Below are 139,815 nucleotides of genomic sequence, written 5' to 3' on the forward strand. Positions count from 1 at the left end.
GTACTCCCCTCCCGGTATAATACACTTATGCCAACGTTTTTTCCATTCCTCGAAACAATTGTTAAAGTAGATTTTCGGAATGGCCTTTAAAATGCGCAGCAATTCGGTTTTTATCTCTTAAATCGTGTCAAAACGGTATCCCCAAAGCAATCTCTTAAGCTTAGGGAATAGCCAGAAGTCACATGGTGCTAAATCAGGCGAATACGATGGTTGTGGAACTATATGAGTTGAACTTTTGGCCTCAAATTTTTGTTTTTTTTTTAAATTTTTGGTCTCAAAGCTCCAATGCAGTGTGAGATGGTGCAAAATTCAAGAATTGTCTTCCCTGATTTTTACCATGTCTGATTTTGTTGAGCAACTTCTTCGCTCAACAAAATCAGACATGGTAAAAATTTCTAAATTAACTTTTTGTTGTTCACAAAACACTTGCGTAACTATTTGACAAATGCAGAAATTGACATGAAATTTGACACAGGTGTCTAGTACTACCAACATAAAAATAAAAGATTTGCCAGAATCGAAGAGCCCGCATATTTTTAATTAAACATTTCACCTTATTTTTATCACAGTAGTATACTCGTATAATGCGTCCAACACATATTTCGTTATCTCCTGACTGGCCCCTGAAGCATAAGATTGAACACCTGGTCCTTACTTTCCATGTAACAAAATGTATCCAGATACACTGCAATTAGAGTACTTATGCAGCTCCCTACGCACCATATGTTATTATTTATATTATATTTATTTATTATGTACTAGAACATAATATAAAAATAATGTAAATGAATGCCTCAACACGGGTTATGCCCAGTGAGGTGTTCATATAGAAAAGAAAAAATATAAAGTTTTATGTGAAATAAATATAGGGAAATGGTGATGGTGATGATGATGAACTTATTATTAAATGTCAATTATATTGAGGTATTTCTTTCACAGAGGCTAGAAAACATTGTCATCGGAGGAAAGGTAGATTGCCAGAGAGAAGGTGCCCTTTGTTCCCAAGAAGGAATATCAAGTTATCCGACAGTTAAACTCTTCCAACGGGTAGATGGAATCACCAAGTTAACTGGAGGAATAACCATAGAAGCTTTCAAGCAGGAAGCTCTGTATAGTGAAATTAAAGGACTTGCAGCAAATGCGTATATTACTCCCGTTGAACATGATGAATTATAAAGTAATACAGCCGCACAAAAATTATATTGTATGATTTAATCACTTGACAAATGGGAATAATTCATAGATTATTGCCATACAATAAAAAGGACCAAACTAGGTTGCTAGATAATTTGTGTATATCAAACTAGGTCTAGCCCCTTAAACTTATTTAAGTTTACAGATTTTTTACAGTTTACAACTTTTGGATTATCGATTTTCTTAAACTGTTGACATTCTGGCATTAATTAGCAAATTTGAATTATTGTACAAGCAATAATATGTCATTTCCAGAATTATGCTCATATTTCTTAGAAAATTTAAGTTTACATAAATTGTAAATAGTAAAATATTTTTTCAGCTACTCAATTCAATATTATTTAAATATTTCTAAGATGCGTATTAAATGCGTATTTTGAAACCAATATGACATACATTTTTACTACCTACCACTATAGAGATCTAAAAATATTTTTTAAAAGACATTATTTTACATTTTATATCTAAAACAATAGTATCTATTTCTATATGACAGTGCTAGATTTAACAATTCGAAATGAGATAAAGTATTATTGTTTACAAAAATTCTTATATCTCGGTTATTAGCAGGTGATATTGCTTAAATATATTTATATTACTAATATGTATTTATTATTGTCGTTAGCATGAATAACCGCGTTACTCTTTTCTTTTGATAACTCATTATACATTTAGAATATTACTACTACATATGTAAATATTGAGTTGACTGATCCTGTTTCCCATTTTGTTGGTTTAATTTAAAGTTTTTTTTGTATACGATTTTTAATGGTAAGAAATGTAAATACATCTATGAGAAAAATAAATGTACAAATAAAATTCATAGACATAATATGAAGGTCACAATATCTAGATTTTACTATCCGTATCCCTCAATCAGCAGGATTTTAATGATTATAACAAAGACTTAAAATTTTTAAATGGCCACGAATTGCATTATACTAATATTGCATGACTAAAAAATATCTTCGAGAAACTCTGCATGAAATATTTATAATTTAATTTAGAATATTTTCTTTGAATGAAGTTATATAAAAAGAAGTAAATGATTACGTGCATATTCCTTGCAATTTTTTGTTACAAAATCAAATTAAAACTCAATAAATTATTTTTTACTATGGCTACTCGCTTGAATAATACATAAACATTTTTTTAACAGAACGTATTGAAACTAGATTTTAAGCAGTTTAATGTATGCAGATATGTACTTATAAATACATACATTTTATTGAAAAGTATACAGATCATATTTTCATCAATTTTTAAATTTTTACAATAATTTGTAACCACATGATTTATATTTTTACTGTCTGCGGCGCAATGTTTTTATGCAAAATTTCAAATCTCAGCTTTATTGAATCTATAACAGATCTGAATCTTGCATTTATTAATTCCTTATTAGGAATTAATTAATTAACTAGGAAGCTTATAAAATTATACTAATTCCAAAGAAAATGTGATGACTTGTCATGTGTGTGGGTCGAAGAATGACAAAAAAACTCTTTTGTAATTATTTAATAAATCATTAAAAAATATGTTTATTGTTTTATTTATATATTATAATTTTGTATTAATACATCGATTCATAACATCTTCTGAATTCATTGTAAACGTTTATATTCGATGGGATGTTTGAAGGAATCAGTTGTAGATCAATGATAGGTATGGATGGAAGTCCATCGTAATTTTTAGACGTGTCAGTTTTCGCCTTTGGTAATTCCTTCACTTTTTCATGTCTTTGTCGGTGTCTTTTCATCTCTGATATGTTAACAAACCCCTGCAGGCAACCGGGCCAATCACACTTAAATTTCTTGTCCCCTGTATGCCTCTTAAAGTGATTTGAAAGGTGATAGGAAGTTACAAAGGTCTTGTCACACATGGAACACGAGTATGGTCGCTCTCCTGTGTGAATTCTTAAGTGTTTTTTTAGTGCGTGTGAAACTGTGAAAGCCCTGAAAATTATAAACATAATCTAATTTACTCTGAAACCGTGGCAGAAATAAAAAAAGCACATTTGACTGATAGAAGGATAATGTGAAAACAAAAAAATGATTTGATTATTTGATTAGCGACATATACTCATGCAATATAATGAATTTTTACAGACCTGGGACATACTTCACACTGGTAAGGTTTGACTCCAGAGTGGGTCCTTTTATGAATCATTAAGTGACCAGATTGAGCAAAACTACAATCAACAAAAAAACATCCATTATTTTCATTTCGGTATTTTTTATGCATTTTGTCAAACACTGTTATTCTGCCTAGTTAAAGTACTATTTTTTTTAATGTTTTTTTATTGCTTTTTATATTAATGCGTTCATTGTTAAACTTGTTGGGCTTTCATGGCCATTCAGATGCACAATAAGTTTATCCTGGAGAAGAAGGCGAACAACACATGGCATAATAGCCCAGAAAAACTCTTTTTATGGATCCTTTTCCTAACATATTAATAGTTCGATGAACTTACTTCGCGTTTAAAAAATTTAGGTTAAAATAAAAAATATTTTGTCTACTATTTAGCGAAAATATGTTTTAGGTACTTGTAAAATAAAATTCTTCATGGAAAAACCACGTTTGACGGTAAAAATGTTTATTTGCTACAAGAAACAAATTTATCATCTATGATTATATTGTTTTTCTATTTCAAATGCCACCTACATAACGCCTGCAGAACACCTATTCTCCTCTATGGATGCGAATCGTGGCACCTCACTAGGGCCCAAAACAGCAAAATACCGAGTTTTGAGAATAGGTGTCTCAGAAGATTCTTGGGTGTGCGGTGGTTTGACTTTGTGGGGAATGAGGTAATAAGAGAATGGAAGCAGCAAACTCCGGTGACAACCGTTATCAAGCGAAGGCAATACGGTTGGCTAGGCCATATACTGGGGATGCCCCCTGAGAGCCTTAACTACGCTTGCCTACTTTACAAGGCATCAGGTTCTCGACGTCCCGGACGTCCACTGCTGACAGTTCGTCAGCAGTTTATGTCAGATCTTCGGGACGAGAACCTGACCTGAGAACATTTATAATGATATTATTTGTACGTAATTGATTTCTACATTACGATTACTGAAAAATATGACAGATCACGGGCGCTTATTCCAGCGTATTTTTTTGACAGATAAGTTGTTACGACTGCCAGATAAGGACAACGCTTTCTTTAAGTTTACATTTCTGGACATCTTATTAGGCTCACCGCAGGCAGCTAGATAATGGCACCGCTTTCTAGCAAACCATAGCTTAACTCTATCATGGAGCCACAACTAGATGAATTTAATCCAAATAAATTTTAAAACAGCTAAAACAAACTCACAAAAAGTATCAAACATAACGTGGTATTTCATTTTTTAAACCTTTGTTTTTACTAAAGTATAAAATAGTTTATTTCCCACCTTCGATCACAAACATTGCAAGTAAATGGCTTATCTCCAGAATGTACGCGCTCATGGTCTAATAGGTTACTATGAAAAAGGAATGTTTTACCACATGTTGTGCACATGTGTTTCTTAGTTTTATCCCTTTCCTTGGGTTTTTCAAAACCAAATCTGAAAATAAAGATTGTTAAAAAAACTATTGCAACAAAAAACAAGTGGATAATTAATTTTAAAAAACAAAAACAAACCGTAGGTCTGCTTCAGTGATTGAAGCAATGGAATTATTCCCTGCTGTTCGTGTTTTTCTGAGTAGATTATCATTTGTTTTTCTTTTTAATTTGACCTTATGTTTTCTTTTGTTAGTATTTTTATGCTGTTTTTTAGCAGATACATTTTTAGGTTTTATTTCCAGGGTTGGACCATAACTGGCTGATTCAAAATCGTTTTCATCTTTTTCAAAAGTAATATTTTTAATAAATCCATCACAGCAAAAAACTAAAAGTATTAAGAAGGTAATTAATAATAATTAAACATGTGAGGCAAATATAGGTCTACGGGCACTTTAAAACGATCAAGTTTTAACCATATAACTATTTTATTGATTGAGTCAGCATTCACTTTGTAACACTTCATGTAAGTTTATTATATTAAAAGAACACAACTATAGTTTCAGGAGAGCACTCCTCCCACCAACGGGTAATACAAAATACTTAAATATATTAGTAAAATAATAGACCAAATAACTAAGTTACAACATCATAATTATTCCAAACATTATAAACCAAATTAAACCTACTCACATTTATCTTTACTTGCGCATAGAACTGACGCTGAATCCAATGGGCTTTCCTTAAATATTTTTTAAGAACATGTAATTATTTGACACAATAATATTTATAATGACAAGATAGTATCCTGCTCCTTTAATAATAAAAAAGAGTTATAGAGTTCAATTTTCAGTAGAACAAAATACATAATGAGGAACTTCAGCCCTACAGGAAATTGAATAAAAAAATTATTTCTTACGTGCGGAAAAATTAGAACAATAAATTGTACAGCAAAGTTTCAAGAAAATGTCCGATTTAAAAAAATATATTTCAATAAAAATTAACTACTTTCAACGACGTCAAGATTTCCGGTTTACGGTAAGTTAACGGACCAATCGGCAGAACTGACCGAGAAGAAGCGGAAGAGAACTTGAGACGTCACTCGCGGAGTAATTTTAAACACATAAAACTTTTTAAAAAGCATAGCGCTGACAATACAATACAAAAAAAAATCATTTTGGCGTAGTTTAATAGTCCATTCACAAATAAAAATTTTAAAAACACTGAACTTCCTCATTGGATGCATCATGAAAATAATAACTATTACATCATTTTTCATATAAATAATTATAACAACATTCATTGTTACATCAGTAAACAAATACTTAAATCTACTTTTAAAATTTCTTAATTTCTTTCTTAAAAAGAAATAATAATTTAAATGAAGTAGGATTAATTTAAGTACGATTTTCCCTTTTTCATTTCGGCCAAATTCATCTAAATATCAGATAATGTTAAAAGTACTAATGTCATTTTCACTGTACCTCAACAGAACACAAAATATCGGTTTTTAAACTAAGGTCAAAATATTTCTTTAGTTTTTCATCGGATATTTCGCATTTTTTTCTGAAATTGTATGCATTATTCAGTTCGAGTAAACAAGGGGAACAGATATTAGGTGGTAATCCATCATTAAAAACAACCTGAAACCATAATATATTTATCAGTCGCAATACTTAATAGCTGGATACTGAACAAATCAAAAACCTCTTGTTATAAATTAATTATATGATGGTGAGAAAATGTATAAATTGTAAATAAAAAATACTCGCATGTATAGTTGAGCATGCCATTAAACGATCGCTTATCGATACGCCTAACGCTGATTTACTGTATATAGAAGTTTCTCCCTTCTTGAGGCAAACTCTACATAAATATTTAAAATTATCCATGTGGGAAAACAGTATATAAAATCTATCAATGTGAATCAGAAACCCCTCGGAAAATAAACAAATATGACAGTTGACGTTGACAGCAGAGTTTGCGCAAAGAGTGCAGAGATCACATGAAATGTGTAAAGATAAAATCACAAAAATAGGTTAACGTTTAGAAGCAGATGAGTTCACAAAATCTTCTTGCCCCATGAATGGTCAGCGCATTTGCCTACCATGACATAGGTCTCGGGCTCGATTCCCGATATGGTGCTTTTACACTAGAATATTTCATTGTCCCTAGACTGGTACCTGAAGCGTAAGACTGATCGCTGCCCTAGTTCTTGTATATTCAATAGACCATTTTTAGAAAATTGAGGTATGAATGCCAACATGTTCATTGTCTTATTACGCGTCCATGTACCTAGCTAAAGAATTATTATTTTTTCCGTTAGTAAATAGTATTTTCATCATTTTTGGAGTGCCAATTGCCACTTACTGACTTTACTTATTGGACTTAAAAAACAAATCAAATGTCTTTTGTAAAATTTACAAAATAGTCTATTTAACATATTATCTAAATACTACATAATAGACTTAAACACTACAACGACCTACCTTACTACTTGAAAACTTTTACCGGAGACAATTTTAAAATCAATCTGAAAAAGCACACGATGACTGAGCTAACTAGACTAGACGAGACATAAAATGACTAGACAATTTTAAATTTCTAATGTAACCCTAACGGGTTTTTTAAAATTGTAAATAAATAAATAAAGAAAAAAAAAGAACTTGGGCAGCGTGATCACCTTACCTTTATGTTACAAAAATAATCAAGACACGCTGCGATTGGTGTACCAATGCAGTGCCTTATGTACCATTAGGTGCGGAAAGGTTATCATAATTGGACGAAACGGTTTTTGGGCTCAGGGGTGGTATTTTAATTTTTCTCTACTCCCTACAGTGGATAATTTTGGGATTTTTATTTTTGCATGTGTTTACACTTTTTTAATTAAACGTCAAATAAATATGACCACGTGAAATCAAACATGATGGTTTAGATTTGGAATATTGTTACGACTTTAAGCATTATCCAAAACACTCAATTATATTGAATTGACTAATCCGCATTTTTTCAAAACAGTTTTATTCATCATTTGACGTTCAATCATCGGCATTACCATGAATGAAGCAAATTGAATGCAAACAAAAAAACCCAAACTGCATTCTCCTCTACCTCCGTTATTAGATTTATAATACTACCCCTGATTTATGCTCTGATGTAGTGCAGAATAAGTACCAAGTAAAAGTGACAAAATTGATACTTACCTCTCAAATATTTGAAAAGTGGAATCTAAGACAAAATCACAAATTGTAATTTAATTTTTTTTAAAAGTACTTAAAAAATAGTGTTTAAGATTTTTTAATAAATTTATTTTTACAATGATGTCTTCATCGAAAAACTCATTTTTGCAGAAAAAGTGCAAAATAAATCCATTAAAAGTGAATAGTATGGTAAATTTGGGTAATTATTTTTTTTATTTTTTAAACATATGATATCGTTACATCCAGTACAACATGCAATGACGTAATTATGTGTCAGTGGCTAAATGTTATTTTACAATGACTAATTAAATAGACACGTTACAGGCGTGAAAAAATGCATTTCTAGTCGTGGATAATTGCCTCCTTTGATGGACTTTCATTATGATCAGACGTAATGCTATGCAGAAATATGCCATCATGTGTGATTAAAGAGTGATTTTGTCGCACTGCAACTGAAAAACCAGACGGATTTATGATTCTATTCACAATTGCAATTTATGGAATGAGATGTTAATTAGTTATTTTTTAAGTATAATACATTTTTCAAAGTTTTAACTGCTTGTTTCGCATCGTACATATATTATAATTCTATGGTTACATCGGTAACGAGTGGGGTACACATAATAAATATTGATAACTTCCTTACATGAATGATAGCATGTTTATCGTGATATGTATTATTCCTTGTTTTTCAAATTGTTGAGGGCTGATTTAATTTATTTTAGATATAGCTAGTATGGGAGTAACGTGGGAATCTTTTTATTATACGTCAGTGGCAGTAGTGCACGATTACGATTCATTTTTCTTTTCAGTTCTTGAAAAAATAAACAAAAAAAGTTTTGAATCATTTTCAATGTACTCAAATGAATCATTATCTCCGGAAGACAAACAACTTGATTTGAATATTATCAAACATACAAGGGGTTACGGAAGAACTGGTTTAGAAAAACAGGTAAGTTAGAATCACCGTTTGAAACAAGAAAATGCAATTACATTGTAATTACATGGATTATAAAATAATATATTTTTTGTCAATTGTATTGTAATTACAATTTCTTAGATTGAGGACTTAAGAAGTATCGATTTATTTGGAGTTTTAATACCGGGGTTAACAGATCTTATGAATCAGGTCCATGACAGTGAAAAGGCGTTATTTCTTATCGACAGAGGAATCGTTAATCGGTAAAAAATATTTGAGCTTTTTATTTATTATTTCGTCAAAACATAATACGTTGAAAGTAAATTGCAAAATATTTTGAATAGGTAATAGAAGATAATGAAGTGTATTGTTTTTTTTTATTCTAGTATATCATACTTGCTAACGCCTTATAACGATGAAGAAAATTATGAAAAAAATCCAAATGTCATAATAATAAAAACGAAAGCTTGTATAACTTTAAAAAATCTTGCTTATTTTTACCAAGGCAGTTTAGATATTATTGAACACGATGAAATAATTGATCATTTAAAAAATATTTTGATTGAACACTCTCAAGACCTTCAAATTGAATCTGCTAAAACGATAAACGTTTTGTGCAAAAATCCATTGCGTAAGTATAATACTACTCTTAAGAATATTAATATTACATAAAGCTAGGGTTTCCTAGGACAGCGGTGCCCGTATCTTAACGGCCGTAGTGAACGGTGATGCGGTGGAAAGCCGTCGTAGTGGTGACTAGAGAGTGGTTTTATTTTTTAACGGTGTTATCAACACCATTTTTATAGAATACCACTCTCTAGTCACCGTTACGACGGCTGTCAACCGCGTTAATGTTCACTACGGCCGTTAAAATACGGGCACCGCTGTCCTAGGAAACCCGAGCTTTAGTGCATATACAACCTTACCTACCTAACGTAATCATTTTATTCTACAACATAATTTATTTACAAATATGACGACATAAATTTTACGCTTTTACTTTCAATATAAGTAAAAAACTGTGTTCAATAATATGTTTGCGAACGGTGATATAACATCGTGTTACTACAAGCAAAAGACGGAATATTCAAAAGCTCCGGCATTATGAAAAAAAAAACATGGAGACACACAGTTTAATAATCCCTTTTTTCATAATTTATAAAATAAACATAATTTAGCCTTGTTATAGCAAAAAAAAAAGTATAAATTTGCCACTCATAATTCACGCGTGCGTCCCCCATCACTGTCAACAACTGACTGAATTTGTTTTACTCAATACCGGCTGCGGTGGCTCCAGAACAGTGTCTCTGTATTCCTTGTAATGTGTTGTATCTTCGTGCTCTCTCTAATACAGGTGTATTGCTGTATTTGCGGACATTTGTCTTCGGATACCAAAGTTAAATATTTTTTGTATTAATATCCAGCATAATTATAAAAATTTTACTTTTCAAATCTGGAGTGAAAATACCCATTTGAAGATCATAAATTTTTTTATTCATGATTTAAAAAAAATAGAGAGATATATTTCTAGTCTTGTATCGTATGTCGACTAGTGTGACATCACAGCCACACAAGAATTTCATTGAGATGAAAACTATCATTTTAATTTCAATAAGTTCAACTACAATATTTTTTGGATCGATTGAGTAATGACTTTTATATGTGTTTTATTTTATAGTTGCTAAAAGAATGTCTCAAAAACATAATATGTCATTATTTTTTCTGGAAAGACTTGAAATTGATGAAAATGAATTAAAATTAATACACTTTGATAGCATGAAATCTTTATTGATTTACGATCCAATGAGTGCCGTTAATAATGATGGCATCAAAGTAATGGTAATAAAATTAAATTTCAAGCTTATTCAATGTAAATTTTAAATATTTCAACATCTTAACTTTTATAATTTTAGATAAGACTGATATCTTCATATGACAAAATTATCAAAGAAGCTGCTATGAGCTGCTTATCGATAATGATAACATATTTAGAAGATCTTCAAGAAAGCAACGTTGTTGATTCGTATACTAAATACACAAGAGAACATTTTTTGAGAAATGGCATACCGGGAAAAAGCGGGATATAATTATTGTCGATCAAAATATTGCCAACTCGTAATATTATTGGTGTGAATTATAAACACAATTATATTTTTTTTTACCAAACATTATTTTAAAATATGATTAAAATTTACTGGGGGATAGCACCGTCAGATGAGCATTTTTTATGAACGCAGACTATTTTTTTATTGGCGATGTGCATAACCGACTGATAAATATCAAATATAATTAGAAGATTTCTATAACCGGCTACGAGAATAGTCAGTTATTGATAAAAAAAATAAACGGTACATACCATATGGATAACATAATACGTCATTATGTTCGCAAGTTTTTTATGCTAGCTAATTGGTAAATATAATGAAAGACGAATAACGAAAAATTAAATTAAGAAAAATAAGGTGTAATTGAAGTTTAAAATTTCACGGTGACAATTGAATAGTTTATTTTTGTCACCATCCGTACCAAATATTTTATTTTCGTTGCATGGAGGCAAGATATCTAAGCTTCAGGTTAAAATCCAGTACTAAGAAAGACAGTGAAATACCCCTATATAATAAATATTTCATGATTTATTGTTTTAGCATTTACTTTGTGGAAAAACATTTTGAATTAATTTAAAATAAAACACTTTGTAAATTTACCATACAAGAGTTTAATACATCAAAACACGACTAGTTTCGGGTAATCAGTATTACCCATCCTCAGGTGTAAATATAAACTAAACTTAAATACATACACAGATTAATACTTAGGTACTAATAGGGTCGGGCGGAAGGGGGAAGGCAATGTGTGGTGGAGGGGTGGGGTTTTTCTAATTATGGGGAATATTGATAGCAGGGGTGATGCATTTTGAAATATAATATTATTAATTAAAGTTTTCTCTGATTATTATTTTTTTATATTTAAATGTTTTCTAAATTGTTCATTATGATTCCTTTATTTATGACCGTATGAAAAAAACCCCACCCCTCCACCATACATTGCCTTCCCCCTTCCGCCCGACCCTATAAGTACCTAAGTATTAATCTGTGTATGTATTTAAGTTTAGTTTATATTTACACCTGAGGATGGGTAATACTGATTACCCGAAACTAGTCGTGTTTTAATGTATTAAACTCTTGCGTGGTAAATTTACAAAGTGTTTTATTTTAAACTAATTAAATATTTCATATTAACTTTGTCTGGAATAAAACCGTAAACCTCACGCACGGTAATCATTTACTACACTATGAGACGAACAATAAATTAATCGATATCAGTGCCATTGAGGTGATTTTCACGAAAAGGCGATACTTGGGTATGTAAGTTATTCAAAATAATAATAAAAATAAAATATCGGACGATTTAACTATGAACATTATATAAAAAGCTTATTATTCGAATATCACAACAGATTATGCACATCGCTACTTTCAATACTTTTCTCGAGACGTCGAATTTGTCGGTGCTAGATTTTAGATTAACCATCTTCCAACTCGCAAGAATATCTTTGCGTGAACTTTGACAGGTAAGAAAGTTATTTCTTGTCTCAAACCATTGTGTTTGTGGTAGCGTATTTTTTTTACAAGTGGTTTTCATATTGATATATCTGAATTTTCATACATTTATTAGCACAGATTTTAATTTACTCAAGACCAGCTCCTTAGTTGCATTGAAAATTATTATACTCTTATACAACAATTATTATTAATTGAAAATAGTTATTCTGCTGTATGTCCACAATATAATGTATTATTTTATTGATTAAAATAAAGAATTTCTAACTTCCTTCGAAACGACATTTTAACAGTTGAAAATATTTTTGTTTGAAGATAAAGTTTTTACTTAAATTCAAAGTATTTGCACACTTCAAATTCTAAGTATCTTATTTTCTAAGATCGTATCTAAAATGATTGCGATTCTTTAATGATTAATTGCCGAGTAATTGTGATAATTAAAAATATATTCTCACTTAGTTAACCATTGAGGCGTGACAAAAATACACTTAAAAGGTAGGTAGCTAGTATTTTTAGTGTTCTTTTGCTTTTGATAAACTGCATTCAACTGCTGTTTTTTTTTCTTATTACATAAATGTAGTCTTAATTTATCTATTGAAAATATTTAAACTTAAACCGACCAACCTTATTTTCAGCACTATCATGTCAGTCATGAGAAATGTGAGACCATTTCAGATAAACATTGCACTTATAAAACATGGCAACAGGTTTGGAAGTAGTAAATCCACTCTCAAGAATGCCGACTACCAATTTATGCAACGGAGCAAGGTGCCAACGATGCATTTCCAAAAATCGCTTCCCCGGTTGCCCATTCCAGTATTAGAACAGACGTGTGAGAGGTATTTGGCCGCCCAGCGACCATTATTGAATGATGAAGCATTTCAGCATGTAGAGTCTCAAGTGGAAAGCTTTTGTAACGGCATCGGTCAGGATTTAGACAAATCCCTAAGAACCGAAGATAAGAAAAATAAGCATACTAGTTATATATCCAAGCCTTGGTTTGATATGTATTTGCGCGAGAGAATTCCACTTCCCATCAACTATAATCCGGCGCTAATATTTAATAATGATTCCAATAAAGACTTCAACAACCAACTTGTACGTTCCACAAATCTACTAATTTCCTCACTAAGATTTATGCTATCTTTACGGTCGAGTATTCTGGAACCGGAAGTGTATCACATGAACCCAAAAAAGAGCGACACTGATTTGTTCCGGACTGTCACCGGAATGCTGCCATCCTCATTATCTTGGTAATCAAATATTTATTTTAATTTTAATGATATGATTGTGATTATGAAAATCTATATCTTTGTTTTGCAAAATATCTACAGGTATGGAGCGTTTGCGTTCAAAGCTTATCCATTGGATATGAGCCAATACACAGGATTATTTGGTTCCAGTCGTATCCCAGAGCTGGGAATGGACAGAATAGTTAATGACCACCAAAGTAAACATATTTTAGTACAAAGAAGGGGTCATTTTTACACTTTCGATGTCTTAGATAAAGATGGTAAGTAAAACGATAACTATTGATGATAGTATAATTCAATATTTCGTTAATTTTATTAGTCTCTGTATTGGTGCATAATTTCTAAACTATTCATAGTAACTTTATGTGTACAAAATAATATCGATTGGCAGGATTCCCATAAGAAGGTGGAAAAATTAATAATATGTGGAATTGATAATGCCCAAACGAATTAAGAAAGTGAAAAAAGGGGATTGAAAAAGAATGAATCTACAAAGAATGAATCTGCTTTTATAAATAAACAATAACAAATAAATCAGGAATACATAAATCTTTAAGAATATAAATAGTTTAAATTCTTAACCGAAGGGTATAAAGATAGGGCAAATTAATTTCAAGGGATCAATTGACATAGTATATGTTCCCACTGTCAGTTTTATATTACACATACTCCATCGTTATTCATGACCCCTCCAAGGGGCTCATTTTGGTCATTTGTGATTCATAGTACACCGCTTAAACCTATAAAATTTAAAATTCACACCAATATTAAGGAGATATCAGCTTTAATGTAAGTGGGTAGATATGTCACCACTTTTTTCAATTGCCCTACAAAAGGTTAAACATAAATACACATTTGATTTTTTTTCTTATATCTTCTAGCTAGGGGTTAAAAATGTCAAATGTATTTATTTGTAGAAATACACATTTTACAAAAGCCATTGTTTATAATTTGGTATTATTTTATAATTTATATATTTTTAATTATGATAATGTCATTGAACGACATAGGTAACCTTGTTGAGCCCCGTCAGTTAATGTCTCGCTTGAAGTACATACTAGACGATCAGCGGCCACCGGTGGAATATCCAGTCGGCATTCTGACTACTCAAGACAGGGATGTTTGGGGATCTCAGAGGCACTACTTGTCGCAAATTGGAAATGAGAAAATCATTAAACTCATTGATTCTGCCCTCTTCAACTTGGTCCTTGATGATGACATAATGGGAGAAGACAAAGTCAAAATGCTACGGAATTTCTTGCATGGAGATGGCTGCAATAGGTAATATTGCAAATATTCAAATTTGTAACCATCTGCAATATTTTGTTTTCTCATCTGAATTTGGAAAATGCTTCTAAAATATAAACCAAATACTCTACTACACGGTAAAATGATTAGGAATTGTTTTTACACTATGTCCAAAGTATCAGTCTTTTATATTTAAAAATGTTTTTTCAGTACAATTTTTTAATAATGTAAGTATTAAAAGTCATATACAGGTAAACGTTGTTTTATGCCGGGGTTCCGTTCCGAGAGACACCGGCGTAAAATGAACACAAATATAATGAAAGATAAAAAATAAAAGAAAAAATTCTAAGAACAATCCAACATGTTTATTTAAAACATATCCTATATATATTCAAAATAAATTCAGTTCAAATTCGTTTATATAAATCACGAATTTTTTATAATAAAAACTCACCAGTTTGTCGGTACTAAATTAAGTTCTCACACTTTTTTAAAAAAAGCATCCAATTTCATTTGCTTTGATTGTTGCTTCCTTTCTTGCAGAATCATAGCATAAACTACAAATCTTTGAATATTCTTTTAATTTTAATGGTAATAAAATAAAAAATATAATCATTCCTTTTTATTTTTCTTAAAAAAAAAACGAAAACTAACTCGGAAATACTTTCACACACACAATAGGCTGCTCGCGTACATAGTGATAGAATAAAACAATGTGTAAAAGTGTGTCTGCTATTAGAATCGCGGCACCTACTGTCGTCTGGTGTCGGCTTAACCGGGGAATCCCACACCGGCACCAACTGGTGTAATTGTAAATCGGCGTAAATCAAACCGGCGCAAAACGACGTTTACCTGTACTTAGTTGACTTCATGTTTATTTATTTAGAGTTTACACATTCTTTATATGTAGAACTGTGCCAAAAACTAAATTTTAAACTTTTTTTTTTTTTACGAAGAGTTTTGTTACGAATATTTATTTTATTGATACCAACAAAATAAATAGTCTAAACAGAGTTTGATTCTCAAATCCTTGTTCATTGCGAGGAAGAAATGTTCTGTAAAATATTGTTTTTGTCAGTTACAATGTTTTGGCGATCGTGGCTCGATATGTCAATTTTGTGTTGGGTAAAAGTTCTTATTTACTGTATTATGATACACACGGTACTTTAAAATTAGGCTAATAATTATATATTCTTACTCATTGTTAATGCGTATTTGTCATGAAATGTTACCCAGGGGCAAAACCAATAATAATATTTTCTGTATGTCCAAATGTTTGTACATTTGAACTGTCATCAAAAAGCGCTCAGATTTTATAACGTTTTGTTTTTTAAATAAATTTTGTATATATTGTCAAGATATAACTAGGTGTTCAAATTTTATTTGTTTAACTATCTAAAAATAAATACATTACATTATATAAAAGTATTGGATTTCATTTATCATCTCTGTTGGAATATCTATCAAGATTAGAAATTTATTTAAATATAATAAATCAGTAGTACTCAAAATAGATACGGCGGCCTCCGTGGTGTAGTGGTCAAAACGCTTGACTCACCCACGGAAGGTTCCGGGTTCGATTCCCGGTGAGAACACAAAAATTAAAATGTGATTTTTCTCAAGCCTGGGTACTCTGTGATGTAATTCACCACTGTAATTAGGCCTCCTGGCCTGTTGTGGTGCAAAAAAAAAAAATGTAAAAATTATATATACCAACCTTGTAAATTGATGATTTTAATTTCAGGTGGTTCGATAAATCATTCAGTTTAATAGTAACTGGTGATGGTGTTAGCGGTGTGAACTTTGAGCACTCCTGGGGAGATGGTGTAGCAATGTTGAGATATTTTCAAGATATTTACAAAGAAACTACTACTAAACCATTTGCTTCATTATCCACGCCGTGCAATGAAGATGGTGTAGAAAATATTGTTAAGAAATTGGGTTTGTACTTTTAAATTTTATTTGGTTTTCATAAATACTTCAGACTAAATTTAGGTAACATTCAGTACTGTTGAAAAATTCAAACAATAATTTAGTAGGTACTTATTTATTTCTCAATCAACTCCTTATAAACGTAATTCTTTATCTTTTCAGATTTTAATTTGGATGATAAACTAAAAGAGAATATAACAATGGCGAAGAAAACATATAAAGATTGGTACTCTTCACTTGCTGTAGATTACCTGATTTATGAGAAACTTAGCAAAAAATCATGTAAAAATTACAAATTCAGTCCAGACTCTATCATGCAACTCGGTTTCCAGGTAAATCACAGTGATTTTTAAAATTTTAAAGTGGTATGTAAACCATATTGTGATATACAAAAAAAAGTTTGTACACTAAATTTATTTTCTCTTCTGTGTGCAAAGTACATAAATATAATAGTCCCTACATTAATGTACAAAAAACATAATGTAACATTTAAAATCTGTAAAAAAATATATTGCGGTATAGGAATGGGATATGATTCTGTAATGTAAAAACATATGGCAAAAGTCGGAATAATCGGCGCGCGTGCATGAGAAGATCTATGAATGTATAGGAAGCGAGATCTGAATGCAAAGATAGAGTGTTGTGGCGTTCTATCCTCTCTGCCTACCCTTACGGAAAGCGGCGTGATAGTTTGTTGTTGTTATTCTAAAAAAAACATTTGTTGTTTATGATTGAATTCCAAATTTAAAAGTAATATGTAGATATTTAAAAATTGAATTTAAGTAGGTACCTAAGTACTTGTTTATGTTTGAATTCCAAAACATAAAATAATAAATTATTTTCAAATAAAGAACTCTTTTAGCGAATGTCAAACTCTGCTCAGGGATGCACTTAGGAATGCGATTTTTAAATATGTATAGAATCTCAGTTGATATTATTTTAGTATAATAAAAAATCCAGTAAAATGAAATAAACGGGTAGAAATTCAATGAAATAATCTGATTGGGATCCATAAAAAAACTAATGCTCTCTGTAAACATTCAAAAACAAACTTTTTTCATACAGATAAAAATAACATCCATCCATTTTTTTGTAAAAAAAATATTTACGCTTCTAACTTTTTTTGTACTTAATGAATTGAAGATTTTATGAGCTTTAAACCTTCTCGTGGCAAAGATGTATATTTATCTGAAAACTGCACGTAAATCAGTCCGGTAGTTATCGAGTCCATCGAGGAGAACCATTCGAACATTGCCTTTTATATATATATATAGATAACTGAAGTTTGAAAATTAATATTTGATTTTCAGGCTGCTTACCACCTCATGACGGGAAAATATGTGGGAACTTATGAATCATGCAGCACAGCTGCGTTTAAACATGGTCGTACAGAAACTATGAGACCATGTACTGTTGGCACTAAGGTTAGTTAAAATACCATGTTTTTAAATTAATGAACAATTAACTTTTATTATATCACTGGTGAATTAAATTACTACAATCTCTCGGTATAAACATACATAAATCACATGATCGATTTAGTGTTTACAAACAAAAAAAAAATTACAGTGTTGTTTAAAATATTAGTAGTCATTTCTGAATAATTTTCAAATTAATTTATAATAAATGTCATCTATATGTGCGGAAGTCAGATGTTTTTGAAAATCAATCTATTTTTTGTACTGCATTGTAGGCATTTTGTGATGCTCTCCATCTGTCATCTCCTCCCCCGGTAAACCAGCTGTATGAGATGATCACTAAGTGTTCTAACACCCACAACCAGCTCACAAAGGAGGCGGCCATGGGTCAGGGTTTTGATAGGCATCTTTTTGCTCTGAAGAATATGGCCGAACAAAGAGGGAATCCTACACCCGGGATATTTACTGACAATGAGTTCAAGAAACTGAATACTTCCATTCTCAGCACCAGTACTCTGTCATCACCCTCAGTTATGGCTGGTGGATTTGGACCTGTTTGTTCTGATGGATTTGGCATTGGGTAATTAATGTGGCTTTGTTATTGTTTTATTAAGAAGTTTTTTTTTCTTTCTATAATCTAACGCGTAGGTTCCCAAACTTATTTGACCCACTGCCCCCTTTTCAGAAAAAAAGTTACTTTATGCCACCCCCCCTTTTTTAAAAATAATTTACATGAAATAGAAAATGAGATGGAATTGTTTATGTACAGATCTATGGTACCATAAATGATAGGTACTTAAATTGTTAACATACAATTTATGAAATAATCTTAACCATACAGATAAATTTGATATACAGCCATCAATTATAAATGGTTTGCAATACAATTTCAGAATGAGCCTGTTGTTTTCTATATTTGGCTCTATTTTTGTCAGCAGCAACTGCAAATCCCCACAGTCAGCTATTTTCAGTCAGGTTCTTTTTTGACATTGAGCGCACTTATGATAAAATATTTATCAATAAATCATCTCGAACATCAAAAATATATTTTTCATATTCCAATATGTATTTTATAAGGTTATATTATTATTATCTCATTGCCTCTCTACTTCCCCCGGGGTCAGGATTGCCCTCTTGGTGCGGATACCCCCCACTTTGGGAACCTGTGTGTCGCATGTTAAAGTTGTAGGTTTTGAACAAATATTCAATTTATTGATTTTGATTTCAGATATTATGTAATGGACAATGCACTCGGAACTGTTATAACAAGCTATAAAGGTAAAAATAATACTGGCTCGGAATTTGTGGAAGCTTTGGAAAAGTCATATGATGATATTCTGAAAGTAATGTCTACTGGAAATATGAAAAAGGATATGTGATAAATTGAACATGATAATTTGTATTGAAAAACTAAGAATGTACTGATTATTAAATTAGGTAATTATTTACATCAAATGCATTAATTTATAGTGCGGCCTTTTGGTTTATATATTATTCTATCTGGCCTTTGAATTGCAATATTTTGTGAAAGAAGAATAAATAAACACGTAGTTCAATGATAAAATATAATTCTTTGATATTGTGGGGTACCTCAACTAGGTAACTTAAAAATTGGGATTTTTGAGTTACCTACTAAAAACACATATTTGTATCTTCCTCCATGAATGCTACAAATAGACAAGTTGTGATTAATTTTTAATTATATTATCATCGGGTTTCTGACTTAAGTGGGTAACTACAAATTTTTAAAAGACGAGATGTCTTCATTAATGGCATAAAATCATCTTCATTTGAAAAGTTAATAGTTTATGTATTAAAAATACAAAAATTAATATTTTGTAATATTCAGCTTCCAGTTTTATTTGAATTGTTAATTTGGGACTTTAAAAGTATCATAACTAAAATGTAGTTACCAACTTGTGCCAAAAACCTGACGTTATAATGATTTGAATGCATGACTTGTCTATTTGAAGCATTCATGGAGGGGGATTAAAAATGTGTTTTTAGTGGGTAACCCACAAATGCTGATTTTTAAGTTACCTAGTTGTAGTAATTACCCCGCAATATTATGTCACGAGTCTAAATTATGTACCAGAGAAAAGCAACATAATAAAAGTGAAAGTTTACTAAATTGACTTCATATAGGTATTACTATTTTTTATATATCAGTGATACTGCAATACCGCATAACTATCAATAGATTTTTTTGTCAGGGGAACGTAAAAAGCGTTCTATTATTATATTACATATTACTTACAATTTTAACCAACCAAAAATACCACTAGTGTTAAAAAAACTATCATTATTTAGAGTAAAAAAAGCACGAATTTAAAACTAACGGCTCTTAGTCCTGATAACAAATTGACGGCAGAAAAACATTTTTGTAAAAAAAAACAGGTTACGCGATATTGTAGTATCACCGATGATATGGGCTATGTGCCTTACTGAATTTGTAAATATTAATGGATTTTATGAGAACTGAATGTAGTATTTTCCTAAGCGTCTTAGTTGTTTATTTTGTTATTGTATGAGTAAAGTGAATTATTTTTGTTAAACTATTCTACAATTTTATACGTATTGAGATATTAACTTTTATACACCGACATTGTAAATCAGATAATAATAAAAAGATTTTTGAAAAAAACATGATTTATTTTGACTGCAATATTATGCACAGAATTGACTTGAGAAAAAACAAGTTTAATAAAAATAAATATAATCAAAGATTATCTTTTTTTTAATGGATATTAATTTAATTTCCTGTTAATTTTGGCAATAGTAAAATTATTTTAAAAAAAAAACATTTTGTATAAAATTAATAATTTTAAACATAAAAAATAACATCAAAATTCTCCATGCTGGTGACAACAATCATGTATGTAACATGTACATTCACAAGGAGATTTGCGAGTTCTTGGGGACAGAACAGCAGCATGTACTTTGAAAAAAATATTGGTTTCTGACATGGAAAACATATTTCATGTTTCGACATTTTCATTTCTGGGTTCAGACGTTTGTATCCTCATTAGAAGTTGAAGGAATTCTTTTCTATTAGTTTGTGTTTGGCAAGATAAAGCCAATTGAAGAAATTCATTTAGAATGCCCAGTGACTGTGCGAGTGGATCATTGAGCATATAGATAAGTGTATACTGAAAAAAAAAAAAATATATATAATTAGAAACGATAAAAAATAGACTAATTAATCTCAAGTGAATTGAATAAAACGAGTCATAATTACTACATGTTTTACCACATTTTCAATAGTCCACTTTATTGTCTCAACAGATTTATAAATTAACTTACTTTGTAAATGATCCCACAAGTTTGCCTGTCCGACTTTGGTTCATCTATATAAGCTATTAAAAGTTTGACAACATGATGCCACTGTTGTTTTAATATTGCATTCTTGATAAGGGTGCAGTAATGAAGGTTGGACATGTGAGATAGTTCTCTACTTTTTTTGAAATTCACTTTACAAAAATCTCTGTCACTAAATTTGCTTCGATGAGTATCACTTGAATTTAAAATTGAGAGCGCATTTTGCTGTAAAATAAATAAATAACTAATTGAAATAGGCTGAAACCAAAATACAATCAATGGATATTTCATGTAAAATGAATCAGCTCACCACTTCTTTAATGGGAGCGAATGTTAAAGATGCTGGTTTGGAGCTAGGCCGACTTTTTTTCAACAAAGTCTTTTGATTCTTCATTTTTTCTGTGAAATTGTTGCTCGGAATAGAAAAATTAGTAAATATATACACTAACTCCACGACACGCGGCCTAGAAGAGAAGCGAATCCACAAATTTATTATTATTATAATACTCTTATCTCTTATGACGCGAGTAGTATGGGCACAAGATATTGTATCTGAGGGAATATTTTGTCTATGAACCGAACTGTCAATGTCAAATTCGAAAATAAACAACGCAACCATAGATATATAAAAATAAATTACCATATATTTGTGTTAGTGATGTTCTCATTCAAGTAGATCGATTGTTTTTGAAAATCGGAACGGAAAAAACAGGATATCAAGCTTTTATTTTTCAGATTTGCATATAAGCAATAAAGCAGCTTAAAGAAGTAAAAAATAATAAGACACAATAATTGTGCGTCTTAATTTAAAGGGATCAAATAACCTTGCTGTGCCCCACACCTCCATGAAAACAATTACTACATTTCTATATCATCATCATCTTTTCGCACCTAATGGTGCATAGGGCACTGTATTGGTACACTAATCGCAGCGTATCTTAATTTTTTTTGTTACATGAAGGTAAGAAGAAGCTCAAGATTTCAGATTTCTATATACCTACCTTATATTTATTACTTTCACAACTTTCTTTATGTCATAATATATTTACTTATATTTTCAGATTTACCAAACATAATTTAAATTTACTCATTTTTTTTACTACAGTTGATTGCAGACTACAAAATTCGATTACAATGGTTATAATTGTTTGATAATAAAAGTATACCTAGCTATGTTTATTATTATTTACCCAGGTTCTTATTATTAATTTGAATCATAATAAGTCAAATGCAGTTCCGCCAAGTAACTATTTTTGTCTTGTATTCAATCTTTTTTATTATTAATTTTTATTAACCTACCTATATAACTGAATAAAAAAACTTATTTCCAAGATACAAATTAATTTTGTTCATAGAAAGTTGGAAAAATTAGGCTTGGACTAATGATTATTCTGATCAGTTTTATTATTCAAATCTTTTTACTTTCCGATATTATTGGTCTGGTGGTCTGGTCAATATAAAACTACAAGAATGAACAATATTTTACATTATTCATACATTTAGTATGTGGGATACCTATGTTGTGATAATTAGTAATAGTCCTATATTATCTCTGGTTGTGATTATTGATTAAACAATAATACATTATTGGTTACTAAAGTTAATAGTTACTAGGCGACAAAATTAATATTGATTTAACAAGTTAGAATCAGCCCTAAGTAGGAGGTTAGGAATATTTATAGGTTGTTATTACTGATTGGAAGTGGTTACATGGCCATTTAAACTACGTAATTAAAAACAGCAGATTTCACTGTTTGTTAAATATGCTTTAGTTTTAAAAATATGGATCAAAATAATACTGATCAGAATTTTATAGAACAATTGAAGAACATGAAGCCAGATTTTATAAACCTTGAGTCTGTGATGATTGCATTCATAAACAAAAATGAACAAAAATCACCAGAACTGAAAAGAAATCAAAACATTATTTTGCGTAAATATTTTGATTTATGGCAGGAATTCACAAAAAAAAGCCAGTATTTAAGGGAAAATCTAACAAAACATGATAAAATAGAAGCTTTTCTTCAAAATATAATCAAGAAGAAAAATGAATTGAATTCTAAAAACAGCCAAAAATTGTCTCAAGTTGACAGCATTTCAAATTCCTCATCATCCACAAAAAATTCAAAGTCATCAAATAGTGAAAAACATACAAAAATTACTTGTGGTCAAAGTTTTCAGCACAGGTATATCTACTATTAATGCCCATTTTATTCAATACTGCTTATATTACAACAAATACGACATTGTCAATAATTTTTTGTAGATATCAGAGTCAAAAAAATATTATAGCACTCCAAAAAACCAAATTAGAACAACAGGAACGTATTATCGAAGAATTAAAATTCAAAAAGATTGTAGAAAATGCAAGTTTATCTAATGAAGTTGCGGCAGAGGTATGTAAAACTTTGCACAAGTGTGACAGGCAAATCAAACCCAAATTGAAATGCCTCATGAGTGATAATGAAGCACTGGAAGAAACAGGCAAGTTAAATAATTCAATTTTAAAGAAATGAATAGACAATCTAGACTGTAAACTAGCAAATAAAAAAAATGTGAAAACACAAGTATATTTACATTTTGTGATATTTTTACTTTGCTTTAAAAGAGTGAATTAAGAATAATAATATGCAGCTGCAAGTTTAGATTTAATGTTTCATTTACTTTTATTTTATGTTACTGTTTTAATATTTATGTTTTAAATACCTTATTTACTTACTTGTTCTGATGAAAATTTACGAAGATTACTTTTATTCGCAGATAAATATTTTGAATTAACTTGCATGAAAGTCCCAAAATTCTTACAAAAAATGGAGCAGAGAGCAAGAGAAAGAGAAGAAAAACGAGCAACAGTACAAGAAAGGAGACGGCAAATAGAATTAGAAAAGGAAAAACATAAAGAACAGGTAAATCATTTGTTACACGAAGATAATATTTTCTAGAATCAGTAAACTGATGCTAGATAATCTTAGTCTTGGAACTCTAAAGAGTATCATGAAATAAATCAGGAAAAGCTTCATTAGATTTAATTTTGGTAATAAAAATAAAATAAATAAATAAAGTAAAGAAAAAGACATAATGTTATAATCTGATGTTGAGTTTTTATGAATTGCCTCTAAGCATATGTGGTGAAATATTGAACATGTGCAGTGATACTCTATTTATGAAGAAATAAAAAGTAAAGGAGACGTTTTTAATTGATTTGAATTGTGCAATCAGCTTGGCTGGACATGTTTAAGTAAGTTTTTAATGTGACTCCAATTTGCTGTATTATTTCAAAAGCAATAAAATCTGGTTCTCATAAATCCGGATAATTAGGGTTTTACTGCATTTATAATGCTTTTCTAAGAATATATTAATGTTTTACTTGAATTGTACGAGATGTTTTGTAGATACTACTAAGCTTTATAAAAAATATTGATTTTCAATAAAATTGCAGATGGAATTAGCTCGCCAACAAATGGATCAAGAAGAGAAAAATAAGAGAATCAATGAATTTAAAGAGAAACGCAGGCAAGAGCAATTGATATGTATCAGGAAAAAGGAATTCCGAGATAAAATGAGAGCTTTGTCTGTGATGGCTGATTTGCACTATGAGAGAAAAATTATGGATAAATATGGTTTGAATGCGTGGAAATTGTATATTATTAAACTTAATGATGATTTTGTCAAATCAATTTCTTATCATCTGCACAAACTTTTGAAAAACCATTTTGAGGGGTGGAAAAATTACACTCATTACATAAAAAATCAGAGAAATTTTATATCTGATAATTTATATCAAACAAAAATTTTGAAATTGACCTTTGATCAATGGAAAATGGTAAGTTTGATCTGAAATAAAGTGAAATAAAAAAAAACATAATTTAATTGAAGCATGTCAATAAAGTTTAAAACATTGATCTGTCTAGGAACATAAAGTTATGGTTAATAAAAGACAAGTTGCTGAGGACTGGTTTGATCTTAGAGTTACAGAAAGATTATTTTTTCAATGGAGATCAAATGTTACAGTATGGAAAATTATTAGGAGACGCCAGTGGGAGACCGCAGTCCAGAATTATAATAGGTAAACTTTGATTAAAATAAGCATTTAGTTTTATATGACTATATTGGTCTATGCGTTTTTCGAAATTCTCCTCAACCCAAAAAGGTATGATTTTTGTTATTTGATCATATTTATGAAAACAATAAAGAAAAGACTCAATTTCAAAACAGTTTAAACTGTCCACAGTAATAATTAAGTATAGTAAATTAAATGAGAAAAATAAATAATGTAATCTAGAGAAAACATATTATTTTCAGGAATTTCAACATCAATGAAGTGTTATTATTATTCATCAGTAAATTTTTTACTAAATGGTTGATCACAGAATACAAATAAATTATTAACATACCAAAATATGTAAGGTTATAAATCGATTATTTATTAAACGAATATCTTACTTTTTCAGCCGAATAAAATGGCGAACTATAGGCTACTGGCAAATGTTACCAAAAATTAACTCGATTGAAAGACAACATGAGGCTAGGAAAGAAAGGTGGAGAGCAAAAGTGCAACAAGTGATACCTGATTTTATCCCGAGACAATTAGATTTTTGAGAAACTAACACATCGTTTTCTTCAAAACATCCAAATGATTATATTTTCATTTTATAAATAGTTCAATTTTGTAATTTTTATATTAATATTTATTATTTCACATTCATTCAAATATGTTATGAGACTACAGAAAACTCTAATATTGTGATTTTTAATTTGCTAAAAACAAATATATAATATTTTTTGAATAAAGGGTACTTTGATGCAAGAAATTATTTAAACACATTATAAACATATACATTTTACATACATATGCATAAGGGCGGGCATATTACCTTAAAGCAATTTCTTCCTATCTACCCAAGGGGATGTACAAGTTCTAATGGTAAACTTTTTTTTTTGGATCCCAGAAAAATATATAATAAAAACATACATACTGGAACTAATAATGAGAGTATTTTCAATTAAAAATGTTTTATTTCCATAAAAGACTATTGGTAAATCTATGAGAAGATAGATAAGTTTGTTGGTAATATAATATAATACATGTAGAGTAAATTATACAGTGTCTATAAAATAAGCCACTACAAACAAATAAATTTTATCACAAATTAAATTATTTTAAATACTTATTTTTAACAGCCACATTTTTTCTAGAAGCATAATATATAAAGGACAGTTATGCTTTTATATAAATTCATAGGAATATGTTTACCAAAATGCAAGGCATAATATTACTAGTAGATCAGATTATGCATATAAAAATTATGCCAATAGCATTATTACATTTATTATAAACTGTAAATTTTCAGATCTAAAAACTATTTATAATATTGAATTAAGTGAGATTATAATATTATTGCTTAAGATCATATATTTAAATAAAACTATTTTTTTACTGTGCATAAATTTGTTACATAGGCACCTACGTATAAAGTAATGGACATAAAAAGTATTCCTTATTAAACATACAATACATAATGTTACATAATAAATAAATAAATACAAAACATCACAAAGCATCATAAATAAAATATTAAATTATCCTTTAAACAATATGATCCTTTGATTAACTTACATAATTTCATATTCAAATCTTATGTAATGCATACACTATATTTAAATTTTGATCAAAATTAAAAATATTAAATTGATAGGTATTATGTGTACATATTCATTATTTGTTTTTCAATTATGCAATTGTTACTTTGCGAGATTGCATTGTATAATATCGAGGGATGATTATTATAACTAGGTAACTTTAAAATCAGTATTTACGAATTAGTCAATGAATACTACAAATAGACAAGTCATACATTCAAATCATCAAAATATTATTTGAATGAATCACGACATGCCTATTCGTAGCATTCATAGAGGAAGACACAAATATGTGTTTTTAGTGGGTAACTAAAAAATGTTGATTTTGAAGTACTGGCGAGAATGAACGGTAACGTGGGACGAGGACGACCAAGGAATACGTGGCATGATCAGATAAACCAAAATCTTGAGTCTGGTCATGTCACAATCACGCAGAACCGAAGGGCATATATGATAAGATGTAAGAATGTGGAAGAAGCTAGAAATGCATGCTAGAATAGACGTGTGACGGTCCATTCTCTCTGTCTATCCCTACGGGAGAAATGGCGTAATGGTGGTAGTAGTAGGGAATTAACCCAGATGTAATTACCCTAAGATATAATAAAATACATATGTGTTTTACAAGTCATATTAAAAGACAAAAATTCTATTGTGGGTACTCCTACCATCACCATCATATTGCATATAATACGTGTAAATAACTAGAAGTTATGCATATGATTACATAATGTTTGGTGAAGATATATGCTTAAATTTGAATAGGCATTCTACGGTACTGTCATCTGTGAGTATTGAAAAAACAGACATTTTTTTCTCTTCATTCCTGTCTACCTTAACTCTGTCCTTGATTTTGTTATGTCTTATTTTCGTGTAATTACGTAGCGTATTAAAATAAAGTAATTACTTTTATTAACAATCTTGATATTATGCAATCTTGAATGTGAAGAGTTGCAGGCCATTTTGAGTTGGTGAAAAATATGATAGTCTCCAATTGATTCCTGCAAAATAAGTTCAATGATAAAATTGTTTATAAATCTATCAAACTGTATATGCACATAAATAATATTAATTTGAACTGGTAAAAATACACATTAGTATGGTAGAAGAGCATAAAGATGTATATTTTTTATTCAGTTTTTTTAAATACTCAATAATTTTTTTATTTCGTAAATCTTATTCATTGGAAAAACATAAGTATGTATACATAAGTATGCATACAGACATATTTTATGTAAAGTTATTTGGAAACCAAAATTTATGAATTTATTTTTTATTTATGTAAAATGAGAATGGCTTGAAGCTAGGTTTAGGCAGATAAAAAAATAAAATTCTTAATATGTGAAGATTAAAAATAAAAATAAGTATCAAGTTATAATCATAAGTTGTAAACCAGTACATATTTTTATATATATAATATTTACAAAATAAAATCCCACAATTGCTTTTGTTTTACTTGTATTTTATATCTCTTCGCTTGACGGCCTTATTGTTTTGCAAGTTTAATACTGTATAGTAAAATAAAAGGCAATCTAGCCATCACACGAAACGATAAAAAACGCAAATAGAAAAAAAAAACCCTGGATGTTTTTATTTTATAAATAATACGTAGTTCTACAAGTTAACCAACCATTCAATAAATAAAAGCAGTATATAATATTTAAAGAAAACATGTATAATATTTGTAATATAAGATGACGCACTTTCGACTGTTGATCCCAAATACTTATAGTTTTTAAATAATGTGAATGTTAATAAAGTCATGCTAGGGTATTATAACATTCTAATCATGACAATATTTATATACCATCTATTTATAGGATCCAGTCATTGTAATAAAATATAAATAAATACATTAGACATTCAAAATAATATTTATTATATCAAATGATAAAACTCGTTCATTAATAAAATGAATTTCGGAGTTAATATACCTGAGCATCCTAATTTAAAGAATAATGTTTTCAGGAGAAACCACAACATCTTAGTTGCAATAATCATACAGTATATAGCGCTTACAAAAGACACTGCATTGCTAGAAAAAAATAGAAAATACCAAATTAAAAGAAGAAACGACATTTAACAACAGTAACCTGATAATATCAAATAAGAAATTATTATACAAAATCTTTGCATCCTTTCTCACCTGCCTATAAACTTGCAGGTTATTGCAGTAAAAGCACAAAAAAGTTTAAGGAAAACAATATACAATCATGCAGTGGTTTGTTTAAGAACCACCTTAATAATACAGATGACAGAGTCAGTGCATTTAAATTATGACAAAATATAACATGTTCTTACGTGGAGGAAAAATATACATCACTACAGTCATCGGGCAATAAAAACTTAATATATGGATAGTAAAATATAAATGGATGACATATAGTTGTTAGTGTCAAATTAGAGCCATAGAATAAAGCCAACATTCCAAAGAAATTTCCACATATAAATAATGTTTCATTTTCTGGTCCAATGCAGCAATCCAACCTGAAAAAGGAAATAACGTTTGTTTAATCATAAATCATAATAATATTAGTAAAAAATGTACTAAAAACATACCATATGGAGTGGTTTTTGTTATTGGGCACATTAGCCTGGCAATGTCTGCAAAAGTATGGTTGGTCATTTTGTAAACTGAAAACAATGAACCACACGTTTAACGTCATATTAAAATAAAATTTATATCCTAAAATGAAAGATCCGCTGTCATATATCCAATTAAGGAATAACTGTTACAGTTTTAGGAATTCAGAGATCTTAATTATTATGAATCTTGTATGAACATTTTTTGCATGTTGTTGTGCATAAGGTTACCATCTGACCGGAGTCAGGTCTTGACCGAATTTTAAGAGCTTAGACTGGACTCTGCCTAGATTTCATTAGATATGGTTTTTTGTCATGCCCATTGAAAACTTTTTTTAACACGAAGCAAACTGATTTTTAAGAAGAAATAGCTGAAAAGCAATGGGTCGTTTTCTTATTAATTGATTTGGTGTTTATTTTGTAGAACTTCATATTATAACTTAAAATATTTGAAATCAAACACTGATTTGAGTCTACTGAACACTTTATTTTATTTTTACAAATATAAAAAATTTAAAAACAAAAATTTCGTGTCAATTTTTGGTTTAACTTAACTAACTTAACTATTGGTTTTTCCCTCAATTATGATTAATGTACATGCTATAGTTCATAAGATTATTTTTATTATCTACTTAAGTACCTTGAATTATATAACTATATGAGGACATTCAATCCATCTAATCTTCACATTTGTTTGAAAATGCCCTAACAAGGCGAAACAATTGTCACGAGCTTTTTGTTTTTATATTTTTTATCTTTGTAAAAATAAAATAAAGTGTTCAGTACTTCAGTAGACTCAAATCAATGTTTGATTTATAATATTATAAGGTAATTTTCTTCATTGTGTGCAATAACAGCACTCGATTTTCCAAATTACTGAAGATTTGCCAGTACTTTTTTGTACACACAAGACAAATGTGGAAAGGAAAGAAACATATTGTCAGTTGAGTCAATAAGAGCAACATTATCAACCCAAAACAATTTCAAATATGTGAAGAATTTTACACCGAAATTTCTGGAAAACAAACATTAAAAAACCAAAGACCAGGCTCTTCTATTTCAGCCCCTGGTAACCCTAGGTGTGCATAAATAAGTCAAACTATTTAGTCCCTCACCCTGCACAAGAGCAATTTTTTTGTGAGAAACAAGAATTCCTTTAATTTTGATTTAATGTGTTATTACGATATTTTGAGCTTGCTTTTCTCTAAAATGTTCTCCATCCCTGTTGTAATTTGTTAATATTAATAGCTCCGTAGGGGGTGAAATCCAGTTTTTGGTCTACAAACATTTGAACGAACTCAAAATAATGTGATAAAACCAACTGGTTCAAGAAGTTTAAAAATTGGAAAATTGTTTTCAGGCGTTGCCTAGTAGGTATGTGAAATAATTCAATCACATGAATCTCTTCACTACAATGAAGGTGTCAGCTCTTTAACTTCACTAAAATCAACACATGGAAGCATTGAAGAAATATGGATGTTCAAACATAAGCAAAATGGTGAATGTTACACAGTGCGTAAAGTGGCCACTTAAACTAGCCAATAACAGGTCATAAGCCCTGTAAATGCCTAGACTTCTATATTTCCATCTCTAAAATGGTTCTGCCATCTCTGTTGTAATTTGTTAAACTTGATGTGTGGTTTTTGTATTGTTTTATTAGATAAATATATTTTTTAAATACATTATAGAATTCAAAAGCCACTTTATAAAAACAAATTATTTATTTCATTTTCACTCCTTATGTGGAGCATGGTCACCACCACTTGACCCTGTTCTGCGCCAGAATAAAATATATAATTGAAAATAAATGTTAATATTTTATGGACATTACTCACCTAATAAGGTTCATGGCATCCTCATTGGCATCAATATCTCCATTGATATATGAAGATTTGTTAAAAGGAAGAAGAGTTTTTTGTGCTTTCATTTTGGATTTGTAGAGGCATCCGACACTTCCAAATGTCATAGCCACAAGAACAAAGTTTTCTTCTGGCAATATTTCAAGGAGCATTATAACAAATATATTAAATACCAAAGTCAGCCAAATTACTGAGGATATCATCCATACTATGAAAAATGTGGACCTGGAAAAAATACAGATTTAAAAATATTACTGAAATAACATTATTTTTAAGTGAATCAGAAAATGGTAAATGAAGTAAAGAATTTGATAAAAGAGAGTGTTACGACCCGATAGTGGGTTGTCTTGAGTATCAACAGAACTGAAATAAATATGGAAGTTATTGAACTTGTACCCCAGGACACGTAGCTATAAAACACATCATGGAGATGGAAGGCTCTGATATTATCAACAAAATTCACAAAGGCGTGCTGTGGTGGTTTGGAAATTTAAAGGGAGAAAAAATACCCAAAAATATATATAAAAAACAAAGAAGATCTAAAAAATAAATCAAATCGTAATCAATAATCAACTGTCTAATAATAATGATATGAAACCAAGTGCATTCTACACAGAAATTGCAAATAAACTGTAAAATATTTTTTTAGTTTTTTTTTAGATGCCTAACATAAATGATTAATGTTTCAAAACGATTTAACAATTTTGAGGCGATATAAAATAACTTCCCAGCACACAGATGGCCAAAAAAATAGAAAAATTCTGGGAAATTGTTGCAGGTTTTATTTAACTTTCAGATTTTGAAATCTTTTATCAGTTTTGTATTCGAAAAGGAAGAAACAAAGATGAATGATAACAGTTGGAAACTTACCTGGGTCTCACTAACCAGAGCCGTTTGTAAAGTAAATATAAAGAGGCCGCTGTGCCGAGGAACACCCCAATTGTTAAGTATAAGGAAAAAGAAGCAACGAACATTAAAATGGGTATGATTATAAACGGTAAAATATCCAAAGATATTTTCGACAGTAAATTGCGACAGCACAATTTATTAAAACAAGTTATTGCATTAGGAATACAGTTGAGAAAAATGTGAGTGGATATCTTCATTTTGATGAGTAATCAAAATGATGAGATTATAGGAGAGATTCTAGTGAGAAATTTATTTAGTTTTCGAAACGATCCATTTATTAGCTTTCCATTACCGAAAAATGGAAACCCAATATATTATTCGAAAATTAACTCCTCCACTTAATGGTTATGTCAAAACTACATAACCTAAAATTTGGTAAACAAAAGGTTGACAGTTCGATCGATTAAAAAGTTCAGACCGGTGCTGCCAACGAAAAAACCGAAGTATAACATATCAAAAAATTATCAATACGTATAAAAAACGTGACATTCCCAAAGTCCAAATATTCATCATTAGTGGCGCGGCGCCCCAGGCCATTGTAGGCTCTGACCTCCTCCAGAATCTGTCTCCATTCCTCCCTGCACCCTGCAGCTTTCCTTCAGTTTGTCAGACCAATTGCTCTAATGTCACTTTTCACATTATCCAGCCATCTTAATTTTGGTTTGCTTCTGCTTTGTTTGCCTTCCGGGGAGGTATAAATATTGTTTTTGAGGTACGATTATAATTCATTCTATACACATAGACCAACCATTGTAATCTTCTTATTTTTATGAAATGTGCAATGCAGAGTTCACCATATAGTGCCTCTAATTTACGACTAAACCGTCTCCTTCACGTTTTGTTTTGGTTGACAGCACCAAATATCTTATTTAATATTTTTCTTTCAAATACTAATATCATCTTTTCAGCTCTTTCACACTTTCTTGTTAACACATGTTTAGTCTTAAATGTATTTATTTTAAGACTCATGTCACTTGCAGCCATCTCTAGCTTTAAGAAATTATCTTTTAATCCCGGAAGAGTTTTGCAAATTAAGTCTAGGTTATGTGCATAGGCCAATATCCAAGTGGTCTTTTTAAAAATAGTTTCTGTTGTTTCTACTCTTGTATCTCTCATGCCAGTGCATCACCTTGTCTTAGACCGTTGTACGTCTGGAATGGATCTGTTTTGCTGTTTTAAACCTTTATCAAGCATTATGTTTTAGACATTGTCATCTTAATGAGTCGTATTAGTTTTTTAAGAATCTCTTGCTCAGCTATTGCCTCGTACAGCTTTGACCTTTTGATACTGTCGTATGTCGGTTATTTGCTTTTTAAGGTCACAGTAATATTTTAATGAAGTGTGCCGGTAAAAAATATGCCCAGGAACATTTCTGCATACTTAACCCAAAAAAGAAAACTTTGGATTTGTGCCATGATTTGATTTGTGACATTTGTTATATTTAACACAATTAAAATTTTAAAAATTGGTGTGTGCATGAGTGTCCTTCACTAATATACAAAGAGATTGACAACATTTGTGTGTATACTGTTTGTTTACCCAATAAAATAAACAAAATAACATTATTATCGCCCAGGGCTGCGATTGCAAACGCTTCTTTCATCAGTACACATATCTAGACGGTATAAAGTAAAAGCGATATTTATGTACTAAAATGTGTATATTTGTATGAAAATTAAATGTATCTTCGTCGGTTACCTGTAAATGAAAATTATTAGAAAAAAATATACACAATTCATGCTTTTCATACAGAAAACTTAGTTTTACTTTGTAGATAAAATTGAAGATAAATTTTCACTTACCATTGTAATACGGGTCCAGTGTATATAACGCTATTTTGCGCCTGTGAAAATTATTTCATACAACCGCGTTAACTTCAAAGACTGGACATTATTTTTTTAGAAGAATCTAGGTACAAACAATTCTAATCACGATTTATTATACCTCAGTTTAATTCGTTGATATGTATTATAATATTGACGGGATTATAAAAAAAACCTGTATAATGCCTGACTACGTTGCTTGTATTGTTTTTAAGCTTAAAAATGAATACTATTATAATTTTTATGGTACATACCATTTTCTTGAATTTTGTTTATATTTTTAAGTTTCTTTCTCAGTGTGTTTTATGCAATAATATTTTTTTCTTTATTTATTAAAAACTATTATATTATATATGTATATTTTTTGTTACTGGGATTCTGTGGACAGTTTTACAAAATTACTGACTGAGTTATTTTTTAAATTTATTTCAACAGAGAGGGAAAATTTTTGAGAAGGGGATATGGAAGTCTAGGCATTTACAGGGCTTATGACCTGTCATTGGCTGGTTTAAGTGGCCACTTTACACACCGTGTAACATTCACCATTCTGCCCATGTTTGAATATCCACATTTCCTCAAATCCTCCATCTGTTGACTTTTGTGAAGTAAAAGAGCTGAAACCTTTATCACGTGGGTGAGATTCATCCGGCTGAACCAAATCACCTACTAGGCAACGCCTGAAAACAATTTTCCAATTTTTATACTTCTTCTTTTACCAGGTAGTAATTCAACAATCTTTGATTATGTTCAAATGCTTGTAGACTGGCTGGATTTCCTCCCTAGGGAGTTGTTCATATTTAAAGTTATTTCAACAGAGAGGGAAAATTTTTGCTAGACTTCCATATCCCCTTCTCAAAAATTTTCCCTCTCTGTTGAAATAAATTTAAATATGAACAACTCCCTAGGGAGGAAATCCAGCCAGTCTACAAGCATTTGGACATGATCAAACATTGTTGGGTTATTTTTTCTTTAGAATTATATGTGTATTTGAATGTTGCTAGTAGTTTGTTATTATTCCAAAAATAAATTTAAAAATACTAGTGGAATCCCAATAAAAAATATCGAATAAAGGGTTAAAACTCTAAAATACGTCTTTAAGGAATTGCTGTAATAATTATAATAAATATTAGAGCAAGCTTGAATTTTCTTTGAATGGAATATTCGTTCCGATTTCCGACATTGAGAGAAAACCTTGCCCAGAGCACATTACGGCACTTGATCTCGCTTAAATAATTTCCTATAGGAATGCATAATGTATTTATGTCTTGCGTATAATAGTCAGGTACCTACCTAATACCAACAAGTCATGTTGCGTGATCATTGCAGAATTTAAGTGTGTCCTCAGAGTAAAAGCGGCCATTCATCATACCTCTGCATAACATGCATATACGATCAGGTACTTATTAATACATTTAACACCTTTTACGATTATATATTTATACTTCAACTAGGAGAAATTGCTAAGGAGATAAATAAAAAAAATCAGCAAACTTGTATCATTATTTTTCCAGTATCACAATTAGAGAAAAATTTTATGAGAGTCGAGTTGTAAATTTTTTCGCCTTTCTAAAACGTTCCAAATATAATAAAATGGCGTTCATGTTCTAAATTCATTCATTTTGGTCATGCATTTGTTTTTTTTTAAATTTGGATAAAAAATATGTATTTTAATTATTAAAATTACCAAGAAGAAAAAATCATTTCATTTTTCTTTACTATTACGATTAGATAATTAAAATTTAAAGCTTTTATTTCAAATGATTTTTTTGCAATCAAAACGTTTTGCTATGGAAAATTTTAATACGGAAATTTAAAACATTGCTTTAGAACTGACTAATGATAACCTTAAAAATATCATGTTTACTCTTAAATTAGTGAAAAAATTGATTATTTTAATAACTATCCTTATTATTAACGATTAAATCTAAATAAATCTACACCACAAATTTGTGTAAATATTATTTCAATGCTACTTTGAGTACAATTATTTATTCTATGGCTAAAATATCTGCAGGTGTATTTTAGAATTAAGGTGTTGAACCATTTCCATTCTTGATATTTTGTAATACCAAAACAAGATAAATCTAGTTCTCCTTGCAAAAGCAGACTAAGTGAACCATCACCTTGATCTAAAGGGATCAAATATGGTCTCAAATTTTTGTTAGAAATAAAACATGTCAATTAAAAACAGTTTTTAAGACACAACACGTTTTTTCTTCCTAACTTTACTAGAACATTTTGTCGTGAGCGTAGAATAACGATGTGCAGAAGATGTGCAGAAAATCGACATTGACTTTAATTTATATTTGATCTTTAAACGATTATATAAAGGCTTTATATTACAGGCTTAAAAAAATAAAATACACATAGCTAACATACGTAAGTATCAAATTCTATATTTTTGTACTTATCAGGTTGTGAGATAAAGTGTTCAAAAAAATATAAGCGGCTCTCATGTCAAGTTGAAGAAAAGCACATGCGGCTTTGTTCTAAGATCGATTTATAGATCTCATTGTTTTAAATCTAATTTTGAATTTTAAGAACTATACTGCATATTGCATTCATTAATAATGTATACGTACGAAATTTAGTAAAGCAGTTCATTTCTACAAATAATATACCGATTCGTATCTTCATTATTTGAAAAAAGTTACATTTGTAACAAAGTATTCCTAACGATAATTACGTAATTTTAAAATTGTAATTTAAGTTGCTTATGATGACATACAAGTGGACACGTTATTTTTATACTTCTTCTTCTTGCGGTGCCTTGTCAGGTCCCCCCGACGTTGGCGATCACTACAGCGAAAGCATTTTGGTCCTGCGCTACTCTTATATTCCGCAGCCAGGATAAACTGCGTATTGGATGTATTCGCCGTAGTGATTCCTGGGAAAAGATGACCAGAGTGGTTTCCCATTGCCTTCTCTGGTGGATTTTTGTGTCGGTGTTACCTTCCCTTAGGTGGATGGTTCTAGTTCGGAGGCTCCAGAAACTCGCCTTTCATCCTCTCGTTATCTGCTGTAATCACACCGTTATGAGTGTGATCCCGTTGCCCCAGGGTTCACGACGTGGACGCTAACGAGTTAGACTAGTCAGTAGTGTTGCCGGTGGAATGCAACTGGGCGTTCGCAGCATTTTATAGAATCACATAAATCCAGCAAGATGTGACTCACTGCGACCCTATTGACTTTTTAAACCCCAAACTAAAAGCTTCATATAGTAAAAGCTAATTTAATATTGCATTCCCCACTCAGTAGCCAGGCCCTTGAAAGACCTGGACTTGGAGGGAGAGAACTACCTACGGGGACCCGTCACAATAAATTTACACAGGTCGCAGTGACATGAGGAGCTTATATAACAAAATAACCAATGTTTTTTACGATTTAAAGAAAAAAGAAAATTTGACATAAAATAATTAATATATAATTTGATAAAATTTCCAGATAACACTGACGCCACGGACCACCATTTTTTAAAAGAAAAATAACAATAGAGAATGAAGGCACATAAGGCAGTTATCCACGAATAAAAATGCCATGTATTACGCGCTTGTAACGTGTCTACTTAATTACACGTCATTGGACGTGCATAAAAATAAAATGCATTTGTATGCAAACAAAAACATACTTACACGATAGGTACTCCGTACTCATATTGGAGTGTTAAAAAATACGAAAAAGTAGTTTTAGAGTCAGGGTCACGGAGTTAACTGGAAAAAAAACACGAAATTGGTATTGACCAGCTGAAAAAATACAAACTTTACATGCAACATAAAGTGTAATTATATATTTATTTAATTCTCATAAACGTCCGGAGGGCTTTTACAAGTATGGTACATGAAGAAAAGACATGAAATTAGGTATAAAATATTATGGCATTTGGCATATTAAAATACATATACCTAGGAAAAAACATATTTTAAAAATACATGTATACATAAAGATCACAAAATAAACATAAATATTGTAGAATATTTAAATAAATCAATATACCTAGTAAGATAACATTAAAAATAAATATATTTAAAAATATATATATAATTTTAAGTTTAGCTGTAAATACACAGTTGAGAGCTGGAGAATAGAAAAATTATTAGCATGCTAATCAGTATAAACTAAGTATCTGTAAAACAGGTATATGTAAAAAAAAATGGTCTCATGTATTCATAACAAATAATTAAAAATAGCAAAATAAATTTTCACTTGAAACACAAACAATATAAAAAGTTAAAACTACTGTACATAAATAACAATGCGTATATTATCTTTCTTTCTATCATCGTTGCTCTTTCCACATCCAATAGTGCATAGGGCACTGCATTAGTAAACTAAATGCAGCTTATTTCGATCATTTGTTATAAGAAGGTAAGATCAGACTTACGCTTCAGGTGCCAGTTCAGAAACAATGAAATATTGCAGTGTGAAACTACGTTTATAACCAATAATTCACGTCCGTCCTACCAGAAATCGAACCTAAGACCTATGGTAGGCGAATGCACCAACCACTACATTACGAGGCGGACTTATCACCACTTGATTTTCATTTTTAGGATTTTTACCTGAGAGCAGCCATCGAGTCGAAAACACTCGTCTAGGGTTCTGGTTCTATTATACACACAGAAGTGCAAATAATTTTGCCAAAAAAATCGTTTATTTTTAGTTGTATACCTGTCAAAAAAGTTTGTACAAATAGTAATTAGTTTGGAATTAGCATTTTTTTATAATCATTCGTTTTTTACTTCTCATTGTTTTCTTTAGTTAGTTTTATTTTAAAAATTGATTTCATATAAATTATTTTAATAATGTAATACACAACAGTCCCGTTACAGCGAATTTGGTGTTAGCGACGAGGTTTCCGGAACCGGAAAATATGTACATAGCGAAAATGTACGGCACAGAATAAATAAAAATATTACATTTCTAAAAACACAAAAACATTCCTGGATACAAAATTTAATCGAGAAGTAAAAACATGTGATATTTTATTTTGCTTCATATGAGAAGAACTTCTTTTTGCATCAAAGGTAATACAAAAAGTATTTCGGTGATTCGACTGATCCGAAATTTGGTTAAACGGAATTCGGTTAAACGGGACTGTTGTGTATTTAAAATCAATTTTTGGATAAGAATTGCGTGTTGTGAATATGCATATGCAACTAATTTCGATACATGTATTTGGATCTGTAACAACATTACTATTTAATTCATTAAGAATGCGTATCACAGGAAATAAATTAGTCAATAACCAGCGACGATGACAGGATATTGCTATGAATAATAACATCAGAATGATTATTTATTATTCAGTTTGTAAGTATTCGAAGGTTGTGTGAAAGTAAAATAGTAGTGAACGAATAACTGAGGCTGATTTTATCGGAAATAATTTATAATTGAATACTGATATAGAACATCTTGCAGAAATAACATTTTTAGAAAACAAATTTTAAAATCTTTATTTACCCTTTACCGTATTCCAAGCCATATATGGTTTCTAAAGTTTTAGTTTTTTTTACATCGTTATGAATTATCAAATTTCGAAAAAAAACTCGAATCAGTAAAAATGATTGATGAATGAAACATATTTTTTTGTTTATGGTAAGTCCAATGTAACAATAATAATTGAACAGTATGTGTAACGAGCCCGGCTTCGCGAGCTCTAGAAAAATAGTGCTACATTTATCAGTGAAAAATAAATAGTTTTAGGTAAGTCCGAGTCCAAGAGTCTAGCCACGGGACCAAAGCCCGATTTAACCCGACGACGCAAACGCTCATTTTTCGGAACATAATTTAAAACTATCGTTCCATGAAGCATCATCTCTATTTTGAGTAGTATTATTTAGCTTTTACCAGCGGAAAAATAAATAAGTATAGTCATTTAACAATGAAAATTTTGCCGATAGAACGATTTATTTTTTCGAGGTAAAAAGTAGCCTGTATCGATTGTCGATTTTTCAACTATAAAAAATGACGATCCGTTAGTCTATGGCGACGTAGCATGGGTATTCTGTTGCAAAATTATGTAATTCATTTTTCCGCTAAGAATTTTTTCAAGGGAGCGACATTTTTTCGGCGTGAAAAGTAGCTTGTGACACTTGTCAGCTTTCCGGCTATGCATATGCAAAAAACCTCGTCAATCAGTTGCTTTGTTGCGATATGAAAGAAGAATGCATTTTCTAACTAAGAATTTTCCAGAGGGGTTTTTTTTTTAGATGAAAAGTAGCTTATGTCACTTTTCATCTTTATGCGAAAAAAATCAAGAGGATTGGTCGCTCCGCTGTGAAGTGAAGAAAACTCAAACAAACACACTTTATCGTTGATAATATTAGTAAAGGTTACGTATGAAGTGAATAATATTAATAGTTAGTAGTCTAGACGTCATTGTTTCAATAAAATATTATCAGAATAATGTCTTTTATTGTGTGCGATTGTCAATCAAAAACTCTCTTACCTCCTAACGGCCCATGTGAAGCGGAAAAGATGGCGAAGTCATTGTATTATGTTACAACTGTATTTATTTAAATTTGAGCCAATCGTCTAAACGTCAGTTATTAAAATTTATTTATTATTCTTTTGTTCAGCTAGGAAATGAGCAGAGATACTTTTTATATATGTCGTCTGGTTCCTGATTTCATTGATTATCAAATACGGTAAACAATCAATTATGATGGAAGAAGTTTAATACAATACATTCCTGTGACTCATTTGCGTTGGTACGCACATCCGAGTATGATGGGTACATGGCGAAAACAAACTAATTGAACTTTTAGATATTTATACCATATATTACTTTATCATTAATAAATTTAATTGAATGTAACATTAAAATCTCATAAAATGTGGCTCCTTGTTTTATAAATTGTACTAAAAGATTGAAAAATAACGGAAGTTAAATAATTGAATTGATTGTATTGCTCCTTATATATTGTCCAGTGTTCACATTGATACCTAGTGGAAACTTGATTTTGTGTTTCACTTCCTTGGCTGTCAGCGATTTAATCGATATGGCTGATATCCGCTCACGTAAGCAATAATTTGTTATCAGTAATTTAGGAGTTTTGGTAATCAATATTGTTTACACACAGAAAATGAGTGATTCTGTTTCTGCACTGTCTACGATACGATAGCAGGTCAGCTGACACTGGGAATTGATATGAAAGAACATTTAAACTGAGTAAAATGACACCACTCCCATCTCTCTAGCTGAGTTAGGAAAAAAGCTAAGGAAAGCTATGATATATTTCAAAATATGTTGGTTACGTTTTTTAGGCGGATTTTGGGAAAATTTAGATTGTCCTTATTTTGAAACCGTTTGAGATATTTGAAAAAAAGGCATTTTTCTTAATCTCTATGAGGACAACCTTCATACCAAATTTCATCAAATTCTAAGGTGGTAAGGTTTATACCCCATGTTGATTTAATATGGAATGATTTATTTGTAAATGAGCCCGTTTTTGCCGTGTACCCTTTATTTACATGTATAAGTATGAAACTGATTTAAGCAAACATCTTTAAATTGTAAATAAATGAATGCACATTATTTATAAAGAAGGGTTCACCCTAAGACACGGCAATATTATCTTATCTCAGCATCGGACTTATTGTCGTAGTGTGAAAAGAAATTCGTAGAACAAGGCAATAGACCTAAACATTGTCCTAGAGATAAACGGGACGGCTGTCTTTGCGGGACAATAGCTTACCTCTACCACCGCGCGCGGCTGTATAGTCCTCGCGAGAACGCGCACGGACAGAACAGTATTTCCGCGTGTGCGCGTCGCTTTCCTGCTTCTTTTGGCCATAAATGTCGGTGAGATAGAATCCGGAAGACGTCAGACAATTAATAGGAATAGGTATATATATATAGCGAACACGACTGATTATGGCGCATCGATTGCCTAACTGCATTATTCCATATCTGCTCCTTAGTTGGAACATATGGTGTCCACAAAGATCCTCAAAGCATTTCTGTCGGCTGCCAGCTCCTGCCGGGAGCTCGCTCGTACCACGTAGCAGTGAATTAATTTTCACAGCGTTTTGCGTTTGAAAAAGGCTTGGATATTTTTTTTATAATTCATTGCCCAAAAAAAAATATGTTCAAAACTCGTTCATTTATCGTAGCTGCTCCAAATTTAATTTACTTTGTCCCCATTTAGATATTTTAAATACAAAATTTTGTGACTTCAAAAAAAAAATTTTAAAACACTGTAAAATAAAACATTTGTCAGTGTGTAATAAGTTTATGTTCCTTTAATTATGTTTATTTTATTATAATATCAATATTTTTAATTGGTCAACTATATTATGAAAATCCCTCTCCTCTACTCCTTCATCTATTTCCTCATCCCCCATTCTTCTTACGAGCTCTTTTTTTTCTCATGTCTTATATATATTATTTTTCTCTTTACTGTGTAACATGTTCTCTCGTAATATTTGTGAAAAACTTTAACTGGATGTATGTACTATTTTTTATATTTTGTAATCTTATATAACAACTGTTGTTTTTCCTTATTAAATAAAAATAAAATAAAATACGTACGCTTTAATGGATAAGTTTTTTATGACAAAATCGTATTTAGAATTTTGTTATGTTTGAAAAAGCAAAGTCATACGGTAGGTGTTTTAAATTAATGTAAATTATAATTACTCTTCAAAATTCGGACACAGAGAAAATATGGTAGATAAAACCAACCAGTACAAGAAAAAGTATAATACAAATTTTTCCAAAGTATTTTTTAGGCGTTGGCAGTGAAATAATTCAGTCAGATGAATCTCATGCCCATCAATTAAGGTTTCAACTTTCTAACTTCACAAAAATCATCACACGGAAGAATCGAAGAAATACGGATGTTCGGACAGTGGCAAAATGCTGAACGTTACATAGCGTGTAAAATTCACTTAATCTAACCAATGACAGGATCTCACAAGCCCTGTAAATGTCTAAACTTTCATATTCCCTTCTCTCAAATGTCCTCCATCTCTGTTGTAATATGTCAATATCATAAAGTATATTATATTATGAAGTCATTCTTAAATTCAATACAGAACATAATATTACATCAACAATTTTCACTAATTTCACAATGTAAATCAACGCCTGTGTTGTTCGCATATTAATTATCCATTAATAACTAACCATATTTATGTGTACGTGCTTACATATAATTTAAAGTAATTAAACTACAAATATGCATAATATTTTATTGGTCTCACAAAACTCACAAAAAAAGAGGAAATGACTTTTCAATGATTTTCTTAGATCAAAACTTAATTGACATCAGAGTCAATTAAGTAATTTTTTTTGAAATATGGTTATTTAATGTAGGAAGTTTAAAATTGTATTTTATGTAATAGACTCATTGTAATTTAACAAATCGATACATTTATGTATATATAACAAGGGCAATATATAATATCAATGTCAATATTCCTCCCTTTAACACTACTGAAAACTGGCCAAACTGTTTAATGGCCACATAAAATTCAGTTAACTGAGAATAAACAATATTTAAATAGAGAAATAAAAAACTAGCTGAAGAAAATTAGAATAGAATAAATTTAAAAAATATTTGAATGACATAAGAAATATATATTAAAAAAATAAATAAACACTGTACAGTCCTTATTAGAAAAGGTTTTTTCTTGTGGAGAAGACTCTTAAACTTACTTAGTATTAAAAAAAAATGATAAAGCATATTTATTTTTTTTTAAATTGAGAGTTTAAGGTAGAATATTATAGAGTGTTAGAATGTTATCGATTGATGTATTTTTTTTTCTTTTGATTTACAGAAATATTTCAATTATGGTGGCAATTTTCAACGAGTTGTGAATAACTCACTATTAGAAAATGGGAATCAAGTTGTGGTAGAGCGGAGTACGTTTGATCCGTAAGTCTACGACACTAGCCTCGAGATCACAAGATGATTCATATGTATGTAGGTCAATAACATATAATTAAATTAAAAACGATGCGTGCTGCCTGGAACTCTAATCTAAACTCGGTCAAAACGGAATGCAGATTATTCAACTTTTGTATAATGCCAGTACTCTTACATGGGTGCACTAATTCTGGCACCTTACCAGAATTTAAAGAAAAAACATACTACTGGTTTGAGGGTAAATGCTCGTGAGGAGTATTAAGGTGGTTCGATTTCAAACCTATCTTCAAAGTTCGAGGACGGACGCAGCAGCCTCCTATAAAAAGCGTTTTGAGGATGCGGGGGTGGACCTGGCTTGGACACGTGCTGCGGTTGTCTCAGGAGAGCCTTATACCCGTATGCAGAGACAAAACTTAAGGTAAGGAAAGTACATTCTAATTTCAAATGCAGAGAATAAACCGAATATGAAGACAATAGAATGTACTTTCCTCACCTTAAGGTTTGTCTCTGCATACGGGTATTAATCCAAGTTGCCTCTTCTTCACAACTGCGGGCCCCTGCCGTCCTGGAAGGCCGTTGATGACGATCCGGCTTTATTGCGCGGAACAAAGGGAAGCGAGATTGACGTGGGAGAAAGCGAGAGTGCTGGTACCACTGGCTAGCGATAGGGTCTTCTGGAGGCGTCTGATGGTGTCCAACTGCTCCACATAGGAGTGGATCTGGAAAAAATGAAAAATAGTTAAAACATCACGAGCGTTATATGGCACATAGCATTTTGAGTAGTTGATACGGATAGGCTTTACTTAATTAATTGCGTTCACTTATAAAAATGCTTTTATTTGCTCGATTATTATAACGTTAAGTACATTTTGTTTTACGAAAAATTCCCAGCACAATTATTATAAATTTACGAAATAATGGAGACTAGATTTATTTAATTTCTTCTACTTAATTATGCAAACAACTTTATTGCGTAACAAAGTACTGAATATATACACATCACGTCAATAATGAAACAGTGGCATAATGTTTTAGTAAGAAATAAACATTTTAGCTGACTACATATTTCTCATAGATAATTTGTTACAAATTATAAGACAGTGAACGAGTTCATGGGTACAAAAACTGTGAGCAAATTGACGGGAAGATGTGAATATTTTACCCTTGAACTTTTTAAAGTTGTATCTTTTCCACTTGTGCAACTTAAGGAAATAAGAATATTTAATTAAATAAAACTTTCCCCTTTTCGCGATTCTTTCGTGCGGGCTCTTCCACAGTGAATTTCACATCGGCTGTAATAATTATTATTTAAAAATTGGACCAATTACTTCCTAGAAAGTGGCTTAATTTTGTACTACAAATCTCTTGCAATGTATATTTAGCATGATAAAGTATGTTTCAATTCAGTACTATTATCATCATAGTGAGGCTTTTTTGTCAGCGCGCAGCGGTAGTCAGAAACCCACGCAGTACATCATCTTTGTAAAAATGTTTTTAGATGCTGAGACTGCCTAAAGTTTATTTATGCCATTTGCCAAAAGCCGACAAAAGGGAGTAGCCCTTAAGTATAATGAAGACTGTTTTTGATTCTCATAGATTTTAAAACCTTCACGCGTTGAGTAAATAATACTGAAATATTACATGAGTAAAAAACAAATTTATTCCTGCCGTGTGATCACAAATAAATAATTACGTGTGTTGACATATTTTATTATTCCAAATGTTCGGCCTAAAAATAATAATATAATAATGATATCTTGAGTTCACATTTGTGAATATTTATTAAGATAAAATTTTAAACAAATATTTCAATTTCTGTAGAGAAAATAAGAGTCGAATACATCAATAAATCTTTAATGTATAAATAATAATGAGGATAATAAAAAAAACATATATTTATCCTCTCCGGGACCCCGGTATCGCGTATGTATATACTTTTATATATTTCTATCTCACTATTTATAATATCCATCTAAAGTAACACATTTCTTATATTTATTTTCGTTTTACAAATGGAAAAGTATTTTACTGATTTGAAGTGAGTTTTAATTCAAGAATGCCGTTAAAATATCATGATTTTAAGCTGTGAAAATGTTGCTGACAAAATATACTGATATGGATTTAATTCATAATTCTCTATTTTAATAAAAGTTCGAGTCTAATTGTAATAAGAGATTATTTTCTATTATGCTTTCTATTGATTTAAGACAAATAAATATAGATTCAAAAGTATGCATTCGATTTATAAATATTTTAAAACAAAGTTGTATGCTAATACTAAGTTCTCTATGACATGTCTTATTTTTGTTTTTGGTTGATTGAAGATAAAATCGAGTCTAAAGTTTCATATATGATACTATCCCTTCTCCCTAAACTAGTGTTTTTTTTTTAATGTGGTCTAATTACATTAATTAAGAACACAAAAAACTTGATAAATTGGCATTGGGCTCGAAGAGGTTATGAAAGGTTGTTAATCAAAATAAAATAACGTAACATTAATTAATAAAATTTGTAATAGGTTTTTATTGCAAAGGTGAGTTTTTTCGTCTACTGCCCTAAAACATTATTTTTAATAATATTTTATTTCAATTTTAAATTTTAAATTTTGTTTATTATATTTTTTTATTTTTATTTTAAAATAGGTATACATAAGTACAAATACAAAAAAAAAACTATGACATTAACGCAAAAAATCCCTTAAAGGCATGGCCTGTGTGTTGGTATACATTTCATTTCAAATTTAAATAAAGGCTATAGTCCTTAAAATATATCTTGATTAAAATGACAGCTACCAAACTAATGTGACGAATGGATGGAAAGAATTGAAACTACTGAAGTTTTTTCATGCAAACATGAAACTCTGTTTCCGAAAATTGATATAAAAACGCGAAAACAAGCCTATAATAGATAATTTAAGACAATCCAGTAAAAACAAGACATTTTGTACTTTTTCATGAACAGCAAAATTTTTTATTTTTTTTATTCGATCAATTTACACTGATTAATTTGTCCATCTTTAACATTTTTGCAAAATGACGTAACCTTATAAGAATGTTGTTAATAATCAGATTTATTTTAGTTTTAAAGCTGATTTTATATAATTATGTTTATTTGTATGTCAAGCATTGTATAAAAAAAATAAATTAACATGCCAGATACGAACGATTTTTCGTGTATCAATATACCCGTAAATCACTCGTTAGACGTTACTACAAAGTTATGTCGTCACTTTTGCTGACAACTATCATTCTAATCAAGCTATATTTTAAGGACTATATAAAATTATACGATAGAAATAAAAAAAGTAAAAAATCAGTTCTAATATAAGAACACAATTTTTTTTGTGGCTAAAAATTCCAAAAAATTAACAGTCCTTAGATTATTTTGTAACAACCCCTTATTTTTTTCAGGTTATTATAAAACGAAAATGGCGTAATACATTATACATCAACAAAAATGAGCGTGGAATTATTGAAAAAAATGGTCTATATACTGTTTAAAGTTTCTTTAATTAGAATGACTATGTTACCGTACATTCACGAAGACTGGACCGCTGTGCACGTGCAAACCACGAGCCCACTGCGTGATGTCGCATGATTGGCCCATTTCACACCACTAAATCTGCACTACAATTGCACGATAAAATACAATACGGTGGATATATATTTAATGTTTTACAATTATTTATTTACTTAATGCCTGGCAAACGCAATGACTAGTACATCATGAGACCGACTAATCTCCAGTCGATTTCCTTTTGCAGGATTTCTACCTGAGAGTATTCGCAAAATTCAAATAATGATTTTTATAAACTTATCATTAAAATCTCTTTTGATAAGTTTTACTTATATTATTTGAATCGGATTTTTGTCGGCTTGTTTGAGGTTCGAACCCCACTCTACCCCAACATGATTCCCATTTTCCAAAAGCTAGTTATTTACAACTCGTTAAAACTGGTCACCAAAATTGAAAATTTGTATAAATTATAAGAATACTAATATTTCTTTTTTTTATGCTTTGAAGAGGAGTTTTTATTGATAATGTTATACAATTATCAACATTTTAAAGAAGATTCTTAAGCAAATCAAGAAAATGTTGACAAAACTTTTACGAAAATAAAATTAAAGGGCTTATATGTAACAAGGTTTTATATTGATTATTATTTTATATTCACAGTAATCTATTTAAATTTTTGTAAAGAGATTTGGTGTAAAAAAAACGTATGTTTTTAGTTTTTAATAATATTTATATGACTTTTTAAATTTAGACAGGCGCCGTGGCGCAGTTGGTTAGACGGCCAACTGTGAAACTGGCGTCGCGGGTTCGATTCCCACCAGTTGCAAGAAAAAATCCAAGAAAGATTTTTTCTCAATTGGTCTGGTGGTTGCGGTGTATTTTTCATTACTTCCGTCCAAATCATCTCTATCCTTCCTGCTGACAAGCATCAAAATAGAGGCTTAGCAGGTTATTCCTTTAAAAAGTATATATATATTTTTTCTCTAACGTTTTTCTTTGTAAAGGAAAAATAGGAAACCTGCTGACAAGCCAGTTTTGCGGTTTAATGGGTTTCATCATTTTTCCTTTTATATTTTCTGTTCATGAAAAAAAGTTATGGAGTTTTATAAAAAAAACGACAAATATAAATATTATTAAATTTAAATAGGTACTAACGCATCTAATAAATGTATATTCATTACAATTTTACCTTGCCGTTAATATGTGTGAAATAGGCTATTCTCCGTCGGGTATCACGCGGCTGGTTTGTTTGTTTGGAATTTCTTGTAGTAATGAACAGACTTTACAAATAAGGTTTATCAGCAATATATTGAGCAATGCGGTGTTGAGCTTGTTTCCCTTTGAATCTTAGAGACACAATGTGTCGGAAATTATGCACGTGAATTAGTGGATTTTGAAAATTAATAGTAAATGGTAGATGTAGATTCAGAATAAGCTTAGTGCAGTGAACAGACAGCAGACAGTGGCGCGTGCCTTTGTTGGGCAGGACCAACGCTCATTAGGAATTCCAACAAGGTGCAAAACGCGGTTGGCAACCATCGCTTTTTCAGATATATCATTTTACTAAAACACATATGTATGGCTCTCGTGTTTTTGTCGAGTTAAACACCCAACCTTCTCAACATGTCAATCAATGTCGAAATTAAAATAAATATTAGAACAGGCCATAAGAAATCAAAATTATGAAAGAAAAAATAAGAAAATATAAACAGCTTTGTTTTTTACCACTCTTTTTTTATTTTTTCTACCGACCGGTTTCAAAGCAATACAAGCTTCTTAATCAAAGTATACTTAACTAGTGAATGTGTTGTGCTTCGTATGGAACTGATAAATCAAGTCTCTTTGTCTTGTGAGGATGGGAAACGTAATTTGAGATGGACACGCCCAAAACTAGACAGAAGTGTAGTAAAGGAAATATTGTATATTTGGTAATTTATTATTTTTATCTTATTATGAATTGCTTTTTTAGTTTCTAAGATATTCAAGTTGTCTTATTTTAAAATTTTATTTTCAACACGAAGAACTTTTGATCCAGTATCTTTATTGAAATTATGATTATTTTCCATCAGATGATTTGCGAATTCAGAAAAATTATTATTATTTTGGCACCTTAAGTGTTCTTTTACTCTAATATTAAAGTATCTTATAGTTTTTCCAATGTAGATTTAATCGCAATCATTACAATTTAATTTGTGTATGCCAGATTTATTATGTTTAGGGACTTAGTCTTTTGTAATTTTTTCACACATTTGCGATCTCAGTATTTTAGGATCAAAGAATTTCAATCCTGCGGGATCACGGTATTTACGAGATCCCGCGTTTTCCAGCGCAGAGTTTTAATAATTTGTGTTAAGCATTCAGCTATTGTAATTTTTATTAATTTAAATAGAGACATAGAAACGAGTTAAGCTGTAATATGGCGTCAAAAGATATATAAGAATTGACAGAAAAAATAAAAGTCCGTGATAAATCAAATAAAGTATTTTTACCGAAATCCCGGATCCCGCAAATCCCATAGGATCTCGTTCCGAGCGGGATGAGAAAATCATGCAGGTATCCTGTATAACGGGATCTCGGTATACTAAAATTGGAAGCCCTACCCAGAATCATACGACTGGTAAAAAGCCATGAATTGTTTTAGTGCATATTCAAAAACTACTCTTACTCAAATGAAAGACATAACCCCTACAATAGATCACATACAAATAATGTAATCACTAGATCCTTAACACAAAGACAATTGCAACAAATACAAACTATTACCACATTCGGACGAAGGAATTTTGAGTATTATTCAATTACATCTATTACCTACTTCCCCAATCTATTAAAACGATTAGTAACGAGAAAATGTTTAAAAAGGCTATAAAAAATGGATAGTGGAGCTAGGTAGAAGTAAAATGGATTGTCTCATTTACCCAAACCAATATTGAATCAACCGCTCAACAAGTGTATGGCTTATGCTAGGTTTTTGTTATTTTCATTGTGCGTTTTGTAATATAAATAATATAGATGTACATATATACGTAATTTTTAAAATTGTGAACATTTTGTTAATGATCTCTTTTTATTAAGTTAGTCTTCTTTGTTTGTTCTCAAATGTAAAAACATTTCAAAAAAGTATATTGATAGTATCTTCGGCACGGGTAACCCCAGAAAGGTCACATTATTTTTAAATTAATTATAGTTTGTAAGAGAAAAATATGAATAAATAAAATAAATTACAAAATTGTTTTTTTGAATAATTATGGAAACAAAACTAAACTTATGGTTTTTAGCCAAGAGAGTCATCTAAATGTAAATCTCCAATTTAAAGGTGTCAATATTGAGAGAGTAAAAAAGTTCAGGTATTTAGGCAGTATCATAACGGAAAGTCTAGACCCCGACGTTGAGATAAAATGCAGAATAGAAGCAGCCTGAATAGGATTCAACAAAATGAAAAATCTTCTTTGTGACGATAATATAAACCTAAAGCTGAGACAACGAATGATCAAATGTTATATTTTATGGTCTGTCTTACTGTACGGTGTAGAGGCGTGGACTCTAAAAGTTAATATTATAAATCGCCTTGAAGCATTTGAAATGTGGATCCACCGTAAAATTTTAAGAATATCTTGGACGGATATGATAACCAACAATGAATTATTACGTAGAGCCAATACTAATAGAGAACTATTTACCACAGTTAAGCTCCGTAAGATTTCATATTTTGGCCATGTGTTGAGAGGTGATAAATATGCCATACTTCAGTTGTAATGAAGGGGAAAATTGAGGGACGTAGAGGGGGAACAAAACAGCTTTCTTGGCTTCAAAACATCCGTGCACGGACCAGGATTAGAGTCGTGGAGGAGCTGTTTCGCTCTGCTCAGGATACGGAAGCTTTCTCCCAAGTGATCGTTAACGTCGGAGGGACCAGACATGACACGTAAAGAAGAAGAAGAACGACCACTATTTAAAAAATGTTGTTTTTGATCTAAATTTGTTGCAACAGAGAAGAAAAACATTTTTGAGAGGGGCATTATAACCTGTCATTGGCTGGTTTAAGTTGCCACTGTACACACTGTGTAACATTCACTATTCTGCCCATGTATAAATATTTATATTTCCTAAACTCTTCCGTCTGTTGACTTTGGTTAAGTAAAAGAGCTGAAGCCTTTATTATGTAGGTAAGATTCATCCGGCTGAACCATTTCACCTACTAGGCAACGCTTGAAAACAATTTTTAAATTTTCATTCTTTCGTTTCAAAAATGTTTTCCTTCTCTGTTGCAACAAATTTAAATTTAAATAACTCCCTAGGGAGGAAATTCAGCCAGTCTACAAACATTTGGACATCGCCAAAACACTGTTGAAAGGTTGTTTTATTTAGCAACATTATTCATATTTAATATCGGCCTTGTGGTGTAGTGGTCAACGCGTTTGCCTATCATGCAAGAGGTCTCGGGGTCGATTCCCGACATGGCTGACATGAAATATTTATTTAAAAAGGTGTTTTTACACGGGAATATTTCATTGTCCTTGGACTGGCACCTGAAGCGTAAGACTGACCATCTTACGCTGCAATTCATGTACCAACGCAATAACCTATACACCATTAGGTTAGGAATGATTTTTTATTTATTTATTTGGTTTGCAAACAATGAAAAAATAATACATAATACACATAAATATTGAAACAATAAAACAAAATATACACTACTTATTTTTCATCAATTATTTCCATCCCCCAAGGAATTATGGACATTGAAATTATATTACACGAGTACATGTTAGATAAGGGGAAAAACTTCACTGTATTTAATTTTCACGCTTATGTATTTATTCCAACGTGGCTTCTTGCGTAAAATTTGTGAAAATTGGACTTGGTTTTAGTTAGTTAGCTTTGTTTAATGTATCACTTGCCAATGGTTAAAAACCCCGTTGCCAATAAATGCGAGCAATATGAACAGCGAGCACTCTATAAATATAAGGCTCTACCGCACCGCAGCGCCGCACTAGACAAACCGAACTCACGACGTCACAACCCGAGGAGCGACTTACTTCCTGTGTTATTGTTCTAACGCGCTACAAATTCAATCAATAATAAAAACAAGTGCATTTGTTTACCAAAATGAAGACGACTCAGGTGAGCAAAAAAAAGCATTCGAAGGTTTTTATAAATACGTACTTATACATTTTTGATGAAGTGAAAACATGACAAAATATTTTAAATGGAGGCAGTTTTTTTTAATTATTTAAAATCACGTTTCTCATTGAACTGAATTGACTAAATTTAATTTAACATAATAAATATTTAGATGGGACCGAGGACACCAACGAAATCTTTAGTTTTGTAAAATTTAAGAAATAATAGAACATATAACGTGTTTGTTTGCGGCCACGTGAAAAAATGTTTTTTGTGAATACACCTAAAAAACACAATAATTACTATTGTTATCATTTCACCCTTTCATCACAGTTAAATGCAGAATTTTTACCAACGATGCTTAATTTCATTTTTTTTCTTTATTTTTTGCATCGCAACAGGCCAGAAGGTTAAATATCAGTAGCGAATTACAGCACAAAACATTCAGGCTTGAGAAAAATAAGAACTAATGGTTGTAATTTCACCGGGAATCGAACCCGGAACCCTTCGTGCGTGAGGTAAGCGTCATTGTCATTACACCGTCGAAAAGATTTCAAAACTACATATTTTTAGATACCACGCGTTGAAGTCTTCTTCTCCTTACTTATATATTGGCATCCAACGATGACCATGTGTTACATGAATATTACAGATCTAGTCCAGGCACATAATAATATACTTACCTAAATAAAATACTTACCTTAATTTTCCATCCGCCAAAAAAACGTTGTAAATAGTAGTATAAAAGTGTTGTAAACAATTTACTAGTACTCTAGTTGCTTTCTTCGGCGAAAGCGTTCGTTGGTCGTAAGTAAAACTAAACTGAGAAATTTTATTGATATTTTTATCATTACCAATTGGTTTATATAAAAAAATAAATAACTATTTGATTTTACCTGGGTTTTCTTTGGCAATAGAATAAATCGATTTTGAAAGAAGAATTTCTTTAATTACAAGAATTCACTGCAGGACGCAAGGACAACTGCTTGATAACAGCAGTTTTGTGTCCGTGATAAAATACGAGTAACATTCACACCAATTGGGCGTTGGCATCGGTCAGTTTAACAAAGCAAAAAATCTTTGTTAATTTAAAATTAAAAAAAAAAAATTGTAAGCTCAAAATTGTTTTCTTATCTTAATAACGTATATTCTAAGCTATTGATTATACATTTCTACACCAACTGGTTTTTCATTGCGAGCCTACCGCTATAAACTGTATCAACAGATTCCTATATTATTATATAATAAAGTTTAAAAGTGGGTCTGTATCACTTTGCAAAAAAACGAGTTTCGTATATTTTAATGATGATCAATGATGAAAGACCGGATAAGAGACCGTGTTATGTTACAAACATCCGTGAAAAATTGATGATTTAGTTTAAAAGTAATCGATTTATATGCTAAAGTAATTTATGCAAATAATGCATTCAGTATACCAAGTAATTTTTTAAAAAAATGCAAAAATATATTCGTGATCATCATTTATCTACCCTTACTCAGTAGTGCATTGGTACCCTGCTTGCATCGAATTTGCATAGTTTTTATTGCATGAGAGGTAAGGCGATCAGTCTCACGTTTCAGGTGCCAGTCCAGGCACAGTGAAATATTGCAGTATAGAACTCATATTTCAACTAAAAACTAAATATCAACCAGAGACCTTACGTGTGGTACACGAATGCGCCACCACTAACATTACGAGGCGGAATTATTCGCTCGATTTCCTCCTTAGGGTTTTTACCTGAGAGTAGCAATCGAGTCGAAAACACCCGTACACTGTTATAGTTCCATTTCACACTCAGAACTGTATTAGTAATCTACCTGCACACGGAAAATTCTTAATTAAAAATCTCTAAGTCCTTTCATTTCATTTTTTTTTAGATTGTTGTTATCCGGCATGTTTGAGGATAACATTAAAAATCATACCTCCATGCTTTGACCGATTAGTTATCATTAGCCTGGTAAAGTATTGCTCCATTTTAATAATGACAATGGACATTCAAAGACTCCGTGCACCTGTTGAATTGATTTCCAATTTGAAAAACAGCTTTTGAAACTTATGACTTTATCCTAAGATTACGTTTAGATAATAGCATTATGGAATAGTTAATGGTTAATTGATTTTCATTGGTAGGTACGTAGACGTCAAGCTGCTATTAATCCTGTTGGTTACTCAACCGAACTACAAATCTTACCATAAACACGAAGGCGTAAAGACAGAGCTTTTCTTTTAGAAATAATGTCACCAACTATTTCTAGCAACTTGTAACCTATTAATATGTGCATATGATCAAATAGTTCGAATCGTATTCCAAAGACAAATTGGAGGAAAACGTAGTTTACGAAGAAAACGTATCTCCTGGCTTAGCTGTCTTCAGTCTTCAGTACAAACGAATTACCCTATTTTATCTTCGAATTATGGCACTAAAGTGATGTTTTTTGTTCACGCTGTAAATTATATTTCTTTCTTTTTAAATTTGTTGCAATAGAGAGGGATAACACCTTTAAGAAGGGAATATGGAAATTTGGTATTTTTAGGGCTTACGACCTGTCATCGGCTAGTTTAAGTGGCCACTTTACGCACTGTGTAACATTCACCATTCTGCCTATGTTTAAACATACACATTTTCTCAACTCTCCCACCTGTTGACTTTTGTGAAGTAAAAGAGCTTAAACCTTTATCACGCGGGTGAGATTCATCCGACTGTACCAATTGACCTACTAGGCAACGTCTGAAAACGATTTTCCTATTTTTATACTTCTTCTTTTGCCAGGTGGTTAAATTAACCATGTTTTGAGTATGTCCAAATGCTTGTAGACTGGCAGGATATATCTTTTTCGTTTGTTTTTCTTGATAAATTGTCTTTTATAGGACCTGGGATCATCCAAAAACCCTTAAATGCGTCTAGTTTTATCTGCCATTAAACATTGACGTACAGTATACAACACAACAACTACTTTATACAAAATCTAAACCTGTCCACAGTCAATTCTATTCAGTAAAAAAAACGTATCGGTTCAGTTTTGGGGTGCGAAAAACGTAAATAAAAAACCTTAATTTAGTCGATTTTATTTAGGCATAATTAGTCCGACGTGCAGTTGTCTTTTTCCCAGAGTGTTGGGGAAGCCCCTGCGAGAGAGTGACAGAAAACACTTCATTTAAACATCTATTCATCAAATTACTTTTCCACCGCATATCCGCCGACGCATTTACACACCTTTATTTTGTACACACATTGACTTACTTCGTGTTTTGTGCAATAATTTACCCAAACACACAGCTTTCTGTCAAAGTCTAATAAGTTATAATTTATAACCCACTCAAGGATATAAATGCAATTTCAGAATGCAAAATACTTTATGATATTCACTCTAGTTCCTGGTTTATAAGAACAGATATTATTACGTGCAACATTATTATGTTGTATGTAGAAAGCCATATTGCTTTATCAAACTAGAATACCTTTAGAAATAGTAAAGATACAAGTAAAAGTATAAACGGGCAGTCGAAGAATTTATCAGGGTTTGGCATTTGACTTTCGATCCATCGAAATCAACAATGGATTACTTTCTATAAAACAAATGTTCTTTAAATAGTCGTAACGCAATCGTAATTGTAAAATAACGCACTGAATGGATAGTTTGTAATATTATTTAAACGGTACCTGAATTCTGATTAAATTTCCGCAATTGGTTTCAAAGTTGTATAATATATTCACAAACCTTGTATGTTGGTAATACGAGGTTTGTCGGTGACACAATCTTTAGAGGTGTCTACGCCAACGTTTTAACGTGAGCCTTACGTCCATCAATTACTGTAATGTATGACCTCACAGGATAGCGGTTAGTTGTAATTAGACACCAACTATATATTATTAGATCGATCTGGATACTTAAATTATCATAATAGTATGCTAGTCAAATTAAATAGTAAAAAATCTTGAAATAAGTTGCAACAATCCATATTATATTGAAATAAGGAAATGCGAGAGATAAATGAGGTCTTTTATTCTTTCGGTGTATGTTTAAATCTGTATGGTTAATCTTATGGTTAATGGTTAAATCCTTGATTTTTCAGTTTCACATAAATTTAGAAATATATCAACAATATTTTGAGTATGTCCAAATGTTTATAGGCAGGCTGGATTTCCTCCCTAGGGGGTTATTAATATCTAAGTTTGTTGTAACAGAGACGGAAAATATTTTTTAGAAAGGAATATACACAAGTCCTGTAAATCTGGTGGCCTCCGTGGTGTAGTGGTCAAGAAGCTTGACTCACACATGGAAGGTTCTGGGTTCGATTCCCGGTGAGAACACAAAAATTTAATGTGATTTTTCTCAAGCCTAGGTGTTTTGTGATGTAATTCACCACTGTAATTGGGCCTCCTGGCCTGTTGTGGTGCAAAAAATAAACTAAAATAAAATAAAATAAAATAAAATAAAATAAAATAAAATAAAATAAAATAAAATAAAATAAAATAAAATAAAATAAAATAAAATAAAATAAAATAAAATAAAATAAAATAAAATAAAATAAAATAAAATAAAATAAAATAAAATAAAATAAAATAAAATAAAATAAAATAAAATAAAATAAAATAAAATAAAATAAAATAAAATAAAATAAAATAAAACAAAATAAAATAAAATGAAATAAAACAAAATAAAATAAAATAAAATAAAATGAAATGAAATGAAATGAAATAAAATAAAAATGAAATAAAATTGAAATAAAATAAAATAAAATAAAATAAAATAAAATAAAATAAAATAAAATAAAATAAAATAAAATAAAATAAAATAAAATAAAATAAAATAAAATAAAATAAAATAAAATAAAATAAAATAAAATAAAATAAAATAAAATAAAATGAAATAAAATAAAATGAAATAAAAATGAAATAAAAATGAAATAAATGCCTAGACTTCCATATAAGTTTATAAATATCAAACGCTAGTATGTCCACCCAATTTTTAAAAAAATATTTGCTCTACAAAGAGTAGTATTTTTTTTAAAATCATTGCACTACTATTTAAATTAAAACATATCCTAATTGTTTCAACGAAAACACTGTCAAAAAACTCTGTTTAAATTCAGAAGTTAATAGGTCCACATGGAGGGTTGTTTGATATTTATCAACTCATGTTTCTTTCTCAAAAATGGTTTCCCTCTCTGTTGCAATAATTTTAGAAAGAAACATGTATATAAATGTTAGGTCTAGGCATCACAAAACGATAATTTTATTTTAAAGTGTATTTGAACAGATTTTTTTTGAAAAGAGAAATACTCGAGTTCTTATTATTTACTCAAATATGAAATTTTCAGACCATTTCCTAAAAGTCCCTGAAAGGATTTGAACCTCGGACTTTTGGCCCGTGAGTCCACAATACGACTACGGGACCACAATCCAGTTAAAATATTAATTAATAATATTCATGTTTTTTGTAGATATTTCTTGTCGATATCCACAGTTGTTGGTCAAAATTAAACGCAGTAAAACATAACAATAGAGTTTTATAGATAAAAAAAATCAAAACCACTACTTGATACGACGTTGTTTTTTAAAATTTGGTAACAACATAATATTAAGGTATTTCTTGTCTTGGTGGTGTAATATTCAACGATTTTGCCTACCATGCGAGAGGTCTCGATTTCGATTACCGACATGGTTGATATGAAATATTTATTCAAAAGGGTGTTTTCACACAAGAATATATCATAGTCCATGGATTGGTCCCTGAAGCGTAAGACTGATCATCTTACCTTCATCTTAAAAAAATGTTCAAGATACGCTGCGATTAGTATGCCAATGCAGTGCCATAAATTGCAGTGAAAAGGAATAATGATGAAGGTATTCCTACACACGCGAGAATTCATATTAGTAAAAAAAATCGTAAACAAACCTGTTTTAAGTTTCTAACACATGCATATGATAACTTAAAAATATAGGAGTAAGCAGAGTCGTAACTGTATTTTAGTTGAGTAAATATAAATAATTTATATTTACAAATAATGAAACTGAAAGTATTTCGAGAGCAAAAGCTGTCTGCCTTAAATGAATGAACTGTTATGTGTATTTTGGTTACGTTACATAAGCATTGTTGGTATTGTTAACAATATTAAATAATAGTAATATTATACGTTGAACGGTTTTTACACAATTGGTCTCCAATATATATTTCACTTGTTGGGAATAGATAAAATAAAATAATATTTAAAGGATCAGGTGTCTATTTGAGAAGATTCTTTTAGAATTGCTGAAAATCAAATAACATGGGCTGTTATTGACAGGATAGCCAAAGTGCTGAAGAAACATAATATTGGAACAACGTTTGGGACTGTGAGAAAAATAGAGAACTATTTATTAAATCCAAAACATAAGAATCCCCTAGAAACGGAAGCAGTTTATAAACTAAGTTGCCAAAGATGTGATAAAGTGTACATAGGACAAACAGGGCGCACATCATATAAAAAGATTGACGAAACACAAAAGAGCGTGTAAACTTGGGCACCCTGAACAATCTACAATAGTGAAACACTTTAAAGACACCGGAATTTTTTTCGCATTCGAACCGATTGTACATAAACCCAATAATTACATACAGTGCACGAATAATAAAAGAGGCAAGTGAACATGGAATTGTATTTTGATAAAGAGTGTAAATAAATAAATAAATACAGACACCCAAATAACATAAACAAAGACGACGCCGAGGGGCCTTACTTAAACTCAACATGGTTCCCAGCACTACATACTACAAAAACTTATAGAAATGTGCCTACTAGCGACTGCGACACGGTACAAATTACTCGTACTTAGACAAATATTTTTTCTACAAAACATTCAGTTTACACTGACGATGGCTCCTGCAATGGTAACCGAAATGTCGGAACAAATCCAACACACACGGTTTCACCTAAAAAAGAAACATATTGAAATCATGTGCAAAATAAGTGCATTGAATAATATTGTAACCTTTAGGAAACAATAATTATTGCATATTAGTGATTAGATAGTACGAAATCTGTGTGCGAATTTGTTATGATAAACAAATATGTAAAACTATTCTTTTGATTACATGTTAAATAAATGACTTATAAGTAAATAAACAAATGTTATCGGCCTCGTGGTGTAGTGGTCAACGCGTTGATTACCGTCCAAGAGGTCTCGGGTTCAATTTCCAACATGGTTGATACGAAATATTTATTTAGAAGGTAATATTTCATAGTCTATGGACTGGTGCCTGAAGCGTAAGACTGATCATCTTACCTTAATGTAGCAAAATATTACGATATACTGCGGATGGTTTACCAATGCAGTGCCCTATGCACCATAAGATGATGAAATAAATGAATAAAATTTTTATTTAATGTTTTTAATTCATGATATATTTAAAAGTCTACCGAAACAACAAAAATATAATTGTTTCTAAGATAAGCAATAATTTAAGGAAGTGTTTGTGGAATCTCCATGTTAAAATAAAACAATGGAATTAGTAAAATTACGTAAAAGATTAGAATCTTATCTCTTAAGATTTTTCTTGCCCAACGTTTATATTCTCAAAATTTAAGACTAGTGGTATACATTTGATAATATCGTTCGCTTATTAAAATATTACATTATTTTCAGTGAAGATAATATCAGTATGTACTTATGTTATGAGAATAGATTGTTGGTTTAAATGTGAGATATACTATAGACATATGAGATATTTATTTATGAAATGTATAAATGGTAAAAATGTGATATTAAATAATAAGAAAAAATATATTAGTTGTTATGTTTCCCGTACATTATTACAATTTTATTTCATTTTAATATTACACATAATACATGAAAGAATATTAACATCGAACTTTTGTATTAAGATAACTTAAATTTATTCCAATTTGAATAGTTTCATTTTACATTTATTCACTGACTTTCATAAATTTAAAAACATTTAAAGAATAATCAAAAACAGAATATTTATCGATTTTTTTTTTTACAAATCACAAAGTATTTTCATTTGTTTCGTTTTAAATAACTCCCGAAAAATTATATACTCGTATCGTGCTTCGGAAAAACCACATTTATGCTCAAAACTTAATTATTATTTATTACTGGAAAATGAAATATTCGTTTTTAAATTGTAGAGAGAAATAAACGCAAAAATAAGTATTGCTAAAAGTTCTTTAATGAATATGTTACCTAATTTAATTGTACGAATTAAGAGTTTTTTGTTTTATTATTAAATATGTAAATGAGTTTTGAGCCATTTTCAACTAGGAAATAGTTTCTATCAAGTTTTGGTAGATCCGTGAGTCTGGGAACCCAGGTTAATATGAACTACATAATAAGTAATACCAGATCATCAAATTAAGTTCATCTTAGAACTCACCATTTGTAAGGCCAATAAGACTATATATTATGAATACGGGCTATTAAATGAAATTCGTTTGCCCGCTCTTTAAATCAACTTGATGGGGGAAAAAGATACCCATAAAGTTTTTAATCTTCCATAGTAAGATTAAACGTTTTAAGTGTTTTAACACTAGAATATTTCGTAATCTCTGGACTGGCACCTAAACCGTAAGACTGATCATATTTCGTTCATGTAACAAAAAAAATCAAGATACGCTGCGATTTGTGTACCAATGCAGTGCCCTATGCACCATTTGATTTGGAAAGGGAATGAAGGAGAAAAAGAATAAGATTAAAATTAATTTTGGTACATACACAAAATCCGCATGGAGAGCAACGAAAGTCCTTGGCCACTTTTAAGAAACGCCTGATATATTGTTATAATATATCCTTAGAACATTAACCTCCCTCCATTTAAAAAATATATATTTCTTCTCTTTCCTTGATTTTCTTTCTGTCTCTTTCCAAACTAATGAGATCCTACGTTACTCATAATTTAATATGCATAACACAAGTATTTTTATTAACACATTACAACAGAGATGAAGAGTCCTTGTCTACAAAAATTTCGACAAACTCAAAATATTGTTGATTATGTTTAAGTGTTTTTATTATTTAAGTTTAAATTATGTGCAAGCTTTATCTGCCCACTAAGGTAAAAGCTATTTGAAATTAATTACGTGTGTGTTATTATGAATATTAAAAAAAAAACAACTATTGACCAATTCCTCTTTTGACCAGCCTATTTTTTGGTTGGCTGGAATATATTGCTTTTAGCAATAAGTCTGCTAAAATTTATGTATTTTTGTACTTTAAGATTCAAGTAATATTAATAAACTAATCTTATGACCCTATGTTTTTTTCAGATTGCTTTTTTGGCGTTCTGCATTTGCGCGGCTCAAGCCCAATTGGCCCAGAAGCGTCCAGACCCCGTGCCGATCCTCAAGCAGATCAGCAAACAGAATGACGACGGGTCCTACAGCTTCGGGTACGAGGCCGGAGATGGCTCCTACAAGATAGAGACCAAACTCCCCACGGGGGAGGTGCAGGGCAAGTACGGATACGTGGATGACGAGGGCAAGCTGAGAGAAGTGGAATATGGAGCGGGAAGCAAGTCCGGCTTTAGACCACAAGGTATTTTATTTTATTTATTTTAAGAACAAAAATAAATTACTAGCGACGCTCTTGGCAACATTCAGAACAAAATTTTGATTTTTAATGCTTCATTATGTTAATTTATTACATTTTATATAACTCATATAAACTTTTCATAACTTTTAATAGTATTGCGATTTGTATCAACATTTATCGAAGAAAAATATTTTGTTCAAATTGATTTAAAATATTACAAGAGGTTTTATTTTTTTATTGCTTCTGGTAACTCATTGTACAGTTTTAAATTGTTGAACTATCAGTTTTGAGACTCTGTTTTTCTCCTCATTGGTAATCTTATCTATTTTCATCTCTAGTTTTGTATATTATTCATACTTCATTATGTTTTTAGTTTGATTTAACCCCGTTATAAATTTAGTTAATGAAAATTGCAACATTAAATTGTATTTGTTGCTTTTTTGTGACAAATCCAATTTCCTTATGCATTCTTACTACATTTGAATATGGATATACTAGCTTTTACCCGCGGCTAAGCTCACTTGGTATTAGGGAGAAATTATTTTGGTAATTAATCAGTTGTGTCTTATATCAATAATAGTTTTTCTTTGTCAATGAGATTTTTCTCGATAGAATGATATATTTCATTGGAATTGATTGTAGCTTGGTCTTTCATCTATCGCTACGTTTATTTGTTAGCCTGTGGTGACTTAGTATCGTTATTCTGTTCACAAATCCAAAATCCTACTACAAAACCAAAACGAAAAGAAACCAAATTAACCACAGATAAAATTTAAAGAATTTATTTCACACTGATTATTTTTTTAATCTTACCTTACCGCCTACTCATTTTGAAATAATGTTGCTCATTGTTGATACATAACATATTTTTTAGTTGCACTTTTTTTTTATTCGGGACGAAAAATAAGTATCATATTTTACTTCTCACCTCTTCGGCTTTCCCTATGCAAAAAAAATGTCAATCGGGCGCTCTGTTGAGACGTGAAGGAAACATAAACAAACAAACAAACAAACACAGTTTCCCATTTATAATATTAGTATGGATTCGTTTCGAATATGATCCTTATTACCTTATTCTCTAGAATTTTAATGTTGTAATTTCCTTTTTATTACATAAAGAATCAATAAATCTTCATTTAGGTGTGGATCAAATAGAATAGATACCATCGCCATTTCCCTCAACCAATTCAAAATGTTAGGTATTATCATGCCAACAGCACATACAATCGAAAGCCATGTATTTCAACACGTATGAATGTGTTAAAAGCAAGGAATGTATATCAGGATAGAAGTGCGTGTCGTTTCACCCCCTCTGCTACGCCATTGTATTAATAGTAAGTTATAACATTTCGTCATCATTCCAATATTCGCCCCCGATGGTGCATAGGGCTATGCATTACAGGGTATCTAGTTCATTTTTGTAACATGAAATGTAAGGTAATAATCAGTCCTTTCCAGTACATGAACAATAATATTATATTGTAGAGTAACTTATAAATTCAAAATAAAATTCAACACAAAAAAATCACAATGCGTAGTAGTCTCGACATTAATTTATTTATCATCATCATTCCCTTTCCGCACCTAATGGTGCATAGAGCACTGCATTATTACATCAACCATAGCATATCTTGATAATTTTTTGCTATATGAAGGTAAAATGATCAGTCTTACGCTTCAGGTAGCAGTCCAGGGATTATGAAATATTATAGTGTGAAAACACCCTTTTAAATTAATATTTCATATCAACCATGTCGGGAATCGAACCCGAGACCTCTTACATGGCAGGCAAACGCTTTGACCATTACACCACGAGTCCGACAATGTATTAATAGTATCCTTAAAATGTGTACTGAGTGGATTACCCTGCAGGTAATTTGAGAAACGTAGTATTACTGGAGATTTTTAGGTGTTACAATATTCGCCAAATACTTAGCGAACCGACTTGCCGACTTGACTACTCCGCATTTTCTCTCCGATTAAAGACAGTGACATTGAACATGTGGATAAGTGTATGTACCTCGGCTTATGTGAATATATCCCGATACCTTGGAAGGTTGGAGACTAAGGGATGGAGAATTGACGTAGAAGGAGGCGAGATTTCTGGCTAGCTAGATAGGGTTGTATTTTGAATCTTCTCTACCCAATAGAGAGTGGTTAATTTGAGGATTTTTATTTTTTGAGTGCAACGACACTTTGCTTTAGATAACGGCCGCACTGACTATTAAACGTCAAACGTCGTAAAAAACGTCGTAAAAAACGGTTTGAAAAACGGTTTAAAAAACGGAAAAAAACAGTACTGTTAGGTTAGTTCAACCTAATTAAGTGTTTTGGGTAATGCTTAAGGTCGCAATAATATTTTTGATGAATATCAGCATGTTTGATTTCACGCGTTCATATTTATTTGACGTTTAATCATCAGTGTGGTCAGATATGAAGCAAAGTGCAAACGCGTACAAAAAATAACAATTCCCGAATTGACCACTCTCTAGGGGGTAGAGTAGATTTAAAATACCACCCCTGGAGGGGTTTAGTGATGCCCACATGCTCTACTTAGGAGCGGATGTGGAAAAAGAAGAAAATAATTACGAAAATTTAAATACACGAATTAATCCATTTTATGTATTTTTCAAACCAAGCTAGTATCGAAACATGAAATCTCAAACAATGCTAACGATAGATATTTTATGATGTATTCGGTAAGTACCTGCATTGGTTTCATATTGTTTACTTTAGATAATGTAAAATATGTACAATTATGTATGCTAATTGCTATGAGAAATAATTTTGTTCAATAAATGAATAACAAAATACGGAAAACACTGAGAAAAATTAGAATAAAAAATTAAGGCAAGATAACCCACAATACGTGAGAATATTAATTGTCTGATTTTGCTACTTAACTTCTAATTAATTATTTCGTATGTGGTAAACTGAATGAAACATTCGTTTAAAGACAATACCTCTGTACCTATATCCAGTTTTTATTGTAGCTTGAACCTATGATTTAACTAGTCTGCACGCAATCGGCATATTTTTGTACCAGTAACAATTTTGAATTACAAACGTGTGAAAGGAGATACGATTAAAATATGTTTAATTAGGCATTCAATTATTTATAGACCAAGGCCTCAAAACCAAATGTGTCAATTTTATTAATGTTCTATTCGTCAAACACAAGTCATAATCAATTTTAATTATTATACACGTTATTTAAAACTTTGGATTAATCGAAAAAACATGAAAAAAATCACCACTTAATCGATCAATCAATACAAGGTGTTTTTAAAAATAGCTGCGATTTTAAAATACACTAACTTTTATCCATGGCTTCACTCGCGTGGTATGAGAGAGAATGAAAAAAAATATGTGATATTTATTTGAAAACCCATACTGATTAAATTCATTTAACTAAATATTTTTTATCTTTTAAATTCATATTCTACTGTTAATGATAATATTATAAACATTTTTTGTAAAGGTTGTCTGAGTCTTTTGTTTAATTTTGTCTGGAAGTTTATTGTACAATTTCAGTCCCTGGTTTATTAGTCTAGACCAGAGATTCCCAAACTTTTTTGTGTCGTAGACCCCTTGACATGTTTTTCGGTTTTCAGTAGACCCCCTACTTACCTGATATTGATTTTTCATAAATTTCTAACTGTGGTGAAGTTTAGTGTTAAAAACATTAAGTTAAGTTTTAAACATTTATTAATTGAATTTAAATTAAAACTTCTCAAAATAAAATTTTGTATCTGTTATATAAAATAAACGTAACATAAAATAAACTAAGCAATAAGTAAATGTTTTTAGTGGGAAGAATGAACCAGATGCTTTAATAATCAATTATCAACATTTGGCGTCAATTTTGTCAAGTTTAATCTTAAATCTCCTCGGCCAATGATGTCCAGTTTGTTTCTTGTTTTCGTTAGGAGATTCAGGTAACAGGGCTGAACCCCCTTTCCACTAGGTATGACGATGGAAAGGAAATTAAAAATTTGCTCGCTATATTCCATAATACGGGATAAGTAACGGGTATGTTTTTTTGCAGCCAGAAGTACAGAAGTACTATCCGTGTATGTTGAGATTCACTATCGTGGACCCCCATTTTCATTTCATGGACCCTCAATTATTTTTTTCGTTGACGTAGACCCCTGGGGGTCGATATAGACCACTTTGGGAATTACTGGTCTGGACTGTCCTTGTCTCGTTTTAGAATGTTGTATGTGATATTGTTTTAATATTCTCGTATTGTGTCCTTGTTTACTAAAAAAAAGTAAAATCGTATTTCTTCGTCAGTAGCTAATTTATGAATAATTTTGGATTCTAGTTGAAAGAGTTAAGTAACATTTATTTATTTAATTTGTTAGAGTTCTTTGGTTGCTGTAAATACGGGAGGTCAAGTACTAACTTTCAAATTTTATTTTGCTGTCTTTGTAGTCTGCTTATGTAATTTTGATTTCCTGTTCCCCATAGCACATAACTTATTTTAATTTTATTACCAGACGGTTTTTTTTCCGTTCATGGAACAAAGGTTTTGATAAAAAAAATACTCTCGATAATGTCGCCACTTTGCTAATTACATTATTGATATGAATTGTCCATTTCAATTGCCTCAAATTTTGTTCAATTAGTTAGGTAATAAAAAAGTTTTGTCGTATGTTAATAAGAATTTTCCCGATGTGATACTTTTTTCGGGATAAAAAGTAGCCGGTATCAATTGCCGGTCCTCGAACTATTGCTATGAGAAAAAATACGACGATCCGTTAGTCTATGGCAACGTAGGATCTTTATTCTGTTCATAAATCCAAATTTTTTCTGCAAAACCAAAACGAAAAGCAAATCGAACTTACCATAGATAAAGAAAGTCAATTATAGAAATTTAAATAATCAATTTCAATAATACATGTTTTTAAATATTTGTATATAACCACTTATACATAACACACACCGTCACCATACTAGTTGTTGGTTGGTTTAATTGGTGTCCTGACGAAGAGACGGGTACATCTCAAAACCGGTAGACATAGAAAAGTCAGTTAGTGGTTATATACAAATATTAAATAACATTTAGTTAAATGTTTGACTACAAAGTTAATGCATTAAATATTAATAATAATTAATTTTAAGTAGATTAATTTTGACAACCTACCTTAATGCCTACTCATTTGCAAATAATGTGGCGCATTGTTAGTATATTTAATTGTTTTTTAAATGTAAGTAATCTTCAACATTTTTCAACTTTCCGTTTATCCCCATGAAAAAAATCATGTCGATCGGTTCCTCCGTTGCGACGGGAAAGAAACAAAAACAAACACACTTTTGCATTTTTAATATTTTTATTGATTAGCTTTGGTCGATGAGTTTAAACAAAAAAAAATTAGAAGATGGCAAGTTAAAAAAACCCAAAGAACGCTTAAAACAAAACAATTTAAATTTGAATTCATAAAATTTATATTGATTAATAATGTTGATATGTTCATTATCTATGGTAAACTGAAGGTAAGCACTTAAAATCGCATACCTAAAAACAGTTCAACTGACTTGATATTAATATGTTATTTTAAAACGTCACATTTGGCCTTCAGCGTGTGTAAGGCTTCACTGAATCCTGGAATGTAGGAGGCTGTATGACAGAAAGGCTGTGTTCATAATAAATTAAAACTGAATTCCAAAATTTGCCTCTCACATTTAATATCTCTATTATACGACGTATAAAACATATTTTATTTATTTTCTCACTGACACGTCTATCTGTTATATCTAGAATTAAGATATTTATAATCATTATTTGAAACCGGAAATATTTTGAGAAGATTTATCGAGTAAAACGATAAATCTTTAAAATAAATCTAAAAGATTTGTCGTGTAATACAAGAATAAACATTTTTTCAGTATAATTAAATCCATATTAAAATATTGCAGATAACTAATTTGGAAATCAATGTTACAATTATAATGAGGAAGTTAAGTCGCTTTTTTTATTTGTGAAGAAAATATGCGATGCCAAAAATGTTTATGAATATATATTTGACCTCCTCCTTCCTCCTATTTGATATACTCTGGGGTAATGTGCGAAAAAGACAACTGTACATAGACCTGATTATGCCTTACTAAAACAGATTTAATCGACGTTTCGTTGTCCCGTTTTCCGCATCTTAAAACTGAATCGATTTTGTTTTTTTTCTTCTTAAAAAGAGTATCAAGATTATATTGCCTGTTTTTTAAAACTATTTGTCAGATTTGTATACTGAGTTTTTCTACTGACATTTCTTGGTAGAACTGCATTTTTAATTATAATAATAAAACTATATACGCATTTTTATTATTATATTTGTTTACCGTTCGTTCGAAAATGGGAGATAAAATTGGGCTGGGCACTTTTTTGGCTTTATGGATGGTTCTAGCTTTCATAAGAAACAATTTGTCAAAAAAACAAAACAATACGGACCCGCCTAAAGTGTATAAAAATTCATTGCTCTAGTGCCATTAGCCAGGGAGAAATTACGGAAATACGTTTGGATGAACGAAAAAAAATGAGACTGCGTTTCCTCTTGATAGACTATCGAGTTGAGCCAATTTAAGAAAAAAAAAAATTGTGTTCTAAATTATCATCGCCTTGGTTATTTTAAGTGAGTTTTTAAAAATAAAGCCCCGTAGCGTAAAATACGCTAAACGTTAAAAAAAATGGCCACATGGAGCCGAAAATTTACAAAACGTAATTTCACTTTTCAATTTCACTTTGTCGTGTTGTTAACTCAAGACAAGATCTAGACTTTTTTGGATTAAGTTTACATCGATTTAAACGAGCACTAAATAAATAGTCCAGATCTTGTCTCCATGTCCCTTATGTTTGTCAATGTTTCTTTTCTTTTTTAAATATTTTAAACTATTCTTTTATTGTAATATTTAAACCCTATAAATTGTATATATGGACAATGTCCGTTAGTAAATAAATAAATAAGTAATAGATTGGTTGATTTAAATGAACTTGTGACGTAATTCAAAGTAGTTTATTTTTAGTATTTTTTTCATACATTTTTGAGAAACTTCTTACTATCATAAACATGGTAATGGACTTAAAAAAGATCATTAATATTTAAAGATTATAGAAAAATAATTTTACTTTGTGGTCAAACATTTTACTAAATGTTATTAAATATTTGTTTATAACCACTTACCGACTTTTAAATGTCTAACGGTTTCGAGACGTACCCGTCTCTTCGTCAGGACACCAATTAAACCAACATGCAAACCAACATGCGAACCCCACTATACACCTTCACCATAGTTGTTGCACAAAAATATAAAACCAACCAAATTGATATTAATTTAAGGATAAATAAAAAAATGCTACATATTCAGAAAACACAAGTATGTTTGCGTATTACGTAAATTAAATCTCTCTTCAAATATCGCCGGGCATGTAATTAAGATTTAGAACAAGACAAGTAAAATAGTATATATATGTATATCGTGGCACACATCAACAGTGAAACAGTTTAGTTTATTACTGGCACCTGTAATCAATTCACCGCGTAATGAATCTTAGATCATTTCGCCAAAAGTATACTATTTTGTACACCTGCTATAATATTGCATGAACGTAATAATTTACATTTAATATGAATCAAACTATGGAAAACGTTGCATCAATTTTATTCACAAGGTTGTGTAACCACACGTGTTAACATTGCGCACATATTCATATGAAACAGCTAGTAGTTTTTAATATTTAAATTGATAATGCAACTGAACTATTTGTTGATTATTCTAATAGCCACCACATTCCTCAAACGAGAGCGAGTGTGCCAAAGTTTGACCACCAAGTGACAGTCTTTAACCTTGATACAAACGTTCCGCAAAAAATGCTGCCGATCAAGATATTTTATCCAACGCTTTAAACAATATCTTTGTAATAGTATGTTATTTATTTGCATTGAAAATCTATCTAGTTTATAATGTTAATCTGCAAACAAAAACTTGATTTAATAGTCATGCAAAAATGTTTTTTTTTTGACATTGATTTTTTTAATGCAGGAAATGGTATCAACGTTCCTCCTCCATCTTTGAGCAACGATGTCAGGCCCGGTCCATTGGCCGAAGGAGAGGAAGATGACGGTCAGTACAGAGAAGACCCCAGCATCTACGACGCCAAGGGTTACAAGGACAGCCGCCCCGCCCTGAAGGCTTACCGCCGCCCCGCCTTCACCGCTTCTCCTGCCCAGCCCGCCTACAGACAGCCCACCGAGCGCCAACAGACCACGACTTACCAACCCCAGTACTCCGGCTACCAGCAACCGCAGACGTACCAGGAGCCGGAACCCATCACTTACCAACAGCCCCAGACCTATCAGCAACCCCAAACCTTCAGCTTCCGTCAAAACCTCCCCAGTTTCAACAACTATCAGCAACCTTCTCAGAACTTGGATTATCAAGACTACCAGCCTCAGCAGTCCTTCTCCCTGTTCCAATCACCCGCCTTCCAACAAGCCGGAAAGAATTACAACCAACAGTACCAACAGCCTCAATCTTACCAACAACCTCAATCCTACCAACAACCTCAATCTTACCAACAACCTCAATCTTACCAACAACCTCAATCTTACCAACAACCCCAGTCCTACCAGCCTCAGTACTCGACCTTTAACTTGCATCCATCTGTGAAGAACTTTGATATCGGAACCGGATCTTACAGTATCAACTATTCCGGAAGATGAAGTCCTCGCTCGATATAACTGCCATGTAAATAATTATGTTTAGTTTAATGTATTGTAATGAGCATTTTGTGCTCTGTTCGTTCCGAGGCTGAGTATTAAAGATCATTGCATAGTTTTACGATAGTTTTAAACAACTGAGTCATGATTTGTAAAATGTAATTACCTTACACGTACTGAAACAACATTTTTATGTATATATATAAAAATAAACGAACTTTAAAACACATCTTTTAAATAGTTAATAATATTCAACCCGTACAAAGTAGTATTTGTCATTATAAAAATATACACGAAATTGCGGAATATCGTATTATAATCATTGATATATAATACATAGAAATTACACTGCATACAAATCCGAGCTAAAAAGTCATCCTCAAAGGAAAGGGAACATCGTCACGTTATATCACATCGACTTTGACAAGCAAAACAAGTAGTTCAGTAAAAAGCGCGGACTGTTTACATCGGTCTACTGTAAGTTCTATTCAGTATGTCGTTCTTTTCCGCATACGCGTCACCTTTGTTTATCGTTTCACTACACGCCTAACTAGCTGAATAGGACAGAGACAGGAGATAGCTTACGACTAAAAACTACTGTAGAATATGTTAATAAAACGTTTTTAACATTAAAATAGCTATTGATTAAGATAAAAATATTACTTACCGGTGAAAGGTAATACCATCGGTTTTTTTGTTTTTTCCAGATCGATTTGTGCAGTATCTTAGCGTACAAATAAACATTTTAGTAATTGCGAGGAGAAAAGTGGCCGGAGAATGCTCGCAACAGAGTAAAGTCCGTTCTACCAAACATACGCCGCCAATTGGCCGCAGGTTAAGGCACCATATTTCGAACGCGCATGTTTACTCTAGATATATGCCTCAACGATTATAATACCATTGAAATTTACAAAACGTACATTGTGCAGTATTCATTGAGCACGTATGTAATCAAATGTGAATACTTTTGTTTAAATATTACATAAGGAACAAATTGGTTTTCTAAGCCACAATTTTGGTGGAATAATACATATTTAACTTCCTAATTACAATATTATACTAAATGCAAGTACCTATTGTGTGCGTTACACGAAATCAGAAGCGTCAAGTGAAGTAATAATATCTAGGTATATTCAATTACGAAAACTATTATTTATCATATTTATTACGTTACTTCTCGGTACTACCTAGGGCTTCGTACCGTTTAGACATTTTATAATGTAACGGTCTTAAATAAATAGTTACTTATTAATAGTATTTTAAAATTAGTTAAAACGTTTATTATAAGGATCAACAATAGGGAAATATAACTTTTTTATTTCTTTACAATTTTAATGTTGTAAAAGTCTACGAAATACTGTCGAGTAAAAAAATTTTTTTTTTCCTACTTATTCATTCATTCATTATTCCCTTTCCACACCTAATGGTGCATAGGGCACTGTATTTATACACCAATCACACTGTAACTTGATCATTTTCTGTTACATGAAGGAAAGATGATTATCTTCAGGTGCCAGTCCAGAGACTATGAAATGTTCTAAAGTAAAAACACCTTTTAAAATAAATATTTCATGTCAACCATGTCGGGAATCGAACCCGAGACCTCTTTCATGGTAGATAAATATGCTGATCACTACACCGCGAGGCCGACATACTTATTAGTGGCATAAAAATTTTTTTTTTTAATTTTTAATTCCCACGCAAACGACAATTGAATTAGCCACGCCCCTAATACGTCACGATTCATGTTTATTTTGAACTTTGTAAACGGTTGATTTTTTATAGAACATCGTCACGAATCTTGGCGTAACAACTATCAATACCAAACATGTCGCGTTTTTCTAGTGTCAATTTTTATTACATTTCTTTTTTACATTTATGAATGAAAACGTTTTTCCGCAACATCCATATTGATTTTGAAAATACAACTAATTATTCCAAATTCATTACATATATTTTTATCGACATAGTTAGTATGTGATATTTTCCTTTTGTAGTAAATTTATTATTATAATCAACCCGTGGAATGTTTCATCCATGCAAAAGTTATGTTAACAAAAAACATGACGAATGGAATTCTCAAAATCGCCGTACTGAATAGTTTGTCTATGTTAGTTTTTTAAATATATTTTAAATGTCAGCAAGTCCAAGTTCTTAAATTAAACATTTGTATATTTATATTTATAAGCGATTAATGATATTGCGAAATTAGGATATTGGGAGGATCGTAAATTAATGTTTCTAGAACGTATGGTCTAGAAATATGTACGTAAGTGTAAGTATCAAATGTATATTATAAAAGGCAAGGAAACTACCACATACATTAATTAACCTGTATAAACTAGAGTATAGAATTTCAAATGCATACCGATGAAAAAACTACAAAGGTTATTACGTAAATCATCTAATGAAGTTGAATTAATTTCATGTAGGCATGGAAAAGTCTATGCTTGATAGAAGGGACTTTAGTTTGCCAGCTACTTTTCTCCTTGAAATGACTTAAATGCCTATAATATGTATGCTAAGATACGACACAAATCGATCTGGAAAAGCGATGTAAACAGTCCGTGCTTTTTACTATACTACTCGTTTTGCTTGTCAATGTCGACGTGAAGATACTAGCTATCTCCGCTGGGGACGATTTTTTGTCCATTGGGGACGATTTTTTAGCTCGGATTTGTATAGAGTGTTATCTCTATTATATTGTATCTCAATGAGAGAGCAGTTTATAATAATTATCTTCCAGATTTACAAAAAGGCTTTTTATACTCATGTTTAACATTTCTTAATTATTGTTTTGAAATCTACCTACGTAATAATATAATACGCATGGAGTTACCTTTCATTTTCATTATCACACAGATAAGCTGTACGTATACACGGTTTTGATATTATTCATATTTCAGACGAATGTCAAAATAAGTACCTACCTACGTATAAAAGAAACTGGGCAGGTTTGGAGGACAAAGTAAAACAAGATCAACATTCTTGTGGCGAACGCGGCTATTGCGCAAAGGACATTGTCGTCAACCGACCAATTCCACTCCCGGTGGTTGCACTCATTTGAATTGGATTGAATTAAGCGTGATATGAATAACAAAACGAGGCGATTAATTTGTTGTTACAATACTGTGGAGCCATTAATACCTCAAGTGTTGCGTGCATCCCACACGTATCGAAATACAGTAAGTATACTTGTGTTTCGAGTCGGATCATTCAGACACGGCATAAATAATACACGATAACAAAAAATGTATGAGAATTTCGCCAGTAGGAAACAGGAAGCAAGCGGTTGTCTGAATTCTTTATAAATTCCTTTGCCACGAATTCAAATACCAGAAGCGCTTAAAATATGTCAATGTAAATGATTTGATGGCTTGAAAACAATAACAAAGGAAACCACAAAGAGGAAGAATTAAAAAAAAACATTTTTATTAGACCAATTGGCATTTTGTTTCACAAAATACGTTTTTATATGCCTCATTACTCATTTTCAATTTCATTAAAACATCGAAATAGCAGAAACGTGGACTGCTGATTATTTTTAATTAAACAATGCCAACGTGAGATGTTAGTAATTATTAGTAATAAATTTATCGAATGTTGTAGGAAAACACTATTCAACACGAGAACACAATATAATAGCATCGGAATGCAGAGTAATTACCTGTACAAAAATATTTCAGTTATATCCTCGTTTTGATGGGTAAATAAATCACTTTGACTTGTCTTTGTAAAGATCAGTATCATTATTATAGATAAACCTAATTTTGACAAGGTGTGAAAAGTTTTGGTGTACCAATATATTAATTCATATTTTGAACCAAGAGGATCAAGAACAAAACACACTATAACATTTTAAAGTGTATCATAAGGTAACTACATAAATTAACTAAATTCGTTTTTATTCATATATTGTTTTACAGATTTTCGTATTGTTTTAATATAATTTTTCTGAAATCACCTATTTGCATTAATTAATATAGTTCGAGGGATTCAGAATAAAAAGTTGACATATAAAGCTCTTCCCCCCATTAAGCGATGGCTGTTGCAAATGCTAAGAAAATAAACTAATTTTAATTTTATGACGAATGTTATATTTTATTTGTTTGAAAAAAAAAAAACAAAAAATTTCATTAACTCGTCGTTTTTCAAGAAAATAATACTAAATCTCACAACGGTAGAAAAGTTACAATGTAAAAAAAATATTTACGATTCTTTGTTCTCTCGAAAATATTCAATATAAAAAAAGAACTGAAAACATTAAAACGTTATCGCTCCAAATTATCTCCTTTTTTTTATCAATCGGTATTTACATATGCGCGTGTATTATAAATGGAGACGTCTTTAGAAATGAATCCATCCATAAAGATGTGATTTAATCTGACTCGACCGGAACAACAGCCTTTTGTTGACCTTATTATTGATTATGATAATTTATCTCGCGAAATAGAATAATCAAGAAGGCAATGTAATCACATTAGTTAGTTTATTAGACTAGTGAACTATTCAAGTACCTACCCAAACCACTATCGACAAAGGATTAGGTAATTAACCTACGATATGATTCATTGTAAAATGACGCTAGGCGAGTTTAACGACAGGACCTGAATTATTCAACCTTCTGAATAGTATCCTGCTTCTCCTTTACATCAGTATTACACCAAGTACCGAGACCTTGTGTTGAGGAGGTCAGAACCGCCCCCAGGTGAATAAAAAAGTTGCAAAATATCACAATAGTTCCGCCCGAAGGAATGAAGTAACGGTTGTTAGCTCTATGTATCATTTAGCTTAAATGTATTGTGAGTTCACCAAAACAATGAAATTAAATGAAATATTACAATAAACAATAAACCAACTACGTATACATTAAATAACGTGTTTTATTTTATTAGTGTTATATACAAAAAACACCTATTTTTCGATCTCAAGTACTTACCTTATATTTTTTAAATCTTCAGTAAAAAAATTGACAAGGAGGTGTCTAAAAGGCATAATTTGTTTTGATGAGAAAAAAAATGTTTAATGTACCTTGTTTCTAATATAATATTGATACTGTGTCAAAATCTTAACCTTGGTTTTTACCCCATATGAAATTATGTAATGGCATTTTGAATTTGTTATTAACAAAGATTATGAAATGCTCAAAATATTATTGAAAACTATTCATATAACCCAGTAGCTAAAAAAATGTCTCAGAATTGACATTCCCGAATAGATATGTTTGTAAATATGCACCAATTATTAAGAAAAATGATCAAAGTTTTGAAACAAAAGTGATACGAATAAATAAATACATACATCAAATATTTTTTTTATCATACCCATATTTACAGGCATAGGTCGTTCCTCGCTGTGTCACTATAAACTGTGTCTCCGTAATCAAGTAATATAGGTATAAAATTTTTAATAAATAAAATAATGAAATATAACACATGGATGGAAGATAACATTTGGCTTCCTTAATTATATTAAACTAGCTTTTACACGCGGCTTCGCCCACATTAGAGAGACATTATTTAGGTAATCAATTAGTTTTGTCGTTAATTAATAAGAGTTTTTGTTTTTCAATATGAATTTTCCCAATGTAATGATATATTTTATCGAGATTGAAAGTAACTTGGTCCTGCAACTATCGCTATGAATGAACTACGATGATCCGTTGATGACGTAGGATCGTTATTCTGTTCACAAATCCAAAATCCGGCTACAAACTAAAACGAAAAGCAAACCAAACTATGGACAAATATATACCAAATATAAATTAAGTCAATTTTTCAAATATAAGCAATTGATTTCAAATAGATTCTTTTTGACATCCCACCTTATTGCCTATTTATTTTCAAATAATGTTACTCATTGTTGATAATAAATTAAACATACTGGCAAAAAACCTTAACTCTAAAATATGCGGATTTGACTTAATGATGCAGTTTTGTAAAGTTTTTAACGCTCTACAAACTGGCAAAATACACTCGATCATTTTAAATTTTATATATCTGTAGTTTTAAAAATAAATTTAAGGTTAAGCCGTAAACCGGGTATTTTATTCAGGCTAAAAGCTTCAAATAACTTAATATTTACTTAATATAATATTAAGAAACGAAAAAATTAAAAACTCTTTTATAGTTAAATAAGATATAAAAGAGTAAAATTGGATCAACACTTAAATCCTTGAATTCTCTAATCAGGGATTTGAGAGTTAAAGTTTTTTGCCAGTATACTTACCATTTATTATTTATTTTTTTCATTGCAATTAGTTTAATTTGGGATGAAAAATAAATATCCAATTTTTACTTCGAACCTCTCCGGCCACACCTTTGCAAAAAAATATGTCAATCGGTCGCTCGGTTGAGATGTGAAGGAAACACAAACGAACGAACAAACACATTTTCACGTTTTTTTTTTTTTTTAGAAAAAAGAAATATTCGCGTTCTTATAATTTACCCAAATATTTAATTTTGAGGGCCATTCTCAACGAGTTGTAAATAACTCACTATTAGAAAATGGAATCAAGTTGGGGTAGAGTGGGATTCGAGCCACGGACCTTTGGTCTGTGAGTCCGAGATACTAGCCACGGGACCACAACCCGATTTTATAATGTTAGTATGGATATAGGTAAGAATTATTAAAGATGTCAATTTAAAAATATGTCACCATCATCATCACACTATCATTTCTGTCCACAATGATCATAAGCCTTCCAGATACTCCTCCACACGTCTCTGTGCGCATTTTGTAAAATGTCAACTTGAAGAACATTTTCCGTTTTCACAAGTTTACTCACTTAACATGTCCGGCTGGATCATACCCTTGCCACTTCAATATGCGGCGACAGATATCACCTTGTCATTTGCCACATCAAGGTCCTCAAGAGTGCAGCCTTCACTCATGTCGGTAGGTGGCTGTCGTCCTGCGCCACAGGCACACAGGATATCATCACCAGAAAGATAACCCCATCATTGGAGGTTTTTTTACATCGTGTAACACCAGCTTCTCAAGTCTGTTGACGCCAATCCATAGGGAGTATGGTAGATGTTCACCTCCTTGGAAACTCTCGTGTGGATCAATCCAGAAATATCCTATTTCCACAGTTCTTCTCTCCTTTGTTGTGAGAGTTCAAAATGGGAGGTGACTTTAGGAAAATTGTTTCTTGATCTCAGACGCGAGGCCGCTGGGTGGTGGTTGTATAAGGGATATCTAAGATCGTGTATTTGTTTATACCCCTCTGCTTCTGCCGCTGTCTTTCGTTGAATGTGTGGTTCACAAGCTGTAAAAGACTTTTAGTTTATATTTCTGATTAAAATCGTAAATTGTTTGATTTCTTTCCCCATTCTATTATTTTTATTTATTTATTTATTTATTTAACTTTTTGTACATAATGTTATTTGTACATTGGCGGGCTTATTGCCAAATGGCAATTTCTTCCAACCAACCAATAAAATAAAAGTTTTATTTTTATTATTCAAGTTACAGAACATATTCAATAGAAAAAAAATATTAAAAATTTAAAGATATATAAAAATAGAAATAAACGTATTTGTTTATAAATTACCTTAAATCGAAACTATTACTCAATGGGAAAAAGGAAAAAAGAGGAAAGAGGAAAGAGGAAAAAGGAAAGGAGGAGAGATTAAGGAAGAGAAAGGAGATGTTTCTTCAGACGTGATTTAAACAGAGATAATGTAGTAACATCTTTGATGGTGGATGGGAGATGATTCCACAGTCGAGCCGCATGGACACTATACGAGTTAGAGAAGAAAGAGGAATTGTGTATGGGTATTAAGAGAGTGCCTTGAGAATGAGAACGAAGAGGTAAACCATGAACTGATAAGCGTTGAAATTTTTCACACAGGTATATAGGAGCGTTAGGACTATGAAGTACATTGAACAGAAGTGAGAGGGAGTGATAGTCTCTCCGCTGTCTAATTTTGAGCCATTTCAGTTGCCTACGATAATCAGAAATGTGGTCATATTTCCTAAGACCAAAAATGTACCTTATGCATGTATTCTGAAGTCGTTCAAGTTTATCGAGTTGCTCACAGCTTAAATCAGTCATGGAAACATCAGCGTAATCTAGAATGGGTAGTAGTAATGCTTGTTTAATGGCAGGTAAACGCACAACCTTACCAACACACCATTTCGACAACTAATCTACTTTATTATTATATCTTTGTTTTAAATACTCGTATGTTTAAAATGGTTGAATATATATCAACCATATTAGTTTTTTTGCGACTAAGGGCCAGTTGCACAACAAAAAGTAAAAAAGAGCTTATAATTAAATAACCGTTGCGTTTTCGCCAAAATTGACAAAATGTGTTTCATGAAACAAGAAAGATAAAACAATTCATTTTGTCCATCTTGACGAAAACGCAGCAATCATTAACATAAAACTTTTTTTACTTAAATGGCCATTAAGAGTAAATGACCATCAGATTGAACGTAATATTAGAAAAAAAAACGTTTTTTTGCCGAGGAATTCAGTCAATTCATAAAAACATAACTGTTTTCATAAAAAAAAATTCTAAAATTATTATTTGACCTCTACGACATAGTATATTAAAATTGAGTCTCTGCCCAAAGGCTGTTGAAGATCATTAAAAACTAATAAATTATTATGATTTATTTCTGGATACGTTATTATTTTTGAAGGATTTATTATAATGCCCGTTGTCTGTCTGTCACGTCACCATTTACACTCACTACGGTAATTACTCGAATACCAATGACTGATTTCTTCTTGGAATGTCAGGAAGTATTCAAAGAAAAATATTTGAAAAATGTCAGACCGAATGTTTCTACTCAGATAAACTTCGCAAATTTCTTATATCAGAGTAGTCGTGCTCACAGCTTGCCCACCACATACCGCACAGCTCATCTGAGGAGCTAAGAGAATATGCGATGCCAGGATCCACCACCACTCGCTTCTGTCTCCAGCACTTCTTAAGGCTTTCTGAGAGACGCCAGTCACCGTTGTCACCAAGTTGGTTCATCATGTTGAACTCATCTCCGCGGAATCATTAGATCCGTTCTTGTACCTGTCTTTTTTATACTACAAAAGAAAAATTAATTTATATCGCAGCAGAGGTGGAACATATAAAAGAACTGAATATTTACAGTGGCCACATTACAAACTGTGAAACATTTACTATTTTGCTGTTATACATCTACATAATGTCACAGAAAAGGGAATACAAAAGTCTATACAGAGCTTATGAACTGTCATTGGCTGATTTATTGGGTATTTTGCTAAATACATTGTGCACCATTTTGCTGTCACAAAGTGTGTAAAGTAGACAACTAGCCAATGATAAGGTTGAAAGTCCTGTAAATGCCCGGACATCCATTTTTCCCCTCCTTAATGTTTTCTGATAAATTCCAATTTTAAAACCCCCTAGAAGATCGAATTCAGTTTTTGTCTATTAAAACTAGTACATATTTAAAATATTGTAAAATAAAAATATATCCAAGTGATTTAATCTTCTTTAAGTACTATCGATAGTATAATATATTGAGGTCAGTAGCGGTCACGCATCTCAGTTGAGAAATTGAGTAAAATACACAGCGATTTGCTGTAGTCATAATACTAGACAATCCAAGAATAATCTGATTCTACAAAGAGGAGTTAATACATTTTTTGGCTCAAAGGCAATATTATATAGGCCGAAGGATATTCTAAGGATAATCCAAGATTCATGGTAATGTGGCGGGATTGCCAGGACGAGGAAGGCGTTGTCTATATTTGGAATCTGTATTGGTCGGGAGGAGTCGAGAGTCGAGAGAGAAATTGTTGTCCGATGTAGGAGGACGTAAGTTGATTATTTATTTTTTTAAATATTACAAACAAACAAAACATCACGCCGTTTCCCCATAGGGTTAGACAGAGAGGATAGAACGCCATATCGCTCTGTTTTTGCATACAGACGTCGCTTCCTTTACATTTATACACCTTCTCACACACGTACGCCGATTATTCCTACTCTTGACCTGTCCATATTCAAGTATTTGATGGATTTGATTCTGCAATGTCTTTCTCGTTTTTCCTCGTTTTTTTTATTTTAAATTTATTAAATCATACAATTATTTTTTTTTGTACTCCCAGGAGTTACAACAAACTCATTTTGGGACGGAAAAATATTAACGTAGAGGTATGGTAATAATTTAAGTTTGTAAGTGAAAATTCTTGATGGAAGTTCATTGTAATTTATTATATAAATAAAACACGAGGAAGTTGAAACTTGTGGATTAAAGTATCACTCGTGTTTTATTTTTATAATAAAAAGTATGGTAATAATATAGTAATATAGTAACAAGTTTAACAAATTATAACAGGGATGGAGAATACTTTAAATAATGGAATATCGAGGGGGTGTAATCTAGTATTTTGTCTACGAACATTTGGACAAACTCAAATATTGTAATAGTAACAAGTAATAATATGTACATTAAACTGAAATAAAATAGCAAGTAAAGTATAAAGGTAATACAAGAAATCAAAACAAATCATAATAAAAATTAATATTAAACATTTACATATGGTAAAAAAGAAATATCCAAGGAAAAAGAAGAACTTCCTCATTTAGACTTCTTTGTCGGGTTGTGGTCCCATAGCTAGTGTTGCGGACTCCGGATCAGAGGTCCGAGGTTCGAACCCCACTTTACCCCAACTTGATTTCCATTTTCTAATAGTGAGTTATTTACAACTCGTTGAAAGTGGCCAGCAAAATTGAAATATTTGGATAAATTATAAGAACGCTAATATTTCTTTTCTATTAAAAAAAAAAAAACTTAAAACTAAATTTTACCTTCCACGTACCTCTTCAAGTAGTATTTTTTTTAATGAATATAGTCCTGTTGTACTCACTACAAGCAAGGTACAGCAGATATTTTAGACCATACCTTGTCGTGTGTGATTCAGGTACGTGAATATTTTGAGAGAAGCACCGTTTTCTGCATCTATCAACATTCGCATCGTAGATCCTTTTAGCCGTTCTTTCGCTGTCCATTCGCTCTAAATGTGCTAACAAACGCAGCACCCCTTTCTTGATTCTGTCGATAATGCATGTCTCAGCCTTACACAATTCAGGGATCTCGATATTTGTAACCTATCTTACATCGTTTTACCACACATTCGCCGGAGGGATCGCATTTCGACAGCATTTAACCTTAAAATAAAAAGATGTTTACCGTATTAAATGTTTATTACAACCCATAGATATTTCTTCAGAGATGGAGAAATATTTTGAGAAAGCCCACGAAATGGTCAGCGCGTTTGCCTGCCACGCAAGAAATCTCGGGTTTGATTCCCGATAAGGTTGACATGAGTTATTAATTAATTTTTGCACTAGAATATTTCAAAGTTCCTGGACTGGCACCTGCACCGTAAGACTGATCATCTTACCTTCATGTAATAAAAACAATCAAGATACGCTGCGATTCATGTACGAATGCAGTGCCCTATGCACCATTCGGTGGGGGAAGGAAATAATGATAAAACGTATTTAATTTTTATCGGCTGATTTAGCAATCACATTACACTCTCTGTTCTACCTTTATTTGAACATCAATATTTTTTTTATTTCCACTATTTGTTGATTTTAGCAACAAAAAAAAAACAGTCAGAACATCTATAGGTATGATAGAGTTTCTATCTGAACAATATATATATTTTTTAATGTGTTTAAATTGATAACGCCCGGTTTTAAAATTTACGACCTGTTGTCTTCGTGATCAAACGAGCTTTTTTCTGAACAAATATTTTAGCACTTTAAATTTATCTACTTAAATATTTTAGATGAGAAAATATATCACGTTGTATCAATATACATAAATTAGGAACCGGATTAAAAGACTATTCTATTTTTCTGAAAAAAAAATAATTTATACCATCCAATTACGTATAAAATCACATTGGAATCTAGCGAGATTGCGGTTAGGTACCTACTCGTAATCAAATATGAAACATCAACGTATTACTTGATTAAGAAGGTATATTTAATGTACATATATACGTATGTACGTATATGTATATCTTATCCAGCCTTGTCTACAAACATTTAAACATTACCATTTTAACCCGTGTATCTAATTTAATACAAACTTATAATTAGAAATCAAACACTGATTTGAGTCTACTGAACACTTTATTTTATTTTTACAAATATAAACATATAAAAATAAAAACTTCGTGACAATTGAAAGCAAAGGGCGTAAACTTAATATACTTCAACAATTGGAAATTAATAAATATCTAAATAATCCTAATTTTAAAATAATAAATGAACAAACCAACCTAATATCTTCACCACTATTAAACATATTTAAATAGACTGTTATTCTTCACTTTGTTCCTTTTTGTATTTATGACGCGCAATTAAAAGATGAATTATGTTACAATTGCATTTATATATTTTGATAAGAAATTTTGAAAAATAGAAATATTGTATAATAATACGTTTATGTTTATATAAATTTCCTCACAATATTTCAATCATGTCTTAAAATTAAAATGAACAGCAACCTGTTATAATATTATTGATATTTTTCGACAACAATTATCTAAATTTACAAAACTATAAAGCTTCATTAATTATCTCACAATACATACTTGTATGTCAATAAATACTTACTTTGTTATATTTTCCCCGAAATTCAAATTTAAATACCCAAATTCCCCATTACCTTTTAAACACTTAGCCTCACCCTTAACCATTGGTTTTTTCCTCAATTACGATTAATGTACATGCTATAGTTCATAAGATTATTTTTATTTTCTACTTAAGTACCTTGAATTATATAACTATATAAGGACATTCAATCCAAATAATCTTCACATTCGTTTGAAAATGCCCTAATAAGGCGAAACAATTGTCACGAATTTTTATTTTTATATGTTTATATTTGTAAAAATAAAATAAAGTGTTCAGTAGACTCAAATCAGTGTTTGATTTCTAATTATGAGTTTAAATATGGAGTTCTACAAATTAACACCAAATCAATCAATAATTTAATACATACTACAAAAATGACAAAAAAATTGCCTAAAACAAATGATTTAGTAATGTTACGAATTAGATACGTAGCCAAGATAATACAAAAGAAGCGTAAAGGTCCGATGGCTCAGGTTCCTATATCTGAAGTTCACAATGATGAAAAAATTCATTGAATGCTATATAAATCAACAAGGCAACGCTAAAAATTGCCTAATTTCAAATATCAATGTGCTGTACAATTATCTACAGAAAAATATCAAAATTGCTTTGGCGCTTTCAATCAATAAATGTATTTAAGATAAACACGTTTTCTCGTTCCTTATGTATTTCCATGGGTGTAACCATCGCGTAGAGTAGTGCAAATTTAATACATTTTAATTTAAAAATATAATTTTTCCATCCTTTTTTGGCATACGAAATACCATTTTGAGTACAATTAAAACGAAAAAATCATGCTAGAAGGATTAAATCATTTAAGTTTTATATATTTCTTTTTATAACTCAGTAGTCAGGCGGCAAAAGGGACCATCTGTATTTTTTTCTGTTTTTTAATTTTCAATTTTTTAAATTAATATTTCAGTAAATACACAGTAAAAAAACAGCGTCACGTAGAATTGTTATTTATTATTGAAAAGCAAAACTAAAATATTTTAATTTGTGGATTAAAGTCTTGAAATTGAGATACAGATGGTTTTTTCTGCCATTTGGCTACCGAAATGTTACTTTTTAAACTGATATATGTTTTTTTTGGTTACATCAACTTTAAGTACTTTTTTTTTTCATTTCCTTTAATAGTATATTTTCAATTATTTTGTTTTACCGAATTTTACATAGGTTGTAATTTTACAGTATAATTTATTCACCACCGTAAAAACAATTGAAAAAAAAGAGTTAATGGTTCTTTGAACCACAAATAAGACAAAAAAAAGGAGTTCATAGATTTTTGAACCACAGATAAAACAAAAAAAAGAGTTAATGGTTCTTTGAACCACAAATAAAACCAATAAATAATATAATGTTTTGCATTGTTTTTTAATCATTTTTACCGTTTCTTTTTAAAATAATAAAATAATAATACTAAATATGCAACTGAAATGAAAATAAAATTTTTGAATTTGGAACAATAGTTTAAAAATCAATAATTCAATCAACATATAAGTGTAATTATAAAATATTTTTTTTATCTTAAAAAGCTCCTATCCACCCTGTAGCAAAGTACGAAAACATCAGACATGTTTCAAACAAAATCATCCATCTCCATTTATGACTTTCAAATGCCGTCTTACCAAAGGTGAGAATCTAAATCCGCCATCTCCAAGTTTTGTAACTATTTTTGTAACTATTTTTAAAACTAAAATGCATTGAGTAATATTATTAATCAATAGGTACAAACCTTTATAAGAAAAGAGACGGTTATACGGAAAAAAAAACTGTTTCCCAAAAAAATCCGGTAAGGAGACAGCGCGGGGCGGGTTTTGGAAATAATATATGTTTTTTTCCTCTAAACTCTTTGGGAGTATTATATAAAATATGTGATATATTTATTTTTATTTTTTTAAATTTTATTTATTATAAAGTATATACGACCTAAGCCAATTACAACATTTATAGGAAGAAACATAAGATGACTAGAAACTGAAAAAAAAGGATATAAAAGAAGTAGGAAAGGCAAACAAGGGTAATACGATACAAGGGTAAATAATATATTCATAAACATTATCAACATATAAGTCTTCGAGCTTACCCATGTCAATCCATCTTCATCCCACACTGTGTTAATGGCGAAGAGATCTACGAAAAGCCGGAAGATCTATCCAAAAGAATTCCAATTTGTGTGCTGAATTGACTTATCTACGTCTTCTAGACATTGGGGCATAAAAACAAAAGTTATTCTTGGAAGATTTGATAAATCATATAGATAGATTATGCAGATGTATGTTTATCAAATGCTAATTCTAAATTGCTTAATAAGTTTTAACGATTGCAGAATGTTTGTAGACATTATATCTTTAATATCCTTAAATTCGACCACGTAACCGAATATCGCACGCAACTTCACTGGCTCAGTATCAGCCATAGAACAAACATTCACGTTCCATCGATTCCCCAAAATATTTGAAATATTCCCACTTCGCTGGTTTATCTGAGAGAGCTTTTCCAACCTCTATCACAGCAAGTGCTATCTCTTCTATCTAGTAACGAGAAGACCCTTTCAATCCTCAATTCTCTCTCACATTCACAATGAAAATATTATAATATACCTACAATATGTTCACAGACCACATACCGCTGATTTTCTCAAATTAAACGGTTAGGGAAAATAGGAAAAAATTGTCTTAAGGCAATATGCCCGCCCTTATGCGTATGTATGTAAACTGTATATGTGTATATGCATTTTAAGTATTAAAATAAATCAATAATAGATTTTAACTTTAGCTGACATGGTTGGGAGCATGAAAGGAAATTAAATGCAATGTGTTTTTTAAATGAGTAAATAAATTTGCATGTTACAACAGAGATGAAGAACATTTTGGAGAAGGTAATATATAAGTCTATAGGGCTTATGACCTGTCATTGGCTGGTTTTAGTGGCCACTTTACACATTTGAACATCTGTATTCCTTCAATTCTTTCATCTTTTGATGTTTGTGGAGTTAAAGAGCTAAAACCTTAATTTATGCGGGTGAGAATAATCAAATTGAATTATTTCATCTATATACTAGGCAGCGCCTGAAAATATTATTTTTTCAATTTCTATACTTCTTCATGGATCTGGTGAATTAATCAGAAATATTTTGAGTTTGTACAAATTTTAGTAGACAAGGACTGGATTTAAATCCCTGGGAAGCTGTTTATATTAACACATTACAACAGAGATGAAGAACATTTTGAGAAGGTAATGTGGAAGTCTAAGCATCTACTGGGCTGATGACCTGTCATTGGCTGATTTTAACACTTTACACATTGTGTTACATTCGCCATTCTGCCCATATCAGTGGCTACTTTTCACACTGTGTAAAGTGGCCACTTAAACCAGCCAATGACAGGTCAAAAGCCCTGTAGATGCCTAGACTTCTATATTACCTTCTCTTAAAATTTCTTAATTTCTTTTGTAATATTTTAATATAAACAGCTCCCAGGGAGTTGAATCCAGTCTTTGTTTATAAAAATTGAGACAAACTCAAAATATTGTTGAATAAATAAATGTATTTTTTACCGAAAATAAATATATATGTCTATATATTTTTATTGCCTAGATTTTTATACCTTGTCCTGAAAAAGATTCGCTGTCTCTGTTCCTCCACAAATAGTATCCGTCTTCCGAGTACATATATTTCATTGCTTGTTTTGTTATTGTCGACTGGTGGTTATTTAGAATAAAGGATTCTGTGTTCGTACGTTCCTTACGGTTTGGTGTAAGAATGAAAAGGAAATTGCTTATTCTCTGAGCATAATGAGCATGGAAAGTTGTCACGCGTTAAGAATAGGATTGCAGAATACAGCTGTTTATATTACCCGTACAGAACTGTCGTGTCGTATCGCTTTCATCGTATCTTGGCGAACGACACCGGATTCAGTTATACTTGCCGATCGGTCGATAATAACTTCAATAATGTTTGAATGCAATAAAATACGGAACTGAACAACTAGTCTAGATTATAATTCTGTGGTTAGTGTGACTGACTTACGGATCAGAGGTCCGAGTTCGAACACTACTATACCCCGAATTTAATTTCCAACATAGACAACTCGCTTCCAATTTTCTAACACAGTTATTAACGCCTATAGAAATGTGGCTTTAAAACTGAAATATTTGGGTAAATCATACCAACAAAATTTTTTATTTTCAACTCCATTTTCTCGTAGGGGTAGGCAGAAAGGAGAGAACGCCACATCACTCTATCTTTGCATACAGACCTCGCTTCTTCTACATTTATACATCTTCTCATTTATGCACGCCGATTATTCCTACTCTTGATATGTCCACCTTCAAGTATTTGTTGGACTTGATCGTGCCATGTCTTTCCCGTTTTATGGATCCATCAACATTTGCATCGTAGATATATTTAGCTGTTCTTTCGCTGTCCATTTGCTCTACATGTACAAACTAACGCAGCGCCCCTTTTTTGATCCTGTCGATAATGCATGTCTCAGCCTTACAAAGTTCATGGATCTCGACATTTGTGCACCTATCATACATCGTTTTATCATACGTTTGCCTGAAAGATAGCATTTTGACAGCATTTAACCTACTTTCACATTTTTTTTCCAATTTCATACATCGCTCCTATTCATCAGTATTAGTACTAGAACTCCATTGTGAACTGTTGGTTTTGCCTTCTGTGACAAACATTTGTTTGCCAAGGTAGATTTTGATTTAGAAGTAGATTAAAATTGAAATAAATGACTTAATAAGCATAAATCAGAAGACAACGAAAGTTTTGAAAATACACAAACTTGTCATACGCATTTTTTAAAAACGATAAAGTCTCATGGATGCAAATACGTTTAGTCTATGTTTTTAATTATTAAAATATATTTGTAATAGATAAACCTCGGTAGAAATGAATTAAGATGCGTACATTTTATATTAAAAATTATAGATAGGGAAAACTGAAATCGGAATTTAAAAATAATATATCCAAGCTATTCATACAATTTGATTTCATTTATCTATTATTTTGAACAACACCAGCTTCTTAAAATGCACATTATTAAAATAATATATTTTGATAGTTTTTTAAAAGTCTTTTCTCTCTAAAGTTAGTACAATAAATTGGCGTCAGAGTAATAATTTGTGGTGAAAGTGTGATAATTTAAATGAAAAAATGCGTGTATTACAATGTTTGCGTTATAATAATTGTTGGGATAATCTTACAATATAACACGGTAACGGTTTAATAAAAATATTCAAACAAATAATATATTAATTTACAAATACTTTTTGACGTCAGTGTCAACTTTTTATGTAGAATGGGATTGGAAGGCGTTCAGTGAATAGGCACCGTGTTCTAGATTTAAAAAGTAACCGCCAATAAGGTGGTCTAGATATTACGCATGCAGTCCGCTATGTTACTCAATATTATCAGTAGTCGCACTATGAAGTAAGTATCTTTTAAATGTAAACAAAATGAAAAAAAAAGTTTTAATTTTTTTAAGTAAAAATATTTCAGGCTAATTTATGCGTCCCAAAAAACGTGATACACTATGGTTATTCTAAAAATACTTTTTTTTAAATGTATGTGATTCGAACATTAAACTTAAGAAAACATATTTTTCGCAGAATGAGTAAGCTAAAATACATCTTGTTTAATTGTACTTGTAGTAATGCTATCCGATAAAAAAAACTTTCGTTTTACAAATAAAATTATTTAAAAAAAAATGTAGTCAAAATAATTATAATTATCTGTCAAACGGCATTTCTTTATTTGCAGAAAACACCCACAGCACTAAGAAAATCTAACGGTAGTTGAAAAAATAATAAAACTGGTCAAATACATAATTAAATTCTTGTTTTTAATTTAAAAAAAAAACGAATGTATTCATTGTTTATCATTTCGCTGCTCTAGTTCTTGTATGCTCAATAGACCATTTGTAGAAAATTGAGTTATGAATGTCAATATGTTCATTATCTAATTACGCGTCCATGTCGCTAAAGAATTATTATTTTTTTCGTTAGTAAATAGTATTTTCAGCAATTTTTGAGCGCCAATCTCCAATTACTGATTGGGTTTATTTGACTTTAAAAACAAAAAAAAAATGCCTTTTGTAAAATGCGCAAAATGGTCTAATGAACATACAAGAACTGAGGCAGTAATTTGTCAAAGTCGAAAACATTCTAACTGTTGTGTAAATTTGATGGTCCATCTTTTTCACAAAGGTCCTATTATCTCGGTTTTATTTTTCTATGGCTGGCTGCCTTCTGCATAACTACGTTCAACGGTTCCCCATCTCTGTTGCATCTTAATAATTATTATCAAAGTAGTTTCAGTGTAAATAAATCACTGAAATTACTTGGCTTCATTAACAGAATATCCTCTGATTTTACTAATGTCCGTACAATCAAAACTCTTTATTGCTCAACTGTTCGCCCTCTTCTTGAATATGCCTCAGTGGTCTGGTCTCCATTCTATGTCAATCGCATAAATCACATTGAATCAGTCCAACATCGCTGGCTTCGAAAAATAGCGTGGATGCTTGGACTAGAGAGAGATAATTATTCTTATGCTGAAATAGAGTCAATGTTAAATATTTCTAGTCTACAAAAACGTAGAACTAATATTGACTCCATATATATGTTCGGCATACTAAATGGTATAATCGATGTTCCATCATTACTGGGACAAGTAAAATTCAATATTCCGACTCGTAGATTGAGAAACAATGAAGTACTGTTCATCGATCAGCATAGAACAAACTATGGCCTAAATTCTCCAATGACCCGCCTTTGTCGTATTGTTAACTCAAGACAGGATCTGGACTTTTTTGGTTTAAGTTTACAACGATTTAAACGAGCACTAAATAAATAGTCCAAATCTTGTCTCGATGTCCCTTATGTTTGTCAATGCTTCTTTCTTTTTTCTTTAAATGTTTTAAACTATTCTTTTATTGTAATATTTAAACCTTATAAATTGTATACATGGACAATGTCCGTTAATAAATAAATAAATGAATAAATAAATAAATAAATAAATATTATTTTTTGCGCCACTGTGCGATTGGGTTGGGCGGTGTCAGGAAAGGCCTTGGGCATTCCGACACCAGGCGAGATCAACTTCTCTCAGGGCACGGGCTCGTCTTGTTAACCGCAACTATCAGACCATATCTTACAAATATAACAACCTTGACGCGCAGTTCCTTTACAACGCGGGTTTAACAAACCGAGCCTAGCCGGTCCGTCGTGGTAAAGACAATAGGTGAAAATTAGCGCAGTTTCTGTTAACTTAAACCGTCGGGAAATGGGACGGAAAATTTACGCTGAAAACCGCCAGTTTTATTAAGCGTCGATTTGACAAATGTGAATGAGTAGCCTACACACGTAAATTGGATTTTTATAATTAGTTTGATGAAGTCATGTTCACTCTTCTATATGACAAACGGTTTCAGGCAATCCATTTATCATTTTTGCCCATAAAAGACAGGTACATAATAGACGGGTACGGGGTATTTATTTATTTATCAATACTTTTACATTGTTTTTATACAGAATAATGTTCCCTCACTGGGGTGTCCCATGCCGAGGGAAAAATTTTACAAAATGTGAAACATGCCTTAAATTAGTTGTTTGACAAAGTTAACACAATAATAATAATATTTTTTTTTTTTTTTTTACATTTTGTTTTTTGCACCACAACAGGCCAGGAGGCCTAATTACAGTGGTGAATTACATCACAGAGCACCCAGGCTTGAGAAAAATTCCTTTTTTTTTTTTTGTGTTCTCACCGGGAATCGAACCCGGAACCTTCCGTGCGTGAGTCAAGCGTCTTGACCACTATACCACGGAAGCCGCCGTAATTAATCTAATTAACCTAATTATCATTAACAAAATAAGCAATGTAAACTAAAATAATCATAAAAAACATAACCAATTTATATAGACCAAATTTCATAAACAGTATACTCATTTTACCTATTTGGCTTGATCCACTCATCGATCCATGCGCAACCCACCTCCACTATCTATTTTTTAATAGCAATTTCATATTGTGAGTACTTACTTATTGTCCTTATGGATAATGGAAGTAGATTGTATACTTTAATCGAGTAGTAGGCCAATTCTTTTTGACCGACGGTTGTAAATTTTTTTTTTTTTTTTGCAGCATCAGGGTGGAGTATCTAGTAACTTTTGTATTTGTGGAAGGAGTTATGGAAGGTAGAGAATAATTTTTGTGTGCGTTTTTCGAATTTACCGAGGGAGCTAGTTTAGATTGGGACTCATAAGATAATTTTTAATAAAGTTTTTTGTGCGATTATTATTTGTTTGATCAGTGTGTCATTTGCACATCCCCATCCAATTATTCCATATTCCAAAACTGATTGAATTATTGCATAATATACTTTTACAAGTTTTTTTATGCTAATTAGATTTCTTATAGTTTTAAAAAAGAAAATTTGTTTTTTCAATTTATTTTTAATATGTTCGATTTGATTAGTCCATCTTAAATTCCCATATGTATAAATGCCTAAATATTTAATTGATTCCTCTCTGTCCAACAATTTACAAGTATTTCATTTAAATTATTTATTGACAATTCTTGATGGAATTCCATTGTAATGATGTAATAACTTATATATCCATATAAGTTATTGATTTAAAAAATACTTGGTACACTTCCACTTATTTATTTTGACCAATTAGCGCTTTCACCCTATAATGGGCATCTTCAGACTGGAGTCTGAATATGTAAAAGATGTAAATAAGTGGAAGTGTACCAAGTATTTTTTAAATTTACAAGTACATTTAATATTTGGAATTTGGTTATTGTAATTACAGCAGTGAATAGTTAAGGAAAGATTCAAATTATATGTAGTTTTATTATTAGTTTTTAATGTTATGTATTTTGTTTTCGAGTGATTTATACCCGTATGCAGAGACAAACCTTAAGGTGAGGAAAGTACATTCTATTGTCTTCACCTTCGGGTTATTCTCTGCATTTGAAATTAGAGTGTACTTTCCTTACCTTAAGTTTTGTCTCTGCATACGGGTATTAGTGTTAGATAATTTGAGTCTAACCATTTTTGTACACAAAAAAATGAAGTTTTAAAGTAAATAAAAACCTGCTTACAAGTGGCGTACAGCGTACATAGATTGATGAAATCAATGCCTTCCTAAAAATTTGGCTTCTAAATAAAATTTAAAAGTTCACTAATCTTTTTAGTAACTACAAAAAGCATTTTTAAAATAAGTTTGTTGTTATTTGTAGCGATTTGAGATGGGTTCGATGTTCATTCTTTAATAATTTCTACAAAATTGCAACAAGCCTAGATACAACCTTTTGCCTGCGCAGTTGTGCGTGAACTGAAGTAAAATTTAAAAAGTCTAAATGTTTGTAGACAGGCAGGATTTTCTCCCTAGGGAGAGATTTAGATCAAAATTTGTTGCAAAAGAGGGAAAAAAAAATTGGGAAGGGAGTATGGAAGTTTAGGCATTTACAGGGCTTATGACATGTCGTTGGCTGGTTTAAGTGGCCACTTTACACACCGTGTAACATTTACCGATTTGCCTATGTTTGAGCATCCACATTTATCAACTACTCCATCTTTTGACTTTTGTGAAGTAGAAGAGCTGAAACCTTTATCATGTGGATGAGATTTATCCGGCTAAAGCTATTCACCTATTACGCAACGCCTAAAAATAAATTTTCAATTTTTATACCAGCCAACGATAGGTCATAAGCCTTGTAATTGCCTTGGGTTCCATATTCCCATCTCGAAAATGTTTTCTCTCAGTTGCAACCAAAAAACATATTAGATGTTTAAATAAAAATATTTTTTGAGAGTTTGCCAATCATCTCATAAATTCAAATCATGATTTTAATAAGGATTCAGGAGTTAAAATTTTACATTCAAATAATAAATAATCACCCAAATTAAACATCGAGGATGTGTTTTACATTAAAAAAGGTTTCCAAAAAAAAATTCCCTATTGTATAAATGATAAAATATCTTTTCAATATAACCAACTTTTTGATAAAAAAAAAAAACTAAAAAAAATAATATTACTATCCTAAGTGCATATTCGGGCATGGAAGGTGTTTGCATCTCTTTTTACTCTGTATGTAATTTATGTGTTTTTCTTATTTACATGTTGGTGTACTAAGTGTCCTTTTTTCATGGAAACGTATTTTCGTATTTTCTCCCTGAATAAATATTTTTTTTACACGCTACATATATTTTTAGCATTGGCGTGTTTTTATTTTTTTGCTTTTTTGATAAATTGTTTCTTATGGAAGCTAGGACCATCTAAAGACCCATAAAAGAGCATAGTTTTATCTGCCGTCTTTGAACGTACTGTATAAATTATTATTTTTTTTTTAAACGGAAAAGTTAGCGACGCAGAAAATAATTTTTAAAAAAAAGTTTTGGAGTGCGGAAAACTGGATAGTTTAAAGTCGATTTTAGTTAAGCATAATCAGTCCGACACGCAGTTGCCTCTTTTGCACAGTACCGGGGAGGCATTTGAAAGAGAGTGATAGAAAAACTATGTTAAAATACTTATTCATCAAAATTGTCTGGCACTGTAAATCAACACATTTTTCTTAAAAAAAACATATTTTATTTTTTTGTTCTCACTGGGAATCAAACCTGGAGCTTTCCGCTAGTCAGTCTCTTAGCCTTTATACCACTGTAGTGCATTTTAGATAGGCAATAAATTATATTTTCTAAAGAGGTGATTATTCGTGTTTGGTTTTTGTTTTGTGTTTTTAGTGCACTTTTGACATGTTAATATACTAGTCAAGGAATTAATTAAAAACAGCAATTAGCAAAATATATACCAAGATTTTACATAAATATTTATGCAGCAATAAAATATCAGATACAAAAAATTCAATTACGGGTTTGGCAGTTACCTCCACCTAATTTGTGTGCCCAAATCAATGCAATATGTCAACCTAATTTTAGGTTAGCGAAATATTTAACTTGACGAACTTCGAAAATCGATACATGAAATTGTCGACCATGGCGTCAATGGAATATAAGTCGTTATTATTATATTTAAAGTACTGCCTACTCTAAAAATATGTTCAAGAGAAACTTGTTTTTCTATTAAGTATAATACATGCACATTAAATGCTGACCAATTAATTATTCAATGAAATGAATTACAAAAAATATGCAGAATATATTTTACTGATTTAAGAAATTAGATACTTCGTTTTGAAATTTTGTTTTCACACGTTATTATTTCAAGAGACGTTTCAACAGAAAATTAATGTTCGTATTTATTTATTTATTTATTTATATTTCATTTTTGACATAACCCGATCATTGAAAATATTATACTGTTCTCTTGTAAGAAGTAATTTTAATTCTATTGATTTTAATTCATCAATATGGTCACCCTGCTATAATGTTCATGTTTTTTATATAGAAAACATTTAACATAAATTTCTACGATATATAAACTAGAAACTAAACATTCCAATTCAAAATATGAATTATGACTATTTATTAACACTGCTTAACCTAACAACACTTTCTGAAAGAAGAACTATTAATGATCTCATTGTACTGTATAAAATTGTAAACTCTCTTTTTGACGCACCAAAAATACTTGAATTGATTAATTTAAGAGTACCTGCTGTCAACACTAGAGTACTTTATTGTTTCATTGCTCCAGTACTTCTTCCAACCAACAAAACAATTCATTGATACCGAGACTGCATAGGTTAGGTAACACTTATGGAACGGCTGCAGACATTCTGTCCAATTCTTTACCATCTTATAAGTCCACAATATTAAGTTTATTTGTAGCTGCTCGTCAAACTATTATTGACAATTCAATTTCATAAATTAAAAAAAAATACTAACTTGTTTATTTTTATTACCTTATACTTGTTTTTTTATTTTTTACTATTATATCAAATTGCACTGTAGTATTGGCAAATACGCATTTCATAGATAAGTATTTTTATTTCTTATTTTTTCGTGATAATATATGCTTGCTTGTTTATTAATTTAACTTAAAAATGTCTTTCTTGCTTACCGTAACACTTTATTTATTGTTTGCCTTAAAGAATTTATTTCATAAGCTTATATCTTTTGTTTATATGCTTTCTGTTTTTTCTTGCATACCGTTGTTATTATTGTTTTTTTTTTTACTTTAAAACTTTTTATCATATTCTTTTTAACTAATTTCACAATTTTTTTCTGTATATTCTGTTTATTATTTAGTTTGTTAGCATGTATTTCATTTTTATTTTTTGTAAATGCCTTTTGGGCGTTAATGAACAAAATAAATAAAAATAAATAAAATAAATAACCCTACACTTAATCTCAAGAATGTATTAAAATTATTTAAATGTTGTTCTGCAGAGTTCTTTCAATAAACATATATACGTAATGTTTAAAACTGTGGAAATTTTTTGTTATTTCTCTGTATATTTTGTCTTCTTTGTATAGTCTCACATGTAAAAAAAAGTATATAGTTAAGTATCCTCGGCACGGGTAACCCCAGTGAGGTCACATTATTTTTATTATTATTATTATTTATTTTTTTTGATTATTTGTTTATTTTTCCATACATGTATTTACATAGAATTTTAATTACAAAAATACACTTTAAAAAATACATCTTAAAATTAAGCTATAACATAATTGGGAAAAAATGCCCGCAAAGATTTTAGCATCTGAGCGTGGGCCATTCCTTTTTTAATGATTTAAAAGTTGAAAGCATATAAATTCATATTTGTTAAATATGTAAAGCAAAAAAGATTATTTCATGTGTATCTCAAAATTAGACATTTCGGGTTTATCTCACAGTTGTTTTGGGCTAGTGACATTCACAATGAGGAATTTCAGTGTCTTTTTTTATTTTTTTTATTAATAATATAATATTAAACTAAGCCAAATATTGTTTTTTTTTTTAATATATCGTATTATCAGCGCTATAATTTTTGAAAGTTTTACATTTCTGAAAGAACTTCACGTGAGACGTCAGAGGTTATTCTCTGACAGTTCTTTCGATTGGTTCGTTTACGGTGACCAAACCGGATATCCTTCAAAGCTTTCAGATCAATGGATGGTTCATATGAACCAGTGACGTCATTCAAAGTAGTGAGTTTTTGTACAAAATATTTTTTATTATTTTTTTCGTACATTTTAAAGAAACTTTTCTTACCAATTTAATGCACTAATTTTTACCGCGCGCGAGAAAACATTCTTTGTATTTAATTTCAGTAGGGCTAAACTTCTTCATTCTCCCCATTTTTATTCCTGCAAATTTCCACACCAATTCTCAATTATCATGATAAAAGCATGTAGTCAATATGGTTTCATTATTATTGAACATACAGCAGACCGAAGTTTGCAATCAGGAACTATTTATACACTGCCAAAATACAAGTAGGTATTTAGTGATACTTCATACATACATAATGAAATATGGAGCTACATGTTATTGACATTACCAGTTACCGGGTGATCGCATGAATGCAAATAATTTTATTTAATTTGAACGTACGATAAACTCTAATTAAAACACTTCGGATTTAAAAGGCATCCGTAAACCTTGAATTATGAAAATATTATACAAGTTGGCGTTTACGGTATATTTATTATAAAAATAAAAGAAAACTTCGTTTTATACGTATAATTAAGTAGTTTTTTTTTCTGAATTCTGTTGTGTAATAGAAGTTACAAATCGACAGATATAGCATAAAAAAATATTTTATCCCCAAAAAAACTGGTTCAGATCGATTGACTGGGAAAAATCATTAATTTTTTTACAAGAAAAAAATTCAGGTATCTGTCAAGGATTGGATTGGTTTTTAGAGAAAATGATTAGAACTTCGAGAGAAATTTTCGAAATCAATAAGTAAATGTCACTCATTTTCAACAAATTTTTTGAGTTTGTCCAAAATTTTGTAGACAAGGACTGGATTCGACTCCCTGGGGAGCTGTTTATTTTAACATATTACAACAGAGATGAAGAACATTTACGAGAAGGAAATATAGGAGTCTAGGCATCTACAGGGCTTATGACCTATTTATAAAGGTTTTATAAATATTTCAATAGTTTCATTGCATAAATAAAGGTTTCAGCTCTTTAACTTCACAAACATCAACATATAAAATAATTAAAGGAATATAGATGTTCAAATATAGGCAGAATGGTGAATGTTACACAGTGTGTAAAGGTAGCCACTTAAACCAGCCATTGACAGGTCTGTAAATGCCTAGACTTCTATATTACCTTCTGTTAAATTTTCTTCATCTCTGTTGTAATATGTCACTCATTTTGTATTTTGCGCAAATAAACGATGATCAGCTTTCCTTACTCTTTCAATAACATCCCTATGTCTATAACAGATAGTCAAATTCGCGACATAGGTGTTATTATTGATACGAAACTGATGTTTAATATTCAAATTGAATCAGTCCTGAAAAACACATATAAAATAGTCAGACTTAATATGCGGGTATCGAAACCATTCAAACATGCGGAGACATATGAAAAACTTAATAAAACATTTGTTCATTCTCAGCTAGATTACTGTACTCCTATTTGGTCACCTAATTATTATGTTAGTATTAATAGACTAGACAGGGTTCAACAAAAATTCTTTAAACAGGACGACTACCGGTCAAACCTTAACTTTTCTAACTATGGTAAAAGTATGCAGTACCATGGAATAAAAATCTCTTAAAAATCGAAGAATAATGTTATACCAGGTATTTTGATACAAATAAATAAATTATAAATTTGATTTCCCTAACCTACTTTAAAGACTTTTATTTAATGTGACATCTAGACCGACAAGACAAGTCTTCTGTTTTACACAGATAACGCGTCAACAAAGTATTTGAAACAATCTACAATACCTAGAATCTGCGACCAATATAACAATAGATTTACCAAGGCTGATGTTTTTTATGACAATGTTTGTAAATTTAGGTAAAAAATCATATAAATATTAAGAGAAGCAAATATTTAACTTAATTATTATATACTTACATATTTTTTTCAAATAAAAAAAAAATAACAAATGTAACAGAAAACTGTTACATTTGTTTTTGTTTGTTTTTAACATAATTTAAATTATTGTATTAAGTGTAAACAACTTTTTTGGTGTGTGCATGAGTGTTCTACACTTAATATATAAAGAAGTTGTCAATATTTGTGTATATACTGTTTGTATACCCAATAAAATAAAATAGAATGAAAATAACAATATTTACAATTTAACCAAAATTGTAGGCAAATTAAAGTTTTCTACATATAAATAAATACAATGCAAAAAAAAGAAAAAAAAAGCGTGCCTGTCAAAAGTCATTCCGTATAATACCACTCGTAAAAAAATTAAACATAATGTTATTAATGAAAAAGAGCACACGAAAAGATTTTTTTAAATTATGAATTGTGTAACATTCACCATTCTGCTTATGCTTGAACATCTATATTCCTTCAATTTTTCTCTTAATAACTTCCAATGCGGTTGAATCCAGTTCTTATCAACAAAAAATGAATAGACTCAAATTATTGTTGATAAAACCAGCTGGTCCAAGAAAAATTATAAAATTTAAAAAATATGTTTAGGTGTTGCCTGGTATGTAGATGACATTATTTAATCAGATGAATCTGACCCGCATCAAAATGTTTCAGCTCTTTAATTTCACAAAGGTCAACAGATGGGAGAATTGAAGGAATTTAGATGTTTGAACAGAAAGAAGGGTGAATATTACAGCCAATGACAATAGGTCATAAGCCTTGAAAATACCTAGACTTTTATATACCCTTCTGTACAATGTTCTTCATTGGTTTTGTAATACATTCCAATTCTTGTCTATGAAAATTTGGAAAGACTCACAATATGGTCTATATTTTAAGTTTTCTACAAATATTTGGACCCCCTCAAAATATTGGTAATAACTCTTACGTGGCTGTGATGTCACACTAGTCGACATAGGAGACAAAACTTGTTTTATCTATATTTTTTTTAAATGATGAACTCGTATTTTTTGTAATCTTCAAATGTACATTTTCACACTGGATTTGGAAAGCAAAATTTTTATAACTATGCTCGATGTTAATACAAAAAATGTTTAACCTCGCTACGCGAAGAAAGAATGTCCGCTAATTCAGCAACACATCTGTATAAGCAAGAGCAAGATAGAACTCATAACAAGGAAGACAGGGAAGCTGTTCTGTGGCTGGGTAAAACAGATTCAGTCTTCAGACGGTTGACGACAGTGATGGGGGATTCACGCGCGTAATATGAGCGGCGTATTTATGATTTTTTATTTATTTTGCTATAACAGAGTATAAATTATGTGTTGATTTGCATAAATTATGAAAAAATAATTATTGAACAGTATGTCTCCATTTTTTTTTTAAATGTCTGAACTTTAGAATATTTCATCTTTTACTAGTGGTAACACGATGTTACATCACCGGGCAAAAGGGGATTATTTACCACATATTTGAAGAGTTAAATAGATTTTGTTCACCTTGTAGGCAGGTTGATAACTCTGATTAGATTTGGCGCTTTCATTATTCTGAGGCCTTAAACGACACTCGGTAACCTTGACGTCCAGACTACTACAACTTTACATACTTGAGAACGTTGGTCATAGCAACACATCTGAAGTATACCGGACTTGAGAGCGACAAAAACCAGAGCGACAGCAGAGACGGAAATGCATGTTCGAGAACGTATGTAGATTTGTAGGGGAGACCGAGGAGGGTTGAATCAGTTTTTTCATTACCTAATTATCTCAGCCTAAAATATACCTACTTCAATGAACTTCATATCCAATGACGTAGTCAATTTTATACATTATGTAATTTAAATGAAATAACCGGAAAAAAAAATCAGGTCAATGAAAAAATCGGTTAAAACTAAAAAAACTCCCTGCGTTACAACTCTCCTAGTACCGAGGTAAGTTGAAAAAGAGGTCAAGGTAGTAACAGTTTGGTATTTAGGGATTATTAATTATTAATGAATTATTTTTTAAAATAAAAACAAAACTGAATTACTTGATAAGTTGGAACGATTACAGAATGTTTGTATACGTTGTATCTTCGATCTTCGCAAATTCGATCACATGACCGAATATCGCACCCTACTTTACTGGCTCAGTATCAGGCAAAGAAGAAGCATTTACATTCTATCACTTCTTCACAATATTTTAAATATTCCTACTTCACAAATCACAATGGACTATATCTTCATTCTAGTAACGAGAAAACCCTTTTAATACCCCTTCACCGCTCTAATTTTCTTGCCTCCTCTTTCCCAGTAATAGCTGCTTGATTGTGGAATAATCAACTCACTAATGTAAGAGACGTTTTATTTCCATTTAAGTCAAGAGACCTTCTTTATTTACATTTCAAGTCAAAATTGAAATGTAACTTTCTAAATATTTAAGTTGTTCCTTTATCATTCTTCTTTCCTTTTACCTTTCCTAATTTTGTATATTTTTTAGTTCATCTTTGTTTTTAATTTTGTATGAAATCATAAAATTCAACATGTCATGTACTTGTAATTTTATCAAACTGAATGGTTTGAGTAGGTAGGAAGAAATTGCCTTAAAGCAATATGCCGCCCTTATATGTATATATTTTGCAAATGTATATAGAGTGTTTAAATTAAGAAAACACATTCAGAAAAATACGCGTGAAACAAATTTAACTGCTGTTATCAACCGTTTGTATGTTCATCAATAAAAATATATTGGTTGGGCTTTATCGTGCAGAAATCATAAATTATAGCAAGAGAGTCTTTTGCACATATTTATTTGGCATTCTAAAACAAGAACAATTAACATTTCACAGTCCAAATTCACATCACATAACATTATAGTAATGAAATAAATAAAAGAGGAGAGTTGAAATATACTGTATCAGAATAATGGCTTTTAACCTCTTAACTAGAGGCAAGCTATAAAAAAAACTATATCACGCTTTAAAACTGGAATAATCAGTAAATATTGGGAATAATGTCGCGTCAGCATTCACGTAATACGTATTAAAATAACAGGCTATCAAAATACTGGCCAAAAACTAACTTTTGGTTTTTTTCCGTCCACATGTCGTATACACACAATCACTCCCTATATACTGCTTTTGCTGACTCCATCAAATGGCACGTCAAAAAAAAAAGCGCGATGTTCCCTGTTCGCTATCGATCATAGATTTATCAACAATATTTTGAGTTTGTCCAAATTTTTGTAGACAAAGACTGGACTAAACTCCCTGAGGAGCTGTTAACATTAACATATTACAACAGAGATGAAGAAAATTTTAAAGAAGGCAATATATATGTCTAGGTTGATAAATCTTGTTGATAAATCTTGTTGAATCCACCTGGTCCATGAAGAAGTATAGAAATCGTAAAAATAAAAATTTCAGACGTTGCCTAGTATGTAGGTGAAATAATTCAACTAGTTGAATCTCACTCGCATAAATAAAGGTTTCAGCTCTTTAACTTCACAAACATCAACAAATGGAAGAATTGAAGTAATACAGATGTTCAAATATGGGCAGAATGGTGAATGTTACACAGTGTGTAAAGTGGCCACTTAAACCAGCTAATGACAGGTCATAATCCCTGTAGATGCCTAGACATCTATATTGCCTTCTTTAAAATGTTCTTAATCTCTGTTGTAATATGTTAATGATCATAGATTTCTCGAAATCGCCATTGTTTCAACTCTCCTCTGTTTCCACTCTCCTCGGTCTCCCCTACACGTGTATACCAACGTTCCGTTATGTAATGCTTTGATATAGACTACTCAAGTAAAGAGTTATGAAATATTTTCACGCCAATTAGAACGAAGCTTCTACAATGTTTATTTCATCAATGTGCTTCAAGGAATTAGTATGTCAAATATTTGTACACTTCTAAGGTTAAATTATCCCTACTTTGAACCAGGGGTGGCCATCAGATCAGATATTTACTTGTTACTCCAGTCTCATAAATACATATGTCGAATATTGACGTTAATAAATAAATTGAGCGGGAATGTTGCGTACTTATCAAAACCGAAACAATTCAGACCAAAACGGACACCATCCCTCGGTAACGGCATATTCAGGAATCAGCGAGTAGCCTGTTATCCACATAATACCTACAATCTACAAAACCTACCCTTCGGATATCTTTATTTATTTTGTTAACTATAATGTTGAAACATTGCTCAATTATTTATTTTTGTTTTGTTTTTTTTATTTTCTTTATAAAAAGAAATATTTGCGTTCTTATGATTTACCCAAGAACCACGGACCTTTGGTCTGTGAGTCCGAGACACTAGCCACGGGACCACAACCCGACAAACTTTACTTTTAAGCATGAACACTTGACAAATTATCTACTCTGCTCAATGTTTATTTTTTGTAAATTTATTGGTATAATTTTGAATTGCTAGAATTCCACTAGTTCATGCGCTTTGTAGCTGCAAGATGGTTGATAATCTTGCTTCAATATGTAAATGTTATCTACCATAAAATATCTAAGTTTGTAAGAGAAAATTCTTGATAGAAGTTCATTGTAATTTATTATGTAAATAAAAGACATTGTATGCATTTAACTCTTTAATAAAGATACCAGTCTCAAAGATGTCGCGAAAGCGATGAAACCGGTCACTGGATATTCCAAATTTGTGGATTAAAGTATCACTCGTCTTTTATTTATATAATAAACCATAAAATAGACAAATAAAATAGGGTCTAGAATTTCAACAGTCAATGCGCTCAGTAGCTGCAAAACTTTTTACAATCGAACTGTTAGTTTTAAAAATGAGTTTTATTTAATATTTATTTTCATATCATTCAAACACTAAACTTCTTAACACTAAAATTAAAACATAATGTAAACTATCTTTTATAATTGAAATATATCATAATTAAAAAGAAGGAACTACAACCCCAACAGTCTACGCTCTCTGTAGCTGCAAGACGTGCTAGGATATTTATTTATTGTACAGCGCCTCTGAGGTGATTTTCACAAAAATGGCGTTACATAAATTTTCCAACTATAATAATAATACGGTCCAGTACCCAGGCGATCGCCCAAAATTTAATGTTATGTTTGCGTTTAATTTAGACGGTAAAAATATTTTATTGTCACATAACTCTTTCATACTAAATTTAAACACCTTACATTATATTATATTTTTTCGTGGGTCTGGTTTTTTTTGTCGTTCACTAAAGTGTATATTCTTTAAATTTCTTATTTTTATTTCTAAGAGCAAAAATTACTCGCAAACAAGTGGAGGCGTATAAAAAAAAATATATATTTGTATATTTAATAAAAATAAGGTGACCTTACTGGGTTAGCGTGCCGAGGACACTTAAAAATTGTGTTCTACAAGGTACGGTAACCATTTATTGTAATTGTTCTTTTGCGTTGTTATATCGTACCATACTCAGTCACTAAAGAAGTTCTTTAGCTTTATTGCATAGAATAAAAGCGTAACAAATTTTTGACTTGAGGTTTAGTTTAACAATAAAAGTGTAACGGATGGTTTCAGTTTGCTCATACAATTATCGACCTGAGTACCTTTAGCCCATTGTATTGCTGTAAGCTGTAGCTAACTTCGTGGATGACAATAATCATAGAACTGTTTTTGTCCGTATGGGCGACTCAATTAACCAGTGGAGTTCGGACTTCACGGACCTCACGGCTGTTAATGTTGTTCGGCACATTGGGCCCTCATAGTTTTTGGGAAAAATTTAAGTTTCGGAGCAAAAATTAATGTTTTTTTACACTCAAACGATCTATCTAACTATTAACCATATTTTTATATATTTTTTATAAAACCTTTATTAGCATAAATAAACAATACATTCAGTAGAAAAATGGAACACTTAAGGTTGAACTTGCCAAAAAAGAGTCTAGCTCTTGTGTTTGGCAAGTTTACAAAATAACATAAAAATAAAACATAAAATGCAAAACCAAATAATAAAATAAATAAAAAATTAAACAATTTTAAAAATTGAGAAAATATAACACTAAATAAAATATTAAATAAAAACACAAAATTTGTAAACATGGGCACATATTAAACATACATCTCTTTTTTTAAATACACATAATGTTAATTATGTCAAGAAGCTTTTCTTTAATTTAGTTATATTATTATAATTATAATTTATTATAATATTATAATTTAGTTATATATATATATATATTAGCTCAACAATCCATCTAACATAGCTCAAAGATCCGTGGTTCGAATCCTACTTTACCCCAACTTGATTAACATTTTCTAATAGTGAGTTATTTACGACTCGTTGAAAATGGCCCTCAAAATGAAATATTTAAGTAAATCATAAGAACGCAAATTTTTCTTAAAAAAAAATAATTATGAACACTTTCTAGAACGAAAGTTCCATTCGGTGAAATGTAGTCTAAAGGATGTTTTTACAATCTTGCATTCAATGAATATTTTATATCCTGTAAAAACAAAATAAACCGAATTATTTTTAATTTAGTTTATTATACATTACCAATAAGATAATTACAGAATTTTAATAATAATGAAGAAAATTGCACTGAAAGTCCTCTCAAATTATGAGGTTGTATAATGGTGTGAAATAAGATATTGGTATTGATGTATTTAGTAATGGTCCACAAAAATATGAGAATATCTTGACTAAACAAATATAATTATTCTTCTAATTTGTATTTACTTTGAATTATTGATTACCCTTATTAATTTAATATTCTTTATTGTTACTTCTTAATTTTATTCTTTAGTTACTTTTGCTTTTATAATAAGTGTTTTACATAAATTCTTTTTCAAACCCCATAATTGAAATAGAAAAGGTTGGATAGTGATTTTTGCAATATCCATCATTATTTCTAGCGAGGATGCTGGATTACAACACTCTCGTACCTCGTTGTCAATTTTTTATTGGAAACATTTTTACTAGCTGATTTCTGGGTAGAGAACAAAATGCCGAACACTCTTCTAGTGGAACGGAAGGCCAGTTGACAACTGTCAACAGGCCGGCTTCTCCTGAAGAGTTTTAAGTGGTTTCCTCTCCACATGAGCAAATGCTGAGAAGTACCTGATTAGCCCACATTCGAATATTTTTCCTGATTCCGACAGTTTAGCTAAAAAATTGTAATATAATAGCAGAAAAATCCTCTTTTTGAAACATAAACCTTATATATTATAAGCAAGGTAAAAAATAATGCAACTCCCGTATAATTTTTTTTTTTTTTTTACAAAAAGCTGATTTCTGGAAGTATATATAATCCAAATATACTGGAAGAGATTAGTTTTTATGTTCGCAATAATTATACTACAGCGATATCTCATGCACTGTTTTACACACCCAGGGTACGTATTCTGATAGGAAGTCAAAATTTATCTTCAATTTTATTTACAAAGTAAAATAAAGTTTTCTTTATGAAAAATATAATATGTTTACAATTTTTTTTAAACATGTTCAATTACCGGTAACCAACGAAGATACTTTGAATATTCATACAAATATACACACTTTTGTACATAAATATCAATATTAGTTTATTCCGTCTCAGGATATACCAATGAAGACAGCCATTCATAATCGCGGTCTTGGGCCCCGATTACAATGGGAAGTAAATATTTATCTTCAATTTTATCTACAAAGTAAAACTAAGTTTTCTGTATGAAAAGCAGAATATGCATTCATTTTTTTCTTTTGGACATGTTCAATTATTGTTGTTTATTTATGCAAATATACTCATTTTTGTACACAAATATCGACTTTTCTTTATGAACAGTCGAAGATAACTCTGTTAACTTCACATCCTAATCCGGGCTCTGAGGTCGTTCAAATGCAAATCAGATTTTACCAATTAATAGGGCAATTCGCTTGCTAATATGGATCTATTTTTTGTACATATCGGCAGTTTACCAGCTATCTTCTTTTTTTTCATTAACTTATAATTTATATTGACAGTCTGCATTACGTAATGGGTCAAACAGCCCGTAAAGCAATGCGGAACACAATTGTCAAATAAATAAATAAAAATAAAATAATTGGAAAAACTTATAATGGGACTGTTTATGAATTATTAATATTTTAATTTTATATTTAAAAAACTAACTTTGTCGTTATTGATTAATATATAATGATTAAAAAATGGTACTAATAAAACAAGTCTTAAAAAAGCGATTCATGATAAGAAAAAAAAAACAAATAAACAATATTTCCATAAGTCCACTCTTGTCTAGTTTTGAGCATATCTTTCTCAAATTACGCTTTCCACCCTTATATAAAGAGACTTGATTTATTAGTTCCATACAAAACACAATATTGATAGAGTTAAATAGGATAGAATTCATTAGTTAAGTATACCTTGATAAAGATAGCTTTAAAACCGGTCGGCAGAAGAAAAAAAATAAGCGGTTAAAAACAAAGTTGTTTTATTTATTTTATTATAAATAGTTAAATTCAATGTCATAAAATTATATATAAATATCAGATTAAATTTTTATAAATTGCATAAACAATAAATATTGTTAATGAAATTTTGATATATTTAACATTTTTGTTTTTAGTAAATATATTTTATTTTTATTTTATTATATTTATTTTTTGCACCACAACAGGCTAAGAGGTCCAATTACAGTGGTGAATTACAGCACAGGCTTCAGAAAAATAAAATAATTTTTTTGTGTTTTCACCGGGAATCGAACCCAGAACCTTCCGTGCATGAGTTAAGCGTCTTCCCCGCTACACTACGAAGGCCGCAATTATTGGTGTTAACACATAATTGGTGAAAGAAGTTTAGTATTTTTTTTTTTTTTCTGATGTGTAATATATTGTGATGTATCTTACTGTTTGTGAATTGAAAATAAATAAATAAAATAAAAATAATACAATGATCAATCTTTTAAAATTATAATTATTGAGTGAGAATTCTCTTTCGTCAGAATCGCAATAAAGCATTTGATGAGTTGTCTGCATCTCGTGTGCAATGTTGCATCTCGGTCAGATACATTATTCAAATAAGCTGGCCGTTCCGTTACAAGTCCTTACAGCGAGAAATGCTCAAAGCCAAAGTGAAAGGGATAATATTATTATAGGAACAAAGTTGGTCAGTATAAAACAAGTCGAATGCGGCACCGCGGACTGATAATTGTTCTCGAGTCCACCATGATTGGGTTTATTATACTGGTTAGTTTATTCTTTACTTTAAAACGAATGCAGTGCCTTATGCAAAGTGGTTTGTCACCTTGAAACTGAAGACATTTTAACTGATAGAGAAAATTTCTTGTGCAGTTCTGACGACATCTACTCCACCAATTTACAAGCTTCGCAGTGTCATTTTGTGTTTCATAGTGCTTTTTTGTTTTTAAGTTCTAACGAAGTGATTTTCTGAAATTATTTTTCCATTGTTCTTAAATTGAAGGAGTTTTTAAAAGAATTATAATGGTTTTAGTGTCACGCTGTCAACCGTTAATTTGTTGATTGGGATCAGTGAAATAAAATACGCGCTGGGAAAAATTATTTATAAGCATAATCGTATCAAACTACTTAACATGATTTTGGATTTGTGATTACAATTTTTAGTAAAAATATTCAAATTAATTTAATGCTCAGTACGATTCAGACACTAAAGTATGAGTATGTACTCTTCCAAATAAATTATTGTACATCAAAAATATCACTCTGTGTCTGGAAAGATGAAAAATACCGTTTTACGTGTGAATTAGAACTAGAGTCCTGGTCGAGTGTATTTGACTCGGTGGTTGCTCTCAGGTATACATGCTAAAAAAAATAATCGAGTGGAGAGATATTTGCCTTGTAGTAAAGTGGTTGACGCGGTCGACTATCATGCTTGAGCTTCAGGGTTCAATTCCTGAGTAAGGTGGTTTTTACAGAAATATTACATTCTCCCTGGATCGGGTTGTGGTCCTGTTGCTAGTGCCTCGGACTCACGGACCAATGGTCCGTGGTTCGAATCCCACTCTACTCCAACTTTATTTCCATTTTATAATAGTGAGTTATTTACAACTCGTCGAAAATGGTCCTAAAAATTCAATATTTGGGTAAATCATAAGAACGCAAATATTTCTTTACTTAAAAAAAAATAAAGATGGGCGTTTATTTTTTTTAACACACTTGTTTGTGTCAGGTACTGTAAGCGATCGCTAAATAACATATGCTAAGTTCAGTCCCCACTCTAAAACATCATCATAAGGTCTACAGCCGTGGGTGGGTCTTGGCTAAATCCAAGAGTCTCCTCAACTCTTGCAGGTCTGCTGCCCTTCCCCTCCAGTTCCTCACTTCCAACATCCATTATCCTCAGTCCGTCCATCGCATTTTGGGCCTTTCTGGTCTTCGTCGTCCTTGTGGCACAGAGAGAGTTAGGCTTTTTATGGGGTTTTCGTCGTCCATTCTAATTGTATGGCCAGCCCACCTCAAGCATCCCACCTTGATGGAGTTGATTACATCGGGTGCTCGGTAGATATCGTATAGCTCTCTATTGTAGCGATGATGCCAATGGTTGTTTTTTCTCACAGGCCACTCTAAAACAACTTGATTCATATTTTCGTCACAGCAGCAAGATTTGCAAATAGTTTTTCAAAACATTATATTCATTGAAAACGTAATTTTCTTAGTATTTGTGAAAATATTACAGTAACAACTCAATATTTAAACTGACCAATGGTGAATGTTGTACAGAGTGTTAAATGGCCAGTAACATCGGTTTCAAGTGTAATTTTAAACTGAAATATTGTTCTGTGACTGGCACCTGATGCGTAAGACCAATTCCCTCATCTTTTATTAAACAAATATTATAAGATACTCTGCAATTGAAGCACCGATTAAATGCCCTAGACACTACAAGTCTCATAACTCAAATTCAAAGTATTATTATGTCTTCAAGCGTTGCTGCATGTAAATGAAATGATTTACTCAAATGAATCTCTCACACATCAATGAAAGTTTCAGTTCTTTATCTTCACAAAAACCAACAGATTTAAGAAAAGAAGCAACATGGATGTTAAAACACAGGCAGAATGGTTCACAGGGTGTAAAGTGGCCACTTAAACCAGCCAATGAAAAATTACAAGCCCTGTAAATGCTTTTCAAAATATTCTAGTTAATCTTACGTACAGGGATACCGCGTTCGATTCCCGGTAAGATCAACATTTCATATTTTATTTATGAAATTTAAGCTAATTTGTAATGCGTAATGGGTTCAATTTTTTTTTCGATGATTACTGCTTATTTTTTTATTATAATAGTTTGCTTTTAATGGTATTAAGCCGTTGAAATAAAAAAATAAATACTACACAATTTTCATAGAAAAAGCCAAATAAATCGAAAATTCATCCTCTTCTGAATTTGTGATCCGATATTTTTCGGTTACGTTGAATTATTTTTTTTTTGTAAAAATCGTAAGCTCTGGACAGCTCTAGATTTATTCATTGCCTGAAAATTACTTCATCTCTGTTGAGATACCTATTAAATGTTTTGTTCCTTCGTCTCTGCTAAACTAGTCGAGCATTTATTCTGTGTGGCCACCTTAAAAGCAAACGAGTAACCTATTATCAGCTTCATATACGATCACTTTTTAATGACGTTTCCAGGGGCTTGCGAGCGTTTCCCTTCTGGCTTCAGGGCAGGAGTACGCCCAGGAGAGGTCCTCCCGAGGGTACAGTTATGATGATGAAGTGGAATACGAGAAGCCAACAGCTGCTCCAGTTACACCTGTACCAATCCTCAAGCAAATCAATACGTAAGTTAAATGATGTTTATAAATTTTATATTTATGGCACTAACTTTGTGGTAATTATATTATTAGAAAAATAAGGATAAATTCATTAGTTAAGTAAAACTTGAGAAAGACGCTTGTTAAGCTTTAAAACCGGTCGGTGGAAAAAAATGTGGTTAAAACAAAGTTTTTATATTTATTTTATTAAATGATTTTTCTTTGATAAATCGAGCTAATTTATATTCAGTTTTATTGGTAACTTAATTAAATTTTGAAAACCCTACTATTATTACTACCGTCACGCTATTTCCCCGTAAGGGTAGGCTGAGAGAATGGACCGCCACACACGTCTATCCTAGCACACATTTATAGCTTCTTCTACATTCATACATGCCCTTCAGTTCTTTTTGCTTCTGACATGACCAGACTTAAGATTTTGATTTATCCGATCATGATACGTCATCCTTGATCATCTTCGTCCCACGTTACCGTTCAATCTTACTATGTATACCTGTTTTACCATTCGTTTTTCATCCATTCGTTCTACATGACTGAACCAGCTCATAGACCCTTTCCTAATCCTATCGATTATACCTGACTCAGATTTACACTCTAGTCTGATTTCATCATTCGTAACCCTGTCATACATTGATTTTCGACAGCTTACCCACCACATACCGCACACCGCATCTGAGGACATAAGTCTCCTTGGCGGTGCCCACATACACGGAAAATTTGCTCGTTGTCAAACGAGAAAAGCTGCCCGAAGGAGCTCTCTGATTTGACATTGATTTTCGACAACCAAATCTCGGTATATTTAAAAAAAAACGAACTTACAAATCTTCACAACGTTTCTTTGTACAGGTAGGCAGAGAGTATAAACTAGAGTACGTGAAAAAAGATAGTACGTGACGCTAAAAAACAAACGTGGCTATCTCGATTGTGAGTGAAGCCGAGTAAATCGACTTTTTGTCTTTGGTCGGATCCATATAACCAATTGAGTTTCTGTTGCTTTTAAACTGTTTTCATAGCAGAAATAAAGGAGATGGCTATGTTTAAACGGAATATTAATATGTGTAACAACATAAGCTGTCACGTTAACCAAAAAACGGTTGATTTTTATCGTCACGTACGAAATTAAACATATTTATTTATTTTGCGATAAAATTGCTGTAGGGTTTTACTGGTTTCTATGAAAAAAAATTTGGAACTTGCACTGACTTGTACATATCTTATAAATTGAACAACACAAGGTTTGTCAAGGTAAATTTAGTTTTACTAGTAACAGTAAACGATTTAACCGCTTATTATTTCTACAAACCGTGGCCTAATCTCGACCGGTTTCTAAAAAACAATGTTACTTATCGAGGCAACAAAACAAAATTAGGTATTATTTATGTATTGTGTCAGTAAGGAACGTATCTACGTATATCTACCAGCTACATACTTACCGATTATTTTAAAAGGTCAGTAAGTTTATGGAATCATTAGTAGGTATGTGTACATATAATATGCTAGATAGGCAAGAAAAAATAAGGTTGGTTCAGATTTAGATTGTCTTAATAATTATTGCTACGCTGTTCTTTCAAAACTGGTTGACCATTATTGAATTCTGTACCTCAAAGGATAAATCACGGGAGTCACATTGAACGAAATGTTCAGGAAACAAGATTTTTTGAATGTGCGATTTACAAAACATGATAACTTTTGAACCAACTGAGATTATTCCAATCTATTAAAAACTTTAAATTAAAAATAATCTTGTGTAATAATGCGACGAACCAAGCTTGCAAGGAGCCCAAACGTAGAAAAACCATTCTTTGACTATTGGGTATTATGTTAGCCACAGTTCGCAGCAAAATAATAGGCCGTACTCGGGTCGAGAATTGCCAAATGGATATTAATTTGCATTGTAAACACTTTTAAATATGTACCTGTGTTTTTATTATTGCAGGGTTATTCCAATTTATTTTTCGAAATTACGCCTATATTTATATTATGAAACTGAAAATATATGTGTGTGTGTTTTTTATTTATTTATTAATTTTATTCACAATATACTGTTACATTTATTGAGACATAAATCCCAACTCCGTGGAACCAAAGTCATGTGTTGAGTTTGTTTGTTTGTCCGTCACATCTCTGAAACGGCGAGGACAATAAATGTAAAAAAAAATCAATGTAAATCATAGGAAAATATTTGAAATCAATAATCTGTGAAAACCGACTCCTTAACACATTTGACGCTTCTACTGCTGCAAATAAACATACTGCAATTCACCATAGTCGATTTTTGTTTATTAAAACGTAAATATTCTAATTATTTACAAACAAAGTCAAGCCCAGCGACAAAAGCATCCGATAGAACCGTTACGCGTATGTTGTCAAACAAAACAAAATGGCCGCCAATTTGTTGCTAACCAACATTGCTTCCGCTCTATGAAACATAGTGATAAGGCTTCTCTGTAGGTTGACCCATTATTACTCTGAGAAAAAAATGATTATTTTTACGATAAAAGTACGTATTAAAATAGCGTATCTTCAACGGATGTTTTTTTTATTAAAACAAAGTGGACGTCAGATTTTTTGTCCACTTTTTTTTATATCACAATTAATTTTTATGACGCAAGTGAACTTTGGCGTTTTATTCACGTATAAGGCAGCTTTCTGAATTTTTAACATCAAAACGGCAAAAATTGGACTCCTGTTTTATCCCCTAAGGTACAGAATTTATCGCTTTTAATTTAGACATGCACCCAAAGTAGAGCTTATGTGGATATTATTTTCATTCATTTATATATACTTAAAATAGAATAGTAACTAATATTAAAGCACTATTCCCAAAAACTTATAAAATGATAAAATGGCCAGTATCCTATATTTTTCTTAATAAACCTAAATGTTTTAACCTGATACATTTTTCAGGTTTATATTGTGTTCGAAAACTATTTTAACTACTGCTGCCTTCACGCCATTTCCCTGAAGAGGTTGACAAAGAAGTTGGACCGCAATAGACTCCTATCTTGACATACATTCCTATCTTCTTCCACATTCATATATCTTATCATACATGTCCCTTGATTGTGCCTGATTTGATATGACTAGATTTTAGTTTATTTTAAAAATATATTTTTTTTATATTTATTTTACAGAAACAAACAGTCGACAATGATATAATAACATAAAGATACCGTTTAAAGACAGACCAGCGAAGTTTCTAAATAAAAAGTATACAAATTAAATTGTGGTACAACAAAAGGGTGTGTTTATGTGTATTTGTATGAGAGTAAGTGTAGAGGCGTGTTTGTGCGTATTTGTGTGGGATTAAATGTTTAGGTTTGTGTAAGTGTGCGCATCATTAAAAAGCAAGTGCGATCGTATCACAGCCAGAAATAATGAGTCTTTATTTATTTTTAAATAAATTAAGGGGCGTGTTAAATATATCTATAGATGAAAAAAAAGCATTATAGTTTGAGCAAGACCGATAGAGGAAAGTGTGTTGTGCATAGTTAGTCCTACAGATTGGCAGATGGAATAAATACTTATTTCTCGTCACGCGAAAGGGGACATTAATATTGATTTTAGAGATAAGGATAAAAGAGTCTACTTTATTATTTTATATTTTATGTAAATAGCATAATTCAGATATAGTGCGTCTATTTTCAAGGGTAGAAAATCTATTTTGTTTAGCAGATTGACTTTAAGTGCAAAGCGTTTTATTGTTTTTATAATCTAGGTATTTTAAAAATTTTCGTTGCACATTTTCAATCCTTTCTATGTTTGTTATGTGTTGTGGGCTCCACACAATGGAAGCAAACTCCAAGTTACTGCGTACAAAAGCGTTGTATAACGTTTTCAATGTGTTTGGTTTTTTAAAGGGTTGGAATTTTTTTTAAATTTATATTTATTTTTAAATGTTTATCTGATAATATCTTTCTTGGTCGTCATCATCCTACGTCACTATTCATTCTCACCATATATCATTATTTTGTGATCCATTCTAATTTATAAACCATTTTTCTAATACAAACATAATTGTTTTTATTTTTACTGGTCAATTGAACCTGATAAATTAATACAAATTTATTTTTTGTGTAAATGGTTATAAGAATGTTTTTGGTATTTAAGTTCATTAAATAAAAATTAATATATTAAATACGGAATAGTACAAGAAGGAAACATTCTCTGTTAATTTAATTAGATACACACAATAACCAAAAGATCTAAGTTCATTCTCAGGTTAAGACACATGTGTTTTAAACAATTTATATGTAATTACAAGAGGACACATCAGAATATATTTATGTGTGTCTTACTTCAAGATTCAAAATAAAAAATATCGTCTATCAGGTTTTAATACCATTGTGCAAGTATAATTCACAGTGTTAGACTATAGCCGGCTATCCTAGTCAGGAAGATTTCAATTGTAATTATGCATCTAGTTTTTCTTTTATTGAAGAAGTATATATTTTTTTATCTTTCAATGAACTAGTTTAAGAGGCGTTGCAAATAAGTTGGCAAAACATGTTTATATCAAAACCACCTAATGCCACCTAGTTCAGAGTGTTCCTATGCAAGTGACGTAATAGATTGAATGTGATATATTTTATATTGTCCTAATCTATATGGCCTCGGATATCGACTCGGACAAGAACTGCTTTCATCTTACATTACCGTTTCGAAATATCCTTTGTAATGCTATAAGTAACAAGTGTAATTGCATTAATATTTTAATAATACTTTTAATTGTTCTATTCACGGTCTCTTTAATTTATTTTTTGAACAGCATAAGGAATGAAAAAACTCGATTTAGTTATTATAAATCCTTAATAATTATTGAAATTGCATACCTTGTATTTTTTTCCTATTCTACGATTCTATAACAACTTTTTTTCACAGTTATAAACAACCACCTTAAGGTGTAATTAATTATATTTCATTAATTTATAAACTAATCAACAATATCTTGAGTAAATCCAAATATTTGTAGACAGGCTGGATTTCCTCCCTTGGGAATAATTTAGATCTAAATTTGTTGCAACAGAGAAGAAAAATTTTTTGAGAAGGGGATATGGAATTCAAGGTATTTTTAGGGCTTATATTCTGTCATGGGCTGTTTCAAGTGGCCACTTTAAAAACTTAAACCAAGGCATTTGCCTAGACTTCTATATTTCTTTTTCAACATGTTTTCCCGCTCTGTGGTATATTTTGATCTTAATTTATAAATTAGTCACATTTTAATTATATTTTAAGAATAAAAAAGATGTGTGAGAATTTTATTGACGATTAAATTTATAAATGGATTTATTGAACGCAAAAATGTTTTTTTTTTAATATTTGTATTTTTATCGGTTCACGTAATTATTGGGATTAATTTTTATGTTACAGGCGTAATGACGATGGATCATACACGTTTGGATTTGAAGCCGCTGATGGTTCCTTCAAAATCGAGACTAAGGAAGCAAACGGAGAAGTAAGGGGAAAATATGGATACACAGACGAATCTGGAAAGGTGACTATTTGTTTATTTCAATAAAGTTTTGGCGAATAGGTAAATCAAAAGTGTATATATATATAGTTTTTTTTAAATGTATATACCTATATATTAAAAAAAAACATAATAGGCCTTTCTTATAAACCTAGTATAGAGTTACGCCTAGGCTTGGTGGTAAAATAAGGATGAGAGTACCATCCTTAATCTACCACTGTAATAAGGATGGTGTTTTCATCCGTATTCTACCACTATACCTAGTAGCGTAACTTTACGCCAAGTTTATGAGTAAGGTCCTAAGTCATATTGAAACAAGCACATTAATCAAAATAATAAATAAAAATAAAAAAAACATAAAAAAGTTATTATACATAGTCTGAATGTAATTTCAATGGTTTTCTTTCGACTAGATTAGGGTTACCATATTTCGCTAAGGTTTCGTTGGGACGTTGGAGTGGGAGTGTGAATGTAGTAACAAAAAAGGCAAATGTATAATGATTTTCAGAAATATAATATAAATGTTTTTCTTACATTTTATGTGGTGATTTTTGTGGAAGAAGTACCGCTGGCCATATTTTTTCTATGACTTAATATTAACGTAATACTGCAATATTGATTCTACAGTCCCTGGTAGCAGACGACATTTTTTATTGTTACTTTTTACTAGGCCCAACATCAATGATATTACTTTTCCCTCTATGGTTTGATGAGAAAAAATGGAAATTAAATACTCGCTCAATTTCAAAAATTGACAAAATTAAAACAATTTTCTTTCATAGAACCAATCGACATCCATTCTATCGAGGCAAGTTCAGCTTCTATGAAGTTTTTTTAGATACATCACTTGCTAAAACCGTTTGCCACCTTATTTTCATATTCGTTGTCAGTACGGCCGTGGAAGATTTGTGTTGATTTACAGCGTTGCACACAGCGTTGTTTAAATCGGGACATTATGGGTTTTATCGGGACGTCGGGACAGAGACAGATGGCAACCCTAGACTAGATAAAACTTTAATCCGAAAACTTGTAAGTGTTATAACGAGTGCATTAATAGGGCATTGCATATTGAATGAACACATTGCTAGAATAAATCTCTCTCAAAAAATTCTAGATGTAGATTCCGCAGTGCATTCGATAAAACACATTTACACATGTTATGTGAATGTGATACTTTTCGCCACAAAAGATGTCGCAATCTTCGGAGACAATGATGAAGCTCAGTGGTTTTGTTTTTACTTGTTGATAGACCATCAAACAAAGTATAGTTTTATGTCCCGTTCTAGATAGTATTGTGAGTTTTGAATTATTCCGCCAGTGACGTCATAAGCTCTGCTTCCTGGTAACCAAAATCTCGTGATGTCGTTCAACGTCGTTCAATTTCCTTTTTTTTCATTCATTTTCGAGAAACTTCGCCGTGTAATTAAATGCTCTTATTTTGACCGCGCGTAAGAAAACACTTTTTGTGTCCAATTTCCCGTAGCGCTGAACTTCATCAACGATTAAACCCGAGAACGTGAAAGCACTCGCCCCCTACTTAATGGATTGTTGCTTTAATAACTTTGGCTTGGAAGAGGAGATTTAGCAATAGATATGAAAGCATTCATCCTCTATCCAATGGCCCAGCTCTTCAAAGACAGACTCGCAAGGGCTAAAATTAATTTAAGAGGACCCATCACAAAAGATCCACACAGGTCGCAGTGACCTCAGGAGCTTGTTTAACACTGACACTATTTACTAGAATATAATATAAAAGAATGCAGACAAAGTCAGTGTTAATTTCATTTGCTTTTGTATTTTTTTTCTATGTAAAAAATAAATTATATTTGGTTGCTAATTAAGTAAAAGGGAAACCCAATAAAAATAATTTACTATTATTTGTTTCAAAAATGTTTCGATAATTTGTTCTTTTCTTGCATTCAAGGCAATTGTTTTTTAATTTTTTAAATATAATTATTAATGTTACATAAAATGATACATTTATTTTTTCCATTACAATCGACTATTATATATTTTGTTAGTCTTAAAACTGTAACATTCCAAAAAAGAGACTAGCTCTTGCGCCTGGAGAGTGGCTTATACTGTTTTAGTTATTCGGTAATTTGAATTTTTTTAATTTCGAATACACATGATAGTCAAAATAAAAAAATTAACGAAATAAAAAGGAAAACAGAAAATAATAATATAGTAATACTAATAAAAATGTGATAATTATAAAATGAATAATTATTATAAAATGAATAATTATTATAAATTATTTCTAAATTAAATTCATGTTATATTATTTTGAATGCGTTCCCTTTCATATGTGTCATTTATCGAATATAATCAGAAAAAAGATAAAGTCGTTATTTAGTGTGCCGCTTTGATTTTTAATTTTCCCTTCTATTGATTTGCAATAAATACAACTTCTCATCATTGCTCTGGCAATATTGGCTAAGTGATTTATCTTTTTTTAAGTATTTTTATTTCTCATTTTGATTACACAATTTTGTTTCAATAAAATAAACTTAAACATTTTTTCAAAATAAAATTACGCGTTTTTCCTTTCTGTCATCAATAATAATCTGTCGTCAAAAGGACGTTCATCAAATTATCTGCTTAATTTAAAAAAAAGAAAAACTTTTCTAATATTGCCGGCGCATCGACGGTATAGCATTTATTTCAGTTGATTATATATTTGAATACATACCTGCTTATTAAAAGTTGATTAATTCTTGAAAAAAGTTAAAAACATTAAAAAAAAATATTAAAAAATTACGATCATAAATAATTTGACAGAGCAAATTGAAATTTTTAATGATTTATCATTTTCACCTACATATAATGTAACCATTACTTTTAATTTTATGCATTCCAATCACCTAGGTAAAAGTTTTACCATAAATCCGACAGGTGGCGCAGAAATATTAATAACTGAATTAATATTTATTTCGAAATATTTTTGAAATTTTAGATACCTTATTTTAATTAAATTTTGTCTAGGATGTCGATTATAATATTTGAAGTTTGTCTAAATATTTGAAGACAAAATATTGGATTTCATCGACTAAGAGAAAACACGGTCTGATTTTTCTTCACACTAACGTATTATCATATTTTCTCTCTGGATTAGATAAGTGTTTTATTTTACACTATAGATATTTAGCATTAGCGTGTCCCATTTGTTTTATTTTTTAAAAAATTGTTTCTTATGGGAGCTAGAACCATTCAAAAACGGTATACAAATATGATAAATTCTTTTTTAAAATGCAAAAAAATAAATTAAAAAATAAAATCAAATCAGTTTTGCAGTGGGGAAATCAGGAATTCGACACCACGATTTCATCACGGGGTACCAACCCTTTACGAATATTGATTAAATATACAATTTTTTTAATGCTTTTGTAGGGTATTTTTTATTGTATTTACGAAAAAATCTAAATACAGTAAAATAAAATATACATACAGGCATTAACAAAACATTTCGATACTAAAACATGTATTGTTTTTATTAATATATATTTTTTTTGTTTCAGCTACATGTGGTCGAGTATGGAGCTAATAAGTTTGGATTCCAACCCTCGGGGGAGGGTATCACCGTCCCACCCCTAAACTTGGTAGCTGAACCAGAGGAAGAAGAACTAGAACAGCGAGTGTATAAAGTAATAATTTACTTCTTAATTATTAATCATTTATACATAATGGCGGATGAAGAATACATATCTGTTTGTGAAATAGAACAAGAATTATGAACAAGCGTTTTTGGCTCGATGGCTACTTTCAGGTAAAATCAAGAAAAGGGAAATCGAGTGGAGATAAGTTTGCCATAAAATATTGATTTTATGCGTGGTTTTGAAAAAATCGAATGCTGATTTAAAAGGTTGTTTTAAACCTAAATATTAAAATTTTCATCGACATTGAAACGTAAGACTGATTCGCTTACCTACCTTAAATATGTACTAATTTGTTACATATACTATCTATCTTTGTCACTCACCTATACAGCGTATACACAGACTAAGAAATAAATGTGCTACTCATATCGACATTTTTAACTCGAGTCTCTGTGAATTCAAATTATTTTTTTATAAATATTTTATGATGTTCTAAAGTAGCGATTAACGAAATATTTGCAAAAGCTAATGATCTGGTGTTAACTCATTTATATTCATAATATACCTACTTTTTCCATATCTTTTGTATGCTGACATATATATCCCAAAACTTTACGGATCTAGGCTTGGAGGGGGAGATTTTACTAAAAAAAATGTAAACTCTCCTTCCAGACAGTAGCCAGGCTCTTTATAAACCTGGGCTTGGAGGGGGAGATTTATCAAAATGTAAACTCTCGCCTTCCAGACAGTAGCCAGGCTCTTTATAGACCTGGGTTTGGAGGGGGAGATTTATCAAAATGTAAACTCTCGCCTTCCAGACAGTAGCCCGGCTCTTTATAAACCTGGGCTTGGAGGGTGAGAACTATTCACGAAGACCCGTCACAATAGATCTTCACTGGTCGCAGTGACGCCAGGAGCTTGGATAGCACTGACCCCCACCTAAGAATAAGAACAATGCTGACATACATACATGTTTATACATATTTTTCTTTTTATTTATTTTTTTATACCCATGTTTATTGTTTTTCAATGTTTGTATATCTAACTAACTCATTATATTGTTATATTTTATATTGTAAAAGGCAGTTGTGCCGTATAATAAATAAATAAATATATTCGGTGTATGCAACAAGTTATTAATATTCGCTGCATTTGGTTTTCCATCAAGGCCAGACCTATCATAGGTTCAGTGGTCATAAAGAACCAGATACTTACAAGGGAGAAGAAAATAATGTGCTCGTGTTCATTTATAAACCTGTATATTCTCGTTCCTTTTCAGTAAATGACGGGGCGCTTGCGCCACTTAAATCCGGCACTGCTTACGAATGTAGTGCCCTAGGCTAAAGGGACACAATGATAAAATATTTTTTTCTCAAAGAAAAATTCTGTAAAATTTGTGCGTTGTAATTTTTTCTCAGTTTGTTGCATCAAGCTGCGTACCACAGGGCTCCCATTTGAGACTAATATTATGCTTATTGTTTATTAAAGACATGTTCTGTATTTGAAGGAGTTCATACGTTTTTTTGTTTGTTTATGTTTGTTATTTTGTACTGTGAATCACAGGCGGCCTCTGTGGTGTAGTGGTAAAGACACTCGACTTACACACGGAAGGTTCCGGGTTCGATTCCCGGTGAGAACACAAAAATTAAAATGTGATTTTTCTTAGCCTATGTGTTTTGTGATGCGATTCACCACTATTGTTGGGCTTCCTGGCTTGTTGTGATGCAAAAAAAATGATAATATGAAATTACGTTATCCATTTAAATGTGGATACACTGGGTAAATACTGTTATCAAAATAACCTTTTTTAAATGTAGATAGGGTAGGGTTATTATTCAAATATATATTTAGGAAAACGCATCGATCTGTACACTACAAGTATACTGCAAAAATAAATAAAATGTAAATAAATAAATATATTAATAAATAAATTGCAGAGCCATCTGCAGGCGATTACTAGTAATTAATTTAACTCGGATAGATTCTTAGCTACATAAATAAAGTAATTTGCTTTAATACTTAACCTCAATATCAAATACATAGATGGCGCTCCAAACGCGCTAGCGAAAGCTTTCCCTGTTTCATGACATATATACTAAAACCAAAAATGTCACCGATATGGATATTCGCTAATAAGCGGAATGGGGAATGTTGTAGAATTCTACATAAAAGTGGCCACTTGAACCCAACCTATGACAGGTCATAAGACCTGTAAACGCTCGAATATCCTTAATCTTGAAACGAAAATTCTACCCATCTCTGTAGTGATATAAATAATAAATAAACATATGTTTATTTATTAATTATTTTGATTTTTTAAAATTTATTTTAAAAAAATAAAACATTTTCTCATTGGGGTGTCCCGTGGCGAGGGAAACATTTTGCTTTATATTGAAACATGCTTTAAATTTAAAAGACGAAATTTTAGTGTTTACGTGTCTTATTTTTGTATTTTTTTACCTATTTGGCCCACTCATCAATTCGTTCGAATAAATTAATTTCATATATGAGATCCACTTTGTATTACAATTTTTAAACAAAAAGTAATATTGTATACAAAATTTATTGGATAGTGCCCCTCAATGAGATAACCTGGTATGATGATGTTTCACAATTTTTTATTCGCTTGTCACTCAAATGTTTTGGCATTGTTATAATTTTTATTGTTTATTTTTTTAATTACTAACATTAGTATCCTTTTTGTTTTATAGCAGCCACGCCCGCGTCCCCAGGAAGCCCGTGCCCCCGCTCCAGCTCCTGCCCCCCGCAGGGCCCCCGCTCCCCAGCCGCCCCACATTCAGTACGCGGCTCCTGCTTCGGCCGCCGCCGCTCCAGTACCAAAGAGGGTAACTAAAGATTAGCGCTTACCTACTGATAACTGTTGTTGCGTAATAAAATACAAATTTACTAGATATTAAACTTTTTGGAAATTTTTACTATTTTTTTTTTTAAGTTTTGAAGTTTCGTGGCCTGGTCCTAAAAAACCGTGTATACAAAGGACATTCAGTCTATTTAATCTTTAAATTAATTTGAGAATGCCCTAACAAGGCGACAATTGTTTGATTTTTTCCCACTCAAATCGGTTTTTGATTTGATTAATATTAAAAAACCTTATTTTTTGGTATGTGTATTTTTGTACATACACAAATCTGGATTTCTCCCGAGAGGGAGTAGGTATATATATATTTTTTTTTTATCAATATTCCTACAGAGATGAGGTAGATTTTTTTCAAATTCAGGATTATCGATATTCGAGCGTTTACAGGGCTTATGACCTGTCATTGGCTGGGTTGAGTGGCCACTTTACGTTTTTTTACAACATTCCCCATTCCGCTTATTAGCGAATATCGACACTGGTACCATTTTGATTCTTGTATATATCTTATTAAATGAGAAAGCATTCACTAGCGTGTTGGAGCACCATCTATGTATTGATATTGAAGTTAAGTATTTTTAATTAGCATATTACTTTATTTTATGTATTTAAGACTCTTCCGAGTTAAATTAAGTACTAGTAATCGCCTGCAGATGATTCTGCAATTTATTTATACTTATATTTTGACCAGATCTTATTACACAACATTATTTTTTGGTATGTGTATTTTTGTACATACACAAATCTGGATTTCTCCCGAGAGGGAGTAGGTATATATTTTTTTTATCAATATTCCTACAGAGATGAGTGACAGGTCATAAGCCCTGTAAACGCTCGAATATCGATAATCCTGAATTTGAAAAAATTCTACCTCATCTCTGTAGGAATATTGATAAAAAAATTTAAAAACCTTGTATTTGTATGTCCACTAAACAAAGTATTTTTTACATTTAAAGGCTTTGAGATATTTAATATCTTCTTAGAAAAGAAGCATATTATAAACATTAAAAATATTTTAATGTAGGTACATAGCCAACTTTTTAGTAGAAGAACTTAAGGATTTTTATCATTCACGACTATACATCACATAAATTATTTATTAGAAGTTCATAAATTACTCCAATCGCCGAATGATGACCTTTATTGACTATACCTTTCAGATTAAATCGATATTAAATTGACTCTCTTCATAATTCATTATTGTGAAATATTTTTTTTGTAAGCGATTCGTAATGTTATTTTATTCATTTCAAATAATACAGCTTTAAGGGATGCCAAGCGAATGGCTGAATTATTCTCCTTTAAGATGAGATTTTAGAAATTTTCTTTACCAGTAATGTTGAATCTTTTAAAAAAAATAATTTTCATAAAACAAATATATAAAAAAATGTAACCACTTATTTAGTTGGTTCACTCACCTCAAAGTTAGTGTTTGAATCCTACTCTACCCAACTCGATTCTCGTTTTCTAATAGTGAGTTATTTACAAAATAAATGTTTGGGTAAATGATGGGTAAAGTTCTCAATTTTGGTTCCTGGCAGGGTTAATGTGAAATATTTATTTTAACGGTGATTCACTGTAATATTCCATTGACCCTAGAGTGACACCTGAAGAGTAAGACTGATCACCCAACCTTCATGTAATAAATGATCGAAATGTGCTGCCTTAAATTTACAAATGCTGTGTTCAATATACCACTGGGTGCAAAAAGGAAAAAGATAATATGAAAAAAAAAATAATTAACAAATGTGCATGTATTTAATATTTTTAAATATTATTTGTTTATGAAGAATTATAAAACTTTGCAGTCACAGTTTTTTGCTGGAGCTGAACCAGTGAGGGTTGAAAGCTACGACTATGATCAACCTGCCCCAGCCCCCGCGAGGCCAGTCCAGAACATTCCTCGGCCAGCGCCCAGACCCCAGCCGGTGCAGTACCAACCGCAGCCCAAGCCTGCTCCTCAAGTCAAGTACACTCAGACTGAGCGTCCCGTCGCCAACTTTATCCCAGCGCCCACCTTCCGCCAGTTCAACCTTCCTCAATACAGGAACCCCGAACCGCAGTACGAACCAGCCTCGGAGCCTCCCCAATACTTCAGACAAGATCCAGTCAGACCCCAGCCCGGCAGGTTCACCCAGGTCCAGCTCCCGGAAGAAGAACCGAGGTCTTCGTACTCTCCCAGACCAGCACCCAAGGCACAGCTCTCGGGAGGATTCTTCGACCAGCTTCAACAGCAATTTTCTCTCCCCAAGAACTCCGGACAACCGGTCCATGATGTCTCCTTCGGGTTTTATTGAGAAATGGAGTAGGTAAGTTGGTAAATTATTAGAATTGTGATTCCTGTTGCATCTAGTGATCGTTCCTTAATGCGTGTATATATATAATTGTGGTAATAAAATAAAATTAAATAACCGTTTTGTTTAACCTTTCCCTTACTGTCCTAAAAGCTTCCGCGCGTTACGGTGCTGTGTAATCACTACACATGCAAAAAATGAGAGATTTTAAATAATAAAAGTGTAAAATTCATCGGCAATTGCTTCAACTATTTATAGTTGAAATCAAAAATGATGATATTTTTAATTGAATTGCCAAAGTCATAAAAAAAAAAATTCATGCTCTCAGTACGCACAAAAGAACCGCCCCCAACGAAAGCCGGGAAGCTACGAACGCAGCTAGCGGGCGTCGGGGAGAAGCAAAAAAAAATTTGCTGTGGGCGCGTGTAATGTATGAAAATTGTCTCGCTTGCTCCCAAATATACCCGCATTATCGAGAGTGAGACGTAAGGAGTGTGCTAGACAATTATATATTAGGATTACTCTTTTACTACGAACGCAGCATGCGACACATTGGTAAACTTTCTATTGTGTTGGTGATAACTCCAATTTTTGAGAAAATGCTTTTAATGTTCCTAATAAGCATTATTTATTTAATAAAAAAAACATGTAGACCGACACGTAAATACCGAAAATCTCAACCCATAATTTATTATATTAAAGGAGATATTAAAGTTATTAGATCTAATGTGTACTAGCTACACATCACCGGGAAGGGAGAGTTAACCAGCCAGAGCCAAAGTCCAATTTTTTAGTACCTCAATAATTCATTTTAGTACCTCAATAATGCCTATTCGTATGAATTCCTAAAACAAGAATTTTACTTCACTTCGACAGATATTAGTAGGTTAAGTATTATAATTGTTAATATTTTTTTTATTCTGAAATAACTGATAATAAAATCAATAACTGTCATTGCTGAAAAGATAAAGTGCACAGTAAACAATGCTGTTAACAAGAAAAAAGATCTGACACAACGAATACAAAGGATCTGCTTGAAAAATTGAAAATTGAAAATAAACATTTATTCATGATATTCACAACCACAATACACGAAACTCAAAAAATCTTCATATGTCTAATTTCACTTAGCGAAGTTCATCAAAAAATCTCTTGAAAATATTGGCCGTTCCCCATTTCATAAACTGCCCGATGAACTAAAAAACGAAAATTCGAATAGTAAATCTAAATGTGTAGCAAATGAAAAATATTACTTGAATAAAAAAAAAACTGATAAAATAGATTTCCTGAATTGGCTACCCGCATTTATCGTAAGGTGCCACAGAGACAAACGCGTTATACACAACTTTTCCACATACCTAAATGCAGATTTTTTAAATAAAAAACGTTACGATTAACCGTATTATGGATACTTATAACAGGAAATTTAACGGCATAGATATATTTACAAAAAATATTAAATTTATTAAAACTGCCATAGATAAACTGACATAAATTGTCTTTGTCCGCATCCTCCTCCCCGTTGCTCTCTATCCCTGAATAAATATCAGTTTTATAGTGAGAAGATCTTTTAATTGTTTGTGACACCTGATTTTTATCATTCTAATCATTTTATTGATGTTTGAAGTTTGAACTTATATGTTATTCTTATTTATATATTATGTAGGTGCATATAATATGTATTTGTATGTTCGTTTTGAATCAACGTTTGCGTATTGTCATACCTACCTTGTTTTATTGTTGACATTATATCGTATTTACTGCATTTTGTGGTTACCTACCGTACTCGTATTGTATGGGAAATGGGACTCGTCGCACATTATTCATTCAGTGTGTATCAGTTCAATTTTAAAATAAAATGCTTTTTTTTCAGAATACGGTTTTGAAATTTACCATACTTTTAAAAATACAATTTATAACATTTCTTGATTTCAATTTTAACAAAAAGGATTCGAAAGTAGGTATAAACGTATAAACTTTTTTTCTTTTAAATAATCAAACTTTTTACCAAGCTCTTTCCTGTACCCTTTTCAATATAATTACAAGTTTTAAACTATTATTTTTTTATACTTATGCACCCACACACACGCACCCTCTCCCTCATTCATTCCCACACGTACATGTACCCTCTCTCTCATTCATTCACACATACACACATTCACATACACATGAATACAAAACGTCACACACATACAATTACGTCAACTCTTTTCTTATATATTATGTGTCATTAGATTTACAGTGGATTTTTTAAATTGGCTCTAGTATTGTTAATATTTTTCTACTTATTTTTTTATGTAATAGCTCTAAAAATCCCAAACAAAATAAAATAAATAAAAGATACATAAAATTTTTAACATATTACAACAGAGATGAAGAACATTAAAGAGAAGGGAATATAGAAGTCTAGGCATCCAGGCGTCTATGAATTTTCAGGCGTCCAAGAACTTTGAGGCATTGTCTAGTATGTAGGTAAAATAATTCAATTAGATGAATCTCACTAGGAACAATAAAGGTTTCAGCTCTTTAACTTCACAAAAGTCAACAGATGGAAGAATTTAAGAAATGTATATGTTTAAATGCAAGCAGAATAGTGAATGTTACAATGTGAGTAAAGTGGTCACTTAAACAAGCCAATGATTAGGAAAAATATGTGTCAAAGAAAATCTACTCTTAGGTCAGCATTTGATTCAAGAAGAGGAAAACTTGTCGAAATCCGGCGCTTCCCAAACACTAGATTTGAAGATCGTGCTTTTGCCGTTGCCGGCCCCTCTGTCTGGAACCAATTGACTTCAAACTTACGAATCATCGGCAGTCCTAGTCAGTTCAGATCCCAACTAAAATCTCATTTCTTTAAATTATCATACCCTCAATTTTAAATCAGGAAATATAATAACTTTTGCTAAGTTAGAATGTAAGTTTAAGTATACCATTGTAAAGCGCTCTTGAGGTGATTTTTCACAAAAATGGTGCTATATAAATCAGCATTTTAAAATTTTTTTTATTGTACAAATGATAGGTCATAAACCTTGTGGATGCCTAGACTTCTATATTCACCTCTCTAAAATGTTCTTTATCTCTGTTGTAGTACGTTAATCTTAACATCTGCTTAGGAGTTGAATTTAGTTCTTGTCTAAAAAATTTGGACAAACTCAAAACATTGTTAAATCTTTTTGATAGTGATAGTTAGTAATATAATTTCTATAAATAGTGCATAATACTGTAATTTGTGTTTCTAATATATGTATTCTTACTATATTGGATTGTATTAACTGATATTATGTGTTGTCACAAAAAAGTTTTCCTTTATGTATGGTCCCAGTTACTTTATTTTCAACTCCTGGGAGTATAATACCTTATTAATGTATAATAATTAATTTTAAAAAATAAAATAATCAAAAGCAATCGCAGGGAGAACGTTTAGAGACCAAATCCGCAATGAAGAAATAAGGTGTACCCGAGGGACCAAAAATGATCAATGGAATTCCACCTGATCCATTGTCTTCCTGGTAAGCTGCCTAAAATATGGAGGGACAGTTTGATCTCAACGTCCCAAGAGTAGCCGCTTTCTTCCAGAACAGAACAACAGATTTAGATGAAGAGGAAAGAGAAGAAGATGCTGTTAAAAATATAGAATTATATTTAATTTGGAAAATATCAATCAACTATATTTAGTTTCGTCAATGTCGCATATTGTTTTTTTCTCAGTATGGGATACTTAAACCCCGTATTAATTTATTTAATTTATTAATTTATTAATTTAATAATTAATATTGCTTTAATGTTCTAATATTACAACATACCGAAATGAGTGCGTGCGAAATTAAATAAGATTGTTTAGCCGTTATCGGTTCGATCAACAAGACACCCTTTCTGCACAATTAAGAATAAATAGTAATAATTACCATTGTGGTAACCGAAAGTCTCCTTGGACAGGAACAATGTACCGTGGTTTAGACATAACAGTATGACATTACGAAATTCTTTACAATAGAAGTGCATTGGATGGCGAACTACATTTTTCTCACAAGGTGGGGAATTGGTTCGTTAGCGTTGTGTAAGCTAATGAGAACCGAGTCTTGGTTGGGAGACTATCGTGAACGACAATAACTGGATCATGGCAAAAAGATAAAACTTTTCCCACGGATGTGATGATGCATGTATGGAGATTTTTGCAACGGATTTGACAAAAAGCACTTTCAATTTCCTCGACTTTTACTCCACAATTGAGTTGCATGTCACATTACTCATAATATTGCTGTAAAATAAAGAACTTTCTTCGCGAACACTTTTTAGATTAACGAGATTTTTATTAAACAATAACTTTATTTCATATTCGCAGAATTCGAAAAAACCCCTAGATAATGTTTATTATTCATGGTTCACAACAATCTCGAAATGAATAAAAACGCAGTGTTTAAAGAAAAACGAAACGTTAAAATTGTTATAATTCCATCTTACCTTCTTAATTATATTAAAAAAAGTTTTTAAATTATTTGATATCAAGTAAAAAAATATTGAAGTATCACAGAAATAATGTAAAATAAATTTAAGAACGGTGAATGCTAAAATTCAAGTAATCAGATCAAGTTTTTTTTATTGTATCATTCTCTTATGCAAGTTTGAACCTAAAGATTAAAAAAAAAACATTTATATTTCAATTGAATACCTACGTAGTGTTTTAAATGACATATTTTTAAAATTCCATATTTGTTTGATTTTTCATGTTATAAAAAAAAATACAAAATTATTAACATTTTAAATTCTAAAATCTACGAGGTACGTTTTTGTAGCAACATGTTTCTGTGGATTATGTTTAGACTATCTAACAAGCTACGACCTGTTTTAAGGCATATATTTTTTTTTGCAATGCCTAATAATAATTAAAGATGCGTATTTTGAAGCACTTAAAGATTTTTTTTTGCAGTTTTCGCACTTAAAAAAAGTTGAATAATCCCTTGAAAGTGACATATTTATGAAGATTTTAAATTTAAAGTCTAACCATTAGCAATTTTCATCATTATTTTTTAATTTTAAAATGTTTTATTTCTAGTTTAAAACCCCTTTAATGTTTAAATACATATTAAAAATAATATTTTTTAGTCATGAAACCAAAATATCTGTTTACTACTTTAAAACTGGCATTGTTTAATTATTTACATACGAAAGTTTATTGTACATGTATGTTAAATATGGAAGTATCATAAATCACACAAGATATTCTATTTATCATTATTCCGTACACATAAATCGTATTTTACTTTCGCTCTTAATTACCCAAGTTTCATACAATGTCTTGATATTACATTTTCACGTGATTTGTATTACTGATTAGGTACACTCAGTTATTTGAAGATCACATTTTAACAGTCTGAATGAAATGGCAACAATAAAAATGCAAATTTCCTCTTACTTACTTACCTAATAATTTATTCACAGTAATCTACATGGATATTTCATTTTGTAATGGTAACGATATTAGCTTTGCAGTAAATGCAACACATTTTTCATTTTATATAACTTTTAATCACATCATCCTCTTATCTCGCTTCGCTTCATCTTTGGTTTGTGTTTCCTCACCTAGTATTTGAACGTTCCTCACTTTCTTCCTGTATTCTGGTACCGGAGTGGTCATCATACCCAAGGGTTCTGGCATTGAGGAAAAGTCGGGGTGTATCGCCAACATTAACATCTTCAGTAACAAAGCTTCTCTTACATCTGGAGGTAAATACTCCAATTGCTCCTCGTTTTCGTTACCACCTATAGCTTCCTCGATTCGCGGATCGTATGATCTAGGTCTGAAAAATCTTCGTCTAGGAACGAACCTTTGACTTTCGTATGGAGTGGATGTGTCGAAATTTGAAATATCATTCCTAAAGTTATCATCTTGCGCTCTATATTCGTTTCTATTTGGAAATTGCGTTTGATGATTGGGGAAGCCATTTTGGTACTGAATGTAAGGGTTTTGAGGAGCAAACGCATTGTAAGGTCTCGGTTCTGAATATTGTTGCGGATAAACTGATCGCGCTCTATATAAACTCTTTTGTTGTTGGTAATCCGGATTATATATTTGTCCTTGTTGCTGATATTGTGAGCTTGAATAAGGTGGACCCGGATTATTGATGTCTTCACGAATATCAATCAGTGCCTGCAATCGATTTTGCTTTATAAGTAAATGATGCAATAGTAACTTAAGGTCTCTTGTGCTTACCGGCGTAGAAATTGGACGGAGATCTTCTAAAGATTGTTGAGATAAAGGTAGTGGTATTCTATGAGATATCATATTTTCTTCTCTTCGATCGTTATACATTTGATATCTCGGAGCATTTCCGTTAAAAATTGGTATTGCGATGAGGTTAGGTTTATTGTCTTGATTCTCGTCAGCAGGGTTTTCGACGTTCATATGAGGCCGACTAGTTAATGGTACAATGTTTGCTGGTATAGGTGGTTGAATTTGTTGCCTTAAATATTGACCATTTGCATCGACAGGAATATTTGGATTATATCTGAATAAAATTCTTTGGTTGCCAATAGGAATAGCTGCCCCGGGATTATCTCTCAGAAATTCTCTGGTCCTAAATTGAGCCAAAGGAACATCGGAGATTGGTAAATATGGACGTTCAATAACTCTCTGGTCAATATTTTGCTGCTGTGGATATCTGTATATTGGGACAGGATTAGAAGTAACGAAGTTTTCATCTTCAATTTTATTAGTCGTCGCTTCTAATGTAGTCTCTTGTTGATCTTCATGAACTTGCGGGCTGTTTGTAACTAGTTTATCATTCAACTTTTGTCTCGGTCCAAGAATAGAATGTATTGGAATAATTCTCGGCCTCGTTGTCGTAGTGAAAAGAGGTCGCGGAGTGCCCAGTGATATTGATCCTCCATAGACGTCAGTAGTATCGTCACCAGCTGATTGTTGGAATGCGAACATTTGTCCATTTTCGTAATTGTTAGAACTCAGTTGGCGCCGAAAGGTGTTCGCTCTAAGCGGTTTACTTTCTTTAGATCTATCTGGAACTTTTTCAAATACAAGAGATGGCCTTATGTAAGTTGCGGAAGTAGTAGAAGCGGTATTGTTTGATCTCGCTGGTATCTTAACAATCTCCTTAAATATTTTCAAATCATTTAACGTTGGCTCATTACTAGATTTAGCCGTATCGGACGATGTGCGGGGCGTAAAAACTGGAAAAGTTTTAATTGCTTTTGGTTGTTCTTCACTATTGACAGAATTGTTTGTGTTTGTACTAAATATGTTCCCCGCAACAACTCTATATGACTCAGTGGTAGTAACTGCTGGATTAACACTGATGATATTAACTGGTCGGCGTCTTGGGATAGCCTGAATGACAGTTTGCTTAGTTGGGTTGCTACTGGTTTTAGGATAAATCAAGGTTGGTTGTGGTCGGCGTGTTGTAGCCGCTACAGTTCTGTTTAACCTAACGGCTTGCACGAGGGGTAAAATTGGTGGAGATTGTGACGCATTACTCGAAGAGTATGAAACCCTTTTTATTTCACCATTCGGGTCAACATATCCGAACGTTCCTTTGATGTTGCCTTGTACATCTCTGCTTTCTATTTTAAATGTGCCATCTCCAGCTTCGTATCCCACTGTGTAGGAACCATCATCGTTTAATCGTCTGATCTGTTTCACTATATCTACTTTCTTTGGGTCGGCGGTTTCGGAAGCGAACAGATCTTTGGTTGTGTTAGTTTTCGGTTCGACAATTGTAATGTTTGTATTATTAGCGATGCTAACTGTTGTAAGCTCCACTTGAATCTCCTCTGACGCAACTCCCAAGAACGGAGAAAACATCACAAGGAAAATCAACCATGTTGATTTCTGAAACAAATAAAAAATAAGTTTAGAAAAACATTTTTGTTTTAAAATACAAGTTGTTTTGGTAAACATTTATATTTTCACTTATTTTAATATTAAGGTTAGTAATTTTAAAAATTTCAAAGTTAATTTAATTTACATATTTAGAATTAAAATATATATATCCAACAGCTAATTTTAAAACTTCCTGTTTAAGTTGACCGGGATTCAAACAATTCTAATAGAAATAATACCTTAACTATTTTTTTGTTTTATAACTGTTATTTTGATCCCAAAGCTTTCTTTAAATAAAATTTAATTGTTTGCACCCTATGATTGGTTAACACGGGGTTTAAGTTAGGCAAATCGTATTCAGAAAAAAAAAAGTATTGAAATTAGAATCACATAGTACGACAGAGAGTTATTAAAATAAAACTCTATGATTTAGTCATACATTTGAAATCATAATTATATGCTTATATTATATTTTTCTTATATTATGTTGAATTTAAGAGTGTAAAAAAGTTATTTAAAATAAAAATGCCTTATAATTATAATTTTTTTCTTATTTGCTTCTAATGGTGCATCTATCAAAAAGCATAACTTTATTTTTTGTGTCATGACGTCGAGATGATCAGTCATACGTTTCAGGTGTCAATTCAAGAACCACGAAATATTGCAGCGCTAAAGTACTTTTTGGAACAAAAATATCGACGTAATAAATTATGTTAGTGACAACTCTTAATGGAATTCAATTGTTATTATATAACTTATGTTGTAGTGTATGTAAGACCAGTTAGAATATGCCAATTAGAGGATGAAAGCACTAATTGGATAAATAAATAAGTGGAAGTGTACCAATTCTTAAACATGTATAACTTATGTTCAAATATAACTTAAACTGAAAATGACAAAGTGACCGTGTGTCACCATAAAGCGAATATTTCAGGAGAGTCATTAAAATATTTTTTTAACAAAATACGTGTATAAATTTGAAATTTTCAATCAATTTCAAAACAATGCATATAAGACAAGTATTGTGTACAAGTGTCTGTGTACATTAAATTCCAAAACAGGGATTTGAGAGTAAAAGTTCTTTGCCAGTATACCCACGATATAAACCCGAAAATTTACATGCGATATCCATGAATTTTGGCTCATACAAAGCAGATGAAAATTCTAAGAAAAGTCGTTTATATAACTATGTTAATTTCAGCTAAAGTAACATGTCAGTCACATAGCCTTTTTACTGTCGACATCATGTCCACCATAACGAGAATCGAACGCTTTTCACTAGACCACAACTAGACAAAAATGCATTATACATAGTAAAATGTTATTTTTTATTGGTACAAAAAATAATAAGTAGAAAAATAATGAATAATAACGTATATTTAAGTAAAAGTTTTGAATCGGAAATTCTTGGTAGACTTCCACTGATTTATTTTACCAATTAGCGTTTTTACCCTCTAATAGATATCTTCAGACGCCACACAGCGGTGTTTTCACATGTTTTCAATACTTGCCCCACTCTGTTTCACTGAAATATTATATTTATATTAAATGTATATTATGTATTGTAAATTATACAAATATACATATTACAAAAACATAATAACGTATCCTTAACCTTATGAGGCCAAGAGCCCTGTGTTGAGTTGGGTTACAATATTATGGAAAGTGGAAGCATGCATATTATTAATGAATACTAAAAATAAAAATTTTGTTTAGTTCAGTGTCGAAAATCGGCTTTTATCATAAATAAGACAAAGTATCATTATAATATGTTTGCAAAACAGTGAAGAAGGCATAAAATATACATACAAGCAAAATTAAAATAAAAGGCACTGTTTATTCTCAGTAAGTTAAGTAAATTATTACATAAATATATAATTATAAATGATCATAAAATATATAAATAAACTAGCGGACACGATAGACGTTGTCCTACCCGAACGTTGGCTTACCTTTTATTAGCTTGAAAAAATGCTTTTCATTGATAAGTAGGTACCTAGGTACAGTTTATGATTGAATCCCAAGACTTAAAAATAATTAATATTCAAATATTATATTTAAGTAGGTACCTTGGTACTTTTTTATTGTTGAGTTGAAAACATAAAATACACATTTTTTTAAAACTGTATTATTTTCGCAAATGTCAAACTCTGCTATTTTAACAAAAGCGCACATTATTTACGATTGCGTTTTTCAAAAATGTATTAAATGTCAGTGAATATTATTTAAGTATTACCAAAAATCCAGTAAAAAGAAGTAAATGGGTGGAATTTATAAAGAATTTAAGGAAAGTATCTGATTGAGATCCACAAAAACGAATGCTGTTTGTTAATATTCAAATTCAAACCTTTTTTGCAAAAAAAACATTTTCCCGACCCTGGTAGGTCGGTGAATAAAAAAATTATGCTCCTAACATGTTTTTACTGATGAGATTGAAAATTTAATATCTGCGAACACGCGCAGTGCAAAGATTTACATTCCGCTGAAAACCGCTCGTAAATCGGTTTAGCCGTTTAGAATGAGTTCAGTGACATCACACGTACAGAAATCATATATATAAAGATAATCCTTACACTGTATAATATTTACCAGTCTGAAGATGTCTATTAGAGGGTGAAAACGCTCATTGGTAAAATAAATAGCTGGAAGTGTACCAAGTATTTTTATTTATAAATTATACTAAAGTAAGAGTAATTATAGCATTAAAATGGAATTCCGACAAGAATTACTAAAATAGCTTAAATAGAAAAAAAATATATTAAGACACGCCTGAAAGGCCATAACCTTTCCTTTGACCTTTAACAATTTTTCAGTGATCCCTACCTCCGTCTATACCCTCTGCTCTTCCTATATTATCCCTACATACTGTGAATGTTTTCGAAATGTATTAAGGTTTAGTTTATTTTTTTTGACGTTCTACGTTCTTCGTTCTTTCGAAGAGGGGTCCAGAATGGCCGCGGTCACAATTTGGAACGAACACTGTATTCCTTAACTGTAATGCGGGAAACTTAAACAATATAAATGTACTGACCGTGGAGGGTTCAACTTATCACAAATCGACAATACTTCAGTGGGGGGTGCTTTGAAAGCTTTTAAAAATGTTCATGCATATTTTATTGATTGTAAAGAAATATCACATATCAGTTTTTAAAAAATTGAGGACATCTTATAGAAGAGAATGTAGAAGTCTAGGCATTTACAGGGCTTATGATCTGTCCTTGGCTGGTTTATGTGGTTACTTAACACACAGTGTATCATTCACCTTTCTTCCTGTTTTTTTTGTTTTTTTTTTATATTAAAAAGAAATATTTGCGTTCTTATAATTTACGCAAATATTTAATTTTAATGGCCATTTTCAACGAGTTGTAAATAACTCACTATTAGAAAAATGGGAATCAAGTTGGGGTAGAGTGGGATTCGAACCACGGACCTTTGATCCGTGAGTCCGAGACACTAGCCACGGGACCACAACCCGATTTGAATATTTTGAATATTTATATTCCGTCAATTCTTCCATCTATCGATTTTTGTGAATTTAAAGAGCTGAAACCCTTATAGGCGCGGGTGACATTGTGACCGAATTATTTCACCTACACCAGCCAATGACAGATCATAGACCCTGTAAATATCTAGACTTCTATACCGCTTCTATAAAATATTCATCATTTCTGTTGTAATATATTAAAGACACTATTCTTTATGAACAGTTTCGGGAAAAGGCGGGTGCTTTCATTGCTCTCTCTGCAACCCCTTCTCGCAATCGATCTGTTATTATTAAATTGGGTATATTTTTTTTTGTGTTATATTATCATTTATTATTGTTAAATATAAATATTTTTTTTCTTCAACGTGTTTTTTTTGTAGGAGGAAATTGCTATTAAACAATGAGCCCACCATGTTCATGTTCAGAATACAAAAACATAAATTAATAAATATTCATATTATATTTTACAGGTTTAGTTAAAAAGGAATAACCCAGTAAGCTTCTATTGTAGATAATTTGATGAATAATAAACTAAAACACGCAGACCAATTAAGAAAAAAAACTTTGTTAGATTTTTCTTGCAACTGGCGGGAATCGAACCCGCGACGCCAGTTTCTCAGTTATGCGTCTAATTAACTGCACCACGGCGTCTGCCTCGTGATATTTGATAAAAAAACATGTACTAAAATCTCTGCAACTCTTGAATGAATTTTATTTGAAAGAGACTACAGGACAGGTAGGTAACTTAACTGTTTTTTTTCTACGTTTAATACCTTTTTTTCAGGAAAATGCAATGCATGAGCTTTCCTCACGGGCCACGGCGTGTTTTTAGCTTCTTGTACTGTTTTAAACTTTCAACAGCTGTTTATGTGATGATGAGATCTCTAAAGATGTTCGCCATTTGTAAATGCACTGCCCCTTTTTTAGCGTCCAAAATACTTAACCTATAATTGCGATGCAGAATCGTTTGTAAAGACCTGCGGCACATTCGTTCAATAATACGTTACAATTACTTATCACAAGAAGTATTATCTTAGATGTTTAGAATTGTGCAGGTAATTAAGATAATAAATGACAACAGGATGAAAATGCCGTGATCTTTTCCAGTGGAACGGAAGGCTTTTCAAAGGTTCGGCTTCGTTTGAACGAGTTTTCTGTGGTTTTCTCTTCGTCAAATAAATGCGGAGAAGTTCCAATAAAGGTCCACACCCAAAATTCTCCCCCTTTTCAATATTATGCGAAGATGAAGATAGCCTTGAACATTATAAGCAAGGTCAATTATACGGAAACTCCCATATATAAAAAAAAACCTGTTTACTGAATAACAATAATAATGAATTATTAGTATTAAGATAATTGAGGGAGAATTTAAATTTGATGAAACTAATACCTGAGCTGAGATTTTAAGCGTAATACAGCGGTTGGTAATGTAATTTAAAAAAATAGTAGGTCGCATCATGCTTAAAAAAAAACCAAAGAGTCAACGCAGAAAATAAAAGACGTTTGCTTTATTAAAATTTGTAAATAAAACTTCTGAAAATTGTTTAAATTTGGAATCACAAACATTGAGTGGAATGCTGAATTTTACACAGTCTGTAAAATTATACCTTAAGCCGGTAAATAAAAGGTAATTAAAATATTTGAATTTATCCAAATGTTTGTAGACAAAAGACTGGATTTCACCCCCTCGGGAGTCATGAAAATTAACGAATTACAACTGGGATGGAGAATAAGTTAAATAAGGGAATACGGAAGTCTAGGCATTTTGGTCACAAACAGTAAAATAAAAACATTAAATACCTTTCGCCTATTATAATTAAATACACCAATAAGATGTAATGAATACAATTTAATTGATATGTAAATAATTTAAAAATCACATAATAAAATTAAGGTATGTCTGATTTGAAATAATTAATAAAAACATATTAAGGATACGATTTAAATTTTTTAATCAAAGTTTTTTTTCCATTTGTGTGGACCATCACTAAATACATCAATATCAACAAATTACAACAGGGATGGAGAATACCTTAAAGAAGGGAATATGGAACTCTTGGAATTAACAGGGCTTATGACCTGTCATCTGCTGGTTTAAGTGGCCACTTTACACACTGTGTAACATTCACTATTTTTCATTTGTTTGAACATCCATATTTCTTCAATTCTTCTATTTGTTGATTTTAGTGAAGCTTTAATTTCCCTTCTTTGAGGTGTTCTCCATCCCTGTTGTAATTTGTTAATCTTAATGACTCCCGAAGGGGTAAAATCCAGTCTTTTGTCTACAGGCATTTGGACAAACTCAAATATTGTAACATCAATATCAATCAAAATCAATATCCTGTTCCACACCATTATACAACCCTATGATTCGAGATAAGGAGTTACAGTGCAAAATATAGTCATTAAATACTGAAAGAGAAAACGCATCCTTAATCATCCAGTGGGGACATTTAAAGTTATTTTTTATGTGCAAAATGACGAATCAAGATTTGAATAAATTATATTGTAGAGTCACATAATGTCAGCAATTTGCCTTGATATTGAAATATATTAGCTGTTCCTCGTAGCAACCAAAAATTCACCCATTCTATACATAAATATATATATATATTTTTCATTTTTTTTTTTTTTTTTATAAAGTAACATCTAGTAGGAGAAGACCCGTGCTAAGGCAGACTAACATATCTTTTTATTTATATATTGCCATATACACACACACACACACGTGTGCACCCTTATAAACATTCATACACGTACATACACGCACATACACACATATACATGCATACATATATGTAAACATATACATACATATGCACTCTTATTCATACACATACATACACGCACATACACACATATACATGCATATATGCATACATATATGAACACATACACATATATATGCACATACCCACATAAATATTCATTCATATATACACACACATATACATAAACACCCTTACATACACATACATACATATATATAAGATTTTTTTTTTTTCCTTCTTGTTATTGTATTGTATAGTATTTAAATTGTCGTCGATAATATTAATATTTATATAACTTACCTTGCAATGTATTTTATTGAGGTTTTGGTTTCTTTTTTTCCTAACTTGATAAGCCACTGGGTTATTTAATTTTTTTGCATAGAAGTTACATCGTGGTTGGTGAATAAAATATCTTTAACCTTACCATAAATTCTAGGAGCCATGAAGCTAAAAGATCTTTGTCCGAAAGAAGTTCTCGTCCGCGGTACAATAGTAAATGAAAGTAAAAACATCTTTTTTTTTACAGATTCAATTGTATTTTTGTGAGTACCAAATATATAGAGGTGACAAGATTACACATCCGAATTCTAAAACGCTTTGCCTATAAATGCCCAAAATTCCATAATCTCTCTCGAGATATTGGTCTTTTTCCATAGAATTCTAAGAGCAACATACACAATTGGAACAGTAAAAGAAATATTGATGTTCAAATATAGGCAGAATGGTGAATGTTACATAGTATGTAAAGTCTCCATTTAAACAAGCAAATGACATGTTGTGAGTCCTGTAAATGACTAGACTTCCATATTTTTTCTACAAAATGTTCTCCGTCTCTGTCGCAATATGTTAATGTTAATACTCCCCAGGGTGTTCAATCCAAAATCCAGTCCTTGTCGACAAAAAATTTGACAAACTCAAAATATAGTTCATTTCTAAAAAGGTTGAATTCCAGTATTAGTTGACAAATATTTTATCCTACTCAATATGTTGTATAAA

General features: G+C 31.1%; 9 protein-coding genes and 1 non-coding gene across 14 annotated transcripts; 6 read left to right on the forward strand and 4 right to left on the reverse strand.

The window, feature by feature from the left end:
• Positions 1 to 2,720: 2,720 nt before the first annotated feature.
• Positions 2,721 to 6,670, reverse strand: LOC148276475 (uncharacterized). 2 transcript variants are annotated; one of them, XM_088234192.1, is made up of 7 exons: positions 6,451 to 6,670; positions 6,163 to 6,321; positions 5,372 to 5,420; positions 4,820 to 5,066; positions 4,590 to 4,742; positions 3,302 to 3,382; positions 2,723 to 3,146 (listed from the first exon to the last, which is right to left on the reverse strand). In XM_088234192.1, exons 1-7 carry the CDS (start codon positions 6,568 to 6,570, stop codon positions 2,765 to 2,767), a joined length of 1,191 nt encoding a protein of 396 aa, XP_088090318.1. In that variant the 5' UTR covers positions 6,571 to 6,670; the 3' UTR covers positions 2,723 to 2,764. The 2 variants fall into 2 exon arrangements, with proteins under 2 accessions (XP_088090319.1, XP_088090318.1); XM_088234193.1 differs by lacking the exon at positions 6,163 to 6,321 and having other exon boundaries at positions 2,721 to 3,146.
• Positions 6,671 to 7,903: 1,233 nt separating this feature from the next.
• Positions 7,904 to 10,884, forward strand: LOC148276476 (uncharacterized). Of its 2 annotated transcripts, none has more exons than XM_088234185.1 (6): positions 7,904 to 8,077; positions 8,691 to 8,830; positions 8,939 to 9,060; positions 9,184 to 9,428; positions 10,476 to 10,630; positions 10,711 to 10,884. In XM_088234185.1, the coding sequence occupies exons 1-6, from the start codon at positions 7,996 to 7,998 to the stop codon at positions 10,882 to 10,884; spliced, it is 918 nt and encodes a 305-aa protein (XP_088090311.1). In that variant the 5' UTR covers positions 7,904 to 7,995. The 2 variants fall into 2 exon arrangements, with proteins under 2 accessions (XP_088090311.1, XP_088090310.1); XM_088234184.1 differs by having other exon boundaries at positions 7,905 to 8,077; positions 10,476 to 10,636.
• On the forward strand, positions 10,784 to 19,772 carry CPT2 (Carnitine palmitoyltransferase 2). 3 transcript variants are annotated; one of them, XM_088234181.1, is made up of 9 exons: positions 10,784 to 10,924; positions 12,993 to 13,610; positions 13,692 to 13,870; positions 14,621 to 14,891; positions 16,603 to 16,799; positions 16,953 to 17,122; positions 18,101 to 18,214; positions 18,484 to 18,788; positions 19,437 to 19,772. In XM_088234181.1, the coding sequence occupies exons 2-9, from the start codon at positions 13,000 to 13,002 to the stop codon at positions 19,585 to 19,587; spliced, it is 1,998 nt and encodes a 665-aa protein (XP_088090307.1). In that variant the 5' UTR covers positions 10,784 to 10,924; positions 12,993 to 12,999; the 3' UTR covers positions 19,588 to 19,772. The 3 variants fall into 3 exon arrangements, with proteins under 3 accessions (XP_088090307.1, XP_088090306.1, XP_088090305.1); XM_088234180.1 differs by lacking the exon at positions 10,784 to 10,924 and adding an exon at positions 11,935 to 12,368; XM_088234179.1 differs by lacking the exon at positions 10,784 to 10,924 and adding an exon at positions 12,364 to 12,852.
• Positions 19,773 to 20,839: 1,067 nt separating this feature from the next.
• Positions 20,840 to 22,118, reverse strand: LOC148276478 (uncharacterized). The gene is made up of 3 exons (XM_088234187.1): positions 21,837 to 22,118; positions 21,512 to 21,751; positions 20,840 to 21,357 (listed from the first exon to the last, which is right to left on the reverse strand). Exons 1-3 carry the CDS (start codon positions 21,918 to 21,920, stop codon positions 21,187 to 21,189), a joined length of 495 nt encoding a protein of 164 aa, XP_088090313.1. The 5' UTR covers positions 21,921 to 22,118; the 3' UTR covers positions 20,840 to 21,186.
• On the forward strand, positions 22,102 to 27,343 carry LOC148276479 (uncharacterized). Its single transcript, XM_088234182.1, has 6 exons — positions 22,102 to 23,712; positions 23,793 to 24,010; positions 24,287 to 24,432; positions 24,966 to 25,349; positions 25,438 to 25,592; positions 25,978 to 27,343. Exons 1-6 carry the CDS (start codon positions 23,309 to 23,311, stop codon positions 26,123 to 26,125), a joined length of 1,455 nt encoding a protein of 484 aa, XP_088090308.1. The 5' UTR covers positions 22,102 to 23,308; the 3' UTR covers positions 26,126 to 27,343.
• On the reverse strand, positions 26,523 to 32,912 carry GABPI (zinc finger DHHC-type palmitoyltransferase GABPI). The gene is made up of 6 exons (XM_088234186.1): positions 32,476 to 32,912; positions 31,582 to 31,830; positions 29,723 to 29,797; positions 29,465 to 29,650; positions 29,098 to 29,198; positions 26,523 to 28,164 (listed from the first exon to the last, which is right to left on the reverse strand). The coding sequence occupies exons 1-6, from the start codon at positions 32,709 to 32,711 to the stop codon at positions 28,091 to 28,093; spliced, it is 921 nt and encodes a 306-aa protein (XP_088090312.1). The 5' UTR covers positions 32,712 to 32,912; the 3' UTR covers positions 26,523 to 28,090.
• Positions 32,913 to 52,116: 19,204 nt separating this feature from the next.
• TRNAD-AUC (transfer RNA aspartic acid (anticodon AUC)) lies at positions 52,117 to 52,189 on the forward strand. Its single transcript has one exon. It is a non-coding gene; the product is annotated as a tRNA-Asp (tRNA).
• Positions 52,190 to 52,678: 489 nt separating this feature from the next.
• On the forward strand, positions 52,679 to 71,325 carry Cpr97Eb (Cuticular protein 97Eb). Its single transcript, XM_088234188.1, has 3 exons — positions 52,679 to 52,849; positions 62,118 to 62,385; positions 70,420 to 71,325. The coding sequence occupies exons 1-3, from the start codon at positions 52,835 to 52,837 to the stop codon at positions 71,097 to 71,099; spliced, it is 963 nt and encodes a 320-aa protein (XP_088090314.1). The 5' UTR covers positions 52,679 to 52,834; the 3' UTR covers positions 71,100 to 71,325.
• A 36,506-nt stretch (positions 71,326 to 107,831) lies between these two features.
• LOC148276483 (uncharacterized) lies at positions 107,832 to 124,844 on the forward strand. Its single transcript, XM_088234189.1, has 6 exons — positions 107,832 to 107,929; positions 110,353 to 110,501; positions 115,866 to 115,989; positions 119,484 to 119,609; positions 122,273 to 122,407; positions 124,245 to 124,844. The coding sequence occupies exons 1-6, from the start codon at positions 107,870 to 107,872 to the stop codon at positions 124,731 to 124,733; spliced, it is 1,083 nt and encodes a 360-aa protein (XP_088090315.1). The 5' UTR covers positions 107,832 to 107,869; the 3' UTR covers positions 124,734 to 124,844.
• A 5,288-nt stretch (positions 124,845 to 130,132) lies between these two features.
• On the reverse strand, positions 130,133 to 132,569 carry LOC148276484 (uncharacterized). Its single transcript, XM_088234190.1, has one exon. It carries the CDS (start codon positions 132,544 to 132,546, stop codon positions 130,258 to 130,260), a length of 2,289 nt encoding a protein of 762 aa, XP_088090316.1. The 5' UTR covers positions 132,547 to 132,569; the 3' UTR covers positions 130,133 to 130,257.
• Between the last annotated feature and the right edge of the window lie 7,246 nt (positions 132,570 to 139,815).

This window comes from Micrasema longulum, unplaced genomic scaffold, assembly GCF_059751315.1.
Source record: "Micrasema longulum isolate JH-2025_06_02 unplaced genomic scaffold, ASM5975131v1 h1tg001212l, whole genome shotgun sequence".
Lineage (NCBI taxonomy): Eukaryota > Metazoa > Arthropoda > Insecta > Trichoptera > Brachycentridae > Micrasema > Micrasema longulum.

Excerpts from the sequence above, each read along its gene's own strand:
- LOC148276475 (XM_088234192.1), bottom strand. The coding sequence starts at position 6,570 with ATGGATAATTTTAAATATTTATGTAGAGTTTGCCTCAAGAAGGGAGAA. Across the intron at positions 6,322-6,450 it reads TGGCATGCTCAACTATACAT|GTTGTTTTTAATGATGGATT; the intron begins GCGAGTATTTTT and ends TTATGGTTTCAG. Across the intron at positions 3,147-3,301 it reads CAGTGTGAAGTATGTCCCAG|GGCTTTCACAGTTTCACACG; the intron begins GTCTGTAAAAAT and ends TATAATTTTCAG.
- LOC148276476 (XM_088234184.1), top strand. The coding sequence starts at position 7,996 with ATGATGTCTTCATCGAAAAACTCATTTTTGCAGAAAAAGTGCAAAATA. Across the intron at positions 8,831-8,938 it reads GAACTGGTTTAGAAAAACAG|ATTGAGGACTTAAGAAGTAT; the intron begins GTAAGTTAGAAT and ends ACAATTTCTTAG. Across the intron at positions 9,429-10,475 it reads TTTGTGCAAAAATCCATTGC|TTGCTAAAAGAATGTCTCAA; the intron begins GTAAGTATAATA and ends TTTATTTTATAG.
- CPT2 (XM_088234181.1), top strand. The coding sequence starts at position 13,000 with ATGTCAGTCATGAGAAATGTGAGACCATTTCAGATAAACATTGCACTT. Across the intron at positions 13,611-13,691 it reads CTGCCATCCTCATTATCTTG|GTATGGAGCGTTTGCGTTCA; the intron begins GTAATCAAATAT and ends AAATATCTACAG. Across the intron at positions 13,871-14,620 it reads CGATGTCTTAGATAAAGATG|GTAACCTTGTTGAGCCCCGT; the intron begins GTAAGTAAAACG and ends TGAACGACATAG.
- LOC148276478 (XM_088234187.1), bottom strand. The coding sequence starts at position 21,920 with ATGAAGAATCAAAAGACTTTGTTGAAAAAAAGTCGGCCTAGCTCCAAA. Across the intron at positions 21,752-21,836 it reads TCGCTCCCATTAAAGAAGTG|CAAAATGCGCTCTCAATTTT; the intron begins GTGAGCTGATTC and ends TTTATTTTACAG. Across the intron at positions 21,358-21,511 it reads CTTGTGGGATCATTTACAAA|TATACACTTATCTATATGCT; the intron begins GTAAGTTAATTT and ends TTTTTTTTTCAG.
- LOC148276479 (XM_088234182.1), top strand. The coding sequence starts at position 23,309 with ATGGATCAAAATAATACTGATCAGAATTTTATAGAACAATTGAAGAAC. Across the intron at positions 24,433-24,965 it reads AGGAAAAACATAAAGAACAG|ATGGAATTAGCTCGCCAACA; the intron begins GTAAATCATTTG and ends ATAAAATTGCAG. Across the intron at positions 25,593-25,977 it reads GCAGTCCAGAATTATAATAG|CCGAATAAAATGGCGAACTA; the intron begins GTAAACTTTGAT and ends TTACTTTTTCAG.
- GABPI (XM_088234186.1), bottom strand. The coding sequence starts at position 32,711 with ATGAAGATATCCACTCACATTTTTCTCAACTGTATTCCTAATGCAATA. Across the intron at positions 31,831-32,475 it reads CTCTGGTTAGTGAGACCCAG|GTCCACATTTTTCATAGTAT; the intron begins GTAAGTTTCCAA and ends TATTTTTTCCAG. Across the intron at positions 29,651-29,722 it reads AACAAAAACCACTCCATATG|GTTGGATTGCTGCATTGGAC; the intron begins GTATGTTTTTAG and ends TTCCTTTTTCAG.
- Cpr97Eb (XM_088234188.1), top strand. Across the intron at positions 62,386-70,419 it reads GTCCGGCTTTAGACCACAAG|GAAATGGTATCAACGTTCCT; the intron begins GTATTTTATTTT and ends TTTTTAATGCAG.
- LOC148276483 (XM_088234189.1), top strand. The coding sequence starts at position 107,870 with ATGCGGCACCGCGGACTGATAATTGTTCTCGAGTCCACCATGATTGGG. Across the intron at positions 115,990-119,483 it reads ACACAGACGAATCTGGAAAG|CTACATGTGGTCGAGTATGG; the intron begins GTGACTATTTGT and ends TTTTTGTTTCAG. Across the intron at positions 119,610-122,272 it reads TAGAACAGCGAGTGTATAAA|CAGCCACGCCCGCGTCCCCA; the intron begins GTAATAATTTAC and ends TTTGTTTTATAG.
- LOC148276484 (XM_088234190.1), bottom strand. The coding sequence starts at position 132,546 with ATGTTTTCTCCGTTCTTGGGAGTTGCGTCAGAGGAGATTCAAGTGGAG.